The sequence below is a fragment of the Myotis myotis genome, unplaced genomic scaffold, assembly GCF_014108235.1.
Source record: "Myotis myotis isolate mMyoMyo1 unplaced genomic scaffold, mMyoMyo1.p scaffold_m19_p_16, whole genome shotgun sequence".
Lineage (NCBI taxonomy): Eukaryota > Metazoa > Chordata > Mammalia > Chiroptera > Vespertilionidae > Myotis > Myotis myotis.
In genome coordinates, this window is record NW_023416320.1 from 24458103 (window position 1) to 24602281 (window position 144179).

Sequence of the window (144179 nt, forward strand, 5' to 3'; positions counted from 1 at the left end):
TGCTATGAACATAGGGGTGCATATATCCTTTCTGATTGGTGTTTCTGGTTTCTTGGGATATATTCCTAGAAGTGGGATCACAGGGTCAAATGGGAGTTCCATTTTCAGTTTTTTAAGGAAACTCCATACTGTCTTCCATAGTGGCTGCACCAGTCTGCATTCCCACCAGCAGCGCACAAGTGTTCCTTTTTCTCCACATCCTCTCCAGCACTTGTCGTTTGTTGATTTGTTGATGATAGCCAGTCTGACAGGTGTGAGATGGTACCTCATTGTTGTTTTGATTTGCATCTCTCGGATGATTAGTGACTTTGAGCATGTTTTCATATGTCTCTTGGCTTTCTGAATGTCCTCTTTTGAAAGGTGTCTATTTAGGTCCTTTGCCCATTTTTTGATTGGATTGTTTATCTTCCTTTTGTTAAGTTGTATGAGTTCCCTATAAATTTTGGAGATTAGGCCCTTATCAGATATGACATTGGCAAATATGTTTTCCCACACAGTGGGTTTTCTCGTTGTTTTGTTGATGGTTTCTTTTGCTGTGCAGAAGCTTTTTATTTTGATGTAGTCCCATTTGTTCATTTTCTCTTTAGTTTCAAGTGCCCTAGGAGCTATATCAGTGAAGAAATTGCTTCGGCATATGTCTGAGATTTTGTTGCCTTTGGATTCTTCTAGAATTTTTATGGTTTCCTGTCGTACATTTAAGTCCTTTATCCATTTTGAGTTTATTTTTGTGTATGGTGTAAGTTGGTGGTCTAGTTTCATTTTCTTGCATATATCTGTCCAATTTTCCCAACACCATTTATTGAAGAGACTATCTTGGCTCCATTGTATGTTCTTGCCTCCTTTGTCAAATATTAATTGAGCATATTGGTTCGGGCCGATTTCTGGGCTCTCTATTCTATTCCATTGATCTATATGTCTGTTCTTGTGCCAGTACCAGGCAGTTTTGAGAACAGTGGCTTTGTAATACAACTTGATATCTGGTATTGAGATCCCACCTACTTTGGTCTTTTTCAGGATTGCTGCAGCTATTCGGGGTCTTTTTTTATTCCAGATGAATTTTTTGGAGAGTTCGTTCTAGATCTCTGAAGTATGCCGTTGGTATTTTAATGGGAAGTGCGTTGAATTTATAGATTGCTTTGGGTAGTATGGACATTTTAATGATGTTGATTCTACCAATCCATGAACACGGTATGTTCTTCCATCTGTTTATGTCTTCCTCTATATCTTTTTTCAACGTCCTGTAGTTTTCTGAGTAGAGGTCTTTTACCTCTTTAGTTAAGTTTATTCCTAGGTAGCTTAATTTTTTTGGTGCGATGGTAAACGGGATTGTTTTTATAATCTCTCTTTCTGAAAGTTCACTATTGGTGTATAGAAATGCCTCAGATTTCTTGGGGTTAATTTTGTATCCTGCTACATTGCCAAATTCATGTATTAAGTCTAGTAGCTTTTTGATGGAGTCTCTAGGGTTTTGTATGTATAATATCATGTCGTCTGCAAATAAGGACAGTTTTACTTCCTCTTTTCCAATTTGGATGCCTTTTATTCCTTCTTCTTGCCGAATTGCAATGGCTAACACTTCCAGTACTATGTTGAACAGGAGTGGTGAGAGGGGGCATCCCTGTCTTGTTCCTGTTCTTAGGGGAAATGGTGTTAGTTTTTGTCCATTGAGTATGATGTTGGCTGTGGGCCTGTCATATATGGCTTTTATTATGTTGAGGTATGATCCTTCTACTCCCACCTTGCTGAGAGCTTTTATCAAAAATGGGTGTTGAATTTTGTCAAATGCTTTTTCTGCATCAATTGATATGACCATGTGGTTTTTTTCTTTCAATTTGTTTATGTGATGTATCACGTTTATTGATTTGCGGATATTGTACCATCCTTGCATCCCTGGGATAAATCCTACTTGGTCATGGTGTATGATCTTTCTGATGTACTGCTGGATCCGATTTGCTAAGATTTTGTTAAGATTTTGGCATCTATGTTCATGAGGGATATTGGCCTGTAATTCTCTTTCATTGTGTTGTCTTTACCTGGTTTTGGTATTAGGGTGATGCTGGCTTCATAGAATGAGCTTGGAAGTGTTCCTTCCTCTTGAATTTTTTGTAGTAGTCTGAGGAGGATAGGTTTTAGTTCTTCCTTGAATGTTTGGTAAAACTCCCCTGTGAAGCCGTGCTTTAGTTATCAAGTCTCTTGAGACTCCTTCAGTCTTAACAGTTTCTCTCCTTTTTCTTGACCTTGACTTTCCTGCTTTCTTTCTTGGTTTCCAGGACCTTGATTCTTTTGAAGAAGTTTTGTCTCTTTGACAAGTGTTCATCCTGGTTTAAGCATTCCCTTGCTTACTTGCAGAAGACATTCTAGGTTCACATTGCATTTTCCCTGCACCAGAATTGGAATCAGTCACTTCTTCAAGTAACTCTGATCTTTTTAGTGGAGAATTTAGAAGCTAGGACCTGGATGCTAGGCATGCTTCCTGCTATAGGGATGTCCCTGATTCCAGACCCTCAAAGTAGACAGATATGGGAATGTATATAGACACACCACATACAACCATTTTATTTCTATGTACATATATATTGAAAAACATGAGCTCACAATTATATTTTAAATTTCAATTCAACCGCATCAAGTTAATTCAGGTATTCCTACTTCTTTTCTATATGTGTAACTCCCTTCTCTGACATTCCCCATTATGTTTGATATATTTTACCAACATGATCAAACCCACTTTATGTAACAAATCTGCCATCTTCTCATCTGCAGTCTCCCCATATAGATGCCCTCCCTCTCAAGCATTGACACGTCACACAGGCCACACCCCCATGCAGACACATTCCTCATCCCATTTGGGTCTGATTTCCCACACCAGGCTGCCTGCATCCAAGTGAGTTGCCCTCTTCACCCCATGTTCCATTAGGTCACCCCTCCTCTAGATGCCCTCCTTACTCTGCCCCCCATAGACACCCTCCTTGATTCACTCAGCCTCCAACACTTTCCACACTATACTTTCAGCATGGATGATGTCTTTTCATCTTGCTTGGCCTTTGAGGACCACACTTTGATAAAAGCTTCATTTAGATTTCAGTGTCCAGCCCAAGTTAGGCTGGGGGTATGGGTGGGTATGGGAGTGAGAAGGTTTCGGCATTGATGGCAATTGAAACATTTTAGCATAAAATCAACCCAAACAGAGCTCCTGGGCTGTGTGGATGCCAGCTATAAAAAGTCATGATGGAAGTTGGAGAATCAGCTCTCAATCCCTGACCAGGTCTTGAACTTTTCCTTCCTTTCTCCTTTCTTTAGAAAACCCTGGTCACTTAGAAAAATGGTACACATAATTTGCATTTCAATTTGCAATTTAATTAGAATAATAATGACAACCAAGGGTACATTTACTGCTGCCTTTGGCAGATTGTCAGTGGCCTGGGACCAAGCTTCCCACTGCATTTATTGGCTTCCAGGAAAAAATAAAAATATTCTTAGTATTCTTTGATTAAAATTTGTAAAACTACATGTTACATAGTTCCTGTTTGTCCTTGGTTCATAAGTAACAGTCCCATGTATGGAAATATAAGCGTGTCTGCCTGCCTCTAGTCCTTATTAGCCACTCCTAGATACCACAACAGAGAAGGTATATAAAAATGCCAGCAAACATTCATAAGAACCAAAGTGGGCAAGATGACCAAAGCACTATGAGGACAATAGACTGTGAATGAAACATGTTACAGGACCATCTGGTCACCCATTTTGGGCCACTCAATGTACAGTCATCTTCTCTTAACAGCTGAGCTACCCTATTCATAATAGCTTTTTGTGTCAATACATAAGTATTTATAAGCTTCTTTCAAGTTCAGAATTCCCTCTTTTTACCACTATGGACCTTTTATTATCACCCTTTATCTCTCATCCCTTCACAGCGAAACTACTATAAAAAGGGTACTCAATACTCACTCTTTCCACTTTCTCACCTCCATTCACATTTCTCAATGTTCAGCCAGCTTCTTTCCCTACCATTCCTAAAGTTGCCCATGCCAAGATCAACTATGATCATCCTGTTGCTAAATCCAATAGACAAATATTTATCAATCTCTACATATTAGCCTTTTCACAGCAGTTGGCTCAGTATACCACTGCCTTCTTCGTGAGCCTCTCTGTGATTGGTTAGCAGAGCATCACTCCCTCCTGGCTTTCCTGTTACCTCTATGGCTGTTCCTTCTTAGTTGCCTTCATTTTTACCTCCCATCCCTGATTGGGATCAATCTCACCAGGGTTCAATCCTCTATCCTCTGAGTGATCACATGTACTCACTACCCTGTCTCTAATGACAAATGCAGCCACAGAACCCAAATGTACCTCTTGTTCCTGGAAATCTACCTCATACTGCTGACACTCAGTTCTCTAGATGAACCTGTCAGTGAGCATCTCTGCTGTCCATCTCAAATTCATAATATCCAAACCTGAACTTCTAAGCTTCAAACACAAAACCTACTCCTCCTGCACCCCTTCTCTTTTTGGGCACCATCAACTCACCCCTAAGTCTCCCAAGTCATGAACATGGACTCACCACGACTCCCAAGTCATGAACCTGGACTGCCCCTCACCCTTCTCTTTAAGACCTATTGAGGCTAACTCCTAAATAGTCCTGGACTTGTATACAGTGCTTCTGTCCCCCTAAATCATCTCCAGTTACCCCAGCAAATCCTGCTTCAATCAAGTCCCTGCCTTTGGGCATGTAGTCTCCTTAGCCAAGAACTCATACTCTACTACACCTCCCTCTAACCAGCCAGTACTGGGCACATGGTTCATACACATGTCTGATAGCCTATTTTGGCTTCCCTTATCTGGACTAGTGCCTTGCCTCTGCTCACTCAGCACCCAAACCTCTCCTATCATAACACCTGTCAAAATGCTTTAGAATATCTGTTCTTCTTTAAATATATATATATATATAATTTCAGAGAGGAAGGGAGAAGGAGAGAGAGAGCGAGAGAGAGAGAGAGAGAGAGAGAGAGAAACATCAATGATGAAAGAGAATCATTGATAGGCTGCCTTGACACTGGGGATCGAATCGTGACCTCCTTGTTCATAAGTTGACACTCAACCACTGAGCCATGCCTGCTGGGCAATACCTGTTCTTCTTGTCTGTTTCCCCTAGAAGGTCACAAAATGGTTTTCCACAGACTGCATTCCAACTTATATATGTTTTTTAGTTGCCAACAGTAAAAATCTGAAGAATTTCCTTAATTAAAAAAATAAAACCTCTGGTCCTGGCCAGTGTGGTTCAGTTGGTTGAAGTCATCCCATGCACCCAAAGGTCACCAATTTGATTTCCACTCAGGGCACATGCCGGGTTGTGGATTCAATCCCCGGTTGGGGGGTATACAGAAGGCAGCCAATTGATGTTCTCTCTCACACTATTTCTCTCTCCATCTCCCTTCTAAAAATTAAAATATATATTTTTTTAAAAATTCTAGATTTCTACTATCTCTTGAAATGTAAGACAAAACTGTTCCAAACTTCTGAATAGCAAGAATTTTCTGGAGTTGAGTCATGGGTACCCCTTTACACAGAAGAATTGCTCTCCAAAATGCCACAGTCCCCACATGACCTTCTTCCCTCACTGGCCCTACCTGCCTAGTCCTCATGTAGGCATTTGACTTTGTAATCTCCCCAACAAAGTGTGTGCTTCCTAAGAACAGGGGGGTGGAGTTTTATTTATTTTTCTATCCTTAGTGCAGCTCAATAACCACACTTTGTTTCCTCCTGCTGGCCATGGTGAGCCCAGCAGAGCACTCTGCATTTGAGGGTACTAACTAAACAAACGCTGTTGATCAGTTCAACCACCACTCCATGAAGGTGACCAAGATGACTGGGCCGGGGCCTCTGTACAGGCTGGCCAAGTAGGAAGGAGGGCGGAGGTGGGGACGCTTTAGAGAACTGTAAAGAAGAAAGGTGGCAAGCTAATGCATCCCTGCTGCTGTGGCTCTGGTCACCCCACTCCGTGACCGTTGAGTATTCGGTGAATGAAAGGTTGGCCCAGAGTTTCTAAACACCATTGGGAGAAGTAAAATATATAGAATATTCTGCGTTCCAAAAAGATGACATTTTTCTTTCCCTTTGGAGAACAGACCAAGTCTGAGGATCAGTTTCCTCAAAGAGCTGAAGTTTTTGGTAACTGTGTCATATTAAACCTGGAACTGTAGTCTGCCTGATTCCATTGCCAAGTTAGTCTGTACTATTGAAGAAGAATACTTGGGCTGTGGCTTTCCAAAGCAGAGGAAAAACCTCCTAAGAATAACAGAATAACAGCTGAGGGAGAACAAATGTTATTTCAGAGGTGTTCCCCATTACTGACCATACAGCCCCGATGAGCACGTGGTTCTCTGACCAGCCCTGGCATTAATAAGCCACCCCCCTCCATATTTGTCTAAGGGGAGGCTCCCTAAACATTGAGTTCAATTGCAATGAAGCCTTGATTCCAAAATGAGGACAGTTCCTTGTCCACTTTTCCTTGGTCAACCGATCCAGGCAGAACTTATTTTTATACTTTTTATTATTTCCCACACCCAACACATACACACACACAAAAACACACATTTTCTTTCTTTCCCTTGCAAGAATATTGACAGTGTTAGATTCATACCCTACCCTTGCAAAGCTACCTTTCACAGATGTTGGATAACTACAGCAAAGTTATTTCAATATTGCATGAATGACAAGCTTTGAGGTCAAAGAGAATCATAGTCATATCCTGGTGCCAATGTTTCCTGGGCAACATAAGTCAAATCACTTACCTCCACATCCTACATAACGTAAGATACATCAATTTGATAGAACATTATGCCTTGGACAGAATGACTATTATGAAATATAAAAATATTTACAATGCTATAGGAACATAACATTTCTTTTTTCAGTAAAAGCCTTCTCAGAATGCCTTTCAGTTTACAAAGTCCTTTATGCAGCTATTACCTAAGTAAGATAATAAGTATTACCTCACAATGACCTTACCAGGGTGATACCATCCTGTCTTATTTTTCAGATCAAGAACCCCAGACTACCAACTACTGGGTAACTTGTGGAGGGTCCTACACTTAGTAAATAACAGAATGAAGACTTAACCTCTGAAACCCATGTGATAGCTTTCATTTCAAAAAGTCTTCACTGTAAAAAATTAATATGATATTATTACAGAAAATTTAAACGATTCGGAGAAACTATCTCAAGCCCTGCACTATCAAAACCAATAAATGGTAGTTTCTCCCACTTACCTCCCACCCACCCTACCTTATTTCATGGAGTAGAAAACACTTCTGCTGCTCTTCTCCCACCGTTGATAAATTCATGTCATCTTTCTGAACCGTCAATAGAACCCCAGGATTTTATCTCATTTTTATGAGGAAGGAATATTTATTTGAGTAAGTGATGATCATGTGATGAGAAATGGATACATGCTCCGTAAGTCTGGCTCATCATTTCTTTGTTACCCCCTATCTGCCACGATATCACCATCTACACATCTGCAGGCTTGACATCTGTCCCATTTTCCTAGCTTCAGTGAGCTACTTGCTCCTCCATGGTAGTCACACACAGACAAGGCTATTATTCCTCGAAATAAGTTTTCATTGAAGCTGTTCCATTCTTAGATAGCAGACAACTTGGAGGCTGTGGAGTCGCACAAATCTGAGTTCAACCCCTGAGGCTATCAGTTACCAATATTGTGACATGGCCAAGTTAGTTAATAGCTACACAGCTTTCATATGCAAATTGGAAGATGATTATAATTAATATTTGATCCTCAGTGGATCAATTTGAAGCAATATTCAACAACTTCTTTATCCCAACTAAATCTCAAGGTTTAATATAGTCCAAGCTCAACTAAATGTGGCAGAGAAAGAGTTCAGTTATAAAATTAATTCCTAAAATAATTCAATGTAGTACTTTCATCTCTTAGAGAAATTTAGTCAATAACACAAGGCAAAACTCTAAAATTTCCTTTCTTTTCTCCTATCCTATAGTTGTAGTTCCAATCTCTCTCTCTCTCTCTCTCTCTCTCTCTCTCTCTCTCTCTCTCTCTCTCTCTCTCTCTCTCCTAGATTTTTTTTCTCCCCCATGTGTTTCTCCCTCAGCTCTCTCATATGTAGCTTGGCCTAGCTTCAGTAATATTTTCTTTTGAGTTTCACTCTCTGCCTTACCTATCCATGTTCTCTTACTGAGAACACTCTGGCATTTCCTAAACCACCTCAATGAAAGTGCCCCACTCAGGTGAAGCAAAGAAGAAACAAAACCTGAACTGCAGAAGGAAACAAAGAAGAAACAAAACCTGGACTAAGGCAAGACCACGATGGTTTTCCCTTGTGATGACACCTGCAGAGGGCAGTACACTAGCTGGGATGCGCTCTAGATCAGATTTCCTATTTTATCACTCAAACCCTGTTGCCTGGCATTTGCTTTTCTCTGAAATAGGAAAGGCCACAAACACAGTTCCTTGTACATCATAAACTCTTCAGCAGAGCAGATCTGTGTCTCCACCGCTAATAGACATAGGAGCCTGTCGCCAGCAACACCATTCTGAGGGAGGGCAAGTCTGTGTTTGTTAAAGTCATCTTTTCTTTGGCTCCCCACTTTATTAAGTTTCACCCACTGACCAAGCTCCCCCGGAAGGCAGGGAGGCCACGGCTGGAGGGCTGGAACCTGCAGACAGTTTGGAAAGTTCTGCTCGGCAATCAAGCCACCTTCAGCAGCTTCTAGGTGGAGACAGTTTGGTTTTATGGTGGTAAGTGCAGTCTCTGGAGCCAGACACTCTTGGGTTTGAACACAGCCTTTGCTGCTTACTAATTCTAGAACACTGGGCATGTGTGTTACCCTGCATATCCTTCAGCATCCTCCTGTAAAATGGAGACCCAAATTAATTCCCACTTCTCAGTGTTGTAAGGCTTTGACACAATGATCTCCATAAATCACTTAACACAGTGTCTATCAGGTAGTGAGCATTCAAGAGAAAAGCTATGAAAATGTAGGGAAAGCAGCCTTGGCTGGTGTGGCTCAGTTGGTTGAGCATCGCCCCATGCACCAAGAGGCCACCAGTTCGATTCTCTGGTCGGGGCACATGTTTTCAGGCCCCATCCCTAGTAGGGAGCCTTCAGGAGGCAGCAGATTGATGTTTCTCTCTCTCTCTCTCTCTCTCCCTCTCTCCATCTCTCCCTCTCTCCCTCTCTCCCTCTCTCCCTCTCTCCCTCTCTCCCTCTCTCCCTCTCTCCCTCTCTCCCTCTCCCTTAAAACAAATACAGTGAAGTGGGGGGAATGTAGGAGAAGGAGAAACCATAATAACAACCTAGGCAAGCTCCACTGAAATGGTTAAAAATGTGTTTAAGGGTGATTTTCAGATGATGAACAAAGAAGCAGGGAGCACCCTAACTGGCTTGGTTCAGGGAACAGAGCATCGGCCTGGGGATTCAAGGGTCCCAGGTTCAATTCCGGTCAAGGGCATGTACCTTGGTTGCGGGCACATCCCTAGTAGGAGGTGTGCAGGAGGCAGCTGATCGATGTTTCTAATTCTCTATCCCTCTCCCTTCCTCTCTGTAAAAATCAATAAAAAAATAAAGAAGCAGGGAGCACAGATGTTGAAGAACTATTACTCAGCTGCTTCATAAGGAGCCTATACTATTGCATTTTCTTGCCTAATACTTTGCCAATTTTTCCACATTATCAATAATGAGTTTGCCTATCGCATCTGTGAACAATCAGACCAAGGCAAAACCTTTCAGGCATTTCCCTTCTCCATCAATAAGCTGAAATTGCTTTTCCAGTCCCTAACCAACCCCTCCAACACCCCCCCCCCACACACACACACACATATGCATTCAGCAGCTTATTGGGGTATATTTTGTGCATGACAGTGGGCACAAAGAAAAAAGAAACTATTACTTAGGATCAAACATTGTTTTCAAGTCTAGGTTAGCATTCCTGGAAAATCCATTCACAGTATTTTTCAGGCAGGTTAAGATCTCTGAGTTATGATCAAATAATGTGCCAAGAACATGGTTAGTTGGAGAGGCCTGGAAAACTGGAAAGGAAGGTTTGTTTCCAAATGAAAAGTATAGTGTAGTCACAGCTGGTGTCCCGGCAGAAGGGCTCTGTAGCTAAGACCATGCTCTAGAAAGAAATGAACTGGTTTGGGGGCCAGATCACTATCAGGGTGCAACTTGGTTCTTCTCTTAAGAAGGGCTCGCTCTTCTCCCCATCCTCTATTTTAAAGAAGCAGCTTGATTATGGCACTTTTGACCCCATATAATTTGGGTAAAATTCTCAAATTTGTATCAGTAGAGGTAGCACATCCATGCTCTGTATGAATTGGTTTTGCTTTTCCTACCTTATTGGATACTATGATTCCCACAACAAATGTTGTCCCTAAAGCCTATGAATTGGATGTATTTTCTGCATGAAGATCAGCTTCTATTTCCTTCAGGATTCCTTTTGGAAGAGGCTAGCCCAGGGGTGGGCAAGCTTTTTGACTTGAGGGCCACAATGGATTCTTAAACTGGACCAGAGGGCCAGAACAAAAGCATGGATGGAGTGTTTGTGTGAACTAATATAAATTCAAAGTAAACATCATTACATAAAAGGGTACGGTCTTTTTTTTCAATAGTTTTATTCATTTCAAATGGGCAGGATCCGGCCCGCGGGCCATAGTTTGCCCACGGCTGGTAGCCAGCTAGACAGTGGGCCTGGGGAGCCTTCCTCCTCCAAGAGCCACCACAGAAAGGAAGTGCATTGCAGATTTGCTGAACAGGGCAAGTCGTATTGACAAGTGGCATAAGCTAGAATCTGACCAATCCTCCCACACCAGGCATCCCAAAGGTGCCTACATTTCTAGGTTTTAGCTTCAATAACATGATACAAAAAATAGAGATGCAATTTAGAGTTAAACAGATGAGAATTTGATTCCTGATCCTCCTTTTTTTTTATCCTCATCTTGAGGATATATTTTGTATTGATTTTAGAGAAAAATGAAGGGAGGAAGAGAGAGAGGGAGAAACATGGATGGGTTGCTTTCTGTAAGTGTCCTGACCAGGAATTGAACCTGAAACCTTTTGGTGTACAGGATGATATTCTAACAAACAGAGCTGCCAGCCAGGGCCTGACTCTCCACTTACTAGCCATGTAACTTGGGGTGGGAAGGTTACATTCTCTGAGTTTGTTTCATCAACTAAAAAATGGAAATAGTAAGAATGGCCTTATTAGGCACTGTCTATATCAAATGATATGGCATATGTAGTTCTCTTTTGCAAACCAAACAAAATAAGTATGGTTAATATTAAAATAGTTATAATGATTATTCATTACATCTCTAATTTGCATTCTTGGTATCTGTTCAAACTGTTTCTCCCTTTGAGAATAATACTTTAGCCACACCAAATTTTTGCACTTTAATGTGAATTAATAATAAAAGTAAAGAGAGAAGAAATGAGTAAGGAAGGGCTCTAAGAAGCAAAAATGTTCAACTATACTAAGAAAGTGAATAACAGGTCCCCTAGGAGGCTTAACATAAACTCTCTCTTCTTCAAAACTTCTCCCCTGCTGATAGTAAGTCAACTTCCTTTTCTCCAACAGAGAAATGCAGAGGACATGGGCTTTCAGCCCAAAATTAATTATTTATTGAGTGACTATTAAGTGCCAAGCATTGTGATAGGTGTTGGTAATATAACAAACAAATGAACTTGTCAACTGCCCTTTAGAACCTATAACCCATGTTGACAGTTGACACCACCTAGAGAAGAAGGTCTGAGACCGAGCCTTGAGATACTCGTCTATTTAAGGATGGAGGACAGGTAAGAAACTTGAAGAAGAGGGTGAAGAGAGGTCTGTAGAAAAACGAGAGGAGGTGAGAACAGGTGGGATCCAGAGAAGAAGTGAAGATCAATCTTAGGCAAGAGAAGGGTAGCCTTTCCATCTATAAAAGGAATTACTCAGCTTTACAGCAAATACACATTTGCATGTACCCTTTGTTAGAAACTGGGCTAGGTCCTGACAACTTAGTTATCAAAAAGACTTATAGATTGTTTCCAGGAAGCCAATATGGGGATGTGGCCTTGGGCAAGGGGCTGTCTGTTGATGAGGCTGACAGCTGAAGGGGCTGACAGCTGGAGCTCATCACCCAACAGCGCTCCTGGCATCTGAAGAAACAAGTCTTTCAGTGATGGGAGGTTTGAGGGACACATACAGTGTCACCCCAAAGAACAATAGAGTTTCTGCTTCCAGGAGGGCATGGTCTTGCTTACCCGAGGTACAGACATGAAGTGATTAATCCAGCAGGTGGCAGCATTACGATTCAGGTTGGTCAGCCTGGATTAAAGGATTTGTTAGGTCAGGGTTCTTACTAGTAAATGCAAAACAGCTGAAACAAACTCCAGTTACCGAAAGCATTAAAGGATTTATAGACGGACATGGATAAGCTCAGGAAATTAATGGGAAAGCTCAGGAAACAAGCTCCAAATTAAGCAGGAGTAGCAAAGAGAGGGTGGGTGTCCAGAATCTCAACCAAGGTCCTATCATAGGGGCAGCCTGGATTAGTTGCCTCTCCTGAGGCCAGTACAGAATGGGTGTCACCACTTCTTTCAGGAAAGAATCTTTACCTGTTCCCTACTACTTGTCACTGGCTCCAAATTCAGAGACCCAGGCAGAAGCATCTGTTTGGCCATGAGTAGGCAGGGTCCCACATTCTAGCTGCCAGGGCTGAGGCGGAGGAAGCAGCTGGTCTTTCAGGCATCCTTAGCAGGAGGTGAGGACCTGCTGCCACCTCAACTCATGAAAAGGAGTACCCTCAAGTGTCAGAAGGAGTTCGCACACTGAACTGATTTAAAATATCTATCTATCTGTCTATCTATCTAAGACTTGACAATCAATGTCTCCACACTCATCAGAAAGGATGAATAAAAGTCATGCAGATATCAGGGCCCACAAGCATATAAAGGGGTGCAGAATGGACTGATAAAACAACAAACACTAAAGACCAGACCATCACTTGGGTTCTGCACTGGTGAGAAGGGGTTAATGAGAGCTATGCAGATGCTGGGCCCAGCAGGATAGATGTGGTGTTGACAGAAGGCTCCATCCTCAGCAAAGTAACAGAAACGCACTCAGGAAACCAAGGCCTAGTCTAGTCAGAAGATGGAGATTCGAGAGGACTGAAGCTCAGAGAGTGGGCACATACCCATGACCCACCCCCAGCACATCCTTGGCAACAAGATGAATTCAGGTTCTTTCCAGTGGTAAACGGAGGACCCTTAAAATATGGCCACATGTGGCCAGAACTGACTCAGACACCAAGTAGAGTCTGAGACCGAGATGAAAGTTGTCCATCTCAGCAAATGAGTGGGGCTGGAGAGGGTGACACTGAGAAAAAAAAATGACCCAGGGCTCTCCTCCAGAGCCCTCCCCAAAATAAAGGCAAGTAACCTCTATTTCCTGCCGATGATACTAAACCAGAGCTAAGTGTTTTCACCAATATTCTCTCTCTAAAACCTCATGAAGAAGTCTACTGCCCTCATTTCCCTCAGTGCATGAGATGCAGATGTTAAATAATCCTGACTCTCACTCAGGATTCAAACTCTATCAGAAAATAGAGCACAGCCATTTTCTGTTTCTTACACTCTCTCACCCCTTATTTTATCCTAGAATCCTTATTTCTCAGCCTACTCCAATAGTCACTTTACTTTTGGAGTGATGCTTCTCAGATTGGAATTTATATTCTCATTATAAAATGTTTGGGGGTATTTGGGTCCTAGACTTAGAATAAAGCACATTCCTACAAAGACAATTTTACTTGAGGATTTTTTGGGCTTGGGTTGCTGAGTGGAGGAGGTTGAAGGGTTGAATGTTTCAATTGGTTCGTGTTAAAAATATTTTCTCATTAAAACAAACAGATGCCTTTAAGATATGAATGCTCAAGACAAAATAGGTGGCGTCAAAGAAATTTCAAGCCACTTAGGCTACCTGCAAATCCCTATGAGATATGCGTCCATTCTTCTCTGTCACTAAGGATCCATTAATAGCAACTTTTAAGAAACACTGGTTATGAGAAGAAGACCTGGGGAAAACTGGGTTAAGCACACATCAGCCCCTGAGCCCACTCCTTGCAGCAGGTCTGGGTTTGGTCCTGGAGAAGGCGGAGTGCTGATGAGGATTCTGAGGAGCCAGGGCCCTGGGGAAGCTCCTTGAGACTGCCAGCCTTTGGTTAGAGTGAAAGCTGTTAGAGACAAAAGGATGACTCAGCCCTGGCTGGGTAGCTCAGTTGGTTGGAACACCAAAGTTGTGGTTCAATCCCGGTCAGGACACATACAGGAATCAAGCAATGAGAGAGAGAGAGAGAATGACTCAGAGGCCCAAAGGACAAATAATAAGATAAAAATGGAGCAAAAGAAAACTCTGGCTTGGGTTGGGAAAATTTCCAAGTAGAAAGGACACTTAGGGGACTGACTCCTGCAGGAGGAAAATGAGAAATTCCACACACACACACACACACACACACACACACACACACACTCACTCACACACACACACACACACACACACACACCATGGGTAGCTCATCAGGCCCCAGAGGACAGAGGCAGCCTGGTCTACAGGGAACCATCTGCACTGACTCCAGAGAGCAAGCTGGCCACGCAGGTCATTTTCAGCTCCTATTTCTGTTATTCTATGGAACAGGGGTGATTCAAACCGTATGTCTTTAAAACCACTCTTGATTTCCGTGGTTTGTTGTTTGGGTTCTTTTAAAGTCCCACGTGACAAAGGCCCTTGTGACAAAACAAAGCACTCTCACAAACAAAGTTTGTTTCAAACCTCACTCCCTTATCTTCTGCCCATGCATGTAAAGTAATGTGCTTTCTTTTAGAACTCATTCCAAGGTAAACTGGATTGATGCTGTGCTTTCTGTAAACCGTGAGGCCAAAGAACAGAGGAATACGAAAGATCCCACTGGGCAGGATCAAATTTCAGGGCAGCCTGGGGTTCTGAATCTGCCAGTGGTACCCATAGACATGTCACACACACACACACACACACACACACACACACACACACACACACACACACACTGATTGTTGTTAACCTCAAAAGGACAGGCATGAGCCCTGATCAGCCAAATGCCTATCTTGTGGGCAGATGCTTTTTGGATGTCTTGCTCCATCTCTAGTAAAATCAGTATCAGACAAAACTGGGTTCTGACTTTATCCTGTCACACAGAACAAGAGATTTTGACTCAGGATTTTATCTTCTCTGAGCCTCGTCTGTAAAATAGAACTGACCATAGAGCATGGAAGAGAGAATGAAATGAGGAAATATACATGCAGTACCGAGCACAGTGGCTGGCATGTAGCAGGTGTTCAAAAAAACATGAACAAGTAACATGATGGCGGTTCTGTCTAAAACTCTCTTACGACTCCACATATTTTCTTCATTCCTGCTGCAGTAGTATAGTTCAGTTGTATATGCTATCTAAACCATTACTGTAATTCCATTCCTCTGATAAGTGATTTCCCACCTCACCAAGAGATACCTGTGCTTCCTAGGGGAAGCTGTAGGCTCAGGCTACTATAACAGAATACCATAAACTGGGTGACTTAATCAATAAACATTTATTTCTTACAGTTCTAGAAGTTAGGAAGTCCAAGATCCAGGTGCTGGCTAATTTGATTCCTAAAAAAAGCACTTTTCCTGGTTTCCAGTTAACTACCTTCTGGCTGTGTCCTCACATGGCTGAGAGAGAGTGTATTTTCTCATGTCTCTTCTTAAAAGGGCTCTAGCCCTAGCCCATTTGGCTCAGTGGATAGAGCACCGGCCTGTGGACCAAAGGGTTTGATTCCGGTCAAGGGCACATATATACTAGGTTCAGTTGTAGGCTCCTCCCCAGCCCGGGCCCTGATCAGGGTACCTGCAGAAGGCAACCAATCCATGTGTTTCTCTCACATCAGTATTTTTCTTTGTCTTTCCCTCTCTTCCACTCTCTAAAGTCAATGGAAAAATATCCTCAGGTAAGGATTAAAAACAAAACAACAAAAAGGGCACTAATCTCATTTACAAGGGCTCCACCATCATGACCTAATTGCCTCCCCAGTGTCCCACCTTTAAATACCATCACACTGGGAATTAAGGCTTCAACATAGATATTTGAGTGTGGGGGCGCACAAACATTCAGTCCATAGCAGAAGGGAATGTTGGCATTTTGCTCACAGTGTCCCCACTTTAGGCTGCAAGAGAAGCTCTGCTCTGTTTATTCTTGATCCCTAGGTGATCTTGAGAGCTCAGACCTCCTTTCTTGACCCCTTCCTGGGATCAACCTACTCCACACCTTCCAGATGCTATGAGTTAACTTTTTCCTTTTATGGGGTCACCTAAAAAAACATAATACTCTCCAATATCTGCCATTTAAATAATAGGAGATTTATACTTATTTCTTGCAATGAAAATGCCATAAGAGTTAGGAAGAAATGTGTAACAGCTTGTGGTTGCCTTGGCAGCCCGACAAGGTTTGCCAAGAGTAACCTCTTTTCTTGCCATTGCTATGGTATTCACAAGTCTGGCATATAGCTTCAAGAATGCATGTAAGTGAATGATTAAAGGGTTCCTCTGAGGGGCAGAAAGTTAGCTCTGACTGGGGGATCCAACACACTTCTTTGTTTCTGCCAGTTTTCTAGCTGCTGCAGAACTGGAAAGGGGCTCTTCAAGATAGCCCAGGGCCTATTACTCAGTGATCAGCCCCCGCCTATGACACAGCTCTTCCTCAATTCACTGGTAATCACTGGTAAAGAAGACAGGTTTCTGTTCATTTTTAGGTGGTGGGGGTATTTGGGAGATATTCCTGTCAACAAAATATGCGCTGGAGTCACAGATGAACAGAGAGTAAAGACTGTTACGAACCAAGTCAAGGCCACAGAAGAACAGTAGGTTCCTGTTGCTTATATTTGTTGCTTATGTTGTGACTCTGTTGCCATCATATTTCTCTCACTGCAAAGACCCAGACTTCTAAGGGCAAAGAACAGGTAAGTAATTTCACCCAAGAGTTTCAGTAGTGGGGAGGAGCTCATTCCTCTCTATCTCCATCTACCTTGCACCGATTTTCCCTGGAGTTCAAGTGCCTGAATTTTTCATCCCATTAGGTATCTGTACTCCAAGAACCTCTGAGTGTCTTGGGATATTTGTAGACTGCACAGGTTTTAAATACTTTACCAGGTGTGGTAGGAACCAAGGGAAACCCAGATATGGTCCTCTCAGTGAGGAACTGCCTGAAATGCCACCCATCTAGATAGAATGTTCCTCAGCCACCAAATTCCTGCTGTAATGACCCTGGACTTATGAATCTGCCACAGGCTCCAGGAATAATTTTTAACTGACCATGCTACTTGCTTCATTCCCTCAATAGTCAATGGTTGATACTGGAGAATCTAATTGGCTAAGCATGAGTCACATGACAATGCCCCAGGTAATAGGTAGCAGCAGAGTTAAGGAGAGAAGGGCCCACTTCTTTCAGTTCTGTGGGAAGAATAATCTCCCACCTCTCTTAGGACTTTGCCCAAAATACAAACTTTTTAGATTCTGGGCAGTCAAGATGATTAACATACATCATAGTCCTGCACTCTGGCTACATCTTCCCAGATCCTTCTTCCCTTCTTAGCATTTCCAAAAACACTGTTCTTGTCTAACACAATGACACTAACCCCAGGACAACTAACCTCTCACTGTCTCCTGATGGGAGGCAAAGCAGTGCTTTATATGGTACTGTAGGCAGCTGCAGGTCCAGGGTCTTGGGATGATGTCCTTTCTCCTACCTGATATTCTGCCACTCAGACTAACTAAAAGTCAGCCCCTAACAATACATGATATCTACATGCATATAAAAAGGGAATAGAGCAATAGAGCAGAGAAGGAAGTACACACACACACACACACACACACACACACACACACACACCAAGGAAAGAAATATGGGTTGAGGCTATATTCCTCACTTTTGTAACAAAGATGACTCTATAACTGATATTATAGGTTTGCTTCTTTGGAAAGTAGACTCTGAGGTGGCATTTAGTTTTCTAGCTGCTGCAGAACTGGAAAGGGGCTCTTACTCAGTGATCAGCCCAAGCCTATGACACAGCTCTTCCTCAATTCACTGGTAATCACTGGTAAAGAAGACAGGATATTTATTTAGAAAAGCTCTCAGGACAACACCAGTGGAAAAGTGGAGAAGGAAACAGAATAGATAAAGGGAAGACCTTGGTGAGGCAATGAGTGGGTGAGTCATGCATAATTAATCCATTTCAACCTGCCTATCTATGAAATTCTTTGGATTCCATCACTACGATGATATTGGCATCTTTTTCATGTAGGTCCAGATTTCACTCAACTAAGTGAACAAACAATTGGAACCACTCCCAGCTGTTCAGTCTTGTACGTTAAACCCTAAATAACCAGAAAACGAACCAATATCAATATATGCGGCCTGAAATAAAACTAAGTTCTTCTATTCTTAATCTAATTCCCTCAGAATTCATTCTGGCACACATATCTTATATTTTTGTCCACACAAATTAGTAGTCTTGTAATACTTTCGGAGTATAAGATTCCTTCCCTCAGATTGAATTTTTTAAATGTCCCCTACCAGGTCTTCTAGGATCAATCTTTATGTATAAACTGAGAATCAGTAAGGTTGGTAGAGAGAGGACATAGGGAGAACTGGTTTCCCCTGCAAGAGTTAGGAAATTAGTTACAGAGCCTTCCAGCCAGGTTGGAAACTGAGGAGCTGTTTCAAGTGGCCAAGATGATCACAGGGATTATGGATTTACACACTAAGTTCTCCCACATATTTACATTCTAATTTATGGGGTCACATCCTATTTCACTGGCCCAACTTTAGAAGCCTGATGAGACTTTGAATTGCACTGATATTATAACTTGTCAAAGCACACAACCACTATTTGTTTGGTTTTTGCTATCCTGGCTCTAAGCCTCTAAGAGAGAAGATATTCTTTTGACATAGTCATGGAAAATACCTGTTTTTCAGGCTGTTTCTTGAGCCAAGAATGTAGGAATTTGAATTGGTCAATCTCTTGAAACTTATCTAGTGTCATTAGAAATAGCTGCCCTGTGATGGATGCTTTCCATTTGCCCATCCTGGCTCATATGCCTTCATTTTCCACCTTGCTCTTTACCCCAGAGAGGTGATCTTCAATTACTATATCAGTTAGGTGACCTTAACCTTCATCTTGGGATTGGGTTTAGCCAATTGGATACATGGAGGAGAGAATCAGGTGAAGAAAGGAAGAATTTATTTCCTGACCACCAACCTGCCAGGTCATAAGTTAACAGTGGCTGAATTCTTCTCCCAGAGTCGACAGTTACTATTCAAAACCTTCCACAGATACAGCTGCAAGTACAGCTCCCTCCAGGTTCTTATCATTGTGCCTTCTCCTTTCTCTTATAGGCCTAAGGGACAGTAAAAGATCTTGTAATCCCTAAAGTACTTCATCATCCCTTGTTGATTTCCCTCAGCCCCACACACAATATTGTAAATAAGATTTTTGTTAAATAAACTCTTTTCAAATACTCCATATGAGTGAAACATCTCGTTCCTACAGAACCCCAAATAATACACACCCTGACACATAGATTCTAATTTCTAGGGGTCTTTATTCCACTGTAGGACACTAAACTGACCCCTTAGTGTATATTTCAATCCAAATTATCAGGAACGACAGTTTAATTATTAGACTCTCAACCATGTGCCATAAGCTTCCAGATTCTCATTTCTAAATTTGAGCTGAACTTCCAACATTTTTAATTCTAACCAATTCAAGTCTCTGTATTTCTCATATTTTCCTGAGGTATATCTGCATATATTGCTAGTACCAATATCTGCACTAGTCAGAATTCCTGTTTATAAGTGACAGAAAGTAACATAAAATAACTTCATAAGCATAAAAAAATTAATTATTGGAAGAAAATTAGTGGTTCACAGAATTGACAGGAAAGCTGGAAAATTATATCCCAAAAGGAATAAAATGAAATGAGAAATAACCAGACCACCACAGTTACCACTGATGTCATTGCCAGAGTACTCGGACTTGTCACTGTTTAGGGCACCAATACCACTGAACTTGAACCCTTTGGCTGGTTTTATGGGTTCTGCCATTGGCTACTCAATTCCACTGCAGTTGCCCCATTGACTTCTAACTTTATGATGCATCCTTCTCTAGTCCATTGGGCCCACCATTTTCACATCAGGCATAGACCAACCCTGAAATTAGTGTTCACATATAGTTCAGGCTTCTTGGACCCCGAACTCTCCTGCCCATCCTATTACCACATTATTGTCCTTTATAATATAAAATGGTTCATTATGTTCCCTTTCTCTGGTAATGGAGTGAAATGTAGCTTGAGTAAGGGTTTACAAGTCAGATATTCATACATTCATCATTTCTATATAATTGACTTTTTTCTTAGATCATTCAGTATTCAAATGTCAGGACAAAGGTTTGTTCCCATACAGAAGGTTTTCCAAATATTTATGTCACACTAAAGCTTTCAAGTTTTTCAATAGTTATATCAAGTTGCTTTGATAGGTAAACACTAATTTGTTCTTGGTTTTGCTATGTAAACAATGTTGAGGACATAAACTCTTGACTTCTTGGTTCCAGAAAGAATCATTTAAAATGCCTCTCTCAAATATGTAGGTAAAGCAAGTGAACATTAATTGCAATCATTTGGGGGTACTTACCAAAGCCCTCCCCCTCCTGGTATTCTTTTTTGTGCCAAAGGCTTCACTGTGGTTAGATGGGAAAATTTGCCTACAGGTTAAGGAATACCTAGATGGTAGAGGTTTCAACAACTTCCATTCTGATTTTCAGCATTAAAGCCTCTTTGATAGAATGGGATGATCTCAACTTAAATCTACCAAAGGCCTTTAAAAGGGGCTTTCCCATGAACAAATATGGAGCCTGGACACATGACATAGATTCAAAGCCAAGGTCTACTGCTCGTTGGAAGAGGACTGATTCTAGCTGACCATGCAGCTGATGTAGACGTGCTTGATCCAACAGCCGTTGTGACCACTTTGAGAATCATGTATTTGCATGAGAATAAACCAAAGAGTTATAAAATGGCAAGTTGTTTGGCAACAGATAACATTGGAGGCATCAGATTACTCTCCCTTGAAGAATCACTGTGGCAGGTGCAGGAATCTGGACCAGTGCTGTCATTTTGCTAAAGTAACTTAAGATGCAATTACTTTGAATATTAAAAAAAAAAATTAAAGAAGCAGTTCATGTGCACCATGAAGCTGGTGAGGCAGAACATTTTAGTCAAATGGAACGTCCATAAAATATCTCCATTATAGTCACACCATACTCTTTGTTTGTTTTGTTAATCCTCACCTGAGGATATGTTTACATTGATTTTTAGAGAGAGTGGAAGGGAGGAGGAGAGACAGAGAGAGAGAGAGAAACATGGTTGTAAGAGAGACACATCAATTGTTTGCCTCCCGCACATGCCCTGACCAGGGCCAGGGATCAAACCTTGAACCCAGCACCCTTCAATCTGTGGCCTCACGCTCTAGCCACTGAGCCAAACCAGTTTGGGCACACCCTATTCTTTACAGAGCCCTCTATGTACATCTTGGGAGGGGATTATTGACATATGTATGATGAGGTGACATGCATTTGGATTAGTGGATCAGTAAGACCACCATTGTGCTGGCAAGAAGATGCATCAAAGTTCAAGCAAAGAGAAAAGCCATTGCCTTTCGTACCTTTTCTATCTTCATTATGCCTGCCTGCCTAAATCTGTGGTATGGACTTTACCTACTGCGAAGGCTGGCTTGTCATTCATTCCATGAGTATATTTTAAAATTGTACCAAGTAAGTCCTCATGATTAAGTATAATAAGCACTAGACTGGGAATGAGTAGACCAAATTGATTCCCAGAACTCATAAACATTTAATTACCTGTGCAAATAAGGACAAATAAGTTACTCTCTTTAAACCTAGTCGTCATCTGTGAAAGCCATAAAATGGACAAAGTAAGGCCATTCCTAATACGACCCAGAGTTACCATAAAGATCAAATGGGACAATGAGTGTAACATTGTATTGCAAATTGGATTAAACAATGAATAAATGTGAGAGATCACCTCATTCATCTTTACATTTTAACTGGTAAATTTGGAATTGGCAAAGAGTCATTGGAAATAACATTTCTCAGAGGAGTTCAGGACTTTCGATCATCGGTCCCCCAAGGCTTTTAAAGACAGTCGCAGGCTCAACCTCCACTGCCACATTCAGAGCATGAAAAGCCCATTTAGCTGTCATCCCCTGCTCTTGGCAGACTATCAGGGAATGCCAGCAAACGTCTGAAATTGGAATGGCAACCCACCAAGTACATCCAAATCTTTCATCAAACTGTGCCTAGTTTAGAAGCAATATTATGTTACCATCACCCCCACGGTGGATTATTGCTAATGAAACCAATCTGCCAAGGTGAAATGAGAGCCTGTGTTACAGAGAAGCATAATTGGATTGCCTTGCGAACTCAGTTTACAAGTAAATATCCTTTCCAGTTAAAGAGGAGCGAAAAGATTCCAGAAAAATATCAAGACTCCTTTAAATCTGTGGCCTGTCCCTTAGACTGAAATACAATAAAATTTTTTAAGTTTCTGAAAGTAATTAGAATAGAATTTTCTAATTCTGCTTATTGAGTCATTCCCTGATGGCTAAAACTCTCCTAATTGCAGGCTAGCAAACTTCAAAGCAGGATCAGCTCTTTCAAGCTAGCAGGGCACCATTCAGGATGTGGAAGATACCAAAGCAGTCTTTAAGTTCAACCTCTGAATTGTCACCATTTCCTTCCTCTCCTTCCTTCCTTCATAAGTTTCTACCTCCCTTTGTAGCCACCTCCTGCTAGACCCCAACATTTTTTGGTCCTCCTATTTGCTGGACACCATAACTGTCTCTAGCAATGAGTAAGACATGGGCCCTGGCATTGAATACTCTGCTTTCAGCCCAATCATTTGGTCATTATTATAGTCTCAGATCAAATACTTCTTCTACAATGCTTACTCATCCTTACTCACCAGAAAGACTTAAAAGGTTCTTCTTTATGATTTAACTTTATACTCCATTCTAATATTTATGTTGCACTTATTATAATTATTAATTTACAGATTCCCATGGAATCAATGATCTAGTCTTTTTATCTCTGTAACCCAATACTCTGCATAGAATCTGGCACAAAAAAAGGCATTCACAATATTTGTGGAATAAATGATTTCCCAGTCCAACCATTTACCAGCCCAACACTTCATCTCTAACCCCAGAATGGCTCTCCTCTCCAAGTCCCTTTCCTGAACAACTTTTACTGCCAAACTTTGGCCTTTCATCACCTTTTACTGTAATTATTTCAAATAAGTTTTTTATGTATTATTCACTCACATCTCAAATCCATTTTTGTGCCTACCAGAGTTATATGTAGTACATGTCCAACCATCTTACTCCATTCATCAAATATCCTTTCCTAATTAGACAGTAAAAATATATATGTAATCAAATTTACCTTCTTAAACCTATTTCTGTTCCCTCTACCCAAGTTTCTTGTACTCCAGAATAATTTATGCATTTATTGATGTCTCTGTGGCCTAACTTACATGTTCTTAAGCTCAGAGGGCTCACTGACTTATAGGTGTCTATTGAGAACCTTCCTATCTTTAATGTGTTACTTTATTTTTTTAAATATATTCTTTATTGATTTTTAGAGAGGAAGTGAAAGGGAGAAAGAGATAGAAACATCAATGATGAGAGAGAATCATTGATTAGTTGCCTCCTGCATGCCCCCGCCTGGGGATCAAGCCCACAACCTGGGCATGTGCCCTTGACTGGATTCGAACCCAGGACACTTCAGTCCGCAGGCTGACGCTCCCACTGAGCCAAACCAGCTAGGGCTTTAATGTGTTACTTTAAAGATCTCACAAAAATCAGACTAATAAGAACCCAGCCTGTCCAATTTACTAAAGTAATTTGCCACAGTCAAATCTAAAGACAGAACTAGAACTAAAACTAAGGTTCCTAACTTTAGACCTCCTTAACAGGTCTAGTCACCTCACCTATAGACAGGATGACCTTATTGTGTATGGCTCAATGTGGCATACCTCTAAGACAGTGGTTCTTAACCTTAGCTGCACATTAGAATCATCTGGGAATCTTTTTAAAATGCTGATTTCTGGGCCTCATCCTCTGGAAATTCTGTTTCTTTGTTACTAATGTTGTGGCCCCACCCCATAACAAAGAAGCAGAATTTCCGGAGGATGAGGCCCAGAAATCAGGATTTTAAAAACATTCCCAGATGATTCTAATGTGCAGCCAAGGTTGAGAACCACTGCTCTAAAAGTTAAAAAAAAAAAAAGAGCACTATTAATAACTACACCAAGACAATAAGAGTAAATCAAGACATATAGTCAACCTACCTAAATCTAATCCTTCTCAAGCTATATTAAGATCACATGGGCCCTGTTAAACAGAGTTCTACATCATCTTTCTCCTAATGACAACCTCTGGTATAAGTAAGGTGATCTGAGCCATTAAGAAGTTATGTTGTACTTTAGTTCTGTATTTTAAAACAGTAGCAACAATAAACACAAAACACACACACAGCACTGGGACTAGTGTTACTCCCTAGTAACTCCACAAATTATTGCAGGTACTGTTTGGGTTCTGGAGTCAGATACACTTGTGTTGGCCACACGATTCCACCATTTATTACTGTGTAAGTCTCCGTTTTGCTATAAGGACAGGCATAGACTTTCAAGTTTGAAAAAGTTCTGCTCTGACGGCTTCATTTCCTCTGAAAGAGGAGGTGTCAGAAGCTCAGAGAAAAAGTGCATAAAACATGGTCAGATATCGGGCCAGAGTGATAGCAGCCACTGTGGACAGGGAGTGAGAGAGCTGATGAACCACCTGGAGGGTCCATACGTGGATCTGATTGTGAATTTTTTTGTGATACCATTATGTCCATTGTGTGGTTTTCTCCAGCTATAGACCAGGAAAAGCAGAAAATATTAGAATTTTGGCCTTTGTCACTGTGAGAAAAAGATAGGCAAATAAGAGTGGGCCTGAGGACTGCAACTAAAGCTCTTTCTCTGTGTGTTGGTGTTACAGGCTGCTTAGTGGCATCTCAGATTTATAACAAAGGCCAAAAGTCAAGGACTAAGTTGCCATGTATAAGCCACATTTCAAAGGGAGCCTCCCATACTGAATCCAACTACTGAGGTCCCTGCCCCTCTTCCTTTCTGCAATTTCTACTCCAGGACTTCCTAAGGAGAGGTTTAACAGGCCCTATGACCATAGGACTTCATTCCAAAACCCCGTCTCCCACCAAACACCACAAGCATCTTCACACACCTCATCATGATTTTAAAAAGGAAACAACAACCACAAAAAAAGACTGAACAGGAGAGGTCTAAACTTTCTGGAGGATGCAGAAGTGGTCAGAAAATTATGGTTTTTGTTTAAGACTGAAAGGAAAGGAAATGAGAATGAGTCATAGATGTTTCAATCTCAGTGTGTTATCTTCACCTCAATGCATCAATTTTTTAGACATAGATTACCACACTTTTAAAAAAATATTTTTATTGATTTTTAGAGAGAGAGGGAGAGAGGGGGGGAAAGAGAGACATGAATGTGAGAGGGAACATCTGTCAGCTGCTTCCCATACACCCCACACAGGGGATTGAGCCAGCAACCCGGGCATGTGTCCCTACTAGGAATCCAACCAGCAACCCTTCGGTGCATGGGACAATGCCCAACCCACTGAACACACCAGCCAGGGCTCAACAAATCAACCTCATTAGTCACATTTTTTACCTGTAACATGTGGGTAACATGAGTTCACGTGAATACGTGTTACCTAAAGAACTGAGATTTAATGCTGAGTAACCCATCCATCATTGTTTCTCCCTCTCTCATGCTTCCCCATCAATGCTTTCTCACTCCCCAAACCCAACAAGTAGAACAGAGATAAGGACCTAGTGTAGAAAAGTCTGACAGGATTCTTTCAGCTGCTTTTCTTGTACAGCTCACGTCTGCCCAGACTAGCCAAGAGACACATGCTCTGCTCACCTCACCTTTGCCAACCCCGTGGGACAGAAGGCGAGCGTTGTCTCCTCTCTGTCCTAAGAAAACTGAGGTTTCACTTCACAGTCACAGCTCCCTGGTCCTTGGAGACACAGGAAGTGTTGCCATTGGAAGGCTCAGTCTAAACCGTTTTTGACTGTGAGCGCGTCACCCTGCTCCTGGGACCTGGGGGCCATGGCACCTGTCCCAGGCTCAGAAAAGAGAAGGGATCACTGCCAACATTTCAGTCCCTCTGGTGCGATGAGATCTTACCTTAGTGCAAATCCATCACCAAGCTCCAAAGCAGTGACTTCCTCTCCCCTTTCCAAAACCAACACTCGACTATTTGATGAGTCATTGGTTCCCTGACATTTGTAAAAGACGCTTGAAATGCTCCCAGAGGGAGGAAAATTATACTGTAATCAAACCACACTCTCTTTTGCCTTCCCCTTCTCCCCGAGCGACTACAAGTAAGAAATCTACAGCTTAATAGAGGAGGCCTGTGGAGCTATTCCCTTTCTCATCTAATTCAGCTGAAGGAGCTATTTTGTGAGTTTTCAAAAAGAAAGAACTAGGTCTCCCCCCAGCCTCACACAGGATTGGAACACTCACCATTTATCCTTGGAGCTGAGAAAGTTCAGAGGAATAAGATGAGAACCAGTTGCTAGGTTAGTATTGGTTGTGTATTTGTTCATTACAGCAGTTTCAGGGTGCTGGTGACCAGGTTAAACTCAGCCACAGACCAAGGGAGCCAGGGCTGGGAGGGAGCTAGTGAGGAAAGCACAGGGACCAGGTGGGTGGGTAGGATTGTGATCAGGTGGGACATGGAAAAGATAAATTAGTGAATATGGTTGTGTGGCAAAAGTTAGAAGTTGAAGCAAGTGCTTTGAAACAAGTGACTCGGTTGCCTTAACCCTTGCAAATGATGCCTTCATTTAACTCTCTCCCTCCATCCCCTTTGAGCGTGCCGTCTGTTTCTTACCAGGCCAGACCAATAGCAGAAATGAGTCATCTCCACCTCCTCCCTAGGGAGAAGTCCCCAAAGAAGACCTCAAGAGGACGAGAAGAGAAGAACAACAAAAAAGCAAACCTGGAGATGACCATCTTTTTGAACTGAACAAAATGCCGACTTATGTTTCCTGTATAAAAACCTTTCCATTTCAAGGTCAGCAATTATTTTTTTAAAATATGTTTTTTATTTATTTCAGAGAGAAAGGGAGAGGGAGAGAGACATAGAAACATCAATGATGAGAGAGAATTGATTGCCTCCTGCACCCCCCCCCCCCCACTAGGGATAGAACCTGCAACATGTGCATGTGCCCTGATCAGGAAATGAACTGTGACCTCCTGGTTCATGGGTTGATATTCAGCCACTGAGCCACTCCGACTGGCAAGGTCAGCAATTATTTATTTTAAAGTGTGAAACATAGCTATGATTATAGCTAAGGTATTAAAAAATGAAGACTGTTCATCCTCCTTATACTTTCTTGACTACCAAGGTCATACTGGCTCAAACTGTCAGCTTCTAGTCATCCCAAGTGGAAATCCACCCTGGGTGACAGGGCAAGGAGTGTCATTGCTCCCTAACTTGTGGAAGCCAAGACCTTTAATAAGCGAAACTAGTCCAACTCCAGAAGCTCAGCTTGTGGAAGGGTGGGGTAGTTAGAACAGGAGCAAGCGTTTTCTTGCCAATACGTTCTCAAACATAATTGCTAATAATATTTTAAAGGTAATGTATTAAGGTGATAAAGACAACAGAAGTTGTATGAACACAAGACTTGAAGACACATAGAAAAGGTATGGAAGGGGGCACTTTTTAATGGAAGAGTTCACTCAATCTGAAAGCCTATGCCACAGTCCCCAACTTGGCCACACCCCCAAGATTCAGTCCGTAGTTGGCTTTGCTTCTTGGGACCTGGAAGCAAATGCCATAAAAATACCATTTGTTGCCCTGACCGGTTTGGCTCAGTGGATAGAGCGTCAGCCTGCGGACTCAAGGGTCCCAGGTTCAATTCCGGTCAAGGGCATGTACCTTGGTTGCGGGCACATCCCCAATAGGGGGTGTGCAGGAGGCAGCTGATCGATGTTTCTCTCTCATCGATGTTTCTAACTCTCTATCTCTCTCCCTTCCTCTCTGTAAAAAATCAATAAAATATATTTTAAAAATGCCAGTTGTTTCCTGCTCTTCAGGCTACTTGAAGTCTTTGGATCACTTTCTGAAATCACTCTTATTTGGCCTATGTTGGGTATAACACATGGGTGAAAGGCACATTTCACTTCAGAATCACCCATTGAGCATTTCCACCCCTGGGCCTACAAAAGCTATGTTATCACTATTATTATTATTATTATTACTGTTAATAAATATTACTTAGGAACAAAATATTTCTGAATTCAGGAGAGTTCCTTTTGTTCTCAAATACTTGGACTTTTGTCACGTGTTGTCAAAACAAACTGGCACTTCTATATTCAGATTTTGTAGAACTGTGTACAACTCCTTGGATAAAACCTAATTTGTAAATGCAAAGAAAGGGATGCTTTACCCAAATTCAGAGCAACAGAACTCTTTACTACGTCAACAGATGTATAGTAAATCCTCACTTTATATTGGTAGGTCTTATGACTTTAAGCAAAACAATATACGTATAATGAAACCAACTTTACCATAGGCTAATTGATATAAACAAGAGTTAAGTTCCTATGGAATCTCATTAACCTTATAATGAAACAATCGTGAACAACATTGTTACTGATAAGTTTGGGTTCTTGTCTCCTGAGATCAAAGAATTTAGACCAAGGACACTGATAAAAGCAAAGGCAGATGTATTGAGGCTCTTCAGAGGGTCCCAGGTTCTGCACCCCAAATATGGGGCTTAGGGGTTTTTATGGCTTGGGAACCTGAAAGTTGCTCGGTCAACCAATCAGGGAGTAGGTTAACAGGCTTTTCCTTTTTGGGGGAACACTGATGTCTCGGTATAGAATGCATGTCCGGTATAAGTCAGAGAGGCAAAGCATTCTGGGATTGTGCAGCACTTATTATGGGATGCAGGAAGGGACTTTTCCCAACAAGATATTGTTTGTCTCTGTAATTGGTGGCTTGGCTTTATATCTGAAAAACAGACTTAAAAGAAGTCAGGGTAGTTCCTGGACCATTGTTTTATAACTGCATATTGATAACTGCTGTAGTTCTGGCAGGGCTTGACTCAATGGAGCAATTTGTTCTGGCAGGGCTTGACTCAATGGAGCAATTTTGAAGAACATTTTATTCTACCTGTTTCAAAATGATGTTATTTCAGGACCTTCTGTATGTGATGTGGGTTTGTACAAGCCACAGAGAACAGTTTACTATGAGCTAGACAAGACTGAACTTACCTTGTGCTTTTACTGAGTGTAAAAAACAAGAGAGAGAGAGAGATTGAGAGAGAGAGGTCAGACTCCACCTCTACTCTCCCTCCTAACCCCCAATTAAAAATACTTTCCCATTGGATAGGATTTAAATCAAACTCCTTCCCAGCCCACCAAAAAACCTAAACATAGTACTATAACACTACTCAACCATCTTCCTACTGGGACTTGACAGGTGCCTCCCCCCCCTTTTAAGTATAGCTAAAAGAGAGAAGAAAGAACAGTGGGTCATAATTGACAACTCTAGACCTGACCTTGAAGAGATGTGGCTGGGGTCCCAACTCTGCCACAAACACATGATCTTGGGCAAGTTACTTCACTTCTCTAAACTTTAGATTCCTCATCCATAAAATGGGCCCATCACTACACTTCACTTGTGGGCTTTCAGGTGACCAATTTTTCCCGTGTGCTTGGGACTATCCGGGGTGAAGAGAAAATAAGGCTCATCAGCCACTCATTTATCACATTACGATAATCAAATCTGTGTGAGGCACTATGCAAAGTTCTCTGAAAATAATGATGAACAAGACATTAAAGTATAACACTGGCTTGAGATATTAGATCATCTTTTTGAAAAAGAAAAAAAAAAAGAAGAAGAAGAAGCCCTAAGTAAGGAAAGGGATGAAAGGTTATTAAAGATTATTAAGTTAGTTCATTAAAATGGCAATGCTCTTTGATGGCAAAGTACTAATAGAAATGTAAAATGATAGAAAAGACGGTTATCATGACAGGCTGACCATGATTTACCTAAGACTTTCCTGGTGTTACCACTGCAAGTCTTTCAGTCCAAGGCATCTGGTCATCCTAGCTGGGGGTCAAAATCAAATGCCTAAAGATAGACAAAGCAGATTAATTTACTAGGGTAAGTGTGAGAAAAACAAAAGTGAAAACACAATTTTTTTAAATGGCAACTTGTACTCTATATAGAGTGAAAAGAATGGGACAGATGGTGACCTAGAGCAGTAATCCCAAACCATGGTCTAAGAGCCATACCCAGCCAGCCCCCGGGTTTCATCTGGCCAACAAGCTTAGTTACATTTTTTAATGGTTAAGAAAAAAATCTAAAGAACGTATTTCTTGACGTGTGGAAATTACGTGAAATTCACATTTCAGTGTCCACACATCAAGTTTATTGGGACAAAGCAAAGCCCACTTATTTATGGTAGTGTCTATGGTTGCTTTTGCACTATAAGGATAGACTTGAGTAATTAAAGACTGTATGGCAAAGCCTTTCACAGAAAACATTTGCCAACCCCTAGTCTAGAGAACGTTTGCCCTAAGGGCAGCCAACTGATTGTTGATAGGAACTATAGCATACAAACAATGACAAAGTAAAAAATTATTTTTACATTTTGAGAGAGGCCAAAAATTTGGATTTTTCATGTGAAACTTGTTGATTTTTAAATGTTGGCATCTCATTTATTTTTAAAATATCATGTGGGCATAACAAAGACATCTGTGGTCTGTATCCAGCCTGCAGGCCACCATTTTGCAAAGCGTGATAAACATCATATGTTCTCTACTAAAGCTTATCCCAAGAGATAATTACATTAGCTCCTTAATTTGAAGGCAAATCTATTACAGCTGACTCTTTATTCATCGATTGCTTTCAATTCCAAATTTGTTTACAATTCCGTTGCTTTACCCATTAGTGCCTTTCTGGGATCATCAATTCTTCTCAACAGCTTATAAAAGCTGTTTCCCATCCTAAATAGAATAAAACCCTCACTACCCATGCCATTTCCCACCCCCCACCACCCACCCCCATCCTGCAATTTTTGTCTATGTCTCCTATTTCCTGTTTCTTCAAAGGGCAGCCTCCACTCCCTGCCTCCAGTGTGGTCTCCCATTCTCTCCTCAGTCCAGTGCAGCTTGGCTGCTTTTCAGACCACTTCATTAAGAGTGCTTCCAGGAAGGTCATAGATGGCCACCTTCTTGCAAAACTCAATGGATGCCTTCAAATTCCCTGCTAATTTCCCTCTGGAGTTTGACATCACTGACCACTTCCTCCATTTTGAAGTGTCTTTATCCTTGGGTTTCACAATACTCCCTCCCTTTCCAGCTTCTCTCTTACCTCTTGGGCAGCTCCTTCCATTATTTTATTTTTCTTTTTTCCTGGCTTGGTTTCATTTAATTAATATTTACTTAACACCTGACTTGTACCAAGCACAGTGCTAAGCATTTTCCAAATGTAGCTGGTATCTCACTCGACAAGAAATAAAACATCATTTCCTTACAATAAATTTTATTTCTAATCTAAGCTTCCAGATTAACCACTGCCTGATATGGCCCAGGCTTATGTGATGTACTAAATCAGTCTTTATTGAGGCTCCCATCTTTCCCCAGGGTCACACTGGAATCTGGTAAATGGAAAATGGTGGGAGGAGTATAACAAGCATGCATGCCTTCACTATAAATGGCACCAGGTCCCTTGAGGTTTACTAATCTCCTGTTTCCAAGCTATGGCTGGGCACCCAGGGCCTAGGGTTCCACCTCCCTAGAAGGATCATACAGCACACCCTGAGGTATAGTCACCTGCTCAGACCCACACACTCTCCACTTCTGAAGCCAGGAAAGGTCCCTCTCTCGACACTCTAATGGCTATTTCTTTTCACCTTCTCAGTGCGTTTAGGCTTCCTCACAGACAGGAAACCCATTACTCTCAGGCTGCGTCTGCTCCCTATCCCCACTCTGCAAAATGCCCCAAAGCCAAGAGAACACCTTAAAGGGGCATGCCTTCCTTGGTGGGAAGTGGAGATAAGAGTGGAGGAAAAGTATTCCCAACTTATGTTCCAGCAAGGTCTCCTGCCGTCATTCTTAAGCCAATGCTGAGAAGTGGGTATTGTTATTTACAGATGAGAAAATTTAGAGTTTAAGTTGCCCAAGAGTGTGTAACTACACATCTCTAGCTTTTAACCACTGCTTGATATGGCCTGTCTCGGCACTCCCTCCTAACACACGGCTGGTCCTACTCTTCCGGATGCTGCAGTGGGTCCCAGAGGCTCAGGGTAAGCAAACTGCCTAGGCAGGCGAGGAACCACCTGAAGGAACAGTGCCCGGACTCACTCCGGGACTGGACTTTGGCCTGTTCCAAATAGCCAGAGTGCAAAATTTTCTAGGGCAGGGACATCATATCCACTTTGACATTTCAACCAAAACTGGGCATCCCTGTCAAGAGGGGTCAAGGTCATACGCTGATAAAAATTATGAGAGTCTTGAACCTGGACATAACAATCAGGAGGGCCTGGGGGAGGAGCTAGAGCTTATGGGAGGAGTTCTCACACTCTGTCCTGCCAGAGTCCTACAGGAAGAACTGTTTACCACAGAACTCTATGGTAGTAGCAGCTCTTCCCCTGTACATCCTCTTCCCTCTGTAAAGTATTCCTACATCTTCCTCCAGTGCAGTGCACACATGTCTGCACACACAGGATTTCAATCCTTCTCTCCCCCCGCCCCACAATAAATCCTTTCGGTGATGGAATACCTAGTCACTTCTGTTTTTATGGTTGACAGAGCTTCCTAGAAATGCAGTTCTCCTCCCACCCCCACCCCCAAAAAGGAAGAAATGCAGCTCCAACAGGAAATACTGCTGCCACCACACTTAGTTGGGCCTCCAACAGGGCTGTATTTATCCAGCCTGCAAACTCATACATCTTAAATCTTGTTCCTCACTGTTTCACACAGTCACTCTGCTCAAAGCCCTGGGAGCATTCCCATTGCCTCTACCACTTCCCACCCACAAGGCTGCCGGGTCCTGACTCAGCAAAGAGATAGTGAGAGACAGATGAAGTAAGACCAATACAAACAGGAGGAATCATCCCGACTTCATTCCCCACCCCTACCCCCCAACCCCTCTTCCTAGCCACCACAAAGAATAATGGGAACTGGAATTGGGGGCTGTGGCTCTTGGGGAGTTATGCAAACCTAAATGGCACCAAACATAACTTTTATTCAGAGATTTTTTTTTGCAAGCCAACTTTCCTAAAAACAATTCAGAATCTTTTTGTCCTTGGGAAACGATGTGGCTGTTTTCCTGGTTGACCTTATTTACGAGCTCATTTTAGAAAGGTGGTTTCTGAATCCATCCACTAGAGCAGGACCACCATGCTAGCAAACAGTTGGCAACTTGCTCAATGAAATCATGAATGGACCAAGGTCTCAATATTTAAAAAAGAAAATACCCCCAACTCAAAATAGTTTTCCAGACCTCATTTTAATAGAGTCCCTGTCCATTCAGAGACTTTCATAAATAACCCCCACAATTAATGACATGTGTTTATCTACAAAGCCACTCACCTGAAATACACAGTGGTTGATGTTCTCTCTGAATATGGAGTTTATTTATGAGAAAGACTTGACCTAAGAATAAAAATAGAGCAGCAGTACTCAACTAAAATTGCAACTGCTCTCCTCTAAAACCTTGGGTGTAACCAATTTGGAAAAGAGTTCAATCTGAGGTGATATAGAAATATAGCTAAGCAAACAGTTTGCTACTATTAAGTGAATAGGATAGGCCCTTCTCCCTTGTAATGCTACTCTCAAAAGCAGAACTATAGCATCTAATAGGTGAACCCTCTCTTATCAGATATATTTTATGTGGAATTATATTGAAATCAAGCTATGTAATTATTGCATATCAAAGTCAATGTACTGAAATCTTAGATCATGTCTGACCTTCCTTGAAAATTCTCAATTATTTTCCATCGCACTTAAACAGAATTCAAATGCTGCAATGGGGTCTAGAGGGATCTATTGACCTGGTCCCTACCAATCTCGCCACTGTGTTCAGGCATACCTGTGTTCTTTCAGACTGTCACACATCCCACCATCTTTCCAACCTCAGTCTTTGGCCGTGCTCTTCTTTCTTGTCCCTATTCTTCTTGAGGCCAGTTCTTCTTATCCTCCAAGTCTTGGCTATGATGTCATCTACAGGGCTCTTCTCTTTCCACCCCTTGGTCAGTCTATGCCTGCTTAATTCTTTCAAAGCACATATCACAGTTAAATCATGGGGATTTCTGAAGGTGTCTCTTTCTCCCTTTAAAGCAGCGGTTCTCAACCTGTGGGTCGCGACCCCTTTGGCGGTCGAACGACCCTTTCACAGAGGTCGCCTAAGACCATCCTGCATATCAAATATTTACATTATGATTCATAACAGTAGCAACATTACAGTTATGAAGTAGCAACGAAAATAATGTTATGGTTGGGTCACAACATGAGGAACTGTATTTAAAGGGCCAGAAGGTTGAGAACCACTGCTAAAGTATAAGCTTTACATTAGAAACCAAGTTTATCTTATTTACTGAATGGCAAGTACAGGTACTGGCATACAGCAAATGCTCAATAAATCATTATTGAATATTAAATGAAGAATAAGTCATATTCCAATTCACGTCTAGCAAGCATTTACCCTATCCCAAACTACAAAGTCCAATTCAAGCATTCTTCTCCATTCCCATCTTTGTTCTTCTCTTTTTCATAAAATCTTCCCTGAGCTTCTCACCTTTCAGTGTTTGGAGACAAGGCATATGAAGTGCTAGACATGCCTGGGACATAATGACTTCTCAATAAACACAGCTATCATTAGTATTACCATGCTCTCTCCTCCCAATGTACTTCTGTAGCTGTATCCCAAAAATCAGTTTTTCTCTTAGCACTTTCATGATTTCTCTCGTATCCCTGTAGCATCTGTTCTACTTTTGTTGTAATGCATTTTTGACACAATGTCTTCCTTCTTAAATTTTTATAGAAATGTAAAGCCCACTTCACTGATCATAAAAAGGGAAACTATTAAAATTAGCACAATGTAAACAAAACAATATGCTGTTCTCTTTTCTTTAAAAAAAAAGGGGGGGGGGATTAGAACTGTTATAGACATGGCAACACTGTGAGTCTTTCCCCATGACACAATCAGGACAGAAATGTTTGAATGACTTCCTTACTTTGTGATTCATTATTATTTAAAGGCATGAATGTTCATTTAAAATCACCCCACCTACCATCCGGACCCTTCTGTCATTGTGTATTATTAGAACTTTTTACTTGACACTTATTAGTATCTACCTTGGTTGGTCAATTATACTTTTATGTCTGTATCTCATCCTACTGTCTTAATTCTCTTCATATCCTCTATGACTCTTAAGTTGGTACCTTATATAGAATATATGCTTAATCCAGTCTCAGTTGAGTCTAATACTTAGAGCTTTGAACCAACTTGATCAGAAGAACCTATTCTTCCAAACATCAATGTATTTTAAAAAGAGGTAAGTGAGAAAGGGTATTAAGGAATTTTTCTGGTTTCCTTTTCCCTCTTCCCTTCTGCTTTCCCATAGATATGTACCTAAACTATCTTATACAGGCCACTGTAGCTGAACATCAAACATGCCCCTTGGACTGTGTGAACTACATCCAACTAGGAAGAGGGCCCACCTAATGCAAGAAATGTATACCTTTCATGCATGAACACACCTGCAGCAAACACTCTAGTTCTTAAGTAGAATAAAGGCCAAATAAAACCAGAAAAAAACCTGAATGTGTGATTTATTATATTTAAGATTGGTTTATAAGGTTTAAATATGTCTGTTATCATTAACAGAAATAAATGCAACTTTACAAAATCAGTGTTTCAATACAGTACAGGACTAAATGTAGCAACTGTGCATTGGAAAATTAATATTTCCTCAATGCATGTATCAAATTTGCAGCACCATTTAGAAGCTTCCACTAAAAATCTCTAGCTGCAGTATTTCTTACAAGCTCTACGCAGCGCACAAATCTACCTAAATCAAGCATTAGAGAAAAACAGTGGAGTCATTCAGGCGTAATATGTAAGATTTGGTACAGGATTAAAATACTAACATTTTTTTAATGTCCTGGTTTCAAATTAATAAATACAAAACAATATAAAAATATACACCAGTTGATAAGACGGCACTGCAGATGATCAGAAAGTTAAATCTCGCTCTCATATGTATGCAGGTATGTCTTTAGTGCCAGGATTTCTGAATAGCTGCGGCTGGTCTTTCGGAAGAAATCCAGACTGGTGAGATGTTCAATGTCCCGCACCCGAGCTGTGTGCATCTTGATGAGTTCTTCTACCCATCTCGACTCATCCTCTGAGCTCTGCAATGGAAATAGTATACAATCAGAGTCAGAATTTTCCAGAGGAGGTTCTCCAAATGCTCAGTTTGTCCCAAGTCCATGAATGACCTCTACGCACTTCTGCACCCAGAGCCAGTGTGTTATTCCTTCCTGGCCTCCCTGCCACTCTACCACATTCCTGTCAGTAATGTGCCACAAATACTTGCCCTTGGCTATAAACATTCTCAACAGCAATTAGCTGTGCTAAATAAACGAGACATGTGGTATGAAAGGGCATTTGACTCAATAGGTTCTCAGAACATAAATCAAAATGAGGAAAACCAAAGATCTTGGAGAATTCAGTAATTTGTCCCCCCGCCCCCTCCCTGTCAAATTACAGTGTTGAGCACAGAGCACAAGTGATTGGAGTGCTCCTCTGCCTCCCCAGGAAAGTAAGAAGTTTGTGTTCAATGTACAACATTATGTGTGTGCATTCCTAGTCTTTCAGAAGAACTCACTACATCAGCTACATCATCTATTAGACTCTAATGAATTGACATTTGAATAGTGAGTTTGACTTGGAAGCAGCTCAGTTGATACACCTGGCGCTCTGGGGCCCAAGAGACCTAGGTTGGAATTGTGGCTATACCACTTCCCGGCTGAGAGACTTTGGTTAAACTAGTTGATCTCTCTAGTCCTCAGTTTCTCCCTTGGTTCACAAGGAGAAATGCTTACCTCAGCACTCCCTGGGGGGTAGGAAGAAGAGGAAGGAAGAAAGGGTGGGGAGAGAGTAAGAAAATAGCACCATGGAAAAAAGAAAGAAAATTTCTCTCTGTCTTAGCTACTTGTTTACAATAGCCCCACCAGCACATATATCAGAAGGACCGTCAGATGTCTCACACCAATCAATTTATTTCATGTCTAAGTTGAAAACAAAAAGCAATTCAGGAGAAGCAGTCCTTTATGTTTTAAAAACAACTTATTTCACTTTTGAGGGAAGTTGAGAGCAAGAAGGAAGTCTGAGAGCTCTGAGAATTAATGGAGAAACTAGAGGCCTGGTGCATGAAATTCATGCACTGAGGGCGCGGGGGTGTCCCTCAGCCCGGCTCTCAGGGGATGTCCGGGACCCCTGGCTCCTTACCGCCTACCTGCTCACTGCTCCTTATTGCTGCTGTGGAGGCAGGAGAGGCTCCCTCCATCTCCACTGCACTCGCCAGCCATGAGACCAGCTTGTGGCTGAGCAGCGCTCCCCCTGTGGGAGTGAACTGACCACCAGGGGGCAGCTCCTGCATTGAGCATCTGCCCCCTAGTGGTCAGTGTACGTCATAATGATTGGTCATTCTGCCATTGATCAATTTGCATATTAGTCTTTTAGTATATAGGATACCTACCTTCATCGGTAGGCACGAAGCAAGGGAACCTTTGCAAATAAATTTATTCCCAAATGCCCCAGCAGTGCAATGGCTCCCAAAAGTCTTTCTACAAGATAAAGGGTGGCTGTGTGTCCCAGGGCTGAGAATGTTCAGACCTACCCTCACCCAACTCTTTTACCACTAGTGGGATCAATGAACCAAAGCCCAAGAACTTGCAATGGGTTTTCTCGTAAAGCTCCAACCCACAGCGACCTGGACAGGGAGCTAAGCAGTTTGTGCCAGTGCTAAATATGTATTATGAGGGTGTTGGTTCAGGAAACTGATGCCCGGCCATCCCAGGTGAAATGAAGAAATAGGAAGAAATTGCTTTGCAGACTGGAGGAGTAAGGATTTTAACACTCCATGCCCCACCCTCCTAACCCAAGCTAACCAAGATCTCTGAGATTCACAGCAAAGACCTAAATATAACTCTACCCACAACGGTACTGACCAGTCCTCAGTGCGACCATATAATTAACGAAGTAGGAGGTCTCCAAACCCTGCAGGACCCCCTCCGAGTAAGCAGAGTAAGCATGAAGCTATATTTTGGGAGAATTTTCATATTCAACTCATTTATTTGATTTTCAATGGTCAGTAAGTCTACTTGTTTCTTTGTAAATACAGCCATTTGAATGTGTGGACATGGGTGAAAAGGTTTTTCCTAATTTAAATTTATAAGAATTCAGGGGAAAATCTGTGTTTTGCCATTTCTTTCTTTGGGAAGTGATTTGCCAAATTCATTTGACAGACATTCTCCTCTAGTTCTAACATGCTAAAATCTAGCCTCCAATTAATCATTAGAAAATATTAGCTATGCTAAACATGAAAAAAAATGTCTCCTACCTGATATTAGCAGGCAATCTACAAAAGCATTTGCTGAGGGAGACTCTAGTGTGAAATGCAAAACTAATAAAACTCAAATAAAAGTTCATGTGTACCGAGGGAGGGAAGAAGGAAAGGAAAAACTTTAAGAATAAATAACTTAGAACACTAATGCAACCAAAAGCACAATCCATGAACTTGCTTATTATCTCTATTATTATGAAAATTTACTGTTCACCTGCCTGTTCTCCCTGATTTTATCCCAACTGAGTTTGAATTCAAGCCCTGGCATTTTTAAGGTGAACATCAAAGCAAGGACAGGTTTCTATGTGGACAGGGAGTTCTTCAATAAGAAGCTTGCTGGCCATGAGCTCTATAGGAAATACCTCTAAGCTCTATGCAGAGCCAGGAACCAAGAAGGAAAGACCTATAAGAACATTAGTCGATTTCATTTGTCAGATGAAAAATGTGCAGTGACTCAAGAATTGCTTTGACCTGAATTTAAAATGACATTTTCAAACTCTCCCATCACCAAATTCCTCTACTGACAGAGGAACTTGAGCATGTATTCCCTAGGAACCTACGTATACCTTAAATAGCCTATTATGAGTCTTAAAATTTCTTTTTAGTTTCCATTTTATCTTAAAAATGCATGGCAATTTTGAATTTCACTCCTCAACCTGTATGTGTTTGTTTTTTTGCAAAAAATTTACCTCCCCACAACAAATTTTTAGTAAATTTGAGGTTCAAAGAAAGCATATCCTGTTATACACTCTTCTGGTGGACCATTAGCTACTTTTGTTGTTATAAACAATCAAAACTGAGAAGGTCTAGCTAGCCAATATGTTGATGAGAACTCGCCTCTCTTATAGTTCTCTTGCTTCTCCACTTCCCATCCAATAATTTATAAGATCTTAATGATCCTTTCAGTATAATATTGCTGCCTTCCACCCTTCTTTTTCAATTTCTAAGATCACAACTCCAGCTTAAGTTATTACCTCAATCCCATGAAATGAATCTTGCCAAACGCCATTGAATACCATGCTTGACACCCTTTCATTCAAATTTATCTCCCTAAAGCAGAGCCTACAATGTTTCTCCTATGCTTAAACATTTTACATTGCTTGTTAATTCCTATGCAATAAGAAAAATTCCTAAGGTCCCAAGGTTCCACCAGGAAAATCTGATCAATTTGAAAGAGGATGGGCATTTGGAGTCAGGTCTTGACTCTAAAGTCCTGCTCTCCTATTGACTAAACAGGGTACCAACTAACATACTTTTCCTTTATTAGCTCTAGGTTTCTCAATAGTTAATAAAAAGGGATTGGGGGAGAGCATATATACCTGCCTCACAGGGTAATTAGATTATTAGAAATAATATATATAGGGTGTTCCAAAATTCACGCAAGATTTGCAATTCAATTGAATTGCAAATCTTGCGTGAATTTTGGGACATCCTATATATAAAGGGCTTGCACAGGACTTGGCTGGTCACATGTACTCAATAAATGGTATAGCTACTACTGCTGCTAATATGACTATTGTTACTATTTATTTGATTTTAAATTTGATTTTAAACAAGTTTTAAAACCAGATTGCCAGTTAAAAAATGGTCACGAGGCTGTAACGTTAAGTGTAGTGAATATAGTCCATAAAATGCAACAACTAGGTATGGTGTCAGAGGGGTACTGGACTTAGTGGGATGATCCCTTCATAACATATATACTAAATGTGTAATTGCTATGTTGTACACCTGAAACTAATGTAGTTTGGCTGTTAACTTAAATGAAAAATTTAAATAAAAAAAAAACACCTTACCTCCCACTATTACTCTTATTTCCAATATTCCATCTAAACTTAATTAGCTTTCTTGGCCATCATTTCAATTTTCTTTCTTTTTTCCTGAATCCCTTATTTTGCTTTGGATATTCATAGCCTCAATCTTCTCCTATAGTTGAAACCATTGTCCAAAAGCCAGCTTGGCCATGAAGCTGATAATCTCTGTTGAAGCTTTTCTATGGCACTTTGCCTTTTACTGTAGCAATTTCTGTACCCATTTCATTTGTTCTCCCCATTTCATTTGCTCTCTCCCACTGAAGGCTGCCTAGGGTAGTGACTGTTGAATAGACTTCTGTTTCTCCCAGAGTATCTTACACAAGTTAGGAATTTGAGTCGTGCTTGTTGACAAAAAAATCCTCTTGAGTAGATTTTATCCCTGCTCTTTATATTACATGAAACAAAAGCATGAAGACTATTACTTCTAAAGTCAGCCTTGGAGCACAGACACTCAATTGCATTAGTGAGACCTGGAATAGCTGTTATTTGTCCCTGAGTGTAGAATCCGTTCAGGGCCAAGAGCATACAGCATGGCTCATGTCTACCTCCCTGGGAAGTTTTCATCATGCCATCCTGCCTCTACATGGAAATAAGAGAGTCAGGAGTCACCTGTCTATTTGAAAATGGGGTGACCCCCTCCCATAACTAGTAGCAAATGAATTCTGATTTGTAAAGAGTATATTCCCCTGTGTGTCTTTGTTTTTTTAAATATATTTTTATTGATTTCAGAGAGGAAGGGAGAGGAATAGAAAGATAGAAACATCAATGATGAGAAAGAATCATTGATCGGCTGCCCCTTACTTGCCCCCTACTGGGGATTGAGCCTGCAACCCAGGCATGTGCCCTTGACTGGAATCGAACCTGGGACCCTTTCAGTCCACAGGCTGACACTCTATCCACTGAGCCAAACCAGCTAGGGCTCCCCTGTGTGTCTTTTAAAAATGTTTTTATTATGGAAATTTTCAAACACCCATCAAAGTAGAGAGAACTCTTAACTAGTTTCAATAAGTATCAAAATTTTACTACTTTCCTCTTTCTTTTTATAAAATCTGTATGTCTTTTGCAAAACTCAAAGCATTTGGGCACTTTTATCATCTGTCAAACTCAAATACATAAATAGAACTTCATTAAATGCACACACGCACATATACTCACACCCTTACACTGAAAAATAAAAAGCCATTGGGACACAGTTTCCAAGTGTTAAGCAAAGTTTGCCTGGATCCTTTCTTCTTTCCACTTGGTTGTATAGTCCAAGTGTCTTATAATAAGTATGTTCTGGTTCAACAGTGGGATATAGATTGAGAAGTAAAGATGAATTATGTAACCACATTCTAAAGAGCTCTCTTTGAACTCACATTGCAGCTCTCTTCATTTTCAGGTCTATGAGGAAGAATGAAGGAGGAGACAGAGAGGGGGCCATCACATTTGTCTGCAGGCTGAGTGAAATCCAGGCAGCTGGTGAGGATGCTGTAGTAGTGAGTTGGAACGGGAATGGAACTGCCTTCCACGTACCTGAAATAGGAAGATATTTACAACTGCTGTAGTAGCTTTCCTCTTCAAGTGGTGTACCCGCTTACTGCCTAGGTCACTAAAAATATTTCCCACTCAATTGAATTATTTTTTTTCTTCTAAGGAGTAGCCCACTTCTTTATCTCTGAACATAATGTTTTAGCTGCCTCAACTCCCCCTCTCTCAACCTGGCAGAGTAAAAAAGATATTACAGGAAAATAAAACAGCTTGAATCAAGACTTGATGCTGGACATGATGAATAGAACAATATAGTAGAAAAGTGAGGCTGGAAGAGTCAACATATTTCAAATTATGAAGGGTTCTAAGTGCCAAGTTGTGGAGTTTGTATTAAAAAGGATATATGAAATCTTATGCTAACTAACAAAATAACCTTCTTGATTAAGTAAAATATACTGAACAATGCTTCTCTCCAAGTCAGGAAATGGGGTATATGCCTTAAAAAAAAAAAAAGCCTGATTAGTCATGTCTGCCATAAATCGCTAACAGCCTTTTGAGCATATTACAGGAACTAGCTTCAGGGAAGGAAGCTGACTCCAGCAACCAGATGTTCTGGCTCTAGGAGACTTGTTCTCAACCATAAAAAGCTTGACCAGTTTTAATATAATCGTTGAAATGGATCCTTCTGACTTACGTGTAAAGAACTTTCAACCTTCCCTCCCCCTAATTTCTTTGTTCTGCTTTCCCTCTCCCTCCTGATAAAAACCCCTGCCTGCACTGAGATGTTAAAATGGGCTTTGGGACAAGAGTCCTCCATTTTCTAAGGTTGCTGGCACTTAAATAAACCACTTTACTTTTTCTAGCACCTGTTTCATGATTTTAGATTTTGTTGTGGCAGGCAGCCAAAACTGCGTTCGCTTACATTACAGCATTATTGTTTAGGCAGTAACACATAACTGAAGGTTTCTGTACTAGGAATAGTCATTGTGAAATCCATGTTTCAGGAAGGTAACTTTCATAGTTGTGTAAAATGAGTCAGAGAGAGGACACACTGAAGCTAGGTGTATAATAGTCCTTTCAAGCCACAATAAGATCCTGAACTGGGTACAGAGGAACTTACTAGAGGAAATACTAAGGACTGAGTGCTAGTGATAAACCTAGAGGTATTAAAAATCTTTTCCAGTAGAATGAAGTATACAAATCACAATTCCTTACCTGGTGTTCTATTATCCTAATTTTAATCATTTTCAAAATATTGAAAATTATCATTGAACTGATAACATAATTTTGGCTAAAAACTATAACAACAATCAGCAATAAAGTAACTGTACAGTTATGATGAAATATAATGAAAGAATGGAAAGGGAGTAAGATAACTTCAAATTTATTAATTATCCATGTAAAAAGTAGCATTTTCTCTAATTATCTGTAAATCACAATTAAACCTTCTTAATTTTTGTGCTCCTGATTATTTCATGTATGTATAAAATTAAATGACATATGAATTGTTCTATTTGTATCTTCTTGCCTTCACCACTAGATTATAAGTTCCTTGTGAGCAGAATATTGTTTGTATCCTATTATATCCCCAATAACACCACAGAAGGTAGAAACTAGATTCAATGAAAGTCTATATGCAATTTCCTACTGAGATGTGCTAACTCAGAAAATCTAAAAAATTTTAAAAGTCCCCCCAAAAATGAAGATATGTGAAAAGTATCATCTTCCCACAGAAGAGCTGTTGAAGAGTGACAAAAAATTTTAAATCTTTAGATCCATTTTCTTTCCTAGAATGGAAAAGTGCATTTATTTACCACAAAACCCAATTTCATTCCAACCACCAATGCCATGCTTAATCAAAGGTCCACAGAACTAAAGAAATCACAAGGAGATTCAAAGAGCAAAAGATTTAAGGGGTATTAGCTCTTCTCCAGTATGTGAATCTTTGAAGAATAGTCTTGAGTGATATATAAGAATTAGAAACACACACACACCAAGTGGAGATGAAAAGCTTACTGTTTGATTTTGTCCTGTGTGTCATGTAAGCCATCATAGTCATAGTCGAAAATGGGTCCACTTATCACATTAACTCCATTCCTTTCTGAAGCATATTTCTTCACCAATACCCTTTGGAAATAATTCCAGACTCCTGTGCAAAGGCAAAATCAGTACTTCATGAATAAAGCTCCTTGCTTTGGCTAAATTCTTTCTAGAGTATATTCTATAAGTCAAATGTCACAAACCAAGGGACAATAGAGCTGAGAAGAATCCATCCTAAAGCATTAGCTGTGTGTGTGCCATTTATGGGCCAGCAAAGAGAAAGATATAGAGACACTGGTAGGGAGTTTACCCTATCTCAATAACTCAGGGAAGAATTTGCAGATGAAGTGGTTACTGAGTTGAGATCTGAAGGACAACTGGATGTTTCCTAGGCAAAGAGGTGGTGACAGAACATTCCGGGCAGGGGGGATAGTATGTACAAAAGAAGAAGTGCAATACTTGTGAGAAATGGAAAAAAAAGCTTTACTCTATTATCTATTCCTTCATAATCTCATAGGCATGCTAGTTCCCCTGTTCATGTCTCCAGCCTTAATAGATTTTCAGATATGCTATCCAACTACCCATCTCATGGTCCACTTGAAAATCTAATAATCATGTAGAGCAAAAATGTATCCAAACAGAATTCTTTATTTTCCTATCTAATCTTGCCCCAATTCTTATCTTCTCCATCATAGTTAATGGCACTCACACCCAGATGTTCAGGTCAAAATCCTCAGAGTCATCCCTGGCTTCTCTCCTTAGTTCATACACATATGAACAAGACCCAACAGTGTCATCTCTAAAATACATCCCAGTCATCCAATCTAACCACTTCTCACCATTTTCACCCCATCCACCCTGGTCAAAGTTACTAGCCTCTCTTCAATAAACTGCTATAAAAGACTACTTCCTGGGCACTCTCTATAAGAAACTCTCACTTCCCTGTAGCCCATTCTCTATATAGACAGATTCTTTTACACCATAAATCAGGCTGCATCACACTACCCCCGACATGCATTTCTAACACTCCAGATGATTTCTCATTATATATAATTAGAATAAAATCCCAACTATCCACTGTAGACCCTGCCTACCTCCATGGCTTTGCTTCCTACCTCTTTCCCCTCAGGTACATGGCTTTCTTCCTGTCCCCAACCTTGCCAACTTGTTTCCAATTAAACTTTTGCCTTTGATCTCCTTTTTGCCTGGAAAAGTCATTCCCTGATCCGTGCAAGGCAGGTTTCTTCTCCATTACTCATTTCTTGGTTTCAAGCTCACACTAGAGAGGACTTAATTGTCCACTCTAGCTCCATTTTGCATTACTAGGGGCAGGAAAGGAGAAGGCAAAAGAAGGAAATAAAAGAAGGAAACAGGAAAGACAAACAATGCATTGGTTCTGAAAAGTTGGATTCAACTTACTACGCTCTATTCCACATGGAGGTGGTAAGGTGCAGGCTGTTATCACTTCTTACCACTCCCATTCAAAAGTACTTGGCCATTTTGCCCACAGAACTTCCACTGCATATGACATCTCCTGATGCTCTGAGTGGGAAAGAGCAGGCCCCCAGAGCCAAAACACTACAGATAATTATTTGCAATAAACTAAGGAGGACAGTAGGAGAGAAGTTCAAATGTTAACTTAAGCATAAAAACTGGAGAGGCAAATAGGGAAAGAAATAACAATGAGGACAGTCAAAAGGCCAAGCCCACAGAATTGTGGCATATGAGAAAGCCTTTCCCCAGTGAAGAACAGTGAGCCCTCTGTGAAAGGCCTTCTGTCATGCCAGCCTCAGGGTGGTACTAAGTGTTTCCTTTATTACTGCTTGGACAAAAGGCATCAGTAAGAATAAAGAAATCCAGGGAACCATGATTTTTGGAAATTAAATGAAGCTGCATTTCATGTATTATTATGACATGTATCAAAATGGGTTTCTGAAACATTTCTCAGTTGGGTTAGAGAACAAACCAGGAAAGCTTTTAAGAGCATACTTTAATTTTTCATGCATAAACAGTGGATTTTACCTTTAAATAAACCTTCATTTAGTACGTAGGGCATCACATAAATATTTTTCCCTCTAAACCACGGCTGGCTATTTCACCAAAGTCAAGTTGGGGAGTCCTGCCACTGTCAATGATACTCTACAATCATTTTTCTCTATGGGTCCTATTTTGAGACTTTATTTCAGCCCTGAGAGTCCTGTAACACAGCCCAATGCTCCTGTTCCCAGTAGGAAGAGATACCTCCTTTTCCTATCTTTCCTGTAAGCATATAGGTCTGTTCACTATAAATGAACTGAACGGAGGTAAAAGCTACTCTACACTGCTTTCTCTATGTTTGAATGCATGCATGGATAAGCAAATGGATGGATAAATGAGAAAATGAATGAATTCTTTGTTATCAGAAATAGAAAATGGGTTGTTTTGGCCAATTAAGTCATATATATATATATATATATATATATATATATATATATAAAGACTTTATACACACACACACACACACACACACACACACACATACACCATAGAGGTCATGCAATTAAATCTCTTAATTTTACAAATGAGAAGTTAAATGACATCTATATGATCACATAATTAGAGGTCACCCTCCTGGGACTAGAACCCAGTTTCTGGTCCAGGGCTTACTGTGTTTATATCAGTCATATCACTGTCATCCACAAATATTTATGCCATGTGCAAAGAAATAATGAGTGTTCAGAGAAACTAAGATAATTCGCAGAGCTCCAAAAAAACATCTGAATTCAATACTCTGATGATTCAGAAGACAACTAAGCTCTTACTGTGTTTTAGCATCAACATTCAAAATACATGGTCACCATCATCCTGAAAGAGAGAGGTAGTCGTAGCTTTTACTGGAACATTCAATAAATATATATAGATGCTGTTGAATGTCGTAGCTTCCAAAATACAGAGAACCCCCTTTTAACCAGCCATATAATCAGCACTGAAGTAGAAAGAACACCAGGTCAAAAGGAAAACACAAACTTGGTTTAGTTCAACTTCTACCATTCATGATCTGGGTCACTTTTTAAAAAAATATGTATTTTTTATTGATTTCAGAAAGGAAGGGAGAGGAAGAGAGAAATAGAAACATTAATGATGAGAGAGAATCATCAATCAGTTGCCTCCTGGGATCGAGCCCGAAACCCAGGCAAGTGCCCTGAGAATCAAACCATGACCTTCTGGTTCATAGGTTGATGTTCAACCACTGAGCCAAACCTGCCAGGCGATCTGGGTCACTTCTTGTGACTCAATTTCTTAATTTTAAACAATAGATAATCTGTTCACCGCTGTTACAGATTCATATTTTGGATTAACAGTAGAGAATTTACATGAAATGTCTTCAAATGTTGCAAAGCTAAACACAAAGGTATTATATAGGTAGAAAAGTTAAGTGGTAAATTTGAAAATATTTTTTCATAAATAATAGTTTACTAGGTAAATATTGGACTTACGTTTGAAAGCAGGATACATTGGAACCATATTGGTTACAAGGAATGCATCATATTTAGCTTCTGGTGAAGAGCTCAGATCTAAACATTAGAAAAACAAATAGTATCCATTACTTACCAAAACCTACATCAATTTAAAAAATCAATCCTCTAAAATAATCCAAATAGCCTGAAGTGGATGAATCTACTCTTTTATTCCTACTCAATTCTTACTTTATATAGAATTTACTACTTCCCACTCCCAACTCTATCTCTTTCTTTCAGTCAGTAGCTCTCTCTCAAAATTTTTTTATAATGCTTTTTCTTCCTACCTAAGTCTTGGATCTCTTAAATATTGTGAAAAGAAGTCCTTGATTTCAATAGTGTAATTTGGACTTTAAAAAATGTCATCAAGCTAATGAGAGATAATTAAAGGGCTTCATGTATTATTTAAATAACTAGAGGCCCAGTGCACAAATGTTGTGCACTGGGGATGGGGTTGTTCCCTCAGCCCAGCCTGTGCCCTTTAGCAGTCCAGGATGTCCTTGGCACATGCCAAGGTTCCAGTGTCTACCCCCCTTGTGGTCAATGCACGTCATAGCAACCAGTCATTCTGCCATTTGATCAATTTATATATTACCCTTTTATTATATAGGATACTGTCTTAATGATTTACTATTTCACTTTCATATTCCCATTTAATGATATGAGGAGGCACACAGAATATTCCCTTGCAGTTTAGAATTCCCCTGGAGAATAGGATTTGTGAAAGCTGGTCTCTTTTCCGGCCAGTTTTGGAAGGATCCCATAGACGGTCATCCCTTCAGTGTCTTGAGCAGCTCTCCTGAAGAAAAGCTAAAACCACTGAAGTCTTAAATACCAAGTCGCACACTCCAGACTCCACATAATTACACCCCTCTAGAATGTCCAGATCCTGATACTTTGTAACTTACAAGGAGGGAAGAGGAATCCATAAGACATCTGTTTATCAGTTTTGTAGGCCAAACAGCTCTGACTGAAACTCGGAGAAACACGAACATCAGGCCGGACACAATTGGTCAGATGCTCGGGGATGCTGGAGACCTCCGCCTGCATGGTGAGTCAGAGGTGGTCAGTAATGTCATCACAAAGACAACATCAAACCAACAGTGCCATGCTGAAACCAGGCTATTCTGTTACAGCAGCATCCAAACCCCTCTAGCTTTTATTGTAGCTCGTATTCTGATATCCTGACTCCTTAAAAATAAAAAAAAAGACCTCAGTTTTACATACAGTAAGCCAGTAATTTTCAAACACTTATCTATTCAGCAGCAGAACTCTCTTGATAAAGTCTTAACTAAAACAATATATACAGCAGGAGTCCCACTGTTGAAATAATAAATGGGATTCCACAGACGACAGTTAAAAAATAACACTCAGAGAAATAATATAAACTTGGTCTCTATGCAAAGGAAGACTGCACATGCATATTGTAGTGCCAGAGCAACACACACGCACACAGTACAAATCAATGAGAAGCTGTGTTTGGGGTAGTGGAAGTGCTCAGTTGTATTTAGAAATTAAAAACATATCCTCAATTGTCAAATAAAAGTGTCTAATTCCTGATATCACAACTGAAACTCCAATATAAAATTTTTATTAAAAAACAAATAGGGCCTGACCAGCAGGCTCAGTGGTTGAGTGTCAACCTATGAACCAGGAGGTCACAGTTTGATTCCCAGTCAAGGCACATTCCAAGGTTCCAGGCTTGATCACCAGTAGGGTGATCTCATCATTGATGTTTCTATCTCTTTTTCCCTTTCCCTTCCTCTTTGAAATCATTAAAAAAATATTTTATAAAAAAACAAACAAATAGGATATTGATAGTGGGGAGGCTGTGTGTATGTAAGGGTGTAGATATATGGGAACTCTCTGTCTTTTCCACTGCATTTTGCTATAAACCTAAAACTACACTAAAAAATAAAGTCTATTAAAACAAACAAATCTTGGTGACTTCTGTAACTATTGGGCAATGACAAGCATAGTAAAAATAACAAAATAACTAGTATATCCCCTTTAATATTTAACATACTACTAAGAAATTATTAGAACATTGCATAAAGTCCAGCTCAAAATATCTTGCAATAGATTCAACATAGGCTGTTTTTTTCATCAGAAAAAAAATTAAACTCTTTCCTAAGGCAAAATTCTGTTAAGCAAGTAATTATAATATGAATGCAAGGAATGTAATCACATGAAGAATTATATAAAACCCAATTTCCTCAATGACCTGTTTGGAAACAGTGTATGATGTCCAGAGTGGCATTTGGAATATCTCACTATAACCGCTTTCAAAATCTGTATGATATAAGATATCATATCTAGTCCGATAAAGCACTGCAGGGCGTCCATAGAGGAGGTGTCTCTCTAGGAAAAAAAAAATAAACTGTGTTAAACACAAATTAAACTTTACATCATATGTTAAAGAAATATTGGAAGAGTCCAGTTGTCCAAAATTTGCTTGCTTACTTATTAATAACATAGAGCTCCTTCTCCTTAATTGAATCAAGTACTTTCCTAACACTTTGTGGTTTATCTGATTACCTAAGTATGGGTCAAGGCTTACAATTATCAAAACTATTATGCAAGTGCCATATTTACTTTAATGCTTTTTTTTTTCGGTTGTAAAGGATTTTCATCTGTATAGGAAGGAAACATGGTTAGTGAATTTTGAAATGATTCAGCAGAATGAGCAGTCAATAGGATTGATTTTTGTGGAATTAATTCATTTGACCCCTGAAAAGGCTCATCAAATTAACCAATGATTTAATTAAGAGGAAGGCACCCTTTGATCATTAGTTGCAAACAGCAACTCAAATATGCATGATTTCAGCATAAACAGTGAGTAGTAATGAGCATTTAAAGTAAGCAGCTTCATCACATGGAGGAAAACTCTTTAGGTAAGAACTTAAAGAAACATGTATAGATAAAATAAGTGGGCATTTAGAAGCATCCTTTCAATACAGAAGAGGGGAGGTCATCAGTTACTAAAGAACTCAGTTAAGACCCCAGAATGTAGATCCAGACCTCCAAGGGAAAGCGCTTCTCTTAGGGAAAAATAAGGTCTGAAATCTCACTCTTCCAGGAAGAGATAGCAGTTTCGTGTGCAAACTTTCATTCCACGCCCGCAATAGCTGCCTGGAGCTTGATCTGCCCGGTTTGGATGGGCTGAAGTCAGCACTTCCATAGATTCTTGGAAATTGGGGTCTTACAGACCAAAATATTTAGAGATTGAAGTATTGAGTGTTAGGCAATTCACAATTCCCTAAGCGATCATCAAAAAAATATATATTATGCTTACTTTTATTAGAGAAAATCAGTTCTGGCAGTCACTTATTAAATTATTTATACATGTTGCTTTAATTAAAGTATTGCCCATCTATGCGAGTAACAGAGGAAACTCTTCCTAGAATACTTTGCGAGACCCTCCCCAAGTAGAACTGCTGATTTGAGGCAAAGCGGCCCACACTGTTACTGCACAAGCCCATTCTGGGTAGTCTGGCTTCAGCACCGCAGTAAACATAGAAGCTTTTGGTTAAGCAGCTAAATTTGGGGACCCATCCGGAAGAATTAGGACATAATATGATCGTATTATATAAATGAAATATAATCAACAATAACAACAAAAAAGCCAGCAAATCATAACAGTAGTACTTGGGGGCAGTAAACAAAGTCAGACTTTCCTTCAAAACTCAAACCAAACCTTTTCTAGGTTCAAAATTTCCATTAACGTTTTCCTTGTTTTCACTTTTGTTGCCTCTGAATTTCCTGGTTTCAGCTGGAAGCAGAAGTATCAAAATTCTTTGAGAAGCTATTATCTCTTTATCATGCAAATTTTAATGCTTACCAAACACATTCTTCCAAATTCAAATGCAAACCTAGCGTCCAGTCTATTCCATTAAGGGGTGGCAGCAGCCATGTCTCTCCATGGAACACCCCTCCTTAGAGCAGCCACCAAATAATAGTTTTGGACAATCAATAGACTCTACCAACTCTGCCCCCCCTTCGCCTCTCCCCCCAGTCCTTGTCACCTATTGCCATTTTTCAACATGACACTCCATTTCACGAAGGCTGATTTATTTGCAACACTCAGCTCATAATCATTAGGAATGCTATGCTTTTATACATGTGATCCCTTTCTCTCTATCAGGAATAATTTCTCCACCAATACTGTTATCTATCTACCTTCACGTTTTTTCATTAATATATTCCCTCTCATCAATGAGTACATTTTTTGTGCCAGCCCTCAGGCTATAGAATAGAGATACTAGGCAAAGATAATTAAGATAGAGCTCTTACCCTCAAAAAGCTCACAGTTCAAGGGGAGAGACCAACATGACACACTATATTAGAGATATCTACAGAGCGTAATGGGAACACAGAGTGTGATGAATGCCATGGATGGGGTGAGGTGGCATCAGTACAGTCCTCACAGAACATAGGAAACTAAGCCAGGTTGACCCCACATCCCAGTTTATGCCATTGCCTTGGCATAACTGTTAACAGTGCTTCTTTCCATACTCAAAAGTGGATGACAAATAATATGGTCACATTGTTCAGCCCTCGTGGGAGAGACATGAGAAAGTGGGGAAGTGGAGGGTACAAAAAGGGAAGAGGCATCTTAAGATTTACTTTCTCCTGAAAGATTCCCCAGTTAAGTTACTCCATCTCTTCTGCTCCGCATGTAAAGACTCAATTTTCTTCAGAAATGTGTGCCACAGAGCTTCCAAAATGTGCACAACTGCAATTTTTGGCACACAGCTGAAGCACAAATATATCATATGGACTACTTTTTTCTCAGTTGTTAACTGGGCAAATATGTCATGAAGAAAAAAAACAATGTGGTGGTTTCAACAGTTTTCTAAAATCCAACCAAGAAACACAAACTTTAAAATCCAGAATCAAAATTTAGATTTTTCCTTTTCCAGTTTATCAGTTTCAAAGAACCACAGATTCTTGGTCACAGCCTGACTCTGCTACTCTGGTAAGCCACCCATTGCATTTCTGTTTAGCAAATGTCCCTAACGTGAGCCATAAAGAGTGAGACTGAATCTCAGTTTTTGGACACATAAACTCTTCATCTTGAGACCAGCTACCTGGAGACACATCCAAGAGCCTCTGCTTTGGAAATATATTTGTTGTTATTTTTTGATAGGGATATAGCACAGTCCATATCTTCCTAGGCTAGGTCCCTACTCCATGAAATTTCAGACAGAGCCTTCATACCACACCCCAGTTCCCTGTTTACAATAGTCTCTGGCATTTTGGGTACATGCCAAGGTTCTCCCTCAGATACCACACTTGGCAAAATACTATGCGTCAAATCTTTTTAAGTGGTGTGGACTTCCCCAGTGCTCATTCTTCTTGTCTTCCAAAATTTGGCCACCTAGACTTGATCTTGTGTTTCTTCTCCTTCCTCAGCTTCCTGATTCATAGTCTCAGGCATTAGCTGGCTAATTTAAGAGCCACATGAAAATTCCTCCTTTTTGTGATTTTTAAAACATCCACAATAATGTACTTCTACATTTTACCACAAAATCTCTACCCACGATCTTTGTTTTTCCTGCCTCCCTTTCTCCTCCTTGCCTTGCAAGGGCCTACTATCCTTTACTACCATGTCAACCTCCTCTGGGATTAGATTCAATGCCTCTATTCATGTCTTCTTCTTTCTTACCTCAGCCCTTAAGACACTACATTGTAATTCATTAACCGGCTAAATCTCAATAAAATAATAAGAAGAACAAGAATATCATTTTATTCATTTTGTTTATTATCTCTCTAACTCCAATAATATCAACCATAAACTATCTTCTTGGTAAATACTTGTTGAATGCTTGTTTTATTTTTTAAAATACTATTCTCTACGACTATAAAGAAGTAGATTTCTAATATGACCTGCCAAACATAACCCCAAGAGATAGACTAAGCAGATGAATTCTTCTCCACTTTACTGAGAAAGAACTGGAGATTAATGATTTGCATAAAATAATTCAACTACATAGCAATACCCAGATTCTCTCCTGACATAGTCTCTTAGAGTAAGAATTTTTCATAGGACAGTACAGGGCCTTTAGTGTCACGTAGAACTAGAGTTAAAACCCATCTCAGCTCCTAATAGCTTTATGATTCTGTAATTTAACCTCCCAAGGTCTCATTTCTCCCTAGGTGTTGCACTGTTTGGTGACAAATATGTAAAGCTAGTCTTGACCCGAAGTAGTTGTAGTTGTAGTAGTTAGAGTTGCAGTTAAAGAAATATTGGTAGGTAAAGATTATTAAAATTCAATGTCTATTCCATCTGATTCACCTTGAATCCTACTATAATTCATAAACAATTATACTATATAATGATTTCTCCCAAGTCTTCCCCAAAACACACACAAGGATACACACACAGAGAAACACTTTAGCACAAGTAACAGAGATTCCTTCTCTAGTCATATTCAGACTGTGCTTTAAGGTTAACAAGAATGACCAATGTGTAAGTCATTTATCCAAATGAATTGCTATTCTGTGTGACAGAGAGCCAAACATATATAGGTATAATGATTTTTAATTCCTTTTTTCACAAAGACAAGAGTACATGTCAAACTGACTGAGAAATATAAAACATTTTTATAGCAATGTAAATAGAGAAAGATTAAGGTAAAAATAAATAGTGCAATTCTTCTTACAGTGAAAATTTACCTGGCTCAAGTGCCAGATTGCTTGCTGAGAGTTTTTAAATTTCCATTTTGTCCATTCATTCATCCATTGACTCAATCTCTCAAAAAAGTGAGTTCTCATTGCACAGTAAGTTTGCCAAGACATTAACTACATGTGATTCAGAAACAACAGTCATCTAATTAAGATCCAGAATTCACCACATGTCTAGAAATATTAAGGCTTTAGCAAGCAGTTTAGATCACTGTTTTTGAAGATTATGTATTCTTCCTCTTCATTTTTAGTAAAGGACTTCATTCTATGATAGTTTAAAGATTTATAGCAAAATATTTATTGCAAAATATTGCCTAAGGTTAATCTACTATACCTTTCTTTTGTTACCTCAAATAGAACTCCTGGGTTGTTTCACTACTGTTACGTACAGCTTTTACACATGGGTATTGTATACTAGATGTATGTGTGTGTGTTTTTTTTGGCAGATGACACTAAAATAGCTACATATCAATGTTACAAATGGAATGTACATAGCACATCATTCATTCTGGAAAAAAATCAGCTCCCTATATGTGTGTTTTAAAAAACTAGGAGTAAAAGTAATAAAACTTGATATTTGGATAGAACTTTAGGTCTGAAAAATGCCTAAAGATTTCAATATATATTCACAGATATCCAGAAAGGGGAAGGAATTACTCCTACCATGCACATGTACTCTCACACACACTGACTTGAATTCAAGAGGTTCTACTCTAGTGGAGCAGACATTGAATACTTTAGGTGGGAGACTAGATTTAGGACCCAGGAAACACCATGAAGATCAGAAAGAACTCTGATCATGAAAAATGTCACTTTGCAACTAAAGAAATGATGGAGGTAGGATCCTTAAGGAGGCAAAGACCAAGAGACGGAGAGACAGAAGGAGACAAGAAAGGGACTACTGAGGCTTATACACATTCTAGACACTAAACAAGGACATGCTTTGCACATAGTAAGACAAGGAAATATATTTTTATTGAATGTAAGTTTTAAAGTCTCTCTTGTATCATTAAAGGCTATCCCAATAGGCCCTGAACAGACAAAGGAGATGTGCCACTAGGATCCTCCGCTAATATTTTCGGTCACCAATGTGAAGTCATATCTAACTAAGATGACACAACGGATGGGAACCAGATGTTTCAGAGAAATCGGTTCCCAACCCAGGGTGAGAACTCTACAAATCCCCTTGTGGGTCCATTTGCATGAAAGTATATACATTTTAAGCTTCAGTGATGTAAAATCATCTTAAAATAAGACACTTAGGCTCACCTCTGATGGATGGGTGAGGTCTAACTCTAGGTCCTCCAGCTCTGAAAGGTAGTAACTCACCTTGAGACACACCTCTGGTTTTCACACTCAGAAGTCTGAGGTTACTGAGCATGAGTTGTTGGGCTGGTCTTGTCATATGAGCACACTGCCACCAACAAACTAAATGCAGATTTTTTCCCCCTCAGATGGAACTGTTTTAGTGCCAGGAAGAGCCAGAACTTGAATCAGCAAAAAAATGGGATTCAATTTAAAGTTATCATCATTCCCTGTTTCATTAGTGACTTTGGGAGAGAAGCATCTCAGTATTATTTCTCTGTCTTGGTGATGATATATTGAAAGACTCAAATCATGAGCTTCCACAACCCTTGACCCTGGCAACATTCCAATACAGTGGAACCTCAGGTTTCAAGCTTAATTCATTCCCAAAGGCTGTTCGAGAAGCGATTTGTTTGAAAACTGAATCATTTTTTCTCATTAGAAATAATGTAAATTTAATTAATCTGTTCCAGACCCCAAATAATTCCATTTTAACCTTTCTTATATGCAGTACATGTCTAACGTACTGTTTAATCTATAATAAACAATTCCTTTCTTACACTGATCGAGCCACCTTCTACTGGCCTTAAAGGAATCACTTTCAGCACTTGTTCCAGGGGTGTCTTTCAGATCAGCATGCAGCATCTTTACTTGTTCATGTGTCACTGCCTCTGAAATGGCTGTCACTGGCTAACAGCTTTTTGTTTATTCAAATAAACAACAGTTTTTCTACCTCCAATTGGGTGTGGTCATTGTTTCTTCCACACCCTTGGCAACATTAGCACTCTTTATGGCCTCTTTATGTTTTAAAATGGTGCTCATCATTGACTTTGCCAGAAACAAAAGCATTCTCTCCTTTGTTTGTCGCCTAAGAGACAATTTTTGTTGTGCTGAGGTATCAGCATGAAAGGACTGTCAGGTCGAAAACTGAAGTTTGGCTCAATAACCCAGACATTTTTTTCTGTGAATATCTTGATAAAGAGCCGAATTGTTCGAGATGGGAGATGTTTGAGAAGCAAGGTTTGACTGTATTTCTAATTATAATGACATTGAAGTCCACTAGAGGTTAGATGTCAAACATTTCAAATCACTTCTCGAGTGTGTGAAGGATGGGTGTACCTTCCACCAAACAAGCCCTATCTTCAAAGCTGTTTTCTTCCAATTATATGTCAGAGTCTGTGTTCTATGATCAAAGAAGAAGGGGGATGGGGGGGGAGGGGTGGTGAGGGATGATGCAGAAAGGGAAGAAGAAACAAGATGAAGATCTTTATAAAGAGGGAAAATAAGTAAATAAAACCTTCTACTGATTTCCTTAACCTTGACTTCATCAGATTGGAAACAGCACATGTGATAAACAGAACCACATGTCAGCTAGTAACTCAAGTACTGCTCTCAGGAGACAGCGACTCCACATCTTTACTGCATGACTGGGGGCTGCTGTGCTTGAGTTCTACTTACTTTTTAATAGACTTTTAGTCATTCCCTCGCTGTTACAAGATACTATCCCATCTACTGCAATAAATTGACTGCATGGAGGCATTTTCCTCCCCTTCTGATTTCTTCTAATTTTCTGGAATTTCAAAACCAGATAAAAGAGCTTGTGGAGTAGATGCGTTATTGTCCTTAATTATTACTTCCGCCCATTGCCATGTGACTTCAGGACCATATCTCCATCAACAGAATATACTTATTCACTCCACTGTTTTCATGTGCCCTGCTTTTGCCAGTGAACTGTGAAGTTAACAAATGCCTCATAACAGCAGAAGCCTGAGACCTGTTCCGTGGTTCTGTCACTCCTCCTTCCTTCAGCTATGAAAAGGGCATGTCTCAGCTAGGGGCTACTCCTTCTGCCTGGATTCCAGAATAATGAGGCAGACCCACACTTAGCCTATAGTCAACATGCTGAAATATGGGCACAAAAATGCAGCTTTCTTGGTATAAATCACTGAAGTTTTTCTTTTATCACAAGCTTGCAAAAGTTGACTAACATATGTTTATTAACATTATCCATAAAATAAGAGAATAAGTTAGGGTGATCCTTGTGTGAAAAGGGAGTTCTGATTTGGTTCCTTCTGTCTATCTCTCCCCACCACAACAGACACACTTGACTCTCCATGTAAGTGAGCTACATATAGGTACCAGCGGCTACTATTTGTAATTGTGACTTTCAGTCCCTTCATAGAAGTTCTCATCAGCACCTTAACTTATGACCCATCAGCTACACAACTGTATGTTTGTTTTTTAAAGGGCTTAAAAGTTACTAAAGAAAAAATATATAATGTGATTTTTCTATTACACAGCTGGCATCTGTGTACATAGAATAAACCAATACCCTTTGGCAGATGGATATTGAAGTCATTTTGCAATCCAAATTTAAATTTAAAAAAAGACTGTGCTTCCACTATGAAGTAAAGAAGTCTCTTAAATTTTTGAAAACTAGAAAACAAAACATATCTGATTGCTTTTTCCATCAACCCCTTACCTTCTGTGGACCCTTTTATATGAAGGCGTTTGTTGAGCTCATCCAATTTGTTCTTCATGTGTGAAATCCAGAAAAAGGAAAGAGAAAAGAAAGCAAATGAGAAATGTTCTTTCTTTTCTGGACCCTTCTCTCTACTTACTATCCTGCTAAATTCAAATCAAGATTCTAAATGCCATCAATATGATACACTCTGTAGAGGAATTACAATTTTATCGCAAATTGACATCTACTTCCTAGAAGTTCTATGGTCATGGGCATCTTCTGTAATCTCTCCATGACTTTGGTTTTCCTTTTCTTAAACTGAATAATCATGGTACCAACCTTCCATGCTGGTAATGATGATTATTTGGGCACAGGTAGGTAAATTAATTCAAATAGTGCCTCAATATTTCATAGTAATCCCTAGGTACATTAACGTGATTCCTCAACTAATTTATGGAATCACTTTTTCCAAAGCTGAAAAGATAATGCCTCAGCAATTCTGAAACCAAACCAGCTTGGGCTGTTGTTGTGTTTTAAGAAAAGGAAGGTAGTCTTTTGGGGAAACCCATAGACAAAATAAAGACAATTCATTATTCCTCTAAAATGGCTTAAGATAACATATCCAAAATATTTATTGTTCTCTACAAGAAAGTTAATTCGGAAAACAAGATTCAACTAATAGATTTCTCTAAGGTTATATTTGGATTCCACTTCCAAACCACTTCCTGTTGACTTTGGCAATGCAACTTCTCCAGCTGAGGTCTGAGAGTAATTATCCTCATTGGTTCTTGTCAGGAGCAAAAATTAAGGACAACAAAAAAGAAGGTGGGGGATAAAGAACAAACTGAATTCCTCCAGGGGTGAGATCCCAAACTGTGGCTCCTAAGCCTGTAGGAATTCTGGGAGGTAACAAATGGTAGGGGATGGGATGGGGCACTAGAAGAATTAGTTTACATTTCTTTGAGGTCTAATAGAAAGATCACAGATTTAGCCATAATAAAATCACACATGCAAAAATAACCCGTTTCTTTGCTTTGTGTTAGAATCACATCAACTCAGTGTGGCAACACCATAATTTCTTACTGTCAGAAGCACTGATTGGCAAATATAAAGGTCTTTGATCAATACAAAATTCAACAAATTATTGCTTAACACTAGTAGTTTGGTATTCAAAGCTGTCCAAACATGATGTGATGGGTAGTCTCTATTTGCACCCACCACCACCATATAGCTCTCCCTCCATGTTTTCGTAACTGTTCCGCCTTTAATTGTTCAGGCCTAGGACTGGTCCCTTGTTGCCCCTTTGGTTCTTCACTATCCCTTAATGACATCCCTCTATACTGCTCAGCCTTTATTAATAGTCCTCTCATTAAACATGATGGAAACAGACCCTTTAAACTCTTAAAAACCTCTTTTGCATGGGCCATGTATTTCCTATTAGGACATGACTAATAGACACATGATCCAGGTTGAAAAAAAGAAAAAAAGTCATTCATTGGAAATTCTGAACCCACAAAATAGCTTAATAAATTCTACTTTTTGCCCTTCACTTTCTATACCTATAGTGGTACAGAAATGTGGTCCAATATGGTAGCCATAAGTCACATATGGCTCTTTCAATATAAATAATTAAATTAAGCAAAATTAAAAATTTCATTGCAAGTGCCCAAAAGCCACATCTGGCCAGTGGCTATCACTATGGACAGCACAGATATAGACCATTTATATATTATAGAAAGTTCTAGTGGACAAAACTGCTCTGTACACAACAACCTCCTCCACGATAAACATAACTATTATTTCTACCTTTGGCTCTACCTTATCATCACAGGTGCAGCCCAGGTCAAAATCAGACTGAAGGTACATAATCCCTGGATAGCTGGGCCTGGTGACTTCCTCTGGAATAGTTGGCCTGAAGGTATTAGTACGCAGGAGATGATTCAAACTTCCATGGGTCCCATTGTTAGGAGCTGGCCTCAATCCCAGGAGATCTGATGAGAAGAAAGAAGCCAGGGGCTTTGTAAATATTTTTGGATGATATACGGCAGGAGCCAAAACCATTCACCTTCCAAGAGTCTGAAAACTCTGAACACAAATCAAAATGGGATAAAACTAAATTTAGATAGTAGACACTCCGTTCTTACTCCCTGAATCATTCTAGCCTGGCATGTCTTGCCACAGCTTTCTGAAATAGCATGTTCACTGCTTGGTCATAGACACACATTCCCAAAAAGAAAAAGTGAAGGAACCCAAAGACTATCAGTGTCATGCTGTTCTGCATCTCTATGAAACTTTGTATCCCAAATGTTGAAATGAGTCTTATAATCAATAAATAACCTCTGGCCTGCCCTGTAATGCACTCCACAGAAGTACAGGGACAAGAGGAGGCTTTGGCCCTAGGCCTTGAAGTGCCACTGTGAAATGAACAGGCTGACTTCATTGCAAGTGAATGGGTGCCAAGCAGGCACACAGTGACTTGCCTAAGCTGAGAGGCAGAGAGGGTAGAGCTAGCAGCCAAGTTGGGAAAAGAACCCAGGAGACCCGACTTTCAGACTCCCCCTTTAACCACCAGACTGGCACTCCCTTACTAAATAGGAAAAGTTGTCCTCATTCAGCAACTAGAAGTTCAAGGAAGAAAAATAATTAGGAGTACATAAATAGCTGGCCAGGATGCAAGCTGGCAAAATTTTAACTGAACTGCAATACGATAGATGGAGGTGGGAGAAAGCTCTGTGCAGAACTCTTGCTTCACTAGGTCTCTGACCGGTGGTGTCAAACTCTAATGCTATGTTGGATCAGCCAAAGGCTGCCAACAGCAACATGATGAAAACCCCTCATTAGTCAACTGGTGGAGGAAGACAAAGAAGCCATAGTAGGGAATGGTATTCTGTCCTTCAAACCAATGGGCAATATTATTTTTTGCAGGGGGATGAGGTGGTCCCAAAAAGAAGTCACTTCATTTCTTTCTCTGAGTTTGAGGAAGTTCATATGTTAACTCAAGATTGTTTCATTGGTTTTGATTAATAGTAAGTGACTTACCACACATAACATTGTAAAGTTCAATATTTTCAAATGGAGGCACTTTGGTCTTGTACTTAAACGTTGGACCATAACCTACAAAAACAGTCTTCCAAAAATAAGAAAAGGAAGAACAATTAGACATTGCTAATATCCAGCAGTAACCCTTCTCCTACTTATGAATACCGTGTACCTTCACTCACACCTCCATTCCCCATCCCTCCTGAAAATCACCAAAACACGTTTTTAAAGACCAGTTCTTTGCTCATACCTGCATGCTGTTGACCTTGTTATCAAAGCCATGGTCTCCCTGGAAAACACATTTTCCAGATGGTTTCTTATAAACATCCAAAGGTTTCCTACATTGAAATAATTGCACAATCAGTCAGGATTTCACATGAAATCACTCTGATAAAAAGCCAAGTTCAGTGCTCAAAGAATCTCTAAGAAGAGATTTTCCAAGCATATTTATCTCTATTTTAATTGCACCATCTCTGTGGTGATAAAAGGCAATGCTATTCATTTCTCCCACGTGCCTTTGCTTTGACAATCAGCCCAGGACAAATGTGTACCTCTGAACCGAAGTCACGGTGCCCTCCTTGTACCTTGTGCTTTGTACATGTGGATGAAGCAAAGCACCTGTCACTGGCAATGTTCTGTCTGCCCAGGTGCTTCAGCTCAGAGATCATAAGATTCTCCAGTCTGGGGCCATGTTTTCCAGCTCACTTTTCTATACTCCTCACTAGGCTCAATGCCAAACACATGGTAGGCACTTTTAAATATGGGATGTTTAATCAATGAAAGAAGATCTGCGTTCTATAAAAATGTTTGCATCCAACTTTACCTATGATATAATACAACTAAAGAGTATAACTGAGTGGTAATAGTGACATATCTAGCAAAAGCCCAGCCTCACCTATATAATTATCTCAATACATAAACAGAAAATGGAAACATCACTCTGTATACATCAAAACCTTTTGACTTTCTTTGTGACAAGAAGACTCCTTTTGCTTAAGTGTCATTAGCACTTTTCCAAAGAACTTTCATTTTTTAAAAATATTTTTATTGACATTTTAGAGACAGAGGAAGGGAGAGGGAGAAGAGAGAGAGAGAAACAATGATGTGAGAGCAAAACATCAATGGGCTGTCTCCTGCATGCTCCTTACCAGGGATGGAGCCCGCAACCCAGACATTCACCCTGACCAGGAATCAAACCATCAATCAACCTTTCAGTGCATGGGATGACTCCCACTGACCAGGGCTCATGTTTATTAATACAAATATTTCCTAAGTACATCACACTGAACTAAAATGCTTAGGGGAAAATAAAGAAATTAAGCATTTGGGTGTCCACCCTTAGGAAAAATGCTTTCAGCTCGGGTTAATAAGATATGCACATATAATAACACAACAATGAAGAGTTAAAAGATTTGCTGCTAAAGGCAGACATTAAAATGTCTGGCTTTAGTCTGCGCTAATTTGCTTAACTGTCGTCATCTTTCATTTAACTTCCACTCAACAACCACATTTACTTCATATAAATCTACCAAGTGTGCCAAATTTGCTCTCTCTTCTAAGCCACCCATACATAAATGATCCTAAAGAGGACATACTCAGAGCCAAGCCATTTGGTCATATCTTTGTAACTTTTCCATGAAGACTCCCCATGTCTGCCCTAAGTTATTTCGATAATTTTTGGTCTTCATACGTCTCTCTGCATAATCTTACATATTTAACTCTATGTACCCCCCTGACAGTAACAATGGGCTATTATGGCATGTGTCACTCCATGTGTTCCATATTGATGTAAGTTCCTAGAGAATAAACATTTTCTCATTATCTTCTCTCCCTTGGAAACTCATTAAAGTGCTCTGCTAGAGTGCATGTGCATATAGAAGCTGTTCAGTTATTACTACAGATTGATTTTCAGCACTTTTTTAAAAGGAGAAAGTCAGAATAAGAGTGAGAGGGGGAAGAGGCTGCTGTCTAGTTTGGGTGGAAAATTGATAAACTTTAAATGCTTAACTCTTTGGAAGTGGTTAGCTTCCGGAGGACATGTTTTACAAAATATTCAAGAGCAAGAAATGGTCTCTTCAATATTGGAGTCTTTGGTAGTTCAAAAAAAAGATAAACAATGGAAAACTTTATATATATATATATCTTATTTTTCACAGAGAGGAAGGGAGAGGGATAGAGAGTCAGAAACATCGATGACAGAGAAACACTGATCAACTGCCTCCTGCACACCCCCCACAACCAAGGCACATGCCCTTGATCGGAATCGAACCTGGGACCCTTGAGTTCACAAGCCGATGCTTTATCCACTGAGCCAAACCAGCCAGGGCAATAACGAAAAACTTTTAAGCCGAAATAAAACAAGTCCACAGCAACAGAGATTTTAAGATTAACAACATGTTCTGAACTCCTCTTAGCCCATTGCTATGGGCTAAGTTTTGTCATCTGAGACCAAATCTGTTCCGTGTGGCAAAGCAGTGCCCCAGTCACACTTTTGACTTACTCAAGTAATAAGAATAGAGGCTAGAATGTAAACGCAAAAATTGAAAAGGAGAGAGACACTGAGATGCTGAGACCCAGGAAATATAAATGTATTATTATCTCAGCACTGATTGTTTATTTAGCATAGAAAACCCTTTGGAAAGGGTGATATTTCCTCTTAGGATGGCTGACGACCTTATAGGCACTCCAGTTGTCAAAGAGCTGGTTATGCAGGTAAGAAACGGGGCCAGTCAAGCCCAAGTTACCTTGCAACATGCCATCTGCGCTCCACCAATAAATGGATGTCCTCAATTCTTCTGTTGTTGGCATAGTGCAAACGTTTGGGAAGGTGCTGCTTCATGTAAGGCTTAAAGTGCTGATCTGGTTTTTTACACTGAAATGTAAATGAAAATTGGAGTTTAGACGGAGTGTCTTCTAGAAAAAGGTGTGGATAGTCTCTCTCTAGAAAGCTGAAGGAAGTTTTAAGCCAAAGAAAAGATTAGTGAATAAATGGAATTTGTTACCCCCTTTCAAATAATATAAACTGGAAACAAATAGGTTCAAAGAGGATCAGGTAACTTTGGAGATGGAAGGCTACCGTCAGAGGGGAGTAAGGCATTTTTAAGATACACTCCGACTCACTAAAAGCAATTCAAGCTCCAAGCCCTTTCCCAGTAGCTTCAATCAAGGTGTGGGGGGTGGAAAGAAAGGGAGGTGGACACATGTTGAGGCCCATGTGATTACATCCTCATGTGCTTTTAAGGACTCTATCCTGGATGGGGGAGTGATGGAACAGGGTGGTGGGCAGATCTGGTTCAGAGAGAGTAAGGATTTGTTTAATCTTGAATGAATACTGTTCAGTACTAATGAGGAAAGATCAAATATTGTCTGTTTGTATCATTGCCAAGACCATTAGGGAGCCTGCAGCTGTCCACAGGCCAGGAGTTTTGAAAGCTCTAAAGAGAACAAATACACAGGATACAGGGCAATGGGGAAAGTGCTCCTCCCGCCCCACAGGGGAGGTGAACACAGGAGGTGAGCATGTGGAAGTTGCTCTAATAGCAGAGGCCTGGTCACGTGCAGTACTTACCGTGAGATTAGCAATAATGGCTTTAGGGTCATCTGTTCAAAGAGAGGAGAAAAATGTCAAAAAGAGATGATAAGAATCAATGAGAGGAATCATTTTTGCAGCAAGAGACTCAATCCTTTTTTACCCCACTTCCAGAAGGGCTGTCCCTTTAGTGTTTTGTTTAAAATATATTTACATTGCGTGTGGGTATTGAATATTTCAATAAGTAAAAAGCAGTTAAATAAGTGGCACAATTCATACAGTGAACTTCCCTGCTGGGTGTGGGTCTCTTCTTCCACAAGGGAATTCCTCCTTCCAGAGCATCAAGATGTGGCTGAGTAATTGCTCCTTTAAGTTATTCCAAATGGTCCCTCTAGAGCCTAGATTTAGTTTATTTGCAATTTAACATCAGGAACTAAACTGGGCATTTGGGGCTTTTCATATAACTTCCTATTTATCTGCGGATCTTTGAAACAAGCTATCATCCACTTTGAGATGAATGTCTAATCCATTGAGTTATGTTTTTTAGAGGGGATTTGGTTTCCTGGGTAATAAATATCATGGGTCTAATTACATAGGTAGCGGCCCCTTCCAGCCACAGGAACACATATGGATGCACCTCCTTTGTTTTCACTACCAGCAAACAAAGGATATTTTAGTCAATACGCCAAACTAGCTAAAAGCAAAACTATGTAAATGATGGCTGTGTATAAACTGTGGACAGGATTATATTATCTGAAGATCCCTTTGGCGGGGGTCGGGGGGAGAGAAAGAGGAGATTGTAGGTTAGTTGGACTTTGTTTTGTTTTCAAAAAAATCTGCCTTAGTATGTTATTATAGAATCAGTAGAAAGGAAAACAGAGTTCAGAAGAGGTACCAACTGTCATGACACAGCCCTCCCGGGAATATAAACATCAGTGGGACAGGTCATGTCCATCTCCTTTCCTGCTGTATCCCAGGGCCTGTGCACAGTAGGAACTCCATAAATGTTCAGTAATAGATATCCTATATAATAAAAGGGTAATATGCAAATTGACCCTAACAGCAGAACAACTGGGAATGACTGGTCACTATGACACACACTGACTGCCAAGGGGCAGTGCACTCCCACAGGGGGAGCTCTGCTCAGCCACAAGCCAGGCTGACAGCTGCCAGCACAGCAGTGGTGGCAGGAGTCTCTCCCGCCTCCTCAGCAGCGCTAAGGATGTCCGACTGCAGCTTAGGCCTGCTCCCCGCTTGCAAGTGGACTTCCCCCGAGGGCTCCCGGGCTGCCAGAGGGATGTGTGACTGCCAGCTTAGGCCCGATTCCCTGGGGAGTGGGCCTAAGCCAGCAGGTGGACATCCCCCAAGGGGTCCCAGAACTGAGAGAGGGCACAGGCCAGGCTGAGGGACCCCTCTAAGTGCACAAATTTTTGTGCACCAGGCTTCTAGTAAATAAATATTTGTTGAAAATGCATAAATAAGCTTGCCTTGTGATATGAACATATACAATCAAAGACAGAATCATAGTTCAGAACCATAGTTCTAAAGCTATGAAATCCAAAGCTAAAAAGTAGGATTCCATTCTACTTAAATTGGGGCTAAATTTTACTTGCATATTTTTATGGAAAGCAAATACAATTATATGCTGTGTAATGATGTTTCAGTCAACAATGGACCACATATATGACGGTGGTGTGACAGTGGTGTGCCATAAAGCCCCAGGGTGTAGCAAGCTAGGTCTGTGTAAGTGCAGTCTATGATGGCTGCATAATGATGAAACCACCTAACAGTGTATTTCAGAGTAGGTATCCCTGTTGTTAAGCAGTGTGTAACTGTAATGAGGGTAGCAATAATGGTTAACCCAAATTGTGTCCAGACCATGTGCACTCTGTCTGTAAGACTCTGCAGACACTTTCTCTCTGATCATTTCATGACAATTCTGGGAGGTAAGTGCTAGAACTTTCACTAAACCAATGGGCATTTAGAAGGTGGAGGGAGGGGCTTATATACTGGGACCCTACCACTGACTGAGCAAGCCATGCTTTGGACCTCTTTACTCTGTGGCCTCTTGACCACAGTTCTCTGCAGGACCAGAATAAGTTCATGTTCTTTGATAACGAAGGAAAATAAAGAGGATGGAAAGTCACAAATGCCCGAGGCCACATTTGGGACACAAATCCATCATTTCCGACGTACTTGGTCCTCTCATGCTAACAGTTCTCACATTGTGTGAGTAGAAGAGGCCCCCAGCACAGCATAGTGGTTAAGAATCAGAGAATCTGGGTTTAAATGTTGGCTCTGCCACTTACTGTCATACTCTAAGCCCATTTCCTCACCTCTCTATGAGCCTTGATTTCTACTGTCTGTAAAAGGGGACAATAATACTTATCACACAGGGCCATTGGGAGGATTAAATAAGATGGTGCATTGATTTAGCTAAAATAGTGATGCCACTAAGACATCATCGTCATAGCTAACATTTATTTGGTTGGACTGCCTGCTAAACACAAATCTAAGTGAGATGTAATCTTTCATTTACTCTTCCCAACAATCCTTATTTTGTAGATGAGGAAACTGAGGCAGAGAGGGTTTAAGCAGCCCACCCAAGGTCCCAGTGAGCCCATGGCTGACCAGAGATTTGAGCCCAGACATCCTGTCACCATTGTCTGTGCTCTAACCACCACTCTAATGCCTCTCATAAAATGAAATCACATGTACAAAACAATTATTTGGTAGTTATCGTTTCTTCCCCCTATAACAACCTCCCCATTACATTTATTGAGGTCTGAGATATCCTTCAAAATAGATAAAAGCATTTGTGCATAAGTGCTGCAAGGCAAATACTAACTCAACAGGTGCCCTAGTGACTTATACCCTGTCTCTGGAGAGGACCTGCCCACGTCAAGTGGGCAGAGAAGGGAGGATGTGGAGGGCAGAAAGGACATTAAAAAGAGAGGGCGGAAACACTGATGCTTTGTTGATTTCACAACGTTGCCTGCAGCTGACCTTGGAACAGTTTCTGTTTGTGCTGACTCAAGAACATAGTTTGAGAAAAACTTAATTTTCCAAAGCTTTACGCTTGGTGCCAATGGTTTCTTATGCCCAAGGCTAAAAACTTTAAAAGTATCCCCCCCCCCCCCCCAATGCAGCATGTCTCCAATAAAACTATGGCCTTCCCAAAAACGAGGCAGGCAGCACCTAAAGCATCTTAGTTCATAAATTAAAGTTCTTGTCGGTGGTATCTCAGAACCTGAATGTGCAGAACATAAGTGATAAGATTATTCCTGTTCATTTCTAATCTTTCAAAGCAGCAGCCACTTCCCAAGGGCATAATAGTTTTTTCTCCTTGGGTTCTGTCAACCATTTTTAGACTCCTCTTCAACCGGACTTGCAGGAATGCTCAGGGTCTCCATAACCTTGTCATGGGCTCCCTAGCTCCAGCTCAAGAGCAAGCCTGAACCTCTTACTGAAAAGTTATTTTCTTGTAAACAGAAGTTTATGGTTATACACATGCCTCAAATGAAATGTATTTCTACATAATAAAAACAAGAGCAAATATTTATATAATGCTCCCACGTGCCAGCAACCAATCTAAGTGATATGCATAGATTCATTTTCACAACATCCCCAGGTGGTAGCTGTCAATTATCATTCCCATTGTTCAGATGCAAAACTGAGGCTTAGAGTTTAAATGACTTATTCATTCTAAATTTTTGCAGAGCCAGGATTTTTACCAAGGTATTCAGAGTAGCTTCAGAGAACAAACCTTTATAATATTACTGCTCCAACAACTTAGTATTTTAAGGATCAACTTACATTTGGCGTTATTGCTAAATTTGGGTCGAATTCTTCCTAGAGTTCCAGGCACTAAAGTAATATCATCCACATTGGTCAGGTAATTGCTCAAGAACTCGGTTCTATCACATGTGACGTCTTCCATTCCTACAGGGACGGAAAAAAAAGATTTTCAGGCAATCTTAAAATTAAAATCTTAACACTGCCACATCTTAATAACATCCAGGCATCTCTTTAATTAGTTTTTAACAGCTACATGCAAGGATCTCTCTCTTTTGAGATTTTTCAATTGACTTTGCATTTTTTTGATGCTTCTTTGTATAGTCTTTGCATCAGGCTTTGATTGAATAGTATCTTGCAGCGCTAGGTGGTTAAAAATGCATCATCTCGGGTGATAAGGACACATATGTAATACCTCAATCAATAAAGAAAAAATTTTTAAAAAATGCATCATCTCAATTATCATTTTATGTCATTCAGCAAGAACAGCAAGGAAAAGGAAGCAACCATAGTCTTTTTTTTTTTTAAATCTTTTTACACAATCCTTATGAAAAGCATCTTATTCTTTTTTTCCCACAGCTGGGAGTGGTGTAAATAACTAGAATATATAATTCCAAGTCTCTTTTACAAAATGTCATTTTCCAACCCTCTCTCTCTCTAATATATCTCCTGACTTGAGTACATAATCACCAGTCCTCACTCTGTCTCCACTGGTGGCCTTGGATGTAACTGACAAAACAATACTGGCAACAACAGATGAGAAAGAAAAATGTCATCTCCAATGACCACCCAAACCGAAGAACAAAACAACACTGAAAAGAGAAGTAAGACTGAAAACAAGTGGCAAACAACGTTATCAGTCAAAACTGAAAGTTAGCAGCTAGAAGACACAAAGGGTCTAGGTAGGGAATGTTTTTAACCAACAAATATCCCTCCAGACCCAAGGTTTGTTTCCTGCCGCGACAAGGATAATTTTTTGATCAATGTTTAAAATATATAAATAAAAACAAACTCAAGTCTTAGAATCATAGACCATGGAAGCTGGTAGAGACCTTTATTGTCATTTCAGAATGTATGAGATGACATGGAACTGCGAAAGTTTAATACATTGCTTTGCACAATCCATTCAATACATGTTCTCTAAGAGGGGAAAATAAGTGATTCTATAAAGAATGCCCTAAGGTTTTTGTAATAAACAATTATAACCCAAAGTGCCCTGGATCTAATAAAATTCAAATTATCACTTTCTGGGATCCCAGATCCAGACCTTTCTGTTTTATAAACAAATTGAAATGAAGAGAGAAAAAAAACAACATATCCCAATATAGTACAAGGGTACTATATCTTGCTCTTAACAGGAAGAAAAATAAAAACAATAAACAGCTACTATGTTCTAGTACAATGTTAACCCAGGAAGGGGAAATCTACAAAAAGATATTAATGGGAGATTGGAAGGATCTTCCATTTGTTACATTTCTACGAAGTCACCTACCCCACCTTAGTAGTGAACCATCACTCTCTCGCTTTTGAAAACCATATGGAAAGTGCTGAATCGCCATAATCCTTCACCCTCCAGACTAATCCCATGTAGGTGGCGCTAATGTTCTCATTCTACAGACGAGGAGGCTGAGACTTCGAGAGGTCACATAACGTCTGCCACATCAAATGGCTCTTAAGTGGTGCAGTGCAATATGAACACCAATGAAACACTGGACCATACTACTTTTTATGTAAGAGATGCTGTGGCTTCCCCAAACCAAAGCAATCTACTCATCTCAGAAGCCTACACAATGGCAACACAAGGTTTAATCTACCCAAGACTTTTACAATGCTCCATCAGGACCCATCTACTTCTTAAGACATCTGGCTCCAACATGTAACCAAATGCTCTTGAACCCTCTGGGCAACTTCAATTGAATCAGCTGTGTCCCATGCTCAAAAGTCTCGGTCCTATCTGAAGCTTTCCACAAGGTTAAACCTGTGGAGCATGATTTTGCAGAGGGTCACATTTAGTCCCTGCAAAAGAGCAAGTCAGTCCCACTGTTTTTGTTTTTGTTTTTTAAACCTTCTCACAGATCATCTAGAACATTCTGGAAAGAAAATTTCAGGCCCAGAGCAGAGCTGTTTACTAGGGAAATTTGCCTGTCATACATTCTTAACAAACTATTAAAGAGTCAACCAATGTTCCAGTTCCAGAAGAATGTAGCTCCATATTCCAGGGTCACTGTGTCAATTTAAGAGTTCTGGAATGTAGTAGCTACTTTCCGGAACTCAATCTGAGCACTTATGAAATAAGAAGGCTCTCTGAGGACTCCCTCCAGCCAGCCCTATAATCACATAATGTTTATGACATTCTTGATCACCTCAAAAAAGGGGCCATGAATTTTTCTACTTTACACTGTGATTTAGAAAAACTGCCTCTTCCTCTCTTTCAACTGTCTTCTCTACTAAAGCAGTGTCCTCTGGTTTTGTCTTGAATTCCCTCAGTGGGTGCAGAGACATATTTTTACTTATATGCCACTTTGACAAGAATCTTATGTCTCTGCCTCCTTATCATGCTTGGATTTACTTTTTAGTCTCATAAACCCTGTGGACTCCTTTTGGGGATATGGCTATCAGAGATGGGGGATTATTGTCTAAAATGTTATATTTACAGAGGAAGATATTAACATAACAAGCAAATTGCCTGCAACATTTTAATAAGAGAAAGGTTTCTGTAGAAAGGCTTTTCCTACAGAGAATAGGTAGATAGAGGAAGTGCCTGGTTTTGATCAAAATGAACTTGGAGTCACCTCAGGTCATCTCCTAGTTTGAGTCATGGTTTGATATCTTTCCCCATTCTGATGAAATGGGGAAGAGGTGAAGAGCACGACCTGGGATTCTGAGGGAAAAGGTTCCTTCCTTTCCTCTACACCATTGGAAACATTATCAATGACTCTATCCTATTAACAAAGAAGAAACAAAGCTTTACCATGGTCTCCAACGAAGATGACATTCACACAGCGATGCAGCTTCAGTTGTTTCAGGCCATCCATTAATTGCCCCACTGTTTTGTCAATTTCCCTCAGAGGATTTGTCATCTGGAAAAAGGAGCAAATTAGTCCTTACAAGTTGTTTTTCCTTTCAGTTTCTCATAGATCTTCTACTCCTAGAACATTCTGGAAAGAAAACTTCAGGCCCAGAGGCAGAGCTTTGTCTAGGGGGATTTGCCTGCCATTCGTGATGGAAAGCTGGTCTAAGCACTTTGTATTCTTTCAGGAGCACAAAATCTCCCCTCATCCAATCCCTTTCAAGATACTTTGATATAAAAAATATAAAAGAAATATTAAGGGAACTTTTTTTAAGAGATAAAATGCCTTTCTAAAATGTAACTATTTAAATCCAAGAATTCTGAGAGTGAGCAGAAAGTCAGATGATTGTTTAAGTCTCCTGTGCCCTAGGTGAAGTCACGTTAGGCACTGAATCACAGCAAGAAGATTTAGGCTTTGAACCACAGCAAGAAGACGAAGGCTAAGTGAATCAAAAGCAATTCTGAGGTTAAAGGTAATCTTCACTGGATGCTAAATTAGAACATCATTAACACAATGCAATCTATCTAATGTTCCAAGTAACTGTCAATTTCTGAGAATAATAGGTTCTTAATATAAGAACCTCTTCTACATATCAATTTAGTCCTTTTCAAGCTGATTTTGAGTAAAATAAGAATCTACAAGAGTCCTACCACACAAAAGTAAACCACTGATCTTATTTAGCCTAACAAAACCCCAAAAACTTAGTTCTCTGAAGAACATGTCCAAAGTCTAAGAAACATAATCCATCCCTTTTTTTCTTGCTTCAAATGAAAGTGTCTAACAGTATGAATGCTCCCACATACTAGTGGCCTCTCCTTCATTTTCATCTCTGCAACGGAAAGATTTTCAAGAACATCAGACAAAGACTTGACAGTACTTTAGATGAATTTTAAATCTTAGCTACAATTATACACATGCACTCAAAATGACTGAGATAAGAACAAAAGGGATCTACATATCATTTTTCATCCCGACACACAATATTATCTTCCATTAGCATCTTCTCAGATGACTCAAACCTTTCCTCATATCCTGTCACCAGTAAAGTCAGTTGTTAACTTGTTTTTCTTCATGATGGGAGTCAGTATTTCAAATTCTGTCCCAAGGAGGAAGTCACAAGTGATGATTTCAGAATGATAGATGCATAATCTGAAAGGGCTAACAGATGGGGGATTGAGTGGTATTTGCTTCTGAGAACACCATGCTCTCCTCTAAGAACTTTGCCTAGACAAAGAAATACTAAATATACAACATACATCAACCTCGACAATTACTTATTTTCCTTTAATAAACAAGACAACTTAGATAAAATGCAGAACCTACTTCTTAGGGATCAGTTCAGCCCATCATAAATGTGCCTTGGAGGTATCTGAAGGTTTTGAGAATATGAACCTCTAGGTTGCTACGAATATACTAAAAAGACTAGACATTACTTATTATCCCTATGTGAAAACACACAGAATTTTATCTACTCATTACTTCCTCTTTCTTTCTGTCTCAGCTATTCTCTTGTCCATAACCTAAGACCGTTTTAGAATTCTGAAACAGACCACAAATCTAAACCAATTTTCTATTGAGCTCTGATCTCCATTATCTTTGAAGAGTCCCCCAGATACTGTGCTGGGTTGTTTTCAAGAAGCACTGTGAACAAGTGGAAGCAAAGCCAGTAGCCTTCTTCACATTCACTGAAGCCTCAATGTAAATACTAGTTTTAAGGCAACTAACTCTAAAGAAAGTAGAAGGCTTTTTTTTTCCTGCCTTGCTGAAAGTTAAGGAGGTCTTCACATCAGTGTTAACCTCTGCAGGACCAGTTTCTTCTGGACTCAAAGGAAAGGATGATGCACCAGAGTTTTTCTGAAACTTATTCAGCTGAGTTTCCAGCCACGGTACTGAAGGAAATCTTCAGCTCAGACCTACCCGCCACAAAGCTTTGGAACAATAGATAAACTTACTTTGTCCTGACGCGTTTCCACAGCATAATGATCCATCCTATGTAATTTTCTTCTTCTTTTCTTTGGAGGAGCAACTGGTCTTTCCTGCCTCCTCTTAGGGATAACCTTCCTCTTAGGTCTCTTAGCCGGAGTAAGAGGTGAGCCATAACTACTCTCCTGTACTGGCGGATAGAGATGTGTGGACTCAGAAGTCGTCTGTCCCTCTGGGTCAGATAATAAAGCTCACACTTTGCCATCTGGGGTCAGTAGAGTCTTAGTGAGAAAAACTAAGGCTCCTTAAGTGAGAAAAAGTTGGTATGAAGGATTATTCAGGGATCTCTATCAAGAGAAACCCCCTAAATTGACCTTGATGCTGCTGTCACAGTCTCTTCACTGAGAACAAGCATATAATTTAAGAGAATCTGGCCATGTAAATGTCTTATGGCCGAGGAGCCTACTGATAGGCGTGGATACACCTGATGGTGACCTAGAATTGTGCATTTTAAAACTCCTGCTTTAGGGAGAGACTAGATCTTGGTTATGAAGAGCTCTCCATCTAAAAAGTACTAGCTGAAAACTAAATAGAATATTAGTTACGTGGTTATTTCAAGGTGACAGTGGGATTCATGTAGGTGGTTCCAGTTCAGAATCTGATAGTTATCTGTTCACACCACCAACTATATCAAAGCAAGTGTTCTTGGCAAGGAACAGGAAAAATTTTAAAACCAAGGATAAACTAAAACATAAATAATAAGCAATCCTCCTTGGTCATGAATGTACTTCCACAAATCAGGACTTTCAGCAGGAGAGAGAACTTGTCACTGACAATTTAGGTTTCTAATACAGAGAACCTCTAAGCCATGAGATAACCATAAATAGAACTGTCTTTTAAAAAAAATTCTCTTGTATAATTAGATAAAATGTAAAAAGTCATCAATATCTCTTCATCTTAGTACACATATCAAGAAAGAGTAAACTTATACTCTATCAGAAACCCATTTGGTGGGGAGTGGCACTACTATGCATCTTGTTGTGAGAATCTAGAGAGTAATAAATGCCAACACGTAAACTGAAAAAGGAACATAACCTTTTGGGACTTCCCAGATGCTGGAGAAAACCAGGCCCCTGATTTGCTGATGGTGCAAAGGTGAATTAAAGCAGCAAGCTCTGCTGTTTACCTAGCTGATTTCTCTTGGTAGGACTGTCCAGAGACTCATTCAGATGCAGGAAGGGGCAGAAGGAGGAACAATGTTAGTGTATCCACAGAAGAGGCCATCTGCCATGCGATTTCACTGTTCCCAGAGCAAGCAACTGCAAAGGCACTTCCATTTCTGTCTCATCCTCGCTCTCCAGCAGAGCGATTGAAAGACACAGCCCCACAGACTCTGGTTGAGTTTGGTATTATTTTTAAATGCTTCTAGTTTTAGGCAATTCTCCATGAGAAGAGAAGCAAAGGAGAAAGAGGGTTTCTCATTTCATGGTCACTGAATACATTCAGCTAGAGCTCAAGTCTGCCTATCAGACACTCGGCCATTTTGCAAGAGACCTCAACATTCCGAAGACTCTGAAGGCGGGCCCTTCCGATTGCAGCGGGTTAGAGGAGCAGCGGGAGGAACAGGATTTAGTCAAAATGAGTTTTCATCCAGTGATTATATTGCATATATTTCCTTCTTCGAATGTTAGAGGTAGATGGAAGCTAAGTGTTCACTGACCAGCCATACTTTAGTCTGACTTGAGAAGACTTAGCCTGAGGTTATTAAGAGGATGGGAGGAAGAGGGGCAAATTTCCCTGCTTTTCAGGATCCTTTGCCTTCTGAAGGTAGTCACTAGCCAGCCAAAGCTCTGCCTCTAGGCCTGGAAGAGCAGCCGAACGAGGGGTCACAGAGGAAGCATAGAAGGTCAAAAGAGAAAAAGGTTGCGCCAATAATCAAAAGCAAGCATATTTCTGAACATTCACCATTACACTACGAAACCAGGAGCAATAATACACCATTTCTTGAAACTATTAGCCCAATGTTTGGTCATCTAATTGAATAGTCTTTGAGAATGGTCCTGAAAAAAAAGTATACTCAATTAAGCAAGAAAGTACAAACTTCAACTGTGTATAGCACAAACCATTTTGCTAGGCTGAATCATTTCAATGAAATTTCAAACGCAAGATAATTTCTCATTGATGGAAAAGATAGCACGTACCTGATTTTAATAACAATATTGCAGCTAATATAATCTTTACATGCACAATAAATGTATATGATGGATGTATAGGTATATAAACCAATTTAGTCTATAACAGAAGAGAGATTTTGCTGGCTTGCTTTGGTTTTGTGTTTTAAAGTATAAACTGTCTTTATTTTCTTTCAGTTAAAAATAAGATTCCTAGAACCAAATAAAAAAATATTAACATCTGGAAATATCCTTTGTATTAGGAGAAGAAAGTGGCCAGGTTACTAGGTTATCATAACTGAAGACATATTCCAATAGATCTAATTCAGACTGTTTTACCCAGTAAATATGTGAGTATATCCTAGTTACAAGAAGTATTAATACTAAAAAGAACATAGTATTCCTGAATACTTCCAACTCTTAATTCAAAGAATGGTACAAGAAAAATCTGTTTGTATATTTATGAGCAAAATGAGCATAAACCCATCATTACAGCAAATTAAAACATTCTATATTATGCTTCATTTATCATTGCTCAGTACATTAAAAAACTTTTTAGTTTATTTCTTAAAGCATACACACATACACTAAAGTGAGTAATCATAACTGAACTACACATATTAGAAATCCAGAGAGTTCCATTAAAAAAGAATGCTTATTACTAACCCATACAACTTTTAAGAAAATGAGGATTACAAGAGCTTACTGTAAAAAGCCAAGTTCTGACATAAAGAGTCTTGTATAATTTGAACATAGCTATTAACTGACCACTCTGCTTATCTCCTGGCCTGAAGGAGGGTTAAGTGATTCCAGGGGAAGAGCCCTGGTCTGGGAGTTGGAAGTTCTGAGGTTCTCTCTCTAAGGTCACTTATCAGCCGTGCAACGTGAGCAGCCCTAAACCTCCGTAAGTTTCAGCCTCATGCTTTTAAAAGCATGGTTATACCAAGTGGCTCCCACATCCCTATTTTGCCTATGCCACAGGGTCTTTCGGGGGGGTATCATTATCTATTTAAAGTCGACCCTTTAAATAGGGCACATGGAACTGCTTAGAGGTTTTTTTGTTTTTTAACATTTTCACAAAATGTGGTTCCATTTGTTCACTTTAATCTCAAAGAAAGACATCCTAAGATAAAACAGCCAGGCTTGCTCTGGCAAAAAATAAGTTTGTGTTTCATGCATGCAGATGTTTATCTCATTTTATCATTTGTGTTTCATAATCATGCAACACTGGTTGAACATCAAAGGGATAGGAATAAGAGCATCAGACTTCTATGACTTCAATGATTTAAGGCAAACTAAGAATGGTTTTTAATAGCCATTAGTTTCCAGTGCTTAAAAAATCACCAGTGACATAATGTGAATGCACTCAGAAATACTTATGGCTCCCTGCTATTTACTGTCTTTGCTTAAACAGGCTGCACTTTGCTAAAAATATTTAAAATAAGTATTATCCGTATTACAGCTATCCTACTCATCCTTATGCTGAACACAATGAACTTAATTATAGCCAACAGTGTTGTCATGGCCTAACAGGGAATTGAAGGCAATTGCCATTAATAATGTTTTTAAATGATTTCTCAACCAGAATCAAGTTTTATTATGTTGGTGTAGTCCTCATCACTCTACTAAGAATGAGTAGTGGGAAATATTGAAAATATTAAAAGGTTTAGCTTTGCAAATGTCATGGAATTTTTAAACGATAATTGCTGAAACACTGGAAGATTTCCATCTGTAGATGAAAGAGGAAAATAATAACATCACCATCCTCTTCCCCTCCTGAATTTGAAGTTATACTGGCTATTACATTACAAACAGATTGTCTTCTACCACATATTAGTGTTTGATAAAGGGTGTCACATTGCTCTGCTAACTAGATTCATTCAACAGTATTTTTCTCCATTAAGAACTTATTTCATTCTTGGAAGTGATGGACATGTTCATACTCTCGATCGTGGTGATGGTTTCACAGGTTTATGCCAATGTCAAAATTTATCAAATAAAAAGTTTACAAAGCTGTAACATATGCCTGGTTGATTGTAGCTGACGTACCCCATCTGAACTGCATAATAATTTTAATGAAGTTGAAAGTCAGTTGCAATGTTTTATGCTGCAGGTTTTATCTCCAGATTCCTTTTCATTCCTGTCCCAGTGATGGAAAATGCCAGCCCTTCCCCCTCCTTCACCCTTTACTCATGCCTTCAAGGCTGGACTATACCACTCCCTTCAACTCCAAGTTTAAAATCTATTTGAATATCAAATCAATCTGAAATAAAATCACTGCAAGAGAAACAAGTATGTTGAAGATTTCTTAAAACTATTTTAGTCTTGTAATTCTTTGACTATGTATAAGCCTTTCAGATACATACACCCTGAGAGACTTTGTACAAATCATGAAATAAGGTCATAGATCAGGTAGCCCAGGGACACAGGTTCCCTGAAGGCAGATGGTAAGCTACTAACCTCAGGGCCAAAAGGGCCATATTTGTGTCCAGATAAATCAGGTTGCTCTGAATAGAAGGCATAGACTGAAGGCCTAGAGGAAAATAGGAAGGTTCAGAATCTCCCCCAAACCACATATAACAAAGAATATCCAACATCCTTACACATTTTTTTTTAAATCCTCTCATATCAGGTTAATCTCCCAACAACTATTAATCTTACCATGGAAAACATCACATTCTTGTTTTTTGTTTTGTTTTGCTTTCTATTGCTTCCACATCCACCACTCGCAACACCTCCAATACACACCACCACCACCACCACCACCACCACCATAATGAAAGAGGAACATAATAAAACATCACCATCCCTTTGATTCCTGAAGGCAGTAACTGCCTGGTGCCGCCCCCAGGGATCAAAATTCACAAAGAGAAAAAAAGTCACAGAGAAAAATCTGAACACACACTCAGGTCTTTGATCCTCAAGATAATATAGCCCAGTGACAATTCGCAGGGGCCACGCAATCAGCAGCTCCATTAAAGGGAAAAGTCAGTCTTACTGCTTCCCCAATCCTTGGAATGCAGTTGGTTCATTTATCCAAGCCAGGAACTCCCTTAAAATATGTGGTAGAGGCCAGGATTAATAGATGTAGTAATCCATGTAATTAAATGCTCCCCAATAACCTAGTCTATTGTATCTTCTTAGGGAAGTAAGGCTTAAGGCTAAGAACCACAAAACTTAATAATACCAAACCTTGGTTGTGCTTCTATTCCACAGCCTGTTTTGTTTTGTTTTGTTTTGTTTTGTTTTTACCCAATTCTAACCTAAGATTAAAATATACGGAGGAAAGGGAAAGAAAAATCAGTAAGAGGGAAACAGATACCTTTCGTTGTCTGGCAGGGTGAGCCACTGCAGTATGGTTAATATTCTCCGCTCGTGAGGGATGACCCTGGAGAGTAAAACAAGCAAAGCATGATGGGAGTTTTGTACGGTAATAACCAAAACACGTGGGAGTTTTGTAGGGTATTATCAAGAAAGCATAATGGGAGTTTTGTAGGGTAATAACAAGCAAAGCATGATGGGAGATTGCGTGTCAACAAGCTCCAGCCTGTTGAGCACTTGCTCTTGCACCCAGGCCAAGTGCTCTCTAATTACCACCATCTGTTTTCACTTCGTTGTCGTAAAAGAGCCTCATTCAAATTAGTGTTAGAACTTCCATTTCCACTTGCAACATATTACATTGCTCAACCACAAAGGAGACTGGAAACTGATTCACAATCAAATGAGGAACCTGCCTTGCTGATCAGAGACTAGGCTGCAGGCAGAAAGGACCCAGGGCTCAGAATCTTTGCCATTTAGTGGGTAAAGCTGTTAGCTGTGGCCGCAGAAGGACCAGGATTTACATCCTCAAGCTGCCTTTTCTTTTTTTAAATTGATTTTGGAGAGAGAGAGAAACACCAATTTGTGGTTCCACTTATTTAAGCATTCATTGGTTGATTCTTATATGTGCACTGACAGGGGATCAAAAGCACAACCTTGGGATATCGGGATGAGCTCTAATCAACTGAGCTACCAGGCCAGGTCCAATCTGCTTCTGGAAGGTGGTGTGACTTTTCTTGACTTCTAAGCCTCTTTGACCTCTTTTGGCCTCAGTTTACTTATCAGTAAAATAAAGATAATAGCAAAACACCCTGCACTAGCTGGCTGTAAAGATGAAATAAGACAAGATAGGCAAAGGGCATGTACAGTTTCTAGCCCCTCATAGGTATAAAAAGAAGCCTTATTTTTATTAATGATCAGAATTAGTTATCGTACTATCTCTAAACACACACACACACACACACACACACACACACACACACACACACATATATATGCCTTTGGAAACATGATTTAATCTGAATCTTTACGTTCCCCCTCCACAAATAAGGGGTTTAGAAAGGCATTCTTGAAATTCTCTTCGGGCTCTATAAAAATCTATCAGGAATGGGCACATATAATTACGAGCCTGACAAAAAGGGTATAATCTTCATCCACAATGACTTTTGTGTTTTAAGTCTCATTCTTCTGTTGAAATGTAATTACCCTAAATCTGGCACTCGCCTAAAGAGCTCTTGGCTAACATGACAGCAATGCATCCTTGGGGAAGTTTCCTTCAGGTGCTCACAAGCTGAGTGATGTCTTTATTCATAGGGAAATGTGCTTATTCTTTCCTAGCAAGGAGCACAGTATGCTTTTCTGCTCCAACATCCAACACTGGACATTAGAGCATGTTTATGATGAATTCAAATTAAAGCTCAAGTTTAACTGTGGTTAGTAAAAATCACTGTGGCCAAGAGTGAGCCATAGTGTAAACTGCAGTCTCTGGGTGATAATGATGTGTCAATGCAGACTCATCACTCATGATAAATGTACCACTCTGGTGAAGGATGTTGATAATGGGAAAGACTATGCATGAGTGGGGGCAGAGGGTATATAGGAAATCTCTATACCAACTGCTCAATTTTGCTGTGAACCTAAAACCTTTCTTAAAAACTATTTAAAATGTATCCTGGAATGTTGGGTGAGCCATTTAAACATTTACTCCTTGTGGATGTGAGCATGAGAGAGCATGGAGAAAGACAAATTTTCAGAGCCATGGTAGAAGTCTGGAGTTGGCGGGATCTCTAAACAAGCAGCCTCCCCCATCCCCACCCGCACCCACTCCAGCCTTCTCTGATAGACTAGGGATTTTCACTTCTCAGGGGTCTCGCGCTGTCTAACCCAGCGGTTCTCAACCTGTGGGTCGCAACCCCTTTGGGGAATGAACGACCCTTTCACAGGGGTCGCCTAAGACCATCCTGCATATCAAATATTTACATTACGATTCATAACAGTAGCAATATTACAGTTATGAAGTAGCAACGAAAATAATTTTATGGTTGGGTCACAACATGAGGAACTGTATTTAAAGGGCCAGAAGGTTGAGAACCACTGGTGTAAACCATCCTACTCAGAAAATCATGTTTACCATAAAATAAGTCCTCATTCAAGCAAATTCCAATTGAATAAATGTGACCTCGTTTATTATATCTTATAATTGAATTAGAAATAGGCATAGCAAAGTCAGGTTAATCACATAAGAGATTTAATTTGTCAGCCTTAGAAATCCCCAGAACAAAAGAATTACGTATTTTGAATTCTTTCCTAATTAAAAAAAAAAAAAGCAAATGCCTTTTCATCTTATCTTACTTCACTACCTACATACAAGCTGCTTTATATTATATAATCGGCGTTAAGTCATAAAAATGGACTTTGATGAACTCATTTGATGCTAGTGGAAAAATACAAGCTGTTAGAATTTGTGTCCAGTTCAGAATGCTCTTACGCAGCGGTTCTCAACATGTGGGTCGAGACCCCTTGGCGGTCGAACAAGCCTTTCACAGGGGTCGCCTAAGACCATCCTGCATATCAGATATTTACATTACAATTCAAAACAGTAGCAACATTACAGTTATGAAGTAGCAACAAAAATAATTTTATGGTTGGGTCACAACATGAGGAACTGTATTTAAAGGGCCAGAAGGTTGAGAACCACTGGTTTAAGGCTTTCATTGGACAGGGTGCTTGAACAGTAGGGTGCAGGGAATAAAACATCAACTCAGAGGCCAGAATGTCTGGGTTTGAATCCTGACTCCACATGTGATGGTGATGAGACTGGCAAGTTACCTAACCCTTCTGTGCCTCTATAAAATGATGGTAATATTACCAGACTGTTGTAGGGATTAAAAGACATAATATATATAAAGCATTTAGAATAGTGCCTGGCACATAGAAAGAGTCTGGAAAAATGTTAGCTTTTACAATTATGTACTGGATTCACAGGTCCTAAGAGATGATATACTCATTCAGAAAATATTTGTTAAAAGCTTATTATGTTCAAGGCATTTGTGGGAATAAAATTAAAGATAAAAGATACTCCTACCAAAAAAAAAACAACAACAAAAAAAACAAACAACCCAAAAAAACAAAACAAAACAAGAAAAAACAGAGGAGTTACCATTCTCTGCTTGGAAAGATAAGCAGGTCATTATGATTCCCTGAGCGGGACTGAGTGTGTGTGTGTGTTAAGAGTATAAGATGACAACATTGGAGGCCTGAGTATTCATTCTAAGTATGACCTTGAGCACAACATTTTACCTCTCTACGCCTTAGTATTCCAATCTCAAAAAATGAGGTATTGGACAAAGTGGTGTCTAAATTTCCTAGGAGTTCTAGATTATCTTTATGAAATAACCACAGATCAACATAACATGGCCCTTACCCATTAGTGTTTAAAATACAATTCAGAGTCAACATAAACATATCTGACAAAGGAAGAACGTATGTCCACACAGAAATGAAAATAGGGTTCATGCTGTCATTGTGATCATCACTGATTGATACAGAATTTGTCATAAGACCTTGTACATTGGACATGGTCAGAAATAAAAAAGAATGCAAAATGAAGGACTAGATAAGGTATTTAGTGATAAAGGAAAACAAATTACCTTAGGACATACATAGCCATTTTCTGGTCATGTTAAAAGAGATAATGTAAAAAAGAAAATTAGCATTTATTGGTTGTTCTCTATGTGCTAACTATCCTACTAAGCACTTAAATAAGTTAACTCATTCTATTTTCACAATACCCTATGATGAAGGCACTACCATTCCCATTCAAAGATGAGGACATGGGTTTAGTGAGAGATTACATCACTTGTTCAAGGTCAACAATCTATTAAGTGGCGGAGCTGTGATTAGAATCAATCTAAACACTCATATATAAAGGAAATTACTGGCCTTGGACATGAATTGACATTGTTATAAAATGTAACAGCATCAGCTGAGGATGATTTTGAAATGAAATACTATCACTTAAAAGGCAAGAATTATCTAGGTTGCAGCACAGAATCATGTTAAAAAGATGGCCTTCTAAGTCTATGGCTTGAATCTGGTTTTAAATTAAAAATTTTTCTAAAGGCACTATGTGTAGTGCCTTTACACATATTCCATTAAATAATTGGAAATATGATCATTTTTTTTAAGTTACAAGAAGATATTTTAAATAGAAAGCAAAAAATGAATCCAAATCATTTTTAAGATATAGATACAAGAAGAATGGCCTGAGAAGCAAAACAAAACCACAGACATCTTTGGAGCACTCAAAAGCCACTTTCTTATAAGTGGTTGGAAATGGGTGGAGAAAATGGCCATTCAAAACCAGAACACTAGGCCTTTTCAATAAAGCTTTACAGCAGTTTGGGGGGGTAAGGGCAGGGACTAAGTATTAATTACATTGTTGGCTCCTCTCCATTTTGCCAGGCAAATATGTTGTCCAACAGAAAAAATCACTTCTATAAGTATCTATGACAGTCAAGGGTCATAGAAAAGTAATGTGTAGGATTAAGCTAGTAGATCAACATGCCATTTACGTAAAGTGTCTGACGTGCCCATGTGTATTTCACAACTCAGAAAACCTCTTTTTAAAAAAGGGAAAAAAGACTTTTAAAGGAGTCCTCTGTCTTCGCTTCAAATCACCAAACCCAATTACAACTTAACCATTCAAATCTGAAAAAGCTACTTTTATTCCTGAATTTGGAGAATATAGACAGTACCACTCTGGATTAATTTAAACCTGTGATTGCTGTCAGCACACTACTATTATAGAATAGTCAAATTTTTGTTAAGGAATATGGGGCAAACATGGAAACAGCTTTAGGTGGTTTTTTTAAAAAAAAAGATGGAAAGAACATCTCAGGAGGAACAAAATCCCCATGAAAGTCAACAGATTCCTTTTCTTACCAACAGCTTAAAAATAATCAACATGTTGGCACTTTTATTAGGTAAGTTTCTTCTACTTTATGAACATTAACTACTAATCTCCCCATCACCTGGGGGAGGGGGTAAGTGGTCCATTTTCCTACTTAGGGAAATCCTGGGGTTCACTAGGAAAATGGAGTGAAAATAGAGGCTTTCCCTGCCTCCTGTCTGGAATATCCACTGTCTAGACCACTATATCAGCCTGAGCCCACAATACATTTTTAAAGTTGTGAGTCAAAATAAATATAGAAGGTTAGAATATCTATATATATAAAAGCCTATGTGACCGTTCAACCATTCAACCGGTAGCTATGATGCACACTGACCACCAGGGGGAAGAAGCTCAATGCATTGGCATGGAAACATGGAACAGACTGATGAATCTCAGAGGGAAGGGGGGAGGGGGGAGGGTGGGAAGAGATTAACCAAAGATCTTATATGCATACTAGAGGCCCGATGCATGGATTCATGCACCGGTGGGGTCCCTCGGCCTGGCCTGTGGGGACTGAGCCAAAACTGGCTCTCTCCAATATCCTCTGAGGGGTCCCAGATTGTGACAGGGCACAGGCCAGGCTGAGGGACCCCACTGGTGCACGAATCCGTGCACCGGGACTCTAGTATTTATAGAAAATGATAATAAAAACCACGGCAATAAACAAAGACAAATACACATTCCCTGGGTGGCAAGTTATCAAAAACCTATGAAAGGGGACAGAGAAATTTAAGGAATGACTAGAAGAGGAAGAGAAAATCTTCCTTACATTTGATTAAGAAAAGATGGGATAAAAGAGAGATAGAAGAGGAAGAGAGGGTGGGAGAAAGAGATGGAAGGGGAGACAGAGAGATGATCTCTGGAAAAAATAACTGGAAGGCTATTTTGAATCAGAAAATATTCGTAAGTTCAAGCACTTTTCCATTTAACTGAAATGAAATAAAATTGAATCAATGTTTCACAAACACAGTCATCACTGTAATTTTACAAACATTGACAAAATAAAGGTAACTTACACAGACCAGAAGAATGTCCCAGCTTTCACCCCTTGCTTGGTGGCTGTGATCCATAGCTAATGAGGAAAAATAAGAGTCTTATAACGTTTTGAGCTTTGGTCAAGGAAGAAAAAAAAAGTTTTAAAGCATATTAGATCAGCTATCTGATACTTTACCCACACCATAAATTTCAGATTATTTGCAATGATTTTTTTTCACATCTGGAAATCAGAATCATTATTTCCATAAATGTTATTTGATCTGTTCACTGCAACAGCTTTCAAAAGCTCTGCCCTGATTCTAGTGGCATTTTTAAAAACTCTTATTTCATCTCAAAAGTCTGTTCTGTACCTTTCTTGTCTGATCATTGTTCTGAACATCGCACGTATGTGGCAGAACTCTAATCATCAAAGGACCCAGGAGTGGACCATATGTTTCCTTTACTATTGAAAGCCTACAGAGGAGAATCCCAATTTGGCACACAGATGTCAGGATCTCGAAACCTAGCTTTGTCTCGTTTTGCTTTAAACTAAGTGAATGAAAAGAAAGAGAAAGGTTATTTTTTTTTATTCTGGATTTTCCTTTGTATCTTTTACTTAGCCTATTAGGAAATGGAATTTTAGGAATAAGTTCCTGGAATAAGTTAGGCGAACCAAGCATTTCATTAAGTTTTTTAAAATATTCTTTCCAGCCCATGCGGTTGTCAGGCAGAAGATAGGGCCGTTAAGAGCCTGAGCTCTGTAGCTAGGTGGCTGGATGTTAAGCCTTGTCCCTGTCATTTACCAGCCTGCAGTCCTCCAGCAAGTTACTTAAGCTCCCTGAACTTCAGTTTCCTTTAAAATATAGGTAATATTCCCTAGCACATAGGCTTATTCTAAGCTGTAAGGACTTAATACATTTAAAGACCTTAAAACAGTGTCTTGGCATTATGCAATAATGGAAAGAAATATAATACAGTTATTCCAGAAACGTTAAAAACAGTTTAGGATGTGTTCCATTGAAGAGCAGTCTGTGAGAAGAAACCCACTCACTTTAGGAGGCAAACAGGAAGGAGAAGAGTGGCTTGTTGGTTATAAGGCCGAAGCAAAAAATGGCCTAGGAATCTCAGCCACTCCCTTTTCTGGTTTCATTGCATCCAGACTTTGAGGGTGTCTTACTGACTCCAGAGAAAACCTTTGGTTTTTGTGATCAAAGCGGTAATTGGGAGATGTAAGGCAGAGAGGAGCTCGGCCATGATTTCAAAAGGCCATGGTTTGAGATGGCTGGCCTGGGAGAGTGCTGCAGATTCCTAGCTCCTTAGGGGGTCAGGGCGGGGGTGGGGGGCATGAAAATCCTCAGCCCCCCAAATTGCAGCTGTTGCAGTTGGCAAGCAAGGGATGGGGCAAGAGAGCATAGGCACCCTGTCAGATCCCGGATGTCCTCAGCCTGGCAGAGGTAGGGTCCCGTGGGGATGGATCTGAGAGATAAGGATCTCAGAACGTTCCAAACAGTGTTCCAGGGTTTGGTCCACAGTATATTTCCACCTTATGTACAAACTCTGGCATGCCCAGGTGCCCTGGACTTTCATTCATTCATTCATGTTCCAGCACCTCCGTGAGCAAGTAGATGCACTCAAACTAAGTGCTGAGCACCCCACATGTCCTCAACACCACACCAGATCCTGAAGAGACCAGTCTCTCACATTAAGTGATCTGTTTGCATACTTACTTTAATTTCAGGGACACAGCTTAGAGTATTCATTTCCAAACAACTTTCTCGAAAACTGAGTGGCTTGCTATTTTCAAGAAAGCTGTACTAGGCAATATTTGGCAGATATGAAATGTAAGATCAATATGGGGTTTTCTAATGGATTTTTTTTTAATGCAATGTTGTCAAATGATGACCCTGCACTTTCAAATGTTGATATTGTGGAACACATGCTGATGTTGGCATTATCTTGGCAACAGGAAGCCCTATAAATAACTTTCAGCCAGTAGCACTCAAGGGACAAGATCACCAGAAGCGGGCTTCGCGGGGGTGCAAGGAGAGAGCACTGGGAGAGAAGACACAAGAGGGGGTGCTAAACGTATCCCGATGGCAAAACCAAGATCGTTTGTTCTTTGTACTTTTCTGAACTTTCCCAAATTCTTACAGTGACAAGTAACATCTTTGCAATTGGGGGAAACAGGTAACCAATTGTATAAAGAGAAATGTTCATGATGAAGACAATGTCAAGTTCAAATGTTTATTTCTTCTCAAAAAAAAAAAAAAAAAAAAAGAAGCAAAATATTCTCCCTGCTTTTTGGGAGAATTTTTCTAAAAGGAAATTGGCAGCATGGTTAGAAAAATGCAAAAAGAGAACAAATAAGAGCAAATACTTAAAATTTTACAAACACATTTAAAAATCTCAAACAAATGCCAGCAGTAATGAAGCCGACCTGTAAAGTTGGCCAATGGCACCAGACTAAAACATGGAGAGTGCTTAAGTTATGGCATATCATAAGCAGCCAGAAAAGTTCCTTTGCAGGTCATATGTATTTAAAGTTAAATCTAGTAATTACAGAGAAAAAAAGGCACTAAATCATTGGCCCAAAAGAAGAAAAGTGAAGTAGAGCCCATAGGGCCATAAAAGAGAGAAATGAGACAAATTCCTAGTTCCTTGTTAATTCAGAGAAGTGGGATTATGATTTCCCGGAATATAAATGCAATGTAAATTTCCTCAGAGGTTGGTAAAACAACACAGCTTAAAAAAAAAAATGAGCTGAGAAGACACTGGGTTTAGATACACCTGCCTTTAATCCCAATATTTCTTCCATTTCCCTGCTTTATCAAGAGACAGTTTTCAACATTTGTGTCCTAGATATTAGAGTTTGAAAAAGAGACAAGTGGGAATAATATTGTACCCTCTTGATATGTTATCATTGCAGGGGGGGGGGAAGCTTTCCCACTGCAAACAGAAGAATTTAAATGTGAAATCGAACACTTTCTCAAATTAAGTAAAGGATGCAGCTGAGGGAGAAGGCGAGGAGTTTTGAAAAAGAAAATAAGCAAAACACATTTTTCAAAAACATGAATCACTGTTGTAGTTGTTCTAAGCAGTTCTTTGCAGAGAAATGACTCCTTTGCATTCAAAGGCACGAACGTGGGATGCATTGAATTCTGGGAGACCTGCAGGAAGGGTGAGGGTCCAGTACCAGCAGGAGTAAACCAATCATTGAGATTAGAGTCAGAACAAACTAAGGATGTGAAGTCTGTGGGATGGTCCAGGAGAAGAGACTATGGACCAGTGTGGCTCTTTCCAGGTGGTTAGGGTCAAAGAAGGTGAGTGATGAAGAAGAGGAAGGGAAGTACAGGCAAATGGGCGTGCAGAACATTTCTATCCAAAATGCAGTAGTGGGACATCTACATGTGTCAGGCTGTGGGTTAGGTCCTGAGAATAATAAAATAAAGAAATCAAGGCCCTAAAGCAGACATGTGAATCATTTCAAAATGATATGGTCAAATTTATGATAGAAATCATAGGAAAACCCAAAGGAGGGTCCCTGAGCTTAGCTGGGGATGGGGGAGCTTAGCAAGGGCTACTTGGGGGGCAGATAGTTCAACTGCAATTTGAAAGATAAATTAGAGCCTATAGCAAGGGGTCAGGTGAGCAGAGTCCATCCTAAGCATGTGCAGATATAGTCAAAAGAAAGAAATACAGATTTCTAACAGTATATGGGAAAGAAACAACAGAATAAAGAAAAGATAAAATTTTCCTGAAAAGAAAGCAAAGCCTCCCACTAGCAGGATAATGAAAGAGACATAAAGTCAATCCCTTTAACTGCAAAGTTCACTCTATTCCAATGTCATTCTTCTCAGGCTGTCTCTTTCTTGAACTCACCATCTTTCCTGCATTTTTATATTACAGTAACTGTGGAGTGCGGCCTCAGGACCAGCTCCTTATATCACAATCCTGGCAGAAAACGACAGTGGGCCTAGCAACTGGAGAAGTGATGATAATGTATCGCTCCTCTTAGAAAGGCCTTCCTCCAGAAAATAGGGCTTTAAAAGACTGCACATCTGGTGGGGTGGTGGACTTGTTTCTCAGAGCCCCACATGTAGCGGGCCCCTTGGATTCTCATTCCTTCCCCATCTTGCTCAGGTACAGATTTAAACTGAACAGGGAATTGCCCACTGAGATATCTCAGTATGAGAAATTGCAGGATTACAGCAGAGAGATTTTTCAAAGAAACAAACACACTTAAAAAAAAATCCATTAAGAGTAACGAATTTGTAATGAGAAAAAAACTAAATAAATCTTAAAACAAAAGAAATTCCATTAAAATATGTATGGGAAATGTAGGATCATAGAGTGAGTGACAACTTCTAACAGCGCATTCTAAAGATTGACAAATTAAAAGCAGACTCAACTTTTGCTGAAGTGGCTATATCAAGATTTTTAAAAAGATGAAATTAAATTATAGAAATTATTTTGGGGAGCCTAATGGAGCCTAAGTTTGTTTCTATTCAAATTTTCAAATAGACATTGTACAAACACCTCATCCCATCTATTAGATTTTAAACTAGGTTAAGAGTGATTCTTATTCACCATTTAATCTGACCTCTATATTATTTAGCCAAATGACTTTCCTCGTTTCATCACTCCATAAAAATAATTTGAGCTTAACTTAATTATCTAAGATTTTTATTTTTTATAAATATTTTAATTATATTTTTATAAATATTCTCTCTATACCAATTATTTTTTTTACTGGTGTTTTATGAAATGTACAAGCTTCTTTGAGGAGGATATAAATGTTTAAGAAATATTTATTAAGGCGTAACTCTTCTTATACTATTTATAGTATCTTATACTCTTATCCTGTAGTTTTTTATAGTTTCTGCCCATGTTTTTCCTATAGGCCAAATTTCAATAAAATATATTTTTAAATTACAGCTACTATGTTCCTTGGAATTCTTGGTGGAGTCTTGTTCAAGAAGATAGAAGCAAAATCAGTTTCACCACAAATCTTGGTCAGCATTAGGAGAGGACTAAACTTAGTCAAATGTGTCAACTTCGAGCATCATTAAGGAAACAGGCAAACAGTCGAGACAGAGGCTTCACTTCACTGGGCCGGTTAACAGCGATCCCTCTGCTCCGTTTCTGCAGAAGTTAATGAATGTGTGGACTCATCTTCTGAGTCATGTCGACCCAGAGGAAACCTAATGTCAACATTTGGTGTAAAGCGATCCAATTTGATAAAATTACTATTTATCTCTATATCCTTTGTGGTTCCAGGCAAGTCTGCTTCCATGACAAAATTAATGCAACAGACCAACGAGCAACAGCTTGATGGAGTTCCAATTTCAATCATTTCATTTATACATACACTGTTTCTCTATCATAAACTGTGTGTGAAATCCACCCCGTAAACAAATTTCACAATGTTCACAACCTAGGTCATCATAGACTTCTGGGAGCCCAGCCTGAATAAAGACAGCAGAATCAGGCCTTCTATAAAGAAACACTTCTACAGACATACAGGAAGTCTCCCAATGTTTATTTTTTTAATGAAAAGTCCACATTTAGCCTTGTATGCTGACTTATTATGCGATATGAATATTTTTTCACCATGACCTTTTCTCATAGAGCAATACCATTTTTTTTTCTTACTTCATATTCTGTATTTAGCCCCCAGATAGCAGCAAACATTTCCAGGTATGAGATCATTTCAGGATGGTAAACACACGGATGTGTGCAGCCCCTGTCCACTCTTCTTGCCATGGTGACCCCAGAGAGGTCTGCCAGCCCTCTTTCCTAACCAGTGCCCCAGGGAGACACAGCCCCCAGTCACAGTTGACATGAGATGGAACCGTTTGCCATTCTTCTCCCACAGGTTTCTGATTGACTATGTGTACCGGGTTGTGTTTCTGTGGGGATTATCACCCTTCTACCCTCAGTCAGTTCTGTCCTTTCAACAACCATTGCCCTGCGTTGCTGCTTTGCTCATGTCTGACCAAAGCAATTGCCTAACCAAGCACATAGTCACAGGAAAAATATTATGTGGAAAGCCATTTTACTTTTGCCCAACCATTTAATCTGAAGTAAATAGGATAATTTCTTTCAAAGTATTAATTTTCTGGCCCAGCAGCAAGGTAGGATTCCACATATTACATGGAACTTCCAAGATTTTGAAAAAAATGGGTTAAACAAACAAAAAAATAATAATTAAATTACTGTGGGTTTCATCGAGTTCCCTTTTTTCAGCAAGTTTCCCTATTTCTGTACACATGTCACCTGGGCCAAAATTTTGGGGTAGTTACAGTTATTCACTCCTTTTTCTCATTGTACCCCCAAATCTAATAAATCATTAAGACCTGACTATTCCTTCTTCAAAATGTTTCTAAAATTCATCCCTATGTCAGCATTTCCACCACTATTACCCTAATGAAGATACTTATCATCTCATGCTTTTATAATCATAACTGCACATAAATGTACACACACATAAATATCTGTATATACACTAGAGGCCCGATGCACAAAGATTCTTGCAAGAATGGCGCTTCCCTCCCCTGACTGCTGGCACTGCCTTCACTGCGGCCCGGAGCCACCTTTCTGCCTTCATTCTGGCCCGGAGCAGCCTTTCCGCCTTCCTATGCTGCCCAGAGGCCTGGAGCGGCTGGGGTGGTGAGGAATGCCTGAGTCATTGCCATGGCAATAATGCAAGCGTCCCACCCCGCCCCTGGCTGCTCGGAGCCTGTGTATGCAAATTAACCCATCATCTTTGTTAGGTTAATTTGCATACTCACTCCTGATTGGCTGGCGGACATTGCAAAGGTACAGTCAATCTGCATCTTTCTTTTTTATTAGTGTAGATTACAGATGCACATGTATATACATGCCTATAGAAATACATCATACATGTATAAATACAGATACACATACATATTATATACATATACAGGGTGGGGCAAAAGTAGGTTTGTGAGTACATAAATAATTTATTCTTGCATTATTTTTTGTATGGGAAATAATACAATAATTAATAAAAATAATACTGGAAGAAACTGTATTTTATTTACTCACAATTATAAGCCGACATTTGCCCCATCCTGTATATTATGTACATACATACACCTACAGATATATACATAATAACAAAAGAAAGAAACATTGCTAAGTGTGAGAAAATTACATGCACCTCTTTTGTTGGTAACCAATTTGGGGATGAAATGTTTCAATGCACAGACACACACCCCAAAATGCAAAACTTACCGGTTGACCTCCCCACCATCGATGATTAAATTTCTCTCGCCCCCGAAGATGGAAAGTGGCATCAAATACAGGATCATACATTGAGTTGCCAACAATTCCATGTGATTCTGGATACAGCCCCTTTGAGTAAAAGGAAATTTATCACTAAAGTAACCATAATCCACCCACATTAGTTCTATTGTAAATTTTCTTATCATAAAAGGTTTTATAGAAACAATTTCTAAAAGTATGTGTCTGAGCAAACATAAATATTACCTACAGACTGATTTTAAGTCATCTGATAAACTTGACATTATTATAAAGAAATTTAATATTTGGCAACTGTTGCAATTTAATAAGATGGCAACAATTTTTATTATACCAAATTAATCTTTAATTGAAATTTACTTATGTACCTCCAAAAACATTTCTATGTCTACATCCATTTTTCCTTTTTCTAAGTTCTATTTCTACCCTAAACAAAAACTAATAAGCATAATTAAGCTAATTAAGGATGTTTTTAAAGAAGAAAGCAAGGTAGAAATGGAAGTATCTGAAAATTAATACATAGCAGCCCTTAAGTCAACATTTTTATTTGAAAATTCAGAGGTTTAATGTGTGTGTTCAGAGAAAACTGTACCTAAAAAATGGTTTGTTTTAAAGTTACTTTGACATCGGGTCACCTACAACGTCGTAAAAGGCATTTACTATGAACAGCTGAGGCAGTTATGATGAAAACAGAAACATTTTCTTTGAACACTAAGGAATATCTTTTAAAAAATCTCCCTTTAAGTCATTTCAGGATGAAATCAGCCCTTTGAATTTGTATCATTTGAAAAAATACTTACAGTGGCCAAAGTGTATAAGTTGGGGAAAGTTTTCGTCGGGTACACAGGCCTCATGTAGGGAGAATGTGTGCCACAAGACCCTGGGAACAGAAGTTTAGATCAGAACAAAAGAACTGGCAGGAATCACTTCGTGCATAGAAACCCATTCTATAAACCATCAAAGGCACGTGTTAATCTTTACTTTTATATTTCCAATAACAACATACATTTCCAGCCATGTGTCCAGAGATCTCAAAGCCCATAGCTGAACCGTTACTTTGCAGATCATGGATTACAGATGACTTACTTAGTTTTTCAATGTTAGGCATGACCTTGCTGCCTTTTTTCATGTATGAGGCACGGAAACCATCCACAGAGAATATGATTAATGGAGGGCGAACAAACCTGAAACATAACACATTAAGCTTTAGAAAAATGATTGCCACAGAGTTTCCATTATGCTGAATCATTCTCAATAATTGGGACCAATGATTTCCAAGATGAAACCAACGATACCGCTGAGCTTCCAGCCACATAGCATTTGTGGCACCTGAAGTCCAGAGTTAAATGGCCAAAATCATAAAATAGCAAGTGAAGGGACTGATACCCCCTAATGTACTTCCTCCATGGCTGCCTCTCACATTGCAAACAAGGTTTTTCACAATGTAAAAAGCTGTTATATTTGCCTAGAATATGCATTCTCTCATTTGCTATCTGGAAAACTTCTATTTGCTCTTTAAAACCCAGCTCAAGGTTTTCTCTTGTATAATATTAGTTGCTTACACTTCTGAATTCCTTTAAGATATCAATTCATACCTCTTTTATCATTTATACTAGAGGCCCAGTGCATGAAAATTCATGCACTGGGGGATGGGGGATGGGGGGTGGGGGGTCCCTTAGCCCAGCCTGCGCCTTCTCACAGTCCAGGAGTCCTCAGGGAATGTCCTATTGATGGCTTAGGCCCACTCAGGGGACAGCGCCACCCCCATCACACCGCTGCAGCCACCACCGGTCTCCCCCTGCAGGAGGCAACTGGACAGGCCAATCAGGGGATGGTGCTGGCCCTCCCCCACACACATTGCCCCTTAGCCACCACTGGTCCCCGCCCCCATCACCGTTCCTCCCTCTGCCCACTGGCAAGCGCCTTGGCTGGCCTGGCACAGCCTGCTTGCTAGCCCCGCCCCCTGCCAACTGGTCGTTCTGCCGTTCAGTAGATTTGCATATTATGCTTTTATTATATAGGATATGTTACATTATAGTATAATGATCTGTTAAAGTGTTTAACTTCTTCACTAGTTTCAAAGCACAGTTTGTGTCTGATTCATCTTTTTATTTTCTGGACCCACAGTAGGGCTTCAATAAATATTTATTACATACATACATGAATGAATGAATGAATGGATGGATATAAAATTAATAGCAGTAGCACTCCTGTCACTAGAACTAAGCACTAATAAAAATTTATTTTAGGTTTAATTATAAAATAATTGCAAAAATAATTTAAATTATTGATGATCTCTAAAATTTAATCAGTAAAGGGACTATACATCTAACTAGGGCAGGATCTGATGAAATAGGCCCTTTGTTATATTCTAAATATACAGTTATTTAATCAGACTTGAGACTACTAAACTATAAGCAAAACTGTTTCTGATAATTCAGCTAATATAGGCTTGAGATTATTTGAAGCCACATAATAAAAAGGCATATTTTAAATGAGTCACATATAAAGCATTTAGAGCAATTCTATGTGAGAGTTCATTATTATCATAACTATTATCAGTTAACAAGGCTTCTACCACTTAGACTTGTTTTTCCTCAAAAATAACTGAACACATTTTAAAGTCAGAAACCATTGCCATCCCATTCTAACAGTCCAAAGACATTCAGGTGGCCCATTACAGTTAAAAAGGAGGCCAGAATCGAGACAATATCTAAATATTTGGATTTAGCTCTAGCTGGTTTTGCTCAGTGGGTAGAGTGTTGGTCTGTGACTGAAGGGTCCTGGGTTTGATTCCGATCAAGGTCACATGCCCAGGTTTTGGTATCGATCCCCAGTAGGGGACATGTGGGAGGCAGCCAATCAATGATTCTCTCTCATCATTAATGTTTCTATCTCTCTCACCCGCTCCCTTCCTCTCTGAAATCAATAAAAATATATTTTAAAAAAATAAATTTAAAATAAATAAATACTTGGATTTGGTGTCCCAACTTTGCTTAAAACAAAAACATATTCCAACAAATACATTTATAAAAACACATTTGTTGAAAATTTTTTTTCTGACAGGCATTCTAAGGGTCCATGAATTTTCAACAGTTTCCTGAAAAGCGTAAGTGCCTTCTGCTGGTCCCACTTGAGTACTGGGGTGTCATCCTGCTTTGGTAGTAGGTCAGGTTTCTATAGCATCTTGTAGATGTTACCATCTCAGATGATATTTTTGGGTTCTAGAGTCTTCCCTCCACTCCCCCCCCCCCAAAAAAAGGCAAAAGCAGCACTTTAGGGGGGGACAAAACACACTAAAAAACAAAAAAAACAAATCTCTGCAGAAATGTTTCTTTCCTCCTTCAGTGACATTTAGATACACTTTGTAAAATCTCCAGCTAAGTCGGAGAATAGAGAATACTAGTCTCTGATATGTCAGAAGTGTTAGAAAAAATATTTCTGTGAATTTCTCTACTTCAAGATGCACATTGTAGCTTTTGACTTATTATTCACAAGTTCGCCTGTATAAGTGGATTTCAGTTTTGCATCCTTTTTAAGCATTTGCCCATCTATATCCTGTGACAGTTCATCAATTAATACATAAAATTTCATGCTATTCATAAAATATACTTACCCTGCAGGACATTCTGGTGTCTTTATTTCCTCACAGTCATCATCTACCCAATGTGACTCTCCTATAAGGAAAATGGGTCAATGTATTGGTGAATCAAATTATAGGTGCCATCCAGAGCCTTTAAGAGTACAATTCCAGGACCTGTGTCCTGGTTGGTATTTGTTGCTTATGGGACACCATCCAAAAAGAAACTCAGAAATAAAGCCTGGTGTCTGGTTTGGCTTCCTAAAGCACACCCATACACAACGGGAAATCTAAGGTTTAATAACCCCGAGTGGTGTTTATGCGAGCCTTCGGTGTCTAAATGGTTTCTAGATAAAAACACCAGTGGCGTCAGTGAATAACATTTCATGTTTGTTTCCCTCCAGAAATAAACTGTTTGGTCATTAGATGGAACATTCTCCCCGCCTCCCACTAAACATCTCAAAGCCAGAGACAGCATGGCACCACTTTTCTTAGGTTGAGAGAAAAAGCTTAGAATATGCAGGGACGATAGCTGGGAGATTGCAATAGATTATTTGCCAATGGATCTGTGTACAGCCCTTGAATTTAGGAATAAAAACCAATGCTTTCTTTCACTTTTATCTCCCACCAAGATCTGAGAGCATAAACTACATCTTCTAAGGACAGAGAAGAGAAAGAACTCAGATTTAAAAAACAAACAAACAAACAAAAAAAACGTGGCCTCTTTTAGAGAAAATAAAAATTATCAAAATAATTTACCTTAAATTGTTGTAAAACAAACAAAAATCACAAGCCTTAAACATAAGTAAAATTTGTGACCAAGACTTTGGAGAAATTGCTCCCATGTAAATAGCATTGGAAATCTCCCTGGTCAACAAGAATCTAAGTACTAACAACTGTGTAAGTAAGTACCACGCTCCCTAAAATGTAATAACCCAGGGTACCCTGCACACATGGGCCTCACAAAGGTATTGAAACTAGAATTTTAAACCAGCAAAAGCTGGTTTAATGATTCAATGACCAATGATACTTAGGACTTTTTCTTTATTTTCTCATCTAATAGCCTTTGTGGCTTATTGGTACATTTACTACATAGGGAAATAAAAGGGAAGAGGAAACAAATTTTCAATTAAAGTTATGCTTTATCAACAGTGACAATGATTATTTGGATAGGGGGAATTTTCCTAATTTAATATTAATGTAATACCTTCTTGCCACAACCGAATACTACACGTTTCAGAACTGATTTGCTTTTCCCCTCAATTTTTTTCTTTAACTTTTATGTTTAGTATTTTAAAGTTTGCAACTACAGTTGACATACAATATTATATTAGCTTCAGGTGTATAACATAGTGATTAGACATTTATATAATTTCTGAAATGATCACCCCGATAATTCCATTACCCATCTGACACCATACATAGCTACTACAATGTTATTGTCTAGATTCCCTATGCTTAACAGAAACTCTTCTTGAATATCCCATGCCACAGCTTGGAAGGACTTAAGTCAGACACCAAAAAGTGACTTGCAAACTTTACATAAAGATTCTTGGATCTTTCCATTAACTTCTATAAGTGGGTGCATGGCAACTGAAACTCCTTAAAGACAGAAACTGCATCTTATATTTTTGGTAGTCTACTAATCTGGCCTCTACTTCCAGATGCACTGGAGGTTAAATCCTAAAAAGATTATAAAGGGATATTAAAAACACTCACAGTTTCAATTATTTATTATTGGAAGAAAACCATCATATTATACCATCAGGCATCCAAAGTCAGTGCACACGCATGCATGGCTTTGGGGTAGGACAGGAGCTATTGACGCCCTGACCTTCTTTATCAACCTTCTTTACCTCGTCCGGCGGCTGCTAGTGCCTGGGCTTCCAACTGTCAGGACCTCTGGCCTCAGGGTAAGAACTCAAATTTACCTTCCCGACTGCTGTAGAGCATCCCAAAGTGAAACTTTACCTGGGACCGCATCCTTGCTTGCATCCCTCTGCCCCCACTTCCCTTACTCTCTCACATGGGTTTTTCTGCAGAATATTCCCTCAATAAATTCCACGTATGGCATTCCTTTCTCAGGCTCTGCTTCTAGGAAACCAAGGCAGGAACTTTAAACATCTCTTCATTACTGTGGTTCTAGCTAAATTCAAAATTTGGGGTTATTTCCTTGTTATTTCAGATCAGTAAGAGGCAGGGAAGCAAAACTAAGAAGGAAGCATGAGAAATGTAAAGGCACATCTCATTTCCTCCTCCAAAGCCCATAGCCAAGGCATTATATCCCCAATAGCCAGGATGTCTTGGAGTATCTCCAGTCTTTATTCCTTTGTTTTAATTTTTTATATATTTATTTTTATTGATTTCAGAGAGAGAAAGGGAAAGGGAGAGATAGAAACATCAGTGATGAGATAGAATCATTGATTGGCTGCATCCTGCACAGTCCCTACTGGGGATGGAGCCCAAAACCTGGGCATGTGCCCTGACCGGGAATCTAACCATGATCTCCTGGTTCATGGGTTGATGTTCAACCACTGAGCCACACCAGTTTTTATTCTTTTAAAGCTCAAGTCAATCCAAGGAAACATGTACCTTTGCAAACCACTTGGTAGTTGGTACAGCAGTCTCCCCTGGCCAAGCAGTCCTCTGAGCAGTGACAAGCATGGTCGTCATTTCTTACTTCTCCGCATCTGTCCTTGGTACACTCCCAGCCACCAGCTGAAATCGGCACAAGAAAACACTTTCGCTGCTTCACGCAAACCAAATGAAAGAGGCCACAATTGCTCACAAGGGTTGCCAACAAAAAGAGCTAAAAACCCCACATCATTTCATCTGCTTGTGAAATTAGAGTTGGCCTGACGCCCAGATGATATTTGGAGGACTTACACATAGAATGAATGCCTGATTTTTAAATCAGAGTACAAAGCCAAACATGATCGGGCTCCTTAGGGGGAAAAAAAATGGAACCCTTACTGATTGCGCACTCTCCTAAAAGACCCAATAAAATGTATGGGATCGGAGTTTTGTAATAGGGGTATATACCATTGTAGGCATAGTCACGATAGCTCAGCTCTTGATTTCCAAAGTAGCTTTACTTAACTTTAATCAGCTTGATATAAATGATAATGTAACTAACTGGCCTCTACTTCCAGATGCACTGGAAGTTAAATCCTAAAAAGATTATAAAGGGATATTAAAAACACTCACAGTTCCAATCATTAACCAAAGTGGAGTGCTACCTACACTAAGAGAGGTCAGAGTCCCTATATTCGTGAAGGCCAGGAGGCCGGTATGGACTTCTGTCGGAGCATACTTGATTGAGAGCTCAAGACTCAACTCTCCCCAGAGAATATTTTCAGAAAAGTAGTATTTTCATTTTAAAGAGAGTGTTTTATTATTTGTTTTGGCTTTTTTGTCCATTAGACTGTAAGTTCCAAAGCAGGAAAACACCCTCCCCGCTTTTTCACCATTCTATCTTCAGTGCTTGAGACTGTGCCTAGCGCAGATGTGGAATTCCATGAACATCTATTCCATCCCATTGAAAATTACCATGAAAATAAAATACGACTCTTTAAATTCAGGATTGCCATATTGAGACACTTCATAGTAAATTCATTTCTTCAATAAATACTTCTACTATGTTTTCCGTGTTCTAGGTGTGAAGAAGAGGGAAGACCCGATCCTGTCTGCATGGAGCTTACATTCCAATTGGGATAGACAGACCATAAGCAAGAAAACAGGATAATGTCAGCTTGTGCTGAGTGCTGGGAAAGAAGCAACAGGTGGCACTGACAAACAGTGAGAGGGTGGGGCTCTGGTTGAGGTAGAATGGTCAAGAAAGCCTCTTCTGAGCTACAAGACCCTTCAAGTCTTCATCTCCTAAAATATATCCTAAGGGGAAGGCAATGATTTTAAAAAGCCATGCTGCTCCTTATTAATAGCCTACTACACACCACTGTTAAGTGAATAAACAGACAAAAAGATAATAGTTGCCATTCTAGGGAATCATGCCACTACTGTTTCATTTCTATTCTTTTAGCGTTACCTTTGCATCCTGATTCAATTTTCTGATTTCATTTTCCTATCTCCACTGCCTTCTCTTCCCAAGAAGATTAAATGCTTGGAATTCCTTTATCCAGACCTAGTCCCAAGGAGCAACCATTTTCCAAGGTGACTTTGATAGAGATCATGGGTTTTTTTCCCCCTAATTCAAGGATAATTCTACCCTCCAGCATACTTTTATTCCTCCCCAAATTCCGTAAGGAAATCCATTTGCTTGCAAAACAGCATCACTATTAACAAGTTTGATTTATTGAGGAACTACTTACTTCATAGAATAATGAAGTTTTTAAAAATTCAGGGTTCAGAGTGAACTATAATGCAAGGTATGAGTCAATCAACTGCCTAATTTTCAAAGCAAGCATGGGAATAAACATAAAAGCATTTAGCCTTACTGGATGATAAGAAAGTTACCTATCAGATATGAAAAAAAAGACTTTAAAAATGAGGATATCCATTTTAAAAATGAGAACTGCTGAAAAGAGAGTAGTAGCTCGTGTGCCCTTGGACAGGAAGATAAACTTTGAGAGTGTAGTTTTTGTAATATATATTTAATTTTTTAAATGCATATACATTTTTTGCATATACATTTTTATCACACTCATAGGACTTTATCTTAAGGAAAATAGACAAAAATATAAATATGCATGAATAATGTTCAATGATACATTAATAATAGTAAAAATGTAGGGAAATATAAGTGCTGGTCAATTTCTCAATGAAGTAGGTTATATCTGTTCAATGGACTACTATGCAGGCATTCGGCATATATATACACACTTGTATAAATATAGATACACACAAAATAGTCAGAATTTACACTGAAACATTGATTGTGCTTATCTCCAGAGAGTGCTTCTATCAGCAAAGTAGAATCGCAAAGACTGTTTTCATTAGCCTTTTGTGGTTATTTAATATTTGATTGATATTTGATTCTTCCACATTTGGCATATGTTATCTTTATGCATGGAGAATAAATGACTTTAAACATGTTATTGTTGTCCATATTTATTAAACCTGGGAAGAAAGGCATGAGCTATGTTCAGAAAAGGCTAAGCTGGCGTCAGGAGATCCATTAAACTTTGCAAGGAGCTCTGAGATCAGGAATCCAGATGGCTGCCATGACGTGTCAGGGACAAGATACTCAACATAGAGAGGAAACGTAAAATGTTAGTTAGTTCCTCACTGCCAAGCAAACACCAGCTGCTGGTTTGAAAGAATGTGTTAGAGCCAACGGACTCTGCTGGAACATCTGTTCCATCCATACATGTAGTTTACAAGGTTCTCAGCATTTAAGTTTGCAGACTCACAACCAAGGAAACTGGGAGGAGTTCCAAAGGAAAGTAACTGCCCCCCCCCCGCACCCCCTCCCCCCTCCCGCCCTCCACCCCCAAATGCAAAAATGTTTGGAAAATGTATTGTGCAACAAAACACAAAAAACAACCTAATAAAACATTTCTTATTTGGGGAGGGGGGGGGGACCAAACAAATCAGAACTAATAAAGCAGTTGATGTCAGTTTTCATATAAATTAAGGACTATTTCCTTAGTAGAGGAGAATAATGTCTCTGTTTCTAATGATATTATTAGAAAGGTCAGAGCAAAATCAATAGAACCTAGATTTTTTTAAAGAATCAGCTCATCAGAGAAGTCCAAAAGCAAGTAATAACTTGGCCATGGAGCTGTGGAATCTGCACCTAGTGGTCTGAAGTGCAGGGTTGAGTGTCATCTTTCTCAGAGAGTTTGAATGTGATGCTGCCCCAAGGCATTATGGGCAGCAAACAAGGTATCGTCCAAGTCCTACATAAAGTATCGGGCTTTAGGAACAGAGCAGGTGGGATGGCAAAAGTCTCCAAAAGTGCTCCAGAAGCCTGTCTATTCTACTGACTGTTCTAGTATAGAAGAAATATGCCAGAAAGCGATTGTAGAGCCACACTGAGCAGGTGATCCCAAGTAGGATTCCAGAGCAATTTTCCACTTGCACAGAGAACTGGGAATAAAATCCAGGTAGACCACAGTCACTATACGATATGATAAAATAAAAAAATGCCAGAAACTGTGCAAGATAGATAGATAAATGCAAATTAAAAAACCAACACTTTATGAACATGCACAATTTCAGCCCAGGTACCCGGGCAGTGAATGCAGGAATTGACAGTAAGAAACAGAAATGATGAAGATTAAAGACAAAAAAACAAAACAAAACAAAACAAAAACGCCCAGCCACAAATATTTCCAAAATCAGGTAATGACTGCAGCAGCTAAGAACCTTCTTGTATGGAAACAAGAGTCACGCTGGGTGTACGCATCATAAAATTGACGGTCATTCAAGAAACAAAACTCAAACCCAGAGTTTGGTTTGGCAAAAGCAGGGTATATAACAGTAGGGGTTGATCTAATCGAGGCTAGAGGACCCAAAAGTTGCATACCTGTCTTCAGACAAAGCTCATCAAAGTCATGGCAGCAACTGCTGTAGCTCTTACACAGGTTGTCACACCGACAATCAGGAGGGCCAACCTCTTGAAGTTCAAAGCATCTGCCCTTACAAGATCCAGAGGTGTTGGTCCAGGGGGAGTCTGATAACACTGCAAGATACAAGAGACAAAAGAAGTGAGTCATGTCACCGTGGAGGGGTGGCCCTGGGAAGCGGTGCAGTGCAGTAATACAGTCACACTCTGGCTGAGCAGCATGGCTCTGTCACCTGCTAGCAGGTTGTTGAACTTTCTTGTGCCAGTTTCCCCATCTGTAAAGTGAGGGGATTAATAAAAGTAACTCAAGGTTATAAAGAGAATTAAATGAAACAATCCATGCAAAACACTACCAGGCGGTCAGACATTGAGAGAGTGTAACAAATGTCGGCTATTGGGTTTATGCTTTTTACAATTATGACTACAAATCTGTGAGGGTTAGTGTCTCTGTGGATGTGAATGATGTCAGGACAGAAGAGAACTTCGATCTATGTACTGAGAGACAAGAGCTCATTTCCCTATTTGAAAATCCATAGCTTTTTTTGTAAGGAAAATTGAGCCTACATGTTCTGAGAACAATCTGACCACAGGGGATTGAAACAGAGATTTAAGATTTCTTCCAGCCACAAAACCTATACCTGTAACCTGAGTTACACAAACACAAATTCCACAATCTCAGCTTGTCAAAAATAAATTCCCATTCATTGTTTTCATATGATCATTGCATAGCTAGAAATCTTAAGAATCAACTAAAAGTTAAATGGAAGTTACATTCATCATACTACTTAAAAGATAAAATATCTGGGAATAAATGTAATAGGACCCATGTAGAACCTACATGAAGAACACATTAAAACTTTACATAAGGATATTTTAAAAGACTTAATTAAATGGAAAGCTATACCATCTTGGAGGTAAAAAGATCCACATTATAAAAATATCAGTTCTTCCTAAATAAACCTAAAGATTCAATGCATTCACAATAAAAATAGAAAGAGGATTACTTGAAACTTGAAAGAATATTAAATGTTTATAAAAAATAAATATTGAAAAAATAGAAAAGAAAGAGTAGTTTGAGGAAGACTAGATGGTAAAATATATTCTGAAGTTAAATAATTAGCATAGATTGGTATTAGAAAGTAAGTAGATCAGTGTTGGGGGTGGAGAGAGGAAATAGGACCAAATATCTGAGAATTTATTTTATAATGCAAGTAACATTTTAATTTTTTAAAAATTTTAAATTACAGTTTATATTTAATATTATTTTGTATTATAAAGGAAACATTTTAAATCAAAGGAAGAATGAAAACTTAATCAGTAAGTGAAAGAAGGATTAATCAGTAAGTTGTGCTGGAATAACAAGCTGTCTGAAAAAAAATTAAACTGGATCTTCATCCTAGCTTACAAAATAATTACCTTCTTTTGAACAGAATGTATAAGCAGTGTCATGCCTGTTGCTAGAGATAAATACTTTTGTAAAATACAATACAATTCAGAAATATCTATCAGTTCTTAAAATGCATATGAGTCTTTCATCCAGAAATTCCATTACTAGAATTTACCTCTCATACATATTTGAAAAAATTTGCTAAGATATATGTACAAGAACCATTCTAGCCATAAATGAAATATTTCCTAGCCCTTAAAAGAATGAGCAGTTCTGTGTAGGCTAATATGGAAAGATCTACAAAATATCTAAACAATTTTTTTTTAAGATCAAAGTACAGCCCTGGACAGTGTGGCAAAATGGTTAGAGTGTCAGCTGGCAGCTAGTCAAGGGCATGTACTTTGGTCACAGGTTCATTCCCCACAATGGTCAGAAAGCATGTTAGGGGGCAACCAATCGATGTCTCTCTCTCTCTCTCTCTCTCTCTCTCTCTCTCTCTCTCTCTCTCTCTCTCTCCCCCTCCCCTCACCTCCCTTTCACTCTCTCTAAAAATCAATGGAAAAATATCCTCTGGTGAAGATTAATAATAACAACAATAACAACAAAAAGATCAAAGTACAAAACAGTGTTATAATATTACATATAACTGAGATACAAAGAGCAATAAGGAAAACAATCAAAAATAAAAACAGAGCCAGAGATAGCTAGTGATGAGGGAGAAGGAGAGTGTGGGGGCAGAGGCATGGAGAAAAAGGGCAAGTATGCATAACTTTTTAAAAATAATCTTTTTGTTCCTGTAATGAAATATTTACTGAAATTACATTTGGGGAAAATAACTAACAAAGAGGGAGACAAAGAGACTTTTAACGTTTTTGTTTGCTTATTTACTAGTACATACTTCTGTCTCTCATGTGTCTATGTATATATGCATATATATATAATATTTATAACATAATATGTATTACATACAAATACCCTAATAAGTGTTGTTTATGCCATGCTACTTGTAATTTTATTTCTTTATTTACATGTTTATAATCTTTTAATTTTTTTATAATCAATATGCATTTCTTTTAAAATCAAGAAAACAGAGGCACAGGGGAGAACAGATGCTAAATGACATTTCTAGGTTCAGCGAAGCCATTTATCTGAACATCCTGTTCATCCCTTACTCCTCTGTCCTCTTTGAAGTCAGAATCACCCTGTTTTAGCCTTTATGGCATCAGATCAGTTCAGCTAAAGCAAACAGATTCACTAGACCATGAGATGTGAAACGCTTTTGCATGGTTGACTGTGGGATGTTGAAATGCATACAAACCAAGCCAGTTCCGTTTAGGAACTAATGTCAGGTTTCCAAAGCAATACCTTCCCTCTGGTTCATAAACCACATTTTTCTATTGACTTTGGCCAACCTATCAACAGTGCATGCTGGACCATAATTAACTGAGGCGAGGGGAGGAGGTGAGATTAGACAAGGGGGACTGAGATGTGAAAAAAGGAAAACTAGAAGAAGTCTTATAATAAAAATAAAGAGAAGGAAAATGCTTATGATGGAATTATTTATTTTTAAGAGTACTGCTTCGACAGAATTATTCCAACAGTCATCTAATAAATTCTGAGTAGCATTCATTCCCATGAGCTGCATACATTAATATGCTTCGCTATGCTTATAGCTAAGATTATAAGAGATCTCAAAATACATTGCTTACAGTGGTTTACTTGCCCTGTCTCCTCTTCTTTATGGTGCCCCAGCAGGAATTTGAAATTTTCCTCTATTCATGTCCTTTGCTTTTCCTTCATCTAATCTCTTCACTATCTTTCTTTACTTCGAAAATACCTAATGAATTTTTGCCATTTTTAAACTTTCTTCATTCTATCAATGTGACTTTTTCTATTTTCTTAATCATTCTCTAAATTTGTCCTGCACTTTGTTTTTGAAAACAATTGAATCTCATTCAATAGCTGGCTCCTATCAATTACAATACTCCTTTCCAACCCTTAAACCAGTGGTTCTCAACCTTCCTAATGCCGCGACCCTTTAATACAGTTCCTCATGTTGTGGTGACCCCCAACCATAAAATTATTTTCGTTGCTACTTCATAACTGTAATTTTGCTACTGTTGTGAATCGTCATGTGAATATCTGATATGCAGGATGTATTTTCATTGTTACAAATTGAACATAATGAAAGCATAGTGATTCATCACAAAAACAATATGTAATTATATATGTGTTTTCTGATGGTCTTAGGCGACCCCTGTGAAAGGGTCGTTCGACCCCCAAAGGGGTCGCGACCCACAGGTTGAGAACCACTGCCTTAAACTGAAGACAGCTTTGTTAATAAAGCTGTCCTTACACTCATAATGGCAATATCTATCTCCTAAAAAATATTGTACCCAAGACTGGGTTACCAACAGCTTTTGGATCGGAGTTAATTCCTGGGTGTGTGTGGATGAGGGACACAGATGTCAAAATCCACTCGTGGCTGATGTGGATTCGGGTGACAAAGGCAGGAAGAGAAGTGGGAAGATGGATCGAGCCCTGTAGTACTTCGAATCCAATAACCCCAAGAATTTGAACTGCTGCACCTTTTTAAATAATATAAAGTGGTACAGTAGAACAGAATGAACTTTGCCTTTGCAGGGCCGAGTCCATCCTTGGATCTTCTGTCATAACAAGCTCCTGCCCCTACTTTCTTTGCGGTTTGTAAGTCATCCTCTATGCCCAGGTTCCCTAGCCTGCTCCCCACTCCGGGCTAATAACAGATTTCAGGACTTCTCTTTTTATTGTACCTGATTCAATGGCCAAAAATGGAAAGATTCCCTGCCTTACTACAAATCTGAATTCAAACATCTGTAAAGCCTTCGTTTATCTAACCTAAAAACCAAGAGAGTATGGACATGAGCATTTTGGCTCTATAATGTATTGAAAGGAGTCATGAAAACTGAACGATCAATACACTTGTAGTATCCCATAATTTTTATCTGAGATTATGACTGAGATGTCCATAAAAGCTCAAAACGAAAAAGGAACTTAAAGTAAAATCAACAAAAAAACCATAAAAGAAAAAACCCTCAAAAAAATCAAATCAGAAATGTGTGTAAGTATGATGGAGGTTTGGAATTTTGTACGAGGCATTTGCCAATACTTTTATGAGATTAAATGTCTACTGCTGCCTTTTTAATGACACACTTAAATGACGTTACTTTACTTCAAAGATACACGTCAGTTCCAGAATCTTAAAATATAAAGGTTACAGGTCTCTAGCGACACTTTTTGTTTTTAAACGGGACTTAAGATTTTAAAACCTGCATATATGTACATCTATGATATGCATAAAAACAATGTTCTGCTTCCCTTATTTTTCACAGTAGCATGACTTGGAAAAACACCAATGTGAACATGATTTATTTCCTCCAAATTCATAATTTTGAGAAAACCAAGGGAAATAATTTTTAATTTGTTAAATAAGACCTTATTTCTGAAGCACTCCATCTTAATATATATATATATATATATATATATATATATATATATATATATATACACACACACACACACACACACACACACACACACACACATACACAGAGGTAGTGATGTAGAATTCTGGTGCCATCTATGCAGTTAAAAATACTATTGCTATGAACCTAATTGGAAAGAACCTAATTCATGACAAGAGTTGTGACTTAACATTACTTCCTCCTGGACTCCCAATCATATTTCCCTCCAAATCTCCCTGCAAAGCAGAAACTTCCAGATTTGGATGATGGCCGATAAGAGAGGCAGTATTTAAGCTTGAAAACAGTTAGCTCAGCTCAAAGCTGGATGATTCTTCCTTCTAAGTTTTGTCTGGCCCTGAGAGCAGAGTTTGAGATAGGCACCCTATCTGTTCCTCCTGTTTCCCGTGGTTCTCAGCTGGAGTGTTTCCTGAAAGTGAGAGCAACTAAAGCTTTGAACCAGCTCACAGCCTGTTATGCTGCCTCCTTTTCTAAGAGCATTGAAACATAACGGTTCCCCTGCATATGCCGGCCCCGTCTGAAGTATGGAAGGCAGGGAAAGGTAGCAGGGGACATGGATGGCATTCAAGATGTCACCCAACTCTAGAATGTAATACTGTCTATGCCTCTTCTGGATCATGTGACTCATTCTTCCTGGGCATACTTTCTTGCATCGAAGTTGCCATTTTCCCTTGATATTTTTTACCTCATATCTTAGCAAGCAGCACCCTCATACAGGCCTGTTTCCCAAATTCACCTCTGTCTGTAAATACCCATTCCTGCCAGCACCACTGTTTCCTCCTCTGACAGGTGCTGGGTCAGAGTTCACAGACAACGTGTTAAATAAATAAGTCCACCTGGGACGTTTCAAACACCTGAACTTTCAGTGTGTGGATAAATGCAGTGTCCTCATGTAGAAAGACCTCATAAGCTGCAACAAAACAGAGTTCTATAAACTTCAATCTTAAAAGTAAAAAATGTGAATTTAACTTCTAAACCACTCAGATCACATTTGTGATGGTAGTCAGTAGTGTGATTCTGAATGATCTGCAAAGCTGCTGCAACACAGTGAAACACTCTCCGTTTGTTTTTTTAATATACCTTTATTGATTTCAGAGAGGAAGAGAGAAGGCAGAGAGAGACAGAAACATCAATGATGAGAGAGAAGCATTGATTGGCTGCCTCCTGCATGTCCCCCACTGGGGATCAAGCCTGCAACCTGGGCATGTGCCCTTGACCAGAATCGAACCTGGACCCTTCAGTCCGCAGGCTGACGCTCTATCCACTGAGCCAAACCAGCTAGGACAACCCTGTCCTTTTTTAATCACAACTATTATCAAATTGATGAGAAAAAATTTAAACACTGGCCTTCAAACATAATTGAAGGTCAATTAAATATATCATCAAATACCAAACATCTTGTATTGTCATCTGCATTAATACGGCATTTTGTTTTCAAAACTCTTTTCTGATAGAGAGGCAACATTATCCCACTTTTCTGTTTGGAAAATCTAATCTCTAGGCCTACTTTGAGCTTGCAAAGGCCTGGCTAAAATTTTAGATCATCTGAATATAATTACAGGACTGTTTTCATTAACAAAGGATTTTTCACATTTTGTAAATAGGCTCCAAATGATCTATATTATGTTCTTTTTAAGACATGATTTTGGAAGAATTGATACTTTATGTTGACTCAAGATTCTATGTTGAACTTGATTGAGGACTGAAATTTCTGTTTTTGCAAATGAGATAGGGGATTCTGTATAGTTTTAAGATAACTGAAAAATTACTGCACCAAAGCTCCCTGTAACAAAGAAATGAAATATCTGTGCCCTCCTTAGATTTGAATTCAGGTCATTTCAGTCCATTGACTAACACCCCTGATTTCTACACTAGGTGTAACACAAAGCCCAATGACATCATGAGATTGTTTTCCTTACAGAGGAGGGTTGATATATCCGCCAGCTTTGCAGCTTCCTACTAGCCCATCTTTTACATAGCTTTTCCTTCTCATGGTAAAAAGAGATTCTTAAAGTTATCAAATGAGGAGGCCAGGGGATTGTCAAGGGCGGGGAAAAAAGGGACACATATGTAATACCCTTTGTAAGACTGTAAGCAATAAAATAAAATTTAAAAAAAAAAGAAAAAAGTTATCAAATGAACATGAACCATCTCATTCCTCTTATTATTGTCTGATTTCTCTATGATTCACAAAGAAAAGCTTTGCTCATAAAGTTGTTAGAGAAATTCATTTCATATTTATATCTGTGAATTTCATTCACACTCACATACTTTTAACTTTCATGCTACTAAAAATGATAATAAATTGAACTGAGCTTTCAGGTTTACTAACCAGCCATTCACAAGCTTACAATTTCCCTTCATCTTTAAAGTATTAAGTTTCTTATACTTCAGAGGATATCCCATTTTTCACCAGGAGACTGAAAGAATATCTATCACAAACTTTAGTAGAATAGACTCCACCACAACACCATAAACACACATGGATGCACATGTAATGAGTGCACACATACTTGTATACACATAAATTCTCTTGCTGTCTTAAAGGTGAATCAAGCTGGCTGCATCAGATGTAGGTATGGGACAAAGATGTCAAGCTAAATGACATTTATCACTTACATTGTCTTTGAAAATGTATTTCAGCCATCTCATTTACCTGATTGCCCATTATATTTACCCAACAGAATTATAACTGACTCTGCTCATTTCACATCTTCTAATAAATCTATACATCTTTTGTGATCTGGTAGAAGACACCCTATTCCACCATGACTTCCAATAGATCACCAGGTCCTAACAATAAATCCAGCTAACAAATGTGCTAGTTAATTAATTATAACAGACTGTTTGCACTGCAACAGCCTTGAAACTAGCAGCCCAGTCCATAGTACAGCAGTTGCATGTGTGTAGAATGTCCTCAGCTATTGCTGAGAGCTCTGAGGAACGACATTTACCAAACAAGGCACTGTGTGCTTCTGGATGGGAGATCGTGCTCTGATCAGTCTGAAGCTGGCCATACATTAATACCCTTTGTATTCCTTCTATTTTGTGAAACAACCTAGAAGCACTGAGCTTCCCAGATTTCTGTGAACATCAAAGTATTGCTGAACACAGGCATGGCTGTCTTTCTTCCCAGGATCTTGTTCTAATATCTATAGAAAAGTTCACCCAGTGTTTTCTGATGTGAACTCTTTGCTGACAAAATAACCAGTCACATGTGTTATTTGAAGGAGGCCTTTTCTAGGCACATATTGCCTTTAACAAGATTAAAATGCTTCAAGTCTCTGCACAATGCCTTCACCCATTTTCCAAAGTGCATCTCTGGTCTTGACTAAACAGCAGATAAGCTCCATCCATAGAAAAATAAAAAAGTGTGCCAGCATACCAAAATCCTAACACTCAGACTTAAACGGCATTGTATCGCAAGACTAAGCTTCATATAGATAGACTTTTCACTAATAAACTATTCTAGAAGACACCATAGAGGCCTAAAATAATAAATGATTTCCTCAAATAATTCAAGAAGCAAATATTTTGTAGTATACTTAAGATCACTTAGATTTATTAATTTGAATATAGATCATATTATTTTCCCAGAAGTAGCATTATTGCATTAGTTCTTGTAGCTGTTTCTTATAATGTATGGAAATAGTTTGTTAATAACTGTGGCCTACACTTTCCAAGTTGTCCAGTAGAGAGCACATACATTCAGAGGCAATGGCACAGAATTCATAGAACCATGGGCTTTTTTTTTTTTTAATCCAGTAGAAAAATTAGAAATCATCTAGACCTGCTCCTCATAGTACAGCGAAGGACACAGACTTCACAAGTGACTTGCCCAAGACCACACAGCAAGTTACATGAATTCAGGCTGCCAAGTCCAGGACTTTCATGACTGTTTCCCAAAAATAATGAGTGGCTGGATTTTACACATTCCTTAAGGAAACAGCTTGTAATTATCAGTTTTAGCCAAAGTGCTATATTAATACAAAACAGGAGAAAGTTCCCTGGAGGGTGCATTGGAAAGAAACAGCAGTGGGCTGCCGGGCTGCTAGCTTGCTCACACGACCATCCTAAGCAGGGGTCCTCAAACTACGGCCCGGGGGCCACATGCAAATACAAATATTGTATTTGTTCCCGTTTTGTTCTTTTACTTCAAAATAAGATGTGCAGTGTGCATAGGAATTTGTTCATAGTTTTTTTTTAAACTATAGTCCGGCCCTCCAACGGTCTGAGGGACAGTGAACTGGCCCCCTGTTTAAAAAGTTTGAGGACCCCTGATCCTAAGGATCGGCTAGACCCTGCCCCCTCCAGTCTGTGCAGTTACAGTCAGTGTTAATGGGAGTTATACTTGTCTGGAACAAGAAAGAGAGGTCTTTGAAGAGAGCATTTGTTACCAATAAAAACAGGATTCTACAGCCCAGTGATCCACTCTTCTCTCCCTTCACCCCCCAACAGAAGACAACTCATTGTGTCCATTTGGTTCCCTGGGGGTGCAATTTTTATTATTTGTTTTCTTGCTTTTCACCCCAACCACACCCCACTTCAACTCACTAAACTACTTCTCATATAATTCTGGCATGACACACAAAAGTAACTTCTCAATAGAAGGAAGACTTAGCAATCCAACAATATATGTATCATAACTTGGTGAATACAAGCTCTGCTGGCTAACCAGAGACAGGTGATAGCCTTTTATAGCAGCCAGGTCAAGAAATACAGAGAAATACAAAATGCACAGGAAGGCAGACAAACATGCTGAGATGTCAGGCAAAGTCAAGAAAATATTGCCCCCTAGAGTACGCATTACTTAATATGTAATTTTTATTTATAAAACCATCAGCAGCTCCAATTTCCAGGAAATTAACCAACTCCTTACTTAAGACCTGGTCAGTTAAGCCCCCTCCATCTGCACAAGGAGCTCCTTTATAAGAACTTCCACACTGCTTGGGGCGTAGTGTATTGTAAAAGGAAACGCTTTCACTTCGGTTCTATTAGCTGAGTCGAGGTACACTGTTAAAACTTACCTTTCTCTAGGCCGAAAGAAAAACCAATGAGCTCAAATTTGAAGCACCTCCTTTTTAAAAAATCTTTTTCCTATTTTAGGTAAATCTTAATCTGCTAGTTCTAAATTTCTGAAGTTTCTTGAAGTCAGCTCACTGCCTTTTTTACTCCCACTCCTCTTTGCCCCCAAGTCAGAACCTTCTGGAGATAAGCACTATATCCAACGCCACAGGATAATCAATCCGATTCACGTATCTCCAATATTAAAGCAGCACCTGCTCTCACCACTTCTATTTTAGCCTTGTCTATTAACAAGAGTTTTAATTTTGTCTTAATATGTATGAATTGCAGTGCAGAAAGAATTAAATGGCTAGTTATCATGAAGACATCATAAATGTTCTCTAATTAAAACCGCGTTCTCTCACCTGATTGATACACAGAGCTGATTTTATTTTGGAGAAATTAAGGACTAAATTAGTTATACTGCAAAATTATTTAAAGATGCCTTTCTCACTGAGCTTCTATTGATGACCTAGTGTATAACACTTTTAAAAGGTTGAAAATGCAGATAGTTGCAGCACTTACCTGTAGGAGGGCCTTCATCCCAGCCTTCTTCCCTCTTGATTCGATTTGCTGCAAATCCCAAGCAGATATTGGCTCCAATAGCAAAAGTGAACAGGGACATCACCTAAGGGAATAAAAAGATCAAGTTGTCAAATAGACAAGGCTGCATCAAATTCTAGGAAGGCAAATGCAAATGACTTCAACGTCACCACCTAATTCCACAGCTTCCAAAATGCACCATCAAGTGCTGTCTTCATTTCTTAAAACAACAAAAAGAAAAACAAAATCTGGAGCTGCTTCTGAAGACCAAGCCCTGCCATTCCACCTTCCTCCTACCTGCCGCGCCTGGGACACGCTGCTCCTTGCCATGGCAAAGGGTTCTTGGAAAGCCTTTTGCAGTGTGTTCTCTTTGCCCACACTGAATGCACTGCTTTTTGGGGCTCTGAGCTCAGTCTATTAACTGCATGTAATCCCACCTGGGAGGTTGACAGGCTGTTCTGATTTGTCCAAAGCTCGATTGCATCACAGTCTGTTCACAAATCACAGCCCTGAGTTAAAGAGGCTGGAAACATCAGCCTCCTTTTCTCCACCCCCTTATCGGTCCCTCCCCTAACACACACACTTTCATGTGGTTTCCTCTGCTAACATGAGGGTTTCTTGGGTTGCTGGGGCCAATAACAGCTCATGTTCATTTTCCTTCCCTCACAAAAACATGGTCTTTCAAAAAGAAACCAAATGTGTTTTGTCCGATAAAAATGAAACAGAACTGGCAAGGGGTTTCTACCAGCTTTAAGCTTTGAAGGTTTACAATGTAGCTAGTTATAAGGGATCATCAACCTCACGGCATTATTTTAAAAGAAAAAAAAACACACAAAAAAAACAGGAAAGTTTTATCATTTATAAGCCTAATTGCTTCCCCTCTCTGTCTCGTGTATTTATTTTTCCTGGCCGCTGAAATGACCTGTTCCTGTTGCCACATTCGCAGCTACTCCCGACTCCTCAAGTATTTCTCAGGACCAAGTCTCCCCAGATTGTAACTAACACAAGAGACAGCATTATTTTCCCCCTGTTGTGAGAGTTTAGAGAAGTAACTTTTATCACAACACTGGGAATGCCAGCTAAGCAGCAGAAAGTCCTCTGCCCTGGAGGAGGGGGGAAATAATTTATTTCTGCCTCCTCTTCCCGAAAAAACTGTCAGCTTGGTGTGTGTGGGGCTGGGGGGTGGGGGTGGGAGGGGTGGTGGATGGGGAAGCTTTATTAGTGATTGAATTTAGGAAGGAAATCTCAGTGGTGCAAGAATTTATCTTTGAAGAACTGTCTCCCTGGTTATTTCCCGGTTAAATTATCATCCAGCCCTCTTCCCCTCAAATTGTGTCCTTTGAGGCTATTGTGAACATTAAAGTTTCTGTACTAAGCTATTTGGCAGCCAGGAGCCATCAAAAAGAAATCGAGGCATCTAAATCTGAAAGTTATTTAAATTTTGTATGCTTTTAGGATTCAAATGAGGGAAGAAGCTTTGGCCTTGGTTTTTCTCTCCCCGGGCCCGGCGACCATCATTCTCCCACAGAGAACATGCGTGTATATAAACAAATACACCACTCACTATGCAATGCAGCGGTGGCTTTGCTTAAATAAAACAGGATAGCACAAAAGCAAGAACTTGTTTATTATAGTGGGCTGCACAGTAGGCCTGGGCGGCATTATATATTCTAGAACTTAGTAACAGCTCATAGAAAAAAAGAAAACACTGGCAAACATTGCGTTGCCTTTCTAAAACCCCTTTAGTTGTGCACGCTGGCGAGAGGGCTGGCTCATGAGTTTTTCTATAGAAGTCTCTTACTTTAATCTGTGTGCCATACTGAAATGATTTTGAGTGGGGTATTCAGCAGGGCTTATTAAAAAAACAAAACCTGGGTAAGATTTTTCTCCTACTTATATTCAACTTCAAGATGCAGGCTAGTTTTTACAGAGACACACTATAAACCAAAAGGGAAAACATCTAGGAAGCCCTTGATGATAGCCTATGCCACGATGTTCCCAATGTCCTTCAAATCTTGCCTCCCTGTCCCTCCAACCTCCCCAGCCCCTGCCGGACTCCAACAACTTTAGATTCTGTCTGACATTTGATCGTGGAAACTCTGTTTGAGAATAATGAAGGCTCCCCTTGAAAATAAAATTAGATTCAGAAGTTGAACACCATCTCTTAATTTTTTTGACATGCAGAGTAGCTGTGCAGGGAGAAAAAACCATAAGTATAATAGCCAAGTTGATCCATAATTGGCTTCTGTACAGCACTTGTTACCAATTATCTAAGAGGACTGAACTCAGTCACTATTTCTGTTCATCATTCTGCCAAAGAACTTTATCTTCTACCAGGTCATTGTGCATATGGAGTTCATTAACAGACACATACACATAACTGCACATGTGCACGTGCGTGCACACACACACGCAACACCATCTAACCATTGCTAACCAGAATTTTACTATAAGACATCATTATATATTAATTCTCAGGAAGATGATCAAAATCCCTACCTTGGGCATCAAATCAACTACAAAATACAATTACCTCTCAAAAAAACAACAACAAAAACAACTCTCATTGTCCAAAACGGAGAAAACCAAAAAATCTGATAATGCATAGTCTAGAAACTCAACTAAAGTGACTGAAATACAGTCCAAAATGTTCTATAACAAAACCAAATTAAGAAAGTTCACCTAATCTAGTGTTTATAAGATTTTTATATAAGGTCATCCACGGTCGGGTCAGTAATCAAGAAAATGTATAAGAAAGACTGAAATTAACTTCCAGGATGGTTTACTAATCTAGCTGTATGTCAGAAAACACTGCCCCCTGGCAGAAGAAAACCCAGAAGTATAAACAAATCTTTGAAAGTCTCAGGCCCTAAAAAATCACTCTGTGGTTCTCAAGCTTTATTAAGCAAAAGAACCATTTTGGGAGCTTGTTGAAAGTGCTGATGCCTATGGCCTACTCCCCAAGATTCTGATGCATTAGGTCTAAGGGGTGGGGACAGGAAAGGGGGAGTTTAGGGACCAGGCAAGAACTGGCAGAATAGACTATTCTGATGTAAGTAATGTAAGGACCACATTTAGAGAAACAGAGCATTAGAATAAATTATTCTGAGTTCATTTTTTTATGCCCTGAAAGTTGACTTGCTCGGTCTAATTCATAATATAATTTTAATATATTATTAATAGCATTTACTATGGATTGGACATTAAAGTTCAGATCTCTTGGTGACAAACCATGGCTACTCCTCCAGGGAAATCATCCCCAAACTGTAAGCAGCAGAACGGTCTTTTATTTACCTTGCTGGTGGCACAAAGCAGCAGTGTGTGTGTTGCTTAATTGCAATACAGTAGTTGCATTTATACAAATGCACAGTCTACCTTTTCATGAAATGGCTCTGTGAATCCTTGTTCCCAAGCTCTGATTAAGGTAAGAGGGCTTGAGGTTAACAGTGAGATCTGAGAGAGATGTAATTGAGGGTTGTCACTCTTGCCTCCTGCAATAATTATGGCATTTTCATGAACTGCTTCAAACTTTATCTATATCCAGTTTCTCATTATGCAGAATTAGCATGCCTTGACTTTAACACCATTCCCAGAATACTTCTAACACTAGGATGCTAGACAGTTTACTGACCACCTGATTTTCAGTGGTATCAGTTAGCAATAACTACAGCACATGCACTATGAAAGTAAGAAGACAAATTCCAGGTGTATTCTTCAGAGTCTATTTTAAAACTTTTTGAGTTAAGTCTTGGTTTTCAATTCTGATGTGGTAAAGGGCTGTTAGAAAAGTCAGAAAAAAAACGGGCTAGCAGTCCTTTGCCAATCTAAATTGAGCAAGACATTCTAACAGCTAATAGAAAAACAAGCTGGCTCAATTGGCTCCTGCAATCCAGGACTGCAGATGTGTACCAAGTAGACACCACTTAAGATTCTAAACCACAGATGCAAAGTTCTATGAGTAATCTATGTCCCCAGGGGGTTCTCCAGTGGAGAAATAGCATATGCCTATTCAAATGCAAACAGGGCTTGTGATATTGGTTATTACACAATTGAGAGCTGAAATCAACACTGTCACATCTTTCAAGGGCTTCAATTTATATCATAAACTTCCATGCATTTCATTTACTGCCAATGGAATCTAAGCATAAGCCCCTACACCAGAACAATCTCAGCTAAGAATATTCAATCATTGCACAAATATTCATTAGCTGCTACTGTGTACCAAACACTGTTCTGGTCACTGGTATTATGTAGGTAACTGAACCAGATATAGTCTGCTGCTCTCCATTGTCATCTAATAGACACAGAAATAAATGGAAAAGGCACACAATTTAAAACTTATGAGTTGTTTATTTCTGGAATTTTCCATTTAATATTCAGACCAGGATTGGTTGTGTGTAACTGAAAGTGTAAGAAACAAAACCACGGACAAGAGGGAACTACTGTAATTCAGTATTGATCTAGTCGGCAGGGTCAGAGAAGACTTGAGCTGTGATGTGCAGAAACGTGGGAGTAACTAGGTAAGAGAGGAGAAAAAGATTCTAGAGAGAGGGAACAGGATGCACAAAGGTTCTGTGTAGAGTGGACCTCAGCACATGCATAAGGTGAAATGACAGCCAGTTTGACTTGTATAGGAAAAGCAAAAGTTAGCATGGAATGAAATGAGACTGGAGAGGTTAGTAGAGGCCAGTTCATGTGGGACCTCAATGGTCATGTTAGGTGGTGTTGTCTTTATCCTAAAAGCAATGGAAAGGCTTAAAAGGGCTTAAACAGGTGGAAGTTTAATCAGATTTTGAGGTATTAATCTCTGTACTATGAGAATAAGAATTGGAGGGAGTCAGGAATGAATACAATAGATAATTCTGGAAACAATGTCAGTGATCCAGGCGAAAGATAGTGATACCTCCCACCCAAAAGGTTATGGGGGTAATGGAGAGGTAGAAATCCAGGTGAGTCAGGATAAAGACTTGTTAATGAATTGGGTATGGGCATTGAGGGGCAGGAAGGTGTTAAGTATGACTCCTGAGTTAATGAATATTCAACCATTATAATGACCAAATACATATTCAATAAAGTCACTTCTTAACTTTTAATTGGCTTATAAGAAAGACATCCATTTGCTAACATTCTAGAATTACATAGTTAAAATAAGGGATAGGCTAGTAGCTTTAAAACATCGGCCAGTAGTTTTAAAAATCAGCTGAGAAAGTTGATTTAAAGTAAAGTTATATCTGACTTTAAACACTGAAAATTGGTTCATGATTGAGTTTTAAAAAGAATTACCCCAGCGAAATTATGCAGCTTTGTCCCTAACTCTAGCGCGTAATAAAACATTTTAAAACTCAAAACCCAGCATAAGTCTACATCTTTTCAGCTGCCCTGAAACCTGCATGCTAAACATCCAGGGGAATGGAAGAAGGCTGTCACCATTCGGCCAGATGGCACACCAGCATGTGAGTGAACCTCTTGAAAGTTTTCATCTTGAGCCAACTTTGTAATGTGGACTGTGGAATATCTGAGCACGAGTGGGTGGGTGTTTATAATCAGAGAAAAGTGTTTTTTATCCCAAGTTCCACCACAGGGTTGAAGACTCTCACCCTTTACCTTCCAGTCTTACACAGGCAGGCTGCGAAGTTGTTCTTACCTCCACTTGCAGGTAAAGAACTGGAAGTTCAAAGCGTGGGTGTCATATCCAAAGTGGTGGATAAGTGATTGAGCCAAGACTAGAATCCAGGTCCCCTCAGCCAGCTTAGTCCTCTTCTCTCTATAACATGAAGTCTCTTTTGCACCACACGAGGGCCTCAACTCGACACATCAAAGACCCAAACAACCCGCTCACCCTCCCCTCTTCATTTCTACTCAAAGCAAGCTTAAAACTACTTTTTCTTCTATAACCATTCTTTCATCTTGCTTCTAAATCAGACACTCTACCCAGAGGTTCTATTTATTAATTTCAGTGATTACCATCATTTATCAGAGCTTTCTTAATGCTATTAGTACCTAAATGATTTTCTTCTTCCTTCATCCCTTCATCTTCATGCTTTTGGTTGGGTATTAGATGTTCAACTCTTAACTGCTCTTCCTTATGTCCTCTCTGCCCCCTTCAAACACCATTTCATTGAGTTCTCTCTTATTCAGCCTGTAATTTATTACCATTCATTGACCAGAGAGCCCTACATAAAATGCAAATCTGATGCAACCTTGAAACCTTGAAACCTTCTAATGGCTGTCCATCACAGTGGTTCTCAAAGTGTGATCCTTGAACTAGCAGGGTTGGAATCACCTGGAAACTTGCCAGAAATGCAAATCCTCTTCGGACCTACAGAATCAGAAACTCTGGGGGTGATAGAACCCAGAATCCAGGTTTTAACAAGCCCACCAGGTGATTCTGATACAAGTTTGAGAACCACTGACCAAGAGGATAAAATCCAAACTGCCTAGCAAAGTACATAGGACTCTCAAGGTGACATTAAGCCCCCAGGAGTTCATATCCCAGCTCTACCACGGTTTAACTGTGAGACCTTGCATGACCCTTCTCCATCCTAAGACTCGGTTTTCTCATCGGTTTCCAGCTCATAGGATTCTTAAGAGTATTAGATGAAATAATCCATGCAAATTGCCTAGCACAGTGTGTGGCACAGAAGAATGCTTAATAAATGGTAAGTTTTCTTAATTAGAAAAAATATTTGCTATTCCTTAATTAAGTTGTGTTTTCTCACACCTTCATTCCTTATTACATGTTGTTTCTTTGGCCTAGAATGCCCTTCTCCACCAAATCTTCCTGAAAAACTCCAACATAGTCCTGAAGATTCAGGTCCCGTGTCACTCCTCTGCGAACCCTCCCCACACTCTGCTTTTCCCCTTCCCATGAAAAGCAATGGGGTCCTTTTCTCTGCTTCCACATTATCTGTAATCTTTTTTTTAGGCACCTCTATCCCTTGTGATTTCTCTTTGAATGCAGGGACCAGTCATCCTTGTACTCCACAGAGCTTTGCATCTTTCCTGGGAGATAACAGCCAGACAATAAATGTTTGTTGAATGAAGTTACTTGGCATTGAGACTTGAATTGGAACTTAAATTCTTGCTTTCTTACTAACTGGCTGTGTCACTTCAAGCCCACGTTTCTTCATCTGTAATGCAGAATTATTGGCTAACTTGGTGCTTTGTAACTCTTTTTTAAGCACTAAAACCCTATTATCAAGTAAAATCTCAAAAGGAATACCAACATCTAAATTTAGAGTGGCTGTACTTTAAGGGGGTGGAGAGTCTGGATTCCAGCCAACCAGACACCTCCCTTCTAACCTACACCACCTTCACAGAAACCTGGAAATTCAAGAAATGCAACTTGTGAAAACAAAACAACAAATAACTAAGTTAATTCCACTTTTTAAATACTTTTCTAAATCCAACCCTGTATTGTAATATACACATCCCAAAATCTGACCCAAACTGTCTCAAGTCAGATCTCTCATTGATGAGCCATGGATACTCTCATTCTAGTCAAGCTCTTTCCTCAAGGAGTCCAGGCTCATATCTGCATCACACTTTGCCTCATGCTGATTCTCAGCCCCAAAGTCCTCCTCTTTCCAAAGAACTCATCCAATTCTTAGTCAGTCCATAGCCTTCCTCAGGGCTCAGCATCTTCACAACATTCCCCCTCTTAACTGCAGCACCCACTGCATCAACCAGTTCAAGAACACCTGGATTCTACCCAAAGACATTTGTCTCTTGTCTCTCTAGGCTTCCTTGTTTTATCTGAGTATTTCTTGTCTTAACAATAAGAGCATAAATGCCCAAAGAACAGGAGAAAGAAACCACTTAATATAGAGACTAAGAACCTGGATTCTAGAGCCTGACTATCCTGGGTCTACCACTTTTGAGCATGAGACCTTGCTTAAGTTCTCTAACATTTGGGTGACTTTTAACAACAACCAAAATGACAGTCACCCAGGGTTGATATGAAGACCAAATTGCATAATGCATGTTCAAAAAGTAGCTCAGTGCCTGAAACATAGAAAACACACAAATATTAGCCATTATTATTTACAGTGGCATAAAGACTGCATCTGCTGTCATGTTCTCAGCATTCAGCAAAGTGCTGAGCACATAATAGGTGTTCAGTAGTGACATAGGTTCTAGGAAAATTCCTTTTTACTTATGGTGAGATTATATATAAATTAAAATTAGAAATGCTATGAATCACTCTTTCTGCGTCCTCACTAATCTCAGGAGAAAATGAGCAGCACTTACTTGGCAAAGGGTAGGGTGACTCTGGAGGCAGCTTTCAACTACAGGTTTCAGCTACAATAATAAAGACCCTCTATTTGGATTGGAAAGCCCCAAGAATTTGAGTTTCAACTCAAGACATTTGTTTGAACTCAAACCTAAAAGGAAGTGTATGCTTGCTACTGGAATGGAATAATCACATGCTCAGCAGCACAATGATTTCCTCTTGGGGAGGAAGCAAAACTGCCATTTCTGTGATTCCCGTTGCAATTGAACACTAACTACAGACTTTCACAAATAAGAAATAAAAGGGAACTTTCCCCATCTGATAAAAGACTTCTACAAAAAAACTCATAGCTAACATTACCCATAACGGTAAAAGACTAAATGCTTTCCCCCTAAGATTGGGACCAAGATAAGGATGTCTTCTCTCACCACTTCTATGCAGTATTGCATTTCTAGCTAGGGCAATTAGGCAATGACAACAATGAAAAGGCATTCAAATAAAAAAGGAATAAAACTATCTATATTCATAGATGATATGATCTTGTATATAGAAAATCCTATTGAATATATAAAAAAGCTACTAGAACTAATAAATATGTTCTAGAAAGTAGCATGATACAAGATAAATAATTAAAAATCAGTTATAGTTCTATACATTAGCAATGGACAATCTGAAATGAAATTAAGAAAACAATTGTAGTTACAATAGTATCAAAAATGTCTAAAATACTTGGGGAGCAATTTAACAAAAGAAGCAATTTAACTTCACTTAGCATAATGCCCTCAAGGTTCATCCATGTAGTTTCAAGGCATTGCTCTTAAATTCCCACAACTGTCCCACAAATTCTGATTACAGTTTTTTTCCATTAAGATTCAAACCCCTTGAGATCTGTAGGTGAGAACTGGGTTCTCTTCTTAAGCTATTTTATTTGAAAGTAAAATGAAACGGGAAACCTGATGAAGGTGGTATGGTAGAGGGCCTGACGTGCTCTGAGAAAGCCCCAGGAAATCCTATTTCTAGGAATGTTCTGGTTTCATCATACACAGAGGCTGGTTAAAATAGGTCCATACCAAGAATCAAATGCTTCTTCCTGTTGGTAGGTTCAGAGGGCAACTGAGGTGACTCTGGAGACAGCTTTGAAGGCACTGACCTGAGAGCCGAAGGCCAAGGTTAATGTTCCTTTCCTGTGAGTTCAGAGGCATTGGAATTTGCTTCCCTGCAGTGATAATCTCACTAGTTCTGCCCCACCCCCACCCCCCTTCCTCTCCTCTTTTTGAGGTATGTTTCTTAAACCGTAAAATCCATCCCTTTAAGCTGTACATTTCGGTGGGTTTTAGTATAGTCTCAGGGATGTGCAAATATCACCACTATGCAATGTCATTTCAAAACTCCTAGTAGATAAAAGAGAATGCTGGACATTGTGAGACAACTGCCCTAAACTTTGAAAATCCATAATTTTACAAATTCATATAATATTGGATCAACGCAGATTTAGTAAGTACTAACTGCATTGGCTAATGCTAATTGAAAGCTTACTTGGTATCAGAGATATTGAGATAAAAAGCATACTTTAATTGGGAGATTGGAAAGTCAACAGTTTGTTAAAACACTCTATCCTATCATTCACCTATGCAATGGGTATGTGTGGAGGATCTGGAGAACCGACGTACTCAATCTTTATTCCACCCCACCTCCAAGGGCCCTCCTGTCTTACATATTTTTTGTAGAGTGAGTTATACATATGGTTTATAGACTCTGCCAATTATGCCCCTGACATTGTCATTATGTGCAAGAGGAGATCTGGATACAGAATTGAGACAGAATCCATCTTCCTACCCCTGCTGGTGTTTTCTCTGGGAAAACAAGACTGTGGGATGGGAGGTTTTTCTGTACTATTATTTCGATGTCCATTCTTCAGCTTTCTAAGCATCAGGAGATATCCATGGAGGTGACATACATGGTAGTAGCTTCCTGATTTCTGAATCAAAGATGTGGGGGGTATGTTCTTGAACTCAATATTCCAGTGACAGCTAACTGCCATGTACTATGTACCATGGACTGACTCAAAATTCAGAAATACCTTGACAGGTTGAAATCAAGAGTTGAAAAAAAAGTAGAGAGAGAACCAGATCAATCTATCTGGGATAACACCCTTGAAAAAGAATACAGGAGAGTCCAGAATTGACAGCAATTCTTGTAAAAGAAACCTGGGAGTTTTTCTTACCTACAAGTTCTATAGAAGCCCATTCTTGACCAGAACTCTAAATTACCTCATTTTAGCTTAGGTCCATTTAATAAACAATCACTACCTAGATCCAGGAGAGACAAGTTCAGCAAAGCCTGGTACTGTCTGGATTCCATCTGGGTTGTATTTGCCTCTGGATGTTTCATTTTAGGACAACCCTACTAGACAGCATCGAGAGGGGCATGATCAGAACGATGAGGAGTCCATCGTACTCAATCCAGTCATTGATCACTCATTTGTTTATTTCTTCAACAACTTTTACTAAGCACCTAGGATGTTTCAGGCATTGGAGATGCAAAGTGAGCAGAATACAAGCTCTGTTCCATGGGTCCCACATTCTAGTGGGAGAAGAAATATAATATTGGGTAGTTGAAAAATGATAAGAAAAACAAAGCTGAGCAAGAGAACAGAGGTAATCGGAAGAGCTATTTTCAATTAAATGGCACTGAGGTCTCTCTGAAGAGATGATATCTGAACACAAATGTGGATGGAAGAACCGGGTGTCTTCAGAAGTAGCAAGTGGAAGGCCCTGAGATAGCAGTAGCCCTGTGTGTGATCAGGAAGGCCAATGTGGCTGGAGTGGAGAGAGAGATGGGGGGAGGAATAGCAGATGATGTCAAAGAGGCGATGGGGGCTGCTGGCTCATGCAGGACCTCAAAGGTCATAGTGGAACCTTTGGGTTTCGTTTTGGGTGTGATGAGAAGCTACTGGAGGGATCTGAGCCCGGCAGGCAGTGACATCATCCAATTTGTGTTTCAAAAGGCTCACTCTCACTGGTATTGAGAGAACTGATATTTAACGAGCTCCTGTTCTGGCAAGTGGTTAAGGACCCTGTGACCATGCAACCTGGGTGCCCTGCATGAATGGTGGGAAAAGGTGGGCGTGGCTGTCTTTCTTTAATATTTAAAGGGCAATGCAAGACATATGAGTTTTATTGTATGTATCTCCTTGGGCAAAACTAAAAGTTACAGGGAAGCATGCCTCATCTCATAATAAGAGGAACTTTCTAACAATCAGTGCTGTCAGGGTTCTCTTACAAAAAAAAAAAAAAATCCCCAGTCACTATTCAAGAAAGGCTGGGTACTGCTGGTCAGGAATTCTTATAAAGTCTCTAAACTCAGAAGAAGATTGGCTATACAACATGTAAAGTCCTTTCCAACTCTGAGCAGCTATTATTTTCCTCTCTTCTTTAAACTCTTAGGGAACTGAATTCTCCCTCTGTAACGACCAGCAAAGAGCTATTCAAATGATTAAACAACCAAAATTCAGTCATATGTTTTCTGGATAAATCAAAAGGAAAGGGAAGGATCCTTACATACAGCTTGTTCTTACTCTTTCGTCTCTTGAAGGAAATATACAGATAGATATACTAGTAGCTAGGTATGGACTGATATATAATTAGTGTGTGCTATTTAATTAATACAAGTAAAGGGAACACTGGCCAGGGTTAAGGAGAAAGAAACACCTTTCACAAAATAATTTGATAGACTTAAGCAAGAGATGAAGTAACATACTTTTGGGTTGACCTAGAAGATGGGCCTAAGACAAGCTGGCCTTATATTGCCTCTCCCAACTTTATAGGCCTCTCATAATCCTTTGTGAACACAGAGCCACTTCAAAGTTGAAATCCAATAACCCCAGCTTGCCACTAGAGTATTATGCAAGAAAATGCAGAAGTTCTGGCCCTCACGTTGTCCTGCTAAGCTTCTGATACTCTTAGAAGAGATGTTATACAACTTGTTAATTACTAAAATCCTGGGCCACTGGGCTTGGTTACTAGCTGTGGGCCTTGGAGTTAGGAACCCACTCTGGACCTCCAGTTCCTCATTTATAAAATGGGAATCATCCCAGTGCCTTCCTCAGAGAGTTGTTGTGGGGATTCAATAAAATAATCCATGTAGGGTTCATTGTCGATAATCACAGCTACCATCTGCTGAGCTCCTAGAATGTGCCAGACATCCTACAGGAATGATCTCACTGAATTTTCAACAATCGTGCACAGCGTATACTGCTTTCTCTTTTTGAGACACTCACAGAAGTTTAAGTCATTTGCCCACGTTCACAAAGGTTCATTTAAACTCGGATCTGCCTGCCTAACCAGAGAGTCCCACTTTTAAGCATTTCTTACTATAGTCCACACCATTGTGGTACATTTAGTTTCCTTTGATTTTTTTAAATCTTTATTATTGAAAGTATTACATATGTCCCCTTCTTCCTCCACTGACTTCTTCAAGCCTGCCCCCACCCCCTGCCAAAGCCTTCACCATCCTATTGTCTGTGTCCTTACTTTCAAAACAATGTCCTCCAATCTCAAGTTTGGAGGCCAGTGGAGGGGGTTTTCTCTAGTGCCTTTCACAGTTCAGAAACAGAAGAGATTCTGTCAAGTTTTTCACGTGGGCACTCACTGGAGGTTGGAGCCTTTATACCCACATACTCTTTTGTGTCATCTGAGCAATGCAGCTGGTTTTGCATGCCTTTAGGTTTGGGACTGGGTAAATCTCGGTCACAGATGTATACAGCCTGTGGCCTCATGTGATAAAATATTTTGCAAAAGATGCTATTTTCTCCTTTGCCCAGTCTTCCCTCCCTTTCTGCAGCTGTTTCCACTTCTTCCTGAGAATGGATAAAAAAATTCTGAAACTCTTATTTTTGCACGTAGTCTCATGTGACCTTACTATTGACAATGACCTGGTTGTTTCAGCCCAACTACAGCACAGTGCATGAGATGCCGGCGCTAAGAACAATGATTGTCGCCTGACAGAGCTGGCAGCAATCTTTCTGTATTGATTCCTCTGGCGACACACACCATATTATAATCATAATGACACTAAGCACAGGAACAGCTACTGTCGGCTGGGAGCCTCCAGTTGCTAAACATATAACAGAGGATTTGGCATTCATTCATTTGCTTATTCATCCATTTATCCAGCAAATATTTTATTGAGAACCTAATATGTTCCAGGTACTCTTTTAGGCCCAAAAGACAGCAGCAACTAATAAGAGAACCTAAATACCTGCCTGTGGAGCTTACATTTTAATACATGGAAAAAGGCACAAAATATATAACTATATCAATTAGTGATGAGCTATGAATAAAGAATAAATAGAGAGGTGTGAGTGATGAAAGAATGTCATTAGCTCTTGAGCCACACAAATAAGACTATTAGAATAATCCTATTTAGAAGAAAAGTTGGAATAATATGCCCAAAGTCACCCAGTCTGTATTAGAATAGGAATTGGCCATATCCTAATAATAACATTAGTAAATACAGCAAAAATAATAACATCTTAAGGTGATTATATAAATGCATGAATTACTTATCAAATCCCATTTTATGAGTAAAGAAACCAAGACTCAAAAAATGAAATCATTTTCTCCAAGCTACAGGGCAAGTGGTGGGGATGGGGGAAGGATTTGAATCCAGTCTGAGTGGGTCAAAGGCCCTGATCTTTCCACCATACTTGCCCTGGCTAATTGAGTTTGACAGGTCAGAAATTGTTCTTACTAAGCTGAAGGTTCCTCAAAGACAGGGATTGCATCTCCATCGTCTCCTGCAAGTTCTAGCACATCTCTTATAGAAAGTGTTAGACTTTCTGCATCTGGACCAGCTGCCTTCCCCACACAGAAATCTAAATACCCAAGAAAGATGGCTGCCCATTCTATGTCTCAGACCTTCTTAACTTCCCTTGGCAGAGGTTTGCGGTGTGTAATTAGGATGGAAAGCAGTACTACCCTTGAACCCCAGAGTGACGCATGTTGCAATGGCAACCTGCTAGCATTAGCTCAATCTCCCTGAAACACCTGCCTTTCCACGCGGACTTGTGACCTGGACAGACTTATTTGCTTCTTCATTAGATTTGTGTTTGTCTAAGAATGAAAGGAATAAACAAGTGGGATTCACGTGCCTTGGATTGTAATCAAGGACACGATCCCAGGGAGTAAGGGGGCATTGTGAAGCATCTGAAGAGCCGGCAGACTCCTCCGGCATCACCCAGCTCCAGCCCAACAATGCTCTCTCCACACTCCTCAGCAGTGGTGTGCGCAGCTGCACTTGGCACTTACAAGCACATTGCGGCCAGCCCCTGGTGAATTCTCAGAATGGCTGAATGGTTTGTCTCCTCATTGTTGCTCAAATTGTTTCGTGGGAGTACAACACAGCTAAACGGAAACATTTTGAGAACAAGTATAACTTTTTTCTCTTTTTGGTTAAGATTCAGTGAAAAGTAGATGGTGTTTAGAGTCAGGCAAATGTAGGCTCAAACTTCAGTCCTGTCACTTACTGGTTGGCTGGCTTCGGAAACTGGCTCGTTGGACTTCTCAGTTCGCAGCCCAGAGAACTTCCCTGACCACACTGCCTCCCCACCCCAGTATGCTCTTTCTCATTCCACCCTTCTGTCTTGCAACACTTCACCCTAATTCCTGGCATACGTGCCCCTCCCATTGGACTGTAAGCTCCACACGTCTATGTCCCTTTCCATGTATCCCCAGAGCCTGGCACACAGGGACATTCAATAAATACAGTTGAGTAAAATTAACAAAGGAAGACAATGATAAAGAAAATGTAACCAGAGTGTCGATGTTGAGGGTTGAGGCAGGAGAGAAAAGGGATCAGGCAACTGTCCTGCAGTTTTACTCTGTGAAATTTGCAGCAGTGTTCTGGGGCCTGCTCCCTCCATTTCTCCTCAGCCGGGCCCCAGTTCTCAAGAATTCTCTAGATTCTAGAAGAATGCTAAGCCCCAACCCTAGAAAATAATGCCACTTTCTGGCCCATGACCCCTGCACCCAAAACATGCTGGGAACATTGTAAAACCCTGTTGATGATGTCCACATCATCACATTCATGTTTCTCTTTAACAAAGACTACAGACATCTTGGCCACCATATTGACTAGTCATGAACTGTTTGTTACAATGTTGAACATTTGTCCAGTCTTTTCAAGGGTTCCACTCCCTTCTTTCTCAGGGAACAAACTTATCTTCTTATCTCCTCGAAAGATCAAGGCTATCCTAATCTGCTTAATATGCACTTTATACAGATTTTTTAAAAAGATTTTTAAATTGATTTTTAGAGAGAGAGGAAGGGAGAGGGGGAGAGAGAGAAACATCAATGTCAGAGCAAAACATCAATGGGCTGCCTTCTGCATGCCCCCTATTGGGGATTGAACCCAAAACCTGGGCATGTGCCCTGCCAGCTTTAGGTGCATGGGACAATGTTCCAACCAACTGAGCCAGACCAGCCAGGGCAATACAGAGTTTATTCCTAGTGATTCCATACACAAAATATGCTTTGGAGGATGAGGAATAGTGGTAAAAACTGATTTTTCCCCCTTGTATTTTGCCTTGGGATCAAATTATAGATTGAGGTGTTACTGAGGGAAAAGGCTTGTCTTATACAAATAAGCATAACCAGTGGACACAAGACACTGGGGCGGGGGGCAGGTGAGGGCATGTGCCGGGAGTTAGGGGAGACCAGGGGAAGGTCAATGGGGAAAAAAAGGAGACATATGTACTACTATTTGTAATACTTTAAACAATTTTTAAAAAGTAAAAAAAAAAAAAAAAAAAAAAGGCTTGTCGTGTGTTATTTGGGAAGGCCATTCTCTGGCAGCCTGGCTACATTTGTAGTCAATCTGGAGCCATTGGGAGTGGAAATTAGAACTATAAATATCAGGGCAACAGTTCAGGGTCCAGCAAAAACGGGACGAGCATCCTGTAACATCTCACAACACGACTTCCAAAGCCAGCCAAGGACTAACAGACACGCTCAGGCCCAAGACCTCTCTCACAAAGAAGCTGGAAAAGCACCTTCAATAGCTGTCACCTGACAAGCAGGGCCACCGTGCTCCGTGAGCTTCCTTGTTGAAGTGTCTGTCATCTGACCACTGTCAGTGCTCCCAACCTTTCCAAACTCTTTACTTTGTCCCTACTTAGAAATAATGCTTATTTGAAATAGTACCTGTCAGGTACTCTTCTAATTTCTCTTTAGACATCATTTCATTAAACTCCAGCCACAATCATCCAAATAGGTATAATTATTATCTGTAATTCACGGGGATAGGGGAGGGGGGGGGTTAGAAACTGAGGTACAAAGAAACTGGTGACTTCACTAGGGCTTCACCAGTGTGGCCCCAGGGACTCAGCACTTAACCAACGCACCATCCCATCTGCTTTGTCTTTCAGATGGATGTTTTTAATAAGAAGTCACCAATCAGTTTCCCCACTGTTAAAGCCATTTAAGACAAATGCAATTGACAATGACCTTCAGGTCAGCTGTAGTAAGAGCAGAAGTTTTGTAATTCAACAGACCTTGGTTTGAATTCTAAGAACTATGAGACCTTGCCCAGTTAAACCTCTTTAGGCCTTCATTTTTCATTCTAAAAATGGAAATAATAGTTACTCCTTCAGAGGGTGGTCTTGTAAAGGGCTAGATAATAAATATTGTAAGTCTTGAGGACCATCCACAATCACTGTATCACAACTCCTCAGCTTTCTATTGTAGCGTGAAAGCAGCCACAAATGGGGGTGGCTGTGTTCCAATAAAATTTAATTTTAAAAAACAGGTGGTGACCAGATTTGACCCGAAGGCTATAGTTTGCCAGCCCCTGGTTTTGAAGATTACATGAGATAATGTATGTGCTTTGCATGATCCTTAGAATGCATCAAGTCATCAAAAATGGTAGCTTAATTCTGGTGCCAGCATAAGATGGTCTGAAGCCTTTTCGGGTAAATGTATACTTTTCCTAGACTTTTGAAAAATTATTAACACTTTAACCCCCCAATATGACCTTATAGGTAGCATTGCCAGAGATAATACTTTTTCTAGCATTTTTAATATCTTTGGGACATATTTATACTAAAAACATACTCACTGATTATTTGAAGTTGAAATTTAACTGGAGGATCCTGAGTTTGTTTATGTTATTGTTATTGTTGTCTGTTTTGTTTTGTTGTCCATTTGTTTGTTTTTTCCAAATCTGGTGACCCTACCTATAGACCTCTATGGTTCCAAAATTTGGGAACCACTGGTTTTATTCATAACAAGAATAACCAAAACACAAGCAACATTTTGTTCTTTCAGGGAGAAAAGATTACATTCTTAGGGAATTATCCCCAAGGTTCAAACATAATAAGTCCCCTGGGTAGGAGCCACAGAAACGCTCTGAGACGGCCAGGGCTCTGCACTCGCGGGTGCCAAGAACAGGCTTAGGTCACCCAAGGAAAGGCGCAATAATCTTGCATTTGTTCCTGCTGATTAAAGTCAAGCGTCTTCCTGGAAAATGTGAGGTGCCCCTCACGTCACTATGTTGAATTAATAGTGGAGCCATGTTAAAGATGGAAAAATTCAATTCTGTCCAACGGCTCCAACGTTTTGCAGTTAGATGTGTCGGTAATCAAACTGGGTACTGAGAAAGCCCATTTTGTCAGTCAACAGAGCTTTCGAGTGGCGAAGAAATATTCTGTGCAATTCCCAATAAATATTTGATAATGAAGAAGGGGATGGAGTCGGTGCCTTCAGGCAGTAGATACTGTCCAACAAGTAGAATGATAAAATCATTTTTAAAGGATTTAGAAAAAAAGGAATTCAGCATCCCACAAACCAGTTCTTTTTAAACTTTAAAGAAGAAAGAGGGTATGTGACATGTTCATGAAGGTGAAAGGTGTCGTGTTTTAACTCATTAAAATAGCACAGTATTTAGTATCAAAAGGCCTATGCTTGAATGTCAGCTCTACCACGTCCCATCTGTGCAACACTGAATAAGTCCCTTAGTCACTCTGAACCTGTCCCTAAAACAGAGATATAAGAAGCTCCACCTCTTATGCTTTGGTCAGAGTCAACAGAGATAATGGATATGAAAATGCTTTGCTGAGAAACAGCAATTCACTGTCATCTATCATTCCATGAACAACAGTAAAATCTCTGGTGACTGACTAGCAAAATAATGTTGTGTTACCAGCAGAAACCATGCTAAGGGGATTATGTTCTCATAAAATCTGTATTAATTTGCTAGGGCTGCCATAGCAAAATATCACAAACAGTGTAGCTTACAAAACAGAAATTTATTGTCTCACAGTCCTGGAGGCTAAAAGTCCAAAATCGAGGCTTGGCAGGATGGGCTTCCTCTGAGGGCTATGGGGGAAGGATCTGTTCCAGGCCTCTCTTCTTGGCTGGTAGTGGGCCGTCTTCTCCCTGTGTCTCTTCACTTCATCTTTCCTCCACGTGTGTGTCTGTGTCAAATTTCCCCTTTTTATAAGGACACGAGTCATATTGGATTAGGGCCCACCCTGATGACCTCACTTCACTTTGATAACCTCTGTAAAGACTCTGTGATGATGAATTTGATGTGTCAATTGGATTGGGCTCAGGGATGCGGTAAACATTTCTGTGTCTGTGAGGGTGATTCTGGAAGAGCTTAGCATCTAAATCAGTTGAGTGAGGAAGATGGACTTCACAAGTGCAGGTGGGCATCATCCAATTCACTAAGGGTCTGAGTGGAACAAAAAGGCAGAGGAAGGGTGAATCTGCTCTTCCACGTGAGCTGGGACATCCATCTTCCTCTGCCCTTGGACATTGGCACTCCTGGTTCTCAGTCCTTTGGACTCAGACTGGAACTTACACCACCAGCTCCCTAGCTCTTTGGAATTGAACTGAATTACACCACCAGTTTTTCTGGCTCTTCAACTTGCAGATGACAGATTCTGGGACTTCTCAGCCTCTGTAAGCCAATTTCTATTCTCTCTCTCTCTCTCTCTCTCTCTCTCTCTCTCTCTCTCTTTCTATACTCCTCTTTCTCTCTACCTTTCACTGCCTCCCCCTCTCCCTCTCATACAAACACATACCCAATAATTTGCAATTGACTTTTAGGACCCATGCACAATACACACTCCTCCAAAATTAAAAACTCAAATTAGACTACAACTTATTGATAGCTTTTGAACTCCTAATTCCTATGTCTTCTCTCTGAGCAAATGTGATCAGTGTATTATGCCTCCATGGATGTCAATGATATTTAAATAGGAATGAAAACAGAGCCCAGTAGCATACCACCAAAGATATCCATCTATTAATCATCTCTCCTTTATTGAATACATTCAACCAGCCATTAATTCAGCCCACATACACCCTTTTAATTCAGAAAGATATCACAGGATCTGGGCCCTTCCTGTAATCAGTGTTTCAAATTGGTTAATGTGAGTTGAGTATAACCATGTTCCAGGTGCTTTCACATACTTTATATTAGCTAAAATTCCCAACATCTGTTATCCCTTTTTAATATATAATAAAACTATCATTCACAGAGAAATACCAGTACTAGTAAATACCAGAGCAGGGACATGAAATCAGATCCTGTGACTCCAAGTTCATGGTCAATACCACACATTCCACTGGGATCCTCTCAAAAGAGAGAATATGGAGAACCAAGATGGCGGCATAGGTTAACGCCGGAGTTTGCTGCCTTGAACAACTACTTCAAAAGTGAAACTAAAAAACAGAACGGACATCACCCAGGACCACAGGAACGCTGGCTGAGTGGAAGTCCTACAACTAGGAGGAAAGAGAAACGCATACGGACACTCAGAGGAGGCGCAGTGCTGAAGTCAAATTCTGAGGTGCGGAGGGCGCGGTTGGCGTTTTCAATCGGGAGGGAGTTGCAGACTCTGAGCTCCAGACACAGGCGAGTCTTTAGAGACCCTGACTCAAACGGGAGAAGCGGGACTGTCTGGCTTCGGTCAGAGCGAGTGCAGCTTTCTCTCCGAGGTTTGCAGCGGGTGCTGGGACTCAGAGAGGCAGAGCCCCTGGGGACAGGACTGAGAGCCACCATAACTGCTCTCTCCAGCCCACCCTGTTGATCCTGTGCGACCCGCCCCGCCCAAGCCCTGCACACAGGCATTTGCCGGATAGCCTCAGGCAAAGGCTAGATTAGCACCTCCCTAGAGGACAGAAGTTCTCTCACTGCAGACACAGCTGACTCTCACAGCCACTTGGCCTGGAGGTCAAACCCTCCCTGGTATTAGCTACAACAATCAAGGTTTAACTATAAGACTGCGCACAAAGACCACGAGGGGGTGCACCAAGAAAGCATAACAAAATGCGGAGACAAAGAAACAGGACAAAATTGTCAATGGAAGATATAGAGTTCAGAACCACACTTTTAAGGTCTCTCAAGAACTGTTTAGAAGCCGCCGATAAACTTAATGAGATCTACAAGAAAACTAATGAGACCCTCGATGTTATGTTGGGGAACCAACTAGAAATTAAGCATACACGGACTGAAATAACGAATATTATACAGACTCCCGACAGCAGACCAGAGGAGCGCAAGAATCAAGTCAATGATTTGAAATGCGAGGAAGCAAAAAACACCCAACCGGAGGGGTGAAATGAAAAAAGAATCCAAAAATGCGAGGATAGTGTAAGGAGCCTCTGGGACAGCTTCAAGCGTACCAACATCAGAATTATAGGGGTGCCAGAAGATGAGAGAGAGCAAGATATTGAAAACCTATTTGAAGAAATAATGACAGAAAACTTCCCCCACCTGGTGAAAGAAATGGACTTACAGGTCCAAGAAGCGCGGAGAACCCCAAACCAAAGGAATCCAAAGAGGACCACACCAAGACACATCATAATTAAAATGCCAAGAGCAGAAGATAAAGAGAGAATCTTAAAAACAGCAAGAGAAAGAAACTCAGTTACCTACAAGGGAATACCCATACGACTGTCAGCTGATTTCTCAACAGAAACTTTGCAGGCCAGAAGGGAGTGGCAAGAAATATTCAAAGTGATGAATACCAAGAACCTACAACCAAGATTACTTTATCCAGCAAAGCTATCATTCAGAATTGAAGGTCAGATAAAGAGCTTCACAGATAAGGAAAAGCTAAAGGAGTTCATCACCACCAAACCACGATTATATGAAATGCTGAAAGGTATCCTTTAAGAAGAGGAAGAGGAAGAAAAAGGTAAAGATACAAATTATGAACAACAAATATGCATCTATCAACAAGTGAATCTAAGAATCAAGTGAATAAATAATCTGATGAACAGAATGAACTGTTGATTATAATAGAATCAGGGACATAGAAAGGGAATGGACTGACTATTCTTGGGGGGGAAAGGGGTGTGGGAGATGCGGGAAGAGACTGGACAAAAATCGTGCTCCTATGGATGAGGACAGTGGGTGGGGAGCGAGGGCGGAGGGTGGGGCGGGAACTGGGAGGAGGGGAGTTATGGGGGGGGAAAAAGAGGAACAAATGTAATAATCTGAACAATAAAGATTTAATTTAAAAAAAAAGAAAAAAAGAAAAGAAAAAGGCAAAAAAAAAAAAAAAAGAGAGAGAGAGAATATACCTCATTGGACTTATGCTGGCTCCTACTAGTCACTGTCCCAAATATCTATTGAACCAATCCTTTGCTTAGAGATACTTTTTTTAAAATATATTTTATTGATTTTTTACAGAGAGGAAGGGAGAGGGATAGAGAGTCAGAAACATCGATGAGAGAGAAGCGTCAATCAGCTGCCTCCTGCACACCCCCTACTGGGGATGTGCCCGCAACCAAGGTATGCCCTTGACCGGAATCAAACCTGGGACTCTTCAGTCCCCAGGCCGACGCTCTATCCAGTGAGCCAAACCGGCTAGGGCTGCTTAGAGATTCTTAACCTGAGGTTTATGACAACTCAGAGGGCCCAAGGTAGACTTATATGAACCCCCCTGAAAGTTTGTGAAAGGATCATATATATATATCATGCCTTTTTCCCCTGAGATTAATTAATGTACATCCAAATCTCCAAAAGAACCATGGCTTCAAACAAGAACAACTTGCAATTTAAACAACTCTCTATAGAACTTAATCATCACTCACCTCTCTGTCTATAGTTTCAGGATGCACAGAAAATCAAAACTGAATTTTCTCATCTCTAATCTCTCAAATCTTCTCCCAAAGCCTCCATTATTCTCTAGAAGCCCTTTGAAATCTCATCTGCTTGTCCCTTTGAAGGTCCCTGGACATCTTCTCTGGTATCCAAAAAATACCAGCATCTACCTTTGACAGACAGGGTCTCTTAGCTTACCGAAGGGCTCTCATAGAAGCCACCTTCCTCAGCCTTTACTACCTTCCTCCCATGCCAGTTTGTAGCCTGAAAAGGATCACTTTACCTTCACAAAGTCAAAGCAAAACTGCAAAAGGACTTTCATGCAGCTTTTCGGCAAGGTTAGGATAGGTACAGATAGCAATAGGAGAAACCCATCAGAGGAGATGTGAATTGGACAGGGACCTGGTAAACACGGAGACTTGGGGCATTATCTCAAAAACTTTTCCTTTGTTAAATTAGTGGAAGATTGTTAGTTTTCCTGATAATCATGGTTGATCTTCATTCTTTTTTCTTAACCATACTGTATTATAGATGATAATTTCCAGATATGCTTTTGTATTATTGCCATCCTATTCAATGCCTGACATTGACAAGAATTGTGAGAGAATTCACAAGACCTCATTGAACATCCCAATTGAGTCCAAGTTCTAAGGATTCTAAGACAAAAAGAGCTGATTCCTGCTCTTGAGTTTACAGACCAGTGAGGAACAGAAAAGTAGATAGTTGCAATAAAGAATGGTAAATGTTGCCAAAACCGGTTTGGCTCAGTGGATAGAGCGTCGGCCTGCGGACTGAAGGGTCCCGGGTTCGATTCCGGTCAAGGGCATGTACCTGGGTTGCGGGCACATCCCCAGTAGGAGATGTGCAGGAGGCAGCTGATCGATGTTTCTCTCTCATCGATGTTTCTAACTCTCTATCTCTCTCCTTTCCTCTCTGTAAAAAAGCAATAAAATATATTTAAAAAAAAAAAAAAGAATGGTAAATGCTCTTATAGAATAAAGGAAGCTCTAGAAGCATGTTGGATATCCATTTTAGAGGATAGGGAGCAGATGTTCTAGGTTGACTCTTAGCTGAGTCTTTAAGGAAATAAAAAGTTAGACATAGACCTAAGAGAAGGATGAGGAGGACAGTTGTGTTTAGTAACTAGTTTATTATGCCTAAACTTGTACACAATGTCCATAGCATGTGCATTAAAATGTGGAGAGAGAGTGAATGACAAAGCGATGAGATTGAAGAGGAAAGTAAAAGGCAAGTCTCGGAAAACCTGTATACACCAACATTATTCTCAAATATATATATATATATATATATATATATATATATATATATATATATATATATTCCCACTGAAGATGGTTCAAAAAAGCTCCACATGATTTTTTGACACAAAAGACCATTTGACACAATATAGTAACAAGAGAGTGGGTCTGGGAGTGGATAGCACTGGCTCCAAATGGGGCTAATGGGAAGTTATGAGCAGAATAGAATTTAGGGTGGTACTGACTTTAACTAAAACAGTAGCAGGAGAGATGGAGGGAGACATAGGTATGTGCATGAATTGCATTACGCAGGAAGAATAGATAGGATTTGATGACTGATAAGGCATCATGAGTGAAAGAGAGGAAGTGACCTAGGATGTTTCTGGTGTCTGGCTTGGACAACTGGCAATGGAAGAGGAAAAGCTAGCCTGGGAGAAGACAAATTTCATTTTGAGTATGGTGACTTTAAGGTGCTCTATGAGACATCAAAGTGGAGATGTTCTGTATAAAAGAAGAAAAGTAGGATAGTTTATAGAATTGTTTGTCGTGGCCAAAGCCACGGAGTGGATGAAATTATCCAGGGAGACTGCAGGTGGAAAAGGGGGGAGAATCAAGGAATAGTGGGACACACCAACACTGATGAAGGGAAGTCCTTTAAAGGCATTAAACAGTAACTCAAAAGGTCAGAGGGAAACCAGAGAAGCATGGTATCATGGAATCTGGAACAGAGAAGAAAAAAAACACCAAAAAAAAAAAAAAAAAAAAAAAAACTAGACAGGGAATAACCAAGAGTTTAAAATGACATGGAGAAGATGGGAGGGCAAGGCTTAGCTATCAAGGTTTAGGCATCAAGGACTTTGCTGGCCCTGACCAAGGTGTGTCTTCAGAAATGAAGGCAGATGTCTGGTAACTGGGTGGAGAAACTGGGTAGTGAGGACATGGAGATAGACATTGCTAAGAAATTTGATGGGAAAGAGGAGGAGATAGCAGCTGATGGGGGCGGGAGGAAGAGGGGGAGCAGAAGCTCAAAAATCATCTATCCTCTGTGGAACTGGGTATGTGATAAACACATAAACAAACACTGGAGCCTGCTTCCCTCTCGTCCTGCTGAGCCTTAGAAAGGCTTTTGTTCTCATTGTCTTTATCAGCGAGACCAGGCTCTGGGCTTAACCTGTTAAAGTGAAACTGAGCGAGGCAGGGCAGCCATCCCGGAAAGCCTTTGACCCGCCGCCCCTGCCCACTGCCCCTTCCGACTCTCCCCACCTGCTCTGTTTGCCCTGGGAGATCTCCAAGTCCAGATCAAAAGCCCTCCTACTCTGCTGAGTCTCCAGGCTCCTTCAACTCTTACCCAAAATTAGCAGTTGATTTGAAAGGCTTATTCAAATAGTTAAGTAACAAAGGGCCCAGAGGCTTTGCGCCTGGGAATCCCCGTCTTTGCTTTGTGGAGCCCGCGAGGGGACCCTGCGCGCTGACTGGCTCCCCCCATCTGCGGGATGATTCTATTGCCTTTGGATCCTAGGGAACATTACTGACAGATGGCGTTAAACCTCCCGCCCCTCTCCGCCCTCCTTCTTGCAAAAAGCCCATGTCAGACAGGTAATAACCCCAACGCGTCTGGGGGGCCCAGGAAGACAGGGTTCACAGGATGCAACCGACGTGCCCACGCGAGCTCCCACTGGCTCCGGAGTTTGGGAACCCGTTCGCGATCCCTCTCTGCAAGTTCTACCAGCTCGTTTTGCAGACATGAGACGCCGATTTACAAACCCAAACGCTCTCTGGCAACAAACACAAGGAATGAGTTAAGCTCTCTGCGCGTTGCGCGCGCTTGGAAACTGTTCCAGCTGAGTGCACGGGAACGCAGTCCAACGGGGACCGCTCTGCTGAAAATCCGGGGGCCCTTTGCAAGGCTGCTGGGCTGACAGGACAACAGCTCGGACCCGGGAGCCCAAGCCCTGGAGGACGGGAAGAGAGAGGCGCCTACCGTACCCGATTGGCGCGGCGGGTCATGCTGCGGGCGTCTGGGTGTTTGGTTGGGGCCTCGGAGTTGCGGAAGCGGCCTCTGTTGCGGCCGTGGACCTGTGAGCTCTGCCCCTGGAAGGCTGCCCCAGCTAATCTTGTTTGCACTGGGCCGTTTGCTTTTGGGATTTTTCCAATGTAGATGTAGTCAGGGGGCCGCTGTCCCGAGGGACAATGATTCCATTGGAAGCTGGCCTTTGACAAGACTCACACATGACCTTTGACTAAAATGGCTTTGGGTAAGGAAAGTGTCCCTAGGCTGAAGACGGGGCATCCAGGGCAGCGGCCCACATTCCCACCCCCAACAGCGCCAAGTTAATTTTTCATCGCGCAATCTTTCAAGGAGAGTCTCTGGAGGTTTGATTTGCCATTTCTCCCTCATTCTGTAGATTTCCCCCCTGTTTTCAAAAGGGTTTCTGCTGCAGAAGATTCCTGCTGTGTTGCTTAGGAGTTCCCGGAATTAGCACTTCCAGGTTAACCGTGGGCAGGCCTAGAGTGTATAAATTCCTCTCACACGCTCAGGAATAATACCACCATTATTTTATTTCTTTCCTAGAACATGCTACAGTTTACAAAGGGCTTTTCACAACCGCGCTGTCATTTGGCCTCCGGGACAATGCCAGGAGGCTCTGCTGTTACTGCATTTTTACAACATAAACAAACAGAAGCTCCAGCAAAATAAGATACTTGCCCAATCGCCCAACCAGAAAGTGCAATCTGGGCCCTCAACCACTTTCCTGTCCACAGGCACAGGCCACTCACCTCCCTGCTGGGTGACCAGCCACACTAACTTAACTATATCACAACCTACTTACAGCACAACAAAGAATTACAATGCATACTATAAAGCAACCATCGCTATCATTATTTCAATTATCATTTTCAATTATGAAAATGACTGTTAGAGTTATTTTAATATAAGAGCTGTTTGGGTTATTGATACGTACAGATATTTTGAATTTATTCACTAAATATATATATATATATATATATATATATATATATATATATATATAGTCTAAATTTTTGTCTTTACCAGCCACTAAAAGGAAGTCATGAGGACCAGCCTGGCCACTCTGAGGGGTGGTACAAGCCAGGCACTCCTGAGACTGCTACCAGAGTCCATCAGAGTCCATCCCTAGCCACCCTCATAACCTTTCCCCTTTGTTTGCTGGTCCTTCCCCATGGTGAAGGCTAAACAAAAGGGAATGGGGCTGTGGGGTGGTAAAGAGAGCCCTGAATTTTAGTGTGATGAGGAGACCTGTGATGGAGGTCTGCAGAGATGCCCAGGAGCCACCTGGGGTGTCAGGTGGAATCCTTCTCTTTTTTTTTTTCCAGTTTGGAGAAAGGGAAAGGGGGTTATATACTCAGTTTAGAAGAACTAGAAGTCTGTCAGGAGGAGAAGGATATCACCAACGCAGACAAAACTATGCACAAAAGTTGTCCTTGTGCCTTGGGCAACCTGAAAATAGTCCTTGCAGGTGGGAGCACAGGGTGAGGGAGGCTGCTTCCAGAGAAGAGGGTGTGGGTTTGGACTCTGACCAGCCTCCTGTGTCGCTTTAGGGAATGTGGAATTCATCCTGCAGTGCCAGGTGGGTTAATGTAACTGTTAATATAATACCAACTCACATGAAAATGATACAGGAGTCATATGTTGTTCTACAACAAGAAAAAGATAGATAGGTAAGTAGATAGATAGATAGATAATCAACCTAGGTCAGTGGTCAGGCATATTAACTTCATCAGACAGGTATAGTTTTATTCATCTTTCTACCTACAGAATGTGAGCAATATATTTAACCTCTTGAAGCCCCAGTTTTCTTATCAGTAAAACGAGGATTACGGGCTATGCTATGAAGATTAAGTGAGATTATTTAAGTAAAACCCTTTGCCTTTCTTCTGACATACAGTAGTACTCAATCAAAAGTAGCTATTAGATTTTACAATAATTAAATGTGTGTGGTGCCTACATGGAGTAACAAGGAAATCCCTCTGTTTTTCCACTTTTCTCACTCCTCTCTTCCTACCATACTTCTGGCTTTTGACTCATTAGAGTTTGTCCTTTGTTTCTTCCACTTAATTTTCCAGCTCCTTTGAGACACTGCTTCCTTTATGTCCCAGTTTAGATTTTCACATCGGTTTTAATCCTTCTCTCCTCCCACCTCAGTTTATTCACTTCCTGTCCTACCACTACCTTAGACCCCTGTAAAGCCCCTGTCCAAGAGGTAGCTATCTGCGAGAGCTGCACAGCATCACACAACCGTGTCCGTTGTCACTACCATTTCCGTGTGGTCTGCAGCCTTGGCTGGGTGCCCAGCACCACTGTATTCTGTACAAGTGTCCCTGGGCAGCCGCCTCTGCAGTTACACAAAGTCACTGTTACCCCCTCTTCAGAACACGGAGCCCACTCCCAGCTGGCCTTGTTTCAGCAAGCAACGTCACTCACTCTCCCCAGCAGAAAGCACAGTGGCCATCAGAAGGGAACATTGCTTCCTGCCCTGCAGGAAAACTTACTTCCAGTCTCTGTTCTTTCCCTCTCAGCTCAGGATACCCCTCCTTCTGTGTGCTATGGACTCTCTCCCTCATCCAATTCCTCTAGAACAGTGGTCGGCAAACTGCGGCTCTTTGGCCCCTTGAGTGTGGCTCTTCCACCAAATACCGACCTCTGCGCATGGGCCACGCAGTTTCAATCGCACTGTACATGCGCGCCCGCACATGGTATTTAGTGGAAGAGCCACACTCAAGGGGCCAAAGAGCCGCATGTGGCTCACTACTCTAGAACAATCTTTCATCAACCATCCCCCTGACTTTCCATTTCTTCTCTACTGATTTCATTAGTTCACTTATTCAGTTAACATTTATAAAATAACCACATACAGTCAGTATCTTGGATTCTGGGCATAAAAGGATAAATAAAACACCACAACCTACAAACACATTGTAGTTTCTCCCATACAATGAACTTCATTTTTGCAGCTGTTCCTTGTAATACACACCACATGTATCCACTGCCTGAAACATATTTCCCATGGGTCAAGGCTGGTTCCTTCCTTCAGAACCTGCCTTAAAATAACCTCAAAGAGACCCTTCCTGGACCAGCCAATCTGGAGAACTATCCTCTCCCTTGATGTTATCTGTTAACCGTCTCTGTTTCCATCATATAATTTCTCCCCTGTTGTAATGAGAGACCCCTCTGTTGGCTTCCTTCCTATTTTCTGTTGCTTCTGCCAGTCGGAACTTTCATGCGGTCTGGGACTCTTGTTACTCGCTGCCCAGGGTATACCTAGTAGGCTCTCAGAAGACATTTGTTGATTGTAAATTCCCAAGTGCTGGGAACATCTTTGCTTTAATCCTTTTTATCCCCATCTCCATCATACAGCCTGCTAGTTTTCTATATTGACTATGAAGAGAATTGTCCCCAGGAACTTTGAAAAATCCTGATGCCCAAATCACCCTCAGGCAAGTTGTCTGTGGGGTGAAACTGAGGTATCAGTTTTTGTAAGCTTTCCAGGCAATTCTAAAAGCCAAGCTTAAGACCCCTGACCTAATCTGACACACAGGAGATGCAGGGATGAGTGCATGAATGAATGATTCAAGGCGGGAAGTCATTTAGCTCCTGCTTACCTTCCAATCCTTCTCTTTGTGGTCCTTCCACATGTGATCTGTCATCCAGGCATGCAAACCCTAAACAAGCCAAGCAACTCTCATTTCTTCATATTTTACTCGCTCTACCAAAACCCCCGGACCCCATCTCGGCTACCTAAGGAGTCTCCTGTTGGACTGCCTAGTGAAATCTGGGTGTGGGCTTAATACCATCTCCTCTGCCAGATCTTTCCCAGGTCCCAAGGGCTCTCGGCCTCCTCTCTCCTTGCACATGTCCCTGTTAAGAGTACTCCTGCTGCCACCTGCTGCTGTGTCATGACCATTCTTGTCTGTTTGTACCCCCATTGGCTGCAGACTGCCTGGCCAGAGATGGCATTCTGCAGATGCTGTGGAATGAACTCACAGATTAATGGATGAATACATTGAATGAATTATTTTTATTGATTTCAGAGAGGAAGGGAGAGGGAGAGAGAGAAACATCAATGATGAGAGAAAATCATTGACTGGCTGCCTCCTGCACGCCCCCTACTGGGGATTGAGCCCTGACCAGGAATCGAACCAGTGACCTCTTGGTTCCTGGGTCTACACTCAACCACTGAGCCATGTGGGTCAGGCGAATGAATTTTTTAAATTGACTTCCAGCGACAGAGGTAAGAAGAGAAGGAGGGAGGGAGGGAGGAAGGGAAGGAGAGAGAGAGAGATCGATCAATGTTAGAGAAACACTGACTGGCCACCTCCTGTATGTGCCCTAACCAGGGATAGAACCAGTAACCCCCTAGTGCACAGGACAACGCTCAACCGACTGAATCACACCACCAGGACATACATTGAATAAATTTTTAAAGAGACACTCTACAGCTTCTTTGTTTTGTTTGTTTGGTTGGTTGGTTTGGGATTTTTTTTTTCTTTTAACAGCTTTATGGAGCTTTAAATCACATAACATACAATTTCTCTATTTAAATTGTACAATTCAATAGTTTATAGGATATTCACAGTTAATCATCACCACAATCAATTCTAGAACATTTTCATCACTCCAAAAGAAACCCATTAACAGTCACTCCCCATGTCTCCCCAGGCTCCCAGCCTAGGTAACCACTAATCTACTTTCTGTCCCTATATATTTTCTTACTCTGAGCATTTAATATAAGTGGAATAATATAATAACTGTGTGTTTTGTGTGATTGGCACTAGGTTCACTTTTGAAGACTCATTTGGCTATGAGCACCCGTTTCACACTGAGTCAATGTGACAGAGCATGGCCTCTGGCAGAGATCTTGGAGGACAAACCAAGGCAGTATTTCTTAGACAATATTTACACAGAAACCTGGTAAATTATCTAAATTCTTGAGCTAGGGGGAGGGGGATAGAGAAGCTTAGCTACACTTGCTACCACAGAATCAGGGGAGAGGAGATGGATTCCAGGATGGCTCAGCTCTGCCTCATTGCAGTAGGGCTGTTGGGGCAGGACCTCCTATGCCATAAGAAACCCCCACTGAGGGGAAACTAGCTGGGTCAGACTCCAGGTTTGCCACATATTAGCTGTAACTGGTTATTCCTGGCTTCCTTGTCTCTAAAAAGTGTATAAAAATAATTCCTGCCTCTCAAGCACCACATTTTCGCATTATTATAAAGATTAAATAAAGAGGGGATGTTTGTCAAGTACGTAGTACAACACCTGGGTAAAAGCCTGGTAAATATATTTTTTTAAATATATTTTATTGATTTTTTACAGAGAGGAAGGGAGAGAGATAGAGAGTTAGAAACATCGATGAGAGAGAAACATCGATCAGCTGCCTCCTGCACATCTCCCACTGGGGATATGCCCGCAACCCAGGTACATGCCCTTGACCGGAATCGAACCCGGGACCCTTCAGTCCGCAGGCCGACGCTCTATCCACTGAGCCAAACTGGTTTTGGCAAGCCTGGTAAATATTTATGCTGTTGTTAATGCTGAAGTTTGACCACAGCTGCTTATATATTATTATTCTAGGTAAAATTTAATATGGAAAGGGAGTTCTGGTGCTTTAAAAAAAATAAGACAAGCAGTTATAGAAAAATGTCACACACCATGCTGGTATCTACTGACAGAGGGTCATCTGTGTTCTGCTTG

General features: G+C 40.1%; 1 protein-coding gene across 6 annotated transcripts; it reads right to left on the reverse strand.

Annotated features, from left to right (window-relative positions):
• Nucleotides 1-36071: 36071 nt before the first annotated feature.
• ENPP2 (ectonucleotide pyrophosphatase/phosphodiesterase 2) lies at nt 36072-113277 on the reverse strand. 6 transcript variants are annotated; one of them, XM_036338136.1, is made up of 27 exons: nt 113138-113277; nt 112823-112925; nt 102287-102442; nt 98392-98517; nt 95836-95896; nt 93306-93403; nt 93020-93099; nt 92193-92312; nt 84977-85032; nt 79011-79076; nt 78149-78221; nt 73547-73702; nt 71495-71603; nt 68545-68670; nt 64768-64799; nt 63944-64071; nt 61450-61537; nt 61200-61287; nt 59979-60151; nt 58179-58230; nt 51402-51476; nt 49929-50065; nt 48613-48748; nt 47684-47761; nt 44184-44316; nt 42056-42212; nt 36072-36670 (listed from the first exon to the last, which is right to left on the reverse strand). In XM_036338136.1, exons 1-27 carry the CDS (start codon nt 113168-113170, stop codon nt 36500-36502), a joined length of 2811 nt encoding a protein of 936 aa, XP_036194029.1. In that variant the 5' UTR covers nt 113171-113277; the 3' UTR covers nt 36072-36499. The 6 variants fall into 6 exon arrangements, with proteins under 6 accessions (XP_036194029.1, XP_036194028.1, XP_036194032.1 ...); XM_036338135.1 differs by having other exon boundaries at nt 59967-60151; XM_036338139.1 differs by lacking the exon at nt 73547-73702 and having other exon boundaries at nt 59967-60151.
• Between the last annotated feature and the right edge of the window lie 30902 nt (nt 113278-144179).

What these genes read in the sequence shown, in the direction of transcription:
- ENPP2 (XM_036338135.1), bottom strand. Translation starts at nt 113,170, where the DNA reads ATGGCAAGGAGCAGCGTGTCCCAGGCGCGGCAG. An exon ending in ATTTAGCAATAACGCCAAAT is followed by an intron (nt 64,800 to 68,544) that starts GTAAGTTGATCC and finishes CTCTTTGAACAG; the next exon opens with ATGACCCTAAAGCCATTATT. An exon ending in CGCAGATGGCATGTTGCAAG is followed by an intron (nt 61,538 to 63,943) that starts GTAACTTGGGCT and finishes ATTTCAATGTAG; the next exon opens with GAAACCTTTGGATGTTTATA.